This window comes from Primulina tabacum, chromosome 8, assembly GCF_025594145.1.
Source record: "Primulina tabacum isolate GXHZ01 chromosome 8, ASM2559414v2, whole genome shotgun sequence".
Taxonomy (NCBI): domain Eukaryota; kingdom Viridiplantae; phylum Streptophyta; class Magnoliopsida; order Lamiales; family Gesneriaceae; genus Primulina; species Primulina tabacum.
Window position 1 is genome coordinate 15652228 of NC_134557.1, and position 144179 is coordinate 15796406.

At 37.9% G+C, this 144179-nt stretch overlaps 3 protein-coding genes and 1 long non-coding RNA gene across 7 annotated transcripts; 2 read left to right on the forward strand and 2 right to left on the reverse strand.

Annotated features, from left to right (window-relative positions):
• Positions 1-38233: 38233 nt before the first annotated feature.
• LOC142553829 (protein HASTY 1) lies at positions 38234-67871 on the reverse strand. Of its 4 annotated transcripts, none has more exons than XM_075664330.1 (22): positions 67668-67871; positions 67119-67220; positions 63830-63973; positions 63665-63745; positions 63448-63517; positions 62538-62608; positions 62303-62466; positions 62152-62223; positions 61821-62052; positions 60336-60398; positions 59965-60246; positions 58198-58311; positions 57932-58058; positions 57681-57850; positions 57498-57599; positions 56789-56892; positions 56407-56701; positions 56045-56292; positions 39703-40206; positions 39320-39614; positions 38992-39175; positions 38234-38508 (listed from the first exon to the last, which is right to left on the reverse strand). In XM_075664330.1, exons 1-22 carry the CDS (start codon positions 67773-67775, stop codon positions 38429-38431), a joined length of 3612 nt encoding a protein of 1203 aa, XP_075520445.1. In that variant the 5' UTR covers positions 67776-67871; the 3' UTR covers positions 38234-38428. The 4 variants fall into 4 exon arrangements, with proteins under 4 accessions (XP_075520445.1, XP_075520446.1, XP_075520447.1 ...); XM_075664331.1 differs by having other exon boundaries at positions 67119-67223; positions 67668-67817; XM_075664332.1 differs by lacking the exons at positions 67119-67220; positions 67668-67871 and having other exon boundaries at positions 63448-63513; positions 63830-63979.
• LOC142553830 (uncharacterized) lies at positions 53378-54712 on the forward strand. Its single transcript, XM_075664335.1, has 3 exons — positions 53378-53874; positions 53970-54088; positions 54160-54712. The coding sequence occupies exons 1-3, from the start codon at positions 53847-53849 to the stop codon at positions 54562-54564; spliced, it is 552 nt and encodes a 183-aa protein (XP_075520450.1). The 5' UTR covers positions 53378-53846; the 3' UTR covers positions 54565-54712.
• A 2910-nt stretch (positions 67872-70781) lies between the features above and the next one.
• LOC142553831 (uncharacterized) lies at positions 70782-76490 on the forward strand. The gene is made up of 8 exons (XM_075664336.1): positions 70782-71159; positions 71582-71851; positions 72834-72960; positions 74018-74079; positions 74177-74407; positions 75311-75432; positions 75774-75912; positions 76022-76490. Exons 1-8 carry the CDS (start codon positions 70803-70805, stop codon positions 76154-76156), a joined length of 1443 nt encoding a protein of 480 aa, XP_075520451.1. The 5' UTR covers positions 70782-70802; the 3' UTR covers positions 76157-76490.
• Positions 76491-131419: 54929 nt separating this feature from the next.
• LOC142554829 (uncharacterized) lies at positions 131420-132926 on the reverse strand. Its single transcript, XR_012822216.1, has 3 exons — positions 132788-132926; positions 132351-132405; positions 131420-131735 (listed from the first exon to the last, which is right to left on the reverse strand). It is a non-coding gene; the product is annotated as an uncharacterized LOC142554829 (long non-coding RNA).
• Positions 132927-144179: the final 11253 nt, after the last annotated feature.

Sequence of the window (144179 nt, forward strand, 5' to 3'; positions counted from 1 at the left end):
GTATATAGTTGAAGTTTTGCAGTTGAAGATGGAGGAACAGAAGTTGACGGTTGTGCATCCATTGAAGAAGAAGCAGTTACTTGCCTTGAAGATTCATCAACTGGTTCCTGGGATGGCTCTTGCACTTGAACTGATTGTTTAGCTTGCTCTTCTGATGAAAGATTTTGGGAATCTGCTATAATAGTTGGAATAGTTAGCTCTAGATCAAGTTCCCAATATTTAATCTCCATCCACATTAATATAAGATCCGAATCCAGTTGATCATGTACTGCTTTGTCGTTAAAGGCAGTTGGACTAGTGGGATCATAATTTTTGCGTAGTTGATCAATCATTTGGCTTAACTTCCTTGCACGTACTAGATCAAATAAGTACTTCTTCCTCTGAAACACTTGAACAACTGAGGTCGGTTTGACCATTTTCATAACTATAGTTTCCAGGGCAATAAATTTCTTCAAAACTGATTTCTTCTGTAGTTGCCTGGCAAACACTTCAGTTCTAAACCTGACCCATTCATCATAAGCTTTTAGCTTAGTCTCAGAAAATTCATTGACCTCTTTCCAAATTAGGTCAATGTGGGTTTGAATTGTGTTTGTAGATCTGGGCTCTTCTGTCATCTTGTTATTTCCCTTTGAGTCAGTCAGAACATGAGGGATACTCAGTCCTGATGCAGTTGCATCAATCCTTTCTCTAATCACTACCCCTTTGGGTCCGGCAAATGGCAAAGTAGTTGGGCCAGAGATAGTGATTAGTGAAGCTTTAACTCCAGCAAGTTTCTTCTTATCACCAGATTCGGTGATAGTCTTCTTGTGTTGTGCAGCAGGAGGAGGTAACTGATCTTCAGTTGAAGATGCAAATGGTATTGCTCTCAAAGGAGTAGCCTTGATCGGTTGTTAAACTCCAGATTGTATCAGCCTGTCAGTTGGGATGATGCTCAGAACAACTGCTGGTTTTGTCTTGAGAGTTCTGGGCTACTTGGTGATTTTGGCAGAGGGAGTTTTCTCAGAGTAAGTTTCATTGACAATCAGTTTGCGTTTGATTGTATTTTTCTGAATTGTTTTCTTGGCTTTCTTGACTGACTTGGGAGCCTCCTACGTCCCAATATCCTTTTTCACCTCGATGAGCTGTTCAGGAGAGATGTCCTTCTTGAGCTTCGGCAGCTGAACACTCTTGACATTGAAAATCTTGAACTTGGATGACCTCTCAGAGGAATCACCCACCAAACCCTTGCTTTTCAGCAAATAGCTGAGCGGCATTGCAAATCCCTTTGATTGTTTCGATGATTGAAACATGTTTTTGAGAAGGTTGAAGATGATCCTTTTCCATTGCAGTCTTTTTCAAGCCATGATAGCAGTCATGACTTGATATTTTTCCAATGTGAGAGCATCAAAAGATCCTGCTTTGGCGAGTAGCCCTTTGGCCACGATGTCAGCCAGTAACTGGATTTATGGCTTCATTTCATTCTTAGGATCAGAAACCTTGATTTTTCGTCAATCAGCAGATAGGAGAGTCTGCATCTCCTCAACATCAGATGTTTTCACCTCAGAGATATTGGCCAGTCCATCAGTAGGCAGTTGAAAGATGTTGCTGAAAGAGTCTTCATTGATTATCAGCAACTGATTGTTGACATTGGTAGTGATGTTGTCTTCAGTAGAGATAAATCCATTTGCATATTGATCCTGAATCTCTTTTGGATAAATTTCTTGGGAAGATAGTCCCAGAAATTTTTTCAATCCAGCAGCCTACAGTTTGAGAAATACATTCTTGATATCCTCGTCTTGGGTAGTCAGAACTGAATCAAAATCAATTGTCATTGCGTTCAACATGTATGCTGGAACTTTATTTGCCATTGCTGAAAGATTGGTTATCTGCGAGAGAGAAAGTTCTGTGTATTTGATTTGCTCTGTCAACTGAAATACGCATAAAGAAAAAAAACTGAAATGAGGCTGGGACAAATACTTATGTATGTGACTGTTCAAATCTTTGGACACTTGTCAGTTCAAGATAAATTGAATAAAATCGTGTGTACGTGTGATGAAAACGTGTGTAGAATTTAAATGGACTACGAGGGGCCACGTTTTAAAAATACTATTCATTGATAGACGTCCATTAATTGCATAATTATCAGTCACATCACTTATTATGGAATATTTATTGATTAATTAGTTAACTTATTGGAGAAGATCAGTTAGGTCAGCAACTGAGTGAATAGTTTTAAGCTGAATCATTTCAGTTGAAGACTGACTGACTATTGACTTTTCATTTAACCTTTTATATACGATATTCGCCCTCAATAAATGAATATAAATAAAAGAAAGGGTAAGATAAACTCAATCTGAATAAGTCAAGGGCTTGCAATTGACTAGTGTCTCTTCGTCTTCTTTTATTTCTTTAATATCAGTCTGTCTTTAAATAAGAGCAAAGTCATTAGATAATAACAGTTGAACACCGATGGATAGTTCAAGCAATTCCAACGTCCCTCTTTCTGCATTAACACTTCGCCGTTTGGAGAGTTTGAAGGAAGCTATCGAAGAACTCGTTTGGTTAAAGGTCATGTCCACTTGGACCAAGATACATGAGCTCCAGGCCATTCAACGTGATGGATTAGTTGCTACTGATAAGCACAGGGCAACTGCAAGAAAATTTAAGAGGCGTCTTGAAGTCATCCATACTTCAGATCTTGCCACTGATGAAGGTCTTATTCAGCTGATGCTTATGAAGGAGTGGAAGGTGCTGGAAAAGATTTCTTCTCCAGAAAGCTTCAGAAGAGTTAACTGTCATGAATTATCTAATTGGATGTCCCTTTGGCAAGATGCCACTGAAAGGGAACTGAATCGTGTAATCTGGATGAGATTTTATCAATAAAATTGTAGTTTCGATTCATTGTTGTTTCCTTATTTGCATATGAACTGGTATCAGTTGACAAATAGTTAACTAACTGATAATGGCTAACTGAACAATTACTAACTGATATTTGACTAACTGAATAAAAAATTAACAACTGACATAACAATATTATCATTGATATAAATAAGACAGATCAATTAAACCAAGAATATTGCGAAAATGAGAAAACTTAGTCTCTGGTAATGGTTTGGTGAAGATGTCAGCTGCTTGTTGTTCAGTTGATATGTATTCCAGACTTATTGCTTTCTTCAGAGCATGATCTCTTATGAGTGATGCCTGAAATCGATATGCTTGGTACTAGAGTGAAGAACTGGATTGTATGTAATTGCAATCGTGCTTGTATTATCACAAAATACTGGTGATTCTTTTGCAATGACTCCATAGTCTTCAGTTGTTGCTGAATCCAGATCGGTTGTGCACAGCAGCTTTCAGCAGCAAGATATTCTGCTTCAGTTGTGGAAGTTTCTATGGATGTTTGCTTCTTGCTGAACCATGAAGTCAGTCTGTCTCCTAGAAGCTGACATTATCCACTGGTGCTTTTACGATCTAGCTTACATCCTGCATAATCTGCATCTGAATATCAAACTAAATTGAAAGAAGAATCCTTAGCATACCATAAGCCCACATTTTGTGTGCCTTTAAGATATTTTAAAATGCATTCGGCAGCTGAAAAATGCAATTGCTTAGGATCTGCCTGAAATCTAGCACACATACAAACAACAAATACAATACCAGAACGACTAGCAGTTAGGTACAATAATGAACCTATTAAACCTCTGTAAAGTTTCGTCTCAACTAATATTCCCCCTTGATCATTTTTTAGTTTGATTGATGAACTCATGGGAGTATTTGCAGCTGAACATGTTTCCATGCCAAATTTCTTAAGCAATTCCTTTGTATATTTGGTCTGACTGATAAAAGTACCAGTTTTCAGTTGCTTCATTTGCAGACCGAGGAAAAATGTCAGTTCACCATCATACTCATCTCGAATTTTTTCTGCATTAACTTGACAAATTTCTCACATAATTTGGGGTTAGTTGACCCAAAAATAATATCAACATATATTTGCAAGTAACATGTGATCATTCTTTGAAAATTTGAACAGAGTCTTATCAACTGATCCAACAGTAAAATCATGATCAGTTAGGAATTTTGAAAGAGTTTCATACCAAGCTCTTGGAGCTTGTTTAAGACCATATAAGGCTTTGTTCAAATGATAAACATGATCAGTAAGAGAGTAATTAATAAAACCTGGTGGTTGTTCAACATATACTTCTTTCTGCAACTGACCATTCAGAAATGCACTCTTCACGTCCATCTGGTAGACTTTAAAGTTCTTGAATGAGGCATAAGCAAGGAACATTCTGATTGCTTCCAATCTTGCAACTGGTGCATAAGTTTCATCGTAATCTATTCCTTCTTCTTGCCTATATCCTTGTGCTACAAGCCTCACTTTGTTGTGCACAACTGAACCATCTTCGTTCAGTTTGTTTCTATATACCCACTTTGTATCTACGATGGTTTTAGAAACTGGTCTTGGAACTAAGTTCCAGACATTGTTATGGGTAAACTGATTTAGCTCTTCTTGCGTGGAATTTATCCAGTTAAGATCAGTAAGAGCTTCATCAGTTTTCTTAGGTTCTAGTTGGAAAACGAAAGCTGAATGAATAAATAAATTAAACATTTGATTTCAAGTTCTTACCGGATCAGATGGATTACCTATTACAAATTCTAGTGGATGTGATTTCTTCCATCCGTACTCAGCATTTGTTGCATCCATCTCAGCAACTGCTTCGGTTGTCAACTGAATATTTTCTTCAGTTTCAGTTGCTGCTGTATCAGTTGGTAACTGAGTATTAGCATTCTGCTCCACCATCTGATTATCAGTAACAACTTCTTGTTTAACTAATTGATCCAGTACTTCTGGTTCTGGTATTTGAAGGATATTTCGATTAATGTGATTCTCTTTTTCATTATCATCCTCCAATAGGTAAACTCCACTAGATGTAATTTTGATTCCCAATTTCCGTGGAAATCTATCACCCAAGCTCGCAGCAAGTCCTCCAATACCTGAATTACCCGCTCAGACTGGCCATCTGTCTGAGGGTGGAATGTCGTACTAAATAGAAACTTCATTCCCATGGCTGCATGTAAACTCTTCAAAAAGGACGATGTGAATCTCGGGTCCCTGTCGGACACAATAGAAACTGGGATCCCGTGCAATCGAACTATATCCCTGATATAGAGTTCTGCATACTGAGTCATGGAGAAAGTTGTCTTCACCAGTAAAAATCTGCTGACTTAGTTAGTCGATCCACTATAACCCAAATGGCATTGGATCCTCTGACTGACCTCGGTGAACCCACAACAAAATACATGGTAATATTCTCTCATTTCCACTCGAGAATAGGGAGCGGCTTAAGCATTCCTGCTGGCCTCTGATGCTCTGCTTTTACTTGCTGACAAGTGAGACATTCAGATACAAATTGGCGGATGTCTCGCTTCATACCTGACAACCAATACCGCATCTGCAAATCCTTGTACATCTTGGTATCCCCTGGATGAATGGAATACGGAGATGCATGTGCCTCTATCAGAATATCCTCTCTGATCGAATCAACACTAGGCACCCACATTCTTCCTCTGTATTTCACAATACAATCGGATACTGTGTAGAGTACACTGCCCTTGGCCTCATCTTTCAGTCTCCATTTCTGCAACTGCTCATCCGAAATTTGACCACTACGGATTCGGTCTAACAAAGAAGACTGGACTGTCATATCAGACAGCTTAGGGGCTCTGCTCTTGGGATAAATTTCTGGACCGAAACTCTGAATCTCTAACTGAAGAGTTCTCTGTACTAACACCTGTGCTACGAATGTACCTTTCTGCTCATAGCATCTGCCACAACATTAGCTTTCCCTGGATGATAGCAAATTTCACAATCGTAGTCTTTTACCAACTCTAACTACCGTCTTTGTCTCATGTTCAGTTCTTTCTGTGAAAAAAAATACTTGAGTCTCTTGTGATCAGTGAATATATGTCATTTCTCGTCGTACAAATAATGTCTCCATATATTCAACACAAAGACAATGGCAGCTAACTCAAGATCATGAGTCGAGTAGTTCTTCTCATGCACCTTCAATTGTTTGGAGGCATAAGCTATAACTCGACCATGGTGCACCAACATTGCGTCTAAACCGAGCTTAGAAGCATCGGTGTATATCACAAAATTGCCTTGCCCTGCTGGCATGGATAACACTGGCGCTGTGATAAGAGCTTGCTTCAAAGTATCAAAGCTCTTCTAGCACTCTCCACTCCAAACGAACTTAGCATTCTTCTTAGTCAATGAAGTGAGTGGCACTGCAATCGAGAAAAATCTCTGAATAAATTTCTTGTAGTAGCCTGCTAAGACTAGGAAACTGCGGATCTCTGACGCATTCTTCGGCTAAATCCATTATTTAACTGCTGCCATCTTAGCTGGATCCACCTCGATACCACTGCTAGAAATTATATGACCCAAAAATGCTACTTTCTCGAACCAGAATTCACACTTACTGAATTTTGCGTACAACTTGCGACTCTGCAAGATTGTACCCAAATGTTGACTGTGCTCCTCATGGCTCTTCGAGTAGATAAGAATGTCGTCAATGAATATTACGACGAACTGATCTAGGTAGGGCTGAAATACTCGATTCATCAAGTCCATAAATATTGCTGGAGAATTTTTCAGTCCAAACGGCATTACTAAGAACTCGTAGTGTCCATATCTGGTTCTGAAGGCTCTCTTATGAACATCTGCATCTTTCACCTTCAGTTGATGATACTCAGATCACAGATCTATGTTAGAGAACATTGTAACTCCCTGAAACTGATCGAATAAGTCCTCGATCCTTGGAAATGGGTATTTGTTCTTGATCGTTACCTTATTCAGTTCTCAGTAATCGATACACAACCTCGTGCTCCCGTCTTTCTTCTTTACGAAGAGCACTGGTGCACCCCATGGAGAGAAATTAGGGCGGATGAATTCCTTGTCTAAGAGCTCCTGAATTTTCTGTTTGAGCTCTAACATCTCAGCTGGAGCTAAACTGGTACGGTGCCTTAGAGATTGGCACAGTGCCTGGCACAAGGTCGAGAGCAAACTCCACCTCTCTCTCTCGTAGAAGGCCTGTGACGTTGTCAAGAAAAAAGTCAGGAAAATCTCTGACAACTGCTATGTCAGATATTGACGGAGTGGGTGCGTCAGGTGCTGAAATAACACTGGCCAAGAAAGCCTGACACCCCTTAAGAAAAAAACTCGTTGCTTGCATGTAAGAGATCATGCGAGGAAAACTCCTCCATCTACCCGGATCAAAGAGAAATTGCTCCATGCCCAACGGTCTTACTAACATTGACCTTTTCTGAAATTCAATCAGAACTCTGTTCTTCGTCAGCCAGTCCATTCCCAAGATAATATCAAATTCTGGCATTGGTAATACAATCAAATCGGCATAAACTAGGTGGCCATGTAGTTCGAGATCGATGTTTCTGACCACGCTAGTAGCTAATAGCTCTTTCCCTGATGGGACTGTCACTGAGGAGTTCATGTCGAGTCCAATGGAATTGACATCTAAATGATTAGCGAATGTCTCTGAGATGAAATAATTAGTGGCCCCGGAATCTAACAAGGCCTTTGTGGCTACTCTCTTTATAAAGATATTTCCTAAGAGACGATAGCACAACACACAAAACTTATATCCCAAGATACTAATCTTAACCTCAAGCATAGTTGAAAATCTCTACACAACGTCACCAAAAATACTAACTAGCACACTAATAATCCCAAATCAAATTCGAAACATGCACCAAAAAATTAATACTGAACTGTATTATAGAATTTACCAGTCAGAAGAGTCGTGTCTGGGTTTGCCTCCTCAGCTTGCATGGAAAACACTCTTCCCTAGATTGGCTGCCTCCACTGCGAGCAGTCCCTCAACATATGATCAATGGCTCCACACTTGAAGCATTTTCCAGAACCCCATAAACACTGGCCCACATGCTGCGGTTGCATTTCGGACACACTGGGTACTCAGGCTTCTAAGGAGCTTTCTGTTGTGGAATTAGGCCTTTGCCTTTTGGCGGTCCCTGAAATGGCCTCTTCCCTTGCGGTCCTTGGAAAGGCCTCTTAAATTGAGGCTGCTGCTGCTGGGGTGCTTGATAAGGCCTCTTGCCCTGCCTGTCCAACTCAATGTCTCTCTGGTCATGTTCCGCCGCAAAAGCTCTCGACACGGCCATAGTGTAGGTAGTAGGACTAGCAACTTTCACATCACGGCGCAAGATCGGCCGTAACCCATCAATGAAATACCTCAGCTTCTCCCGGGCATCATTAAAAATTAGGGGCACAAGGTGATACCCCCTCTCAAACTTCCTGACAAACTCTGCAACACTGCTGTCTCCTTGTCGCAGTGTCATGAACTCCTTAGTCAGGCGGGAGCATACTTCCTCAGTGAAGTACTTGGAGTAGAAGACCTCCTTGAAACCATCCCAAGTCAGTGTTTGCAAGTTCATTGACACTAATGCGTTTTCCCACCGCAGTCTGGCGTCCCTTGTCAGTAGGAATGTGGAACACCTGACCTTGTCTGCATCCTGCAGCTCCATAAAAGTAAATATTACTTCGATGGACTTAATCCATCCATCAGCAATCATCGAGTCACTGGTCCCCGAGAACTCTTTTGGGTTCATTCTACTGAAACTCTCATAAACTACCTCTGGCCTGGGCCTCGCCCCTGTATTCAATGCAGCATTGTTCCCCGCAAGCTGTGCGAAGAACTGAGTCATCCCTGCAAGCATCTGAGCCTGCATATCTGGCGGTGGGCGAGGAGGAGTGGCCCTTTCCTCATCCCGAGCCTCTCTATCCTCATCCTTGGCTCCACGGGCAATCATACGTCTAGGAGGCATACTGATCCAATATTTACCCAAAACGTAAACCCAATATGCATGAACATATAACAATATCATAAGATGTACGTAATTTGAACTTAAACATGCACATGTTAAAATCATGACTTGATGCTTACTACATGAAAGAATTTAAAACTTTAAAACTTACAGACTTGATGTGTGACTTCGTGAGATTCTCGCAACTGGCAGTAGGCATAACCCTTTACAAGAACACGGCTCTGATACCAACTGTAACGTATCGTATTTTGAACTACATAAATTTGCGGAAAAATAAAAATTTTCTTAAATAAGAAAATCATCTTTCAAAATGCATCACAAATAAAATGTTTGACAAAATTTTTGGAATGTAAACGAGCTTGCAAAAGTACTTGTTTTTAACAACATAAAATTTGTTTTCCAAAACATCAGAATAAATGAGTTTAAAATGCATAAAGAAATTCTTGAAACATAGGCGGTCCTCGGGTTTAGCCTCTGCGTAGTCCGAGCCGGCTCATTGGTCCCCACCTCTCGTCTCCTCAACCTCGTCCTTACCTGCACCGATCAAGTCTAGTGAGTCTAAAGACTCAACATGTATAAACTGAGAATAACAAGTAATACATAATAAAACCACATGCATTTTAAAGTAGGACATACATACTTGAACATTAACGTACTTACATAAACGTAGACGTGCCATCATATCGTAAAACTTTACATTAACATACTTGCATCATACATACTTGAACATACATAACATCATTTTGCGTACAGATATGTTTCAAAGTAAGTGACCCATATATAAATGCGCCTGATCAGATTAAACCACAAGTACTGGGCTGGCAGGGATGTCCATTACCACATACATAAGATCCTCGATCATATTTTACCGGGTGGATTGGTCCCTGGTCATACTTTACCGCTTTCCAATCCTGATCAAACCCGTACTTATCGGGTTGGAGAGGTCCTCGGCCACGTTCACTGACTTCCAAACCCGTTCATATTTGGTCACAAGTCATTTAACATACCTCAAAAATAAAACATTTTCTTTTGCACGTCGAACATACTTAAAAACGTCAAGGGCTTCGTTGGAATGCTCTCGACATGCTGCCCTAACCAAAGCAGCAAGGATTCAGAAGATCCTAATGAAGCCTGCAACCAAAACTTGAGAAAAAAAGAAGAACATGCACAAATTTTCGCAGCTTGAGAGATGTCACGGTAAAAATCATATCTCCCTCATTTCTTATTAGAAAAATACGAATTTACTGTCAAATCAAAGATAACATGATGTAATACAAATCATAATTCGAAAACATTTCAAGAAAAACACCCTATAAGTCGCAGAATTTGAAATACCTGAGGGTGACGGATTTTATGACACAGAAATTTCACAGCTTGTGCAGTCCCACAAAAATGATCATAACTCTCTCGTTTCTTATAAAAAAATTACGAATTTACTGTCAAATCGAATATATCAAAAAGTCCTATGTTTTATATGTTAAAATTTTTTCCAGAAAATCGACCAAAATTTCCATTATTCGAAAATACAGAAGACTCGGTTTTTGAGATCCAAAATTTTGATCCAAAATCGTTTCTAACATTTTTGCTCAAACTTTTGCATAACATATACATGTTTTTCATACCATATACAGCAAAATAATTACTATGACAAGATCGATGCAAAAACGAAAGAATATACATGCTTTTGATCTTTAAAACTCACGATACGGCGAATAACGAAGCGACGCGGTGCGGGAAACGATCCTGGCGACTTGAGGAACGATTTTTCTACAAAAATCAATGTGTAGTTGCTGAAATTTTGAAGGAGAAAGGTGGAGATGGGGCTGCTGAAGAAAGATGCCTAAGAACACTCCAAATTCTTTCCAAAAAAAAATGAAAGGGTGCAAGAGATGTGTGTGTGTGTGTGCAAAGGCCAAGTGTGTGTGTGCATGTGCATGTATGTGTGAGTGTAACGTGTATGTGTGTGTGAGTTTGTGGGTTAGTGGGTTAGTGGGGATTAAGGGCTTTAATTAATAATTAACTTGCTATTAAGACTACTAACCCACTATTAACTTTACTAAAAATCCCATAATTTAGAATAAAATACTCAAGTCATAAACTTTGAAACTTTAAAATCTTAAAAATCACCTAATAATTACATTAGGCTTTAAAATACTTAAAACTTCATAAATCATTTAAAATGACACTTTCTTGACTTGAAATAAAATACCACATTTTACAAATCGCCCAAATCGTCGTCGATCTCCTTTCCTCGATCCCGCATCGAATATTCGCCTGAAACATTAAACTCGAAAAATATTTTAACGCGCATCACATAAACTTTTAATAATTCAAAATAATGTAATTTCATAAATCATGCGTTGCTAAAATTCATTTTAAAATTAATTAAATAAGTAACAATTTAAATAAATGCATGGATTTTACGTGTACTGATTTTGGTCTCTACAGGAGAGGCGCCGGAGGAGCGGGAAAATGTCTTCTTGAAAGCACCAGCTATGGCCGAGAGTTTGCTATTGTTTTCCCACGTGAATGAGGCTGGTGGAGAGGGGAAGGATGGCTGATGAGGGTAGGGTTAGGTTTAGGGTAGGCTTAAGTAATAATTAAATAGAAAACACAACACAATTGGGACCTTAATTATAATTTAAAAAGTTTAAAAAGAGTTTTGATCCCACTAAGCTTAAAAATAGGCCAATTTCTTGAAAAATACACTTAAAACACATCTTATTAATTAATAAATTTTTAAACATGTAACAAAAATAATTTTCCTGATAATCCCCGGTCTCTGTTCCTCGATCGAGCGCGAAATGCATCTAAAAACTCTAATGCGTGAACTTATAAAATAATCGTGAAATAAATCATATTCATGCAATAATTATGCATTAAATGCATAAAAATAAATAAACGCATAATTTAAATAAAACCTTAAATTGCATGCATTCAGGTTACGTAGATTAAATTTCCTTGACCTTACATGTAAGGCCAAGGCTCAGTTGACGGGTGAGAGTATCGCTGATATCCCCGCCGCCCGGTACCGTGATAATACGTAGATGAATCCATCGACCTTCAGCTAATACGAAAGTCACAATTGAGGATCTAAATTCAATTAAAAGGGAAACATATATGTATATGATGAAAGGAAATATGATATGATATGTTGAAAGGAAAATGTTAAAGTTTATGTTCATGAAAAGGTATTTTATTAAAATTATTTTCATTGTTGCTTGTGAATGTATATGTATTACTCACTATCATAATTAAGGTTTGTTGAGTCAGTAAGCTCACTAGGTGTGATCGATGCAGTTGAGCATGAGATTGATGTTAATGGAGGTCTTGATGATTGATCTTTCTGGACTGAAGGTGCACAATCTTTCTGGACTGAAGGTGCACAAAACCCAAGGACCGTTGCTAGTTTTTAACAAATAAAACTATGTTTATGAATTATGAGATTACTTAAAGATTTTTATGAATTATGATGCTTTTAAGAGGTTTTGTGAGGATGTTAGAGTTACATTTATTTTTTAAATAATGTTAGTTTAGTTTGGTTGATGTTTTATGACTTTATGCTTAAATTGCTTTCTTTTGGATTTTCAAATAATTGTTGGTTGATTTATTTTTAAACGGTGCAAAATATTCATATTTTAAATGTTTAGTGTTTGGACCGAATAAATTAGAAAGAAAAAAAACTTCTAATACTTTTTAAGAAAAACGAGTAGTGGACGTTTCACTCGTACTCGTGTACACTATATTAGTATTTGACATCGTGCACTTGCGATTATATCGAGCTTGAATTTTATTGACTTTTTATCGAGGATTTCACAGCGCAAGTTTTGTTCGATCACTTGTATAGCTAACCCTGTCAACAAGACCGGTCGCATTATTTGGCAGTGTTTTAAAGAAAATTTTAAAATGTTTATTCACCTGCCCTCTAAACACATCCCCAATCCTAATGAGTGGTATCAAAGCGAGGTTTTCTTGATATCTAATATACATAAACCCAAATGACATTGTTGAACAAGATTCCAAGCAAACATATGAGCACATCAATCAAGTTAGATAAAGATGAAGGGAGAATTACTGTCGAGGTAACAATGTATCGTGGTCACATAGGATCAGTGTTATATCTAGCCGCTAGTCGATTGGATATTATTTTGCAGTTTGTATTTATGCTAGATTCGAAGTTGCTCCCAAACAATCCCATTACACTGCAACTAAGTGTATCCTTAAATATCTTAAAGGCACAATCAATGTGGTTTTAGTATCCCAAAGATTCAAGTTTTAACCTTATTGGATATTCTGATGCAGATTACGTAGGTTGCAAGATTGACTGGAAAATCACCAACGGATCATGTCAATTCCTTGGAGACAAACTGATTTTCTGGTTAAAAAAGAAACAGAAATCCATAGACACTTAAGCCGCTGAAGCAGAATATAACGCAGCTAGAAGTTGTTGCGCACAATCCTATGGATTTCAACAATAGCTCAGAGACTATGAGATCCGGTAGAATGAAGCTCTCATCTTCTGTGACAACACAAGTGATATTGTCATAACATACAATCCCTTGATGCATTTCAGAACAAATCATATTGATATTAGACATCACTTCATAAGGGATCATGACATGAAGAAGGAGATTCGACTGGAATACATCTCAATCATCAACAATCGGCAGATATTCTTACCAAACTGCTACCGGATGGTAAATTTTCTTATTTCAGAAATATTCTTGGTTTGGTAGATTTATCTTAGTGCATATGTTTAGGGAGAATACTCCTTGAAATTTAATTGAATTATAATTAACTATAAATATGTCAATATTGATAAAACAATTATTCACCCGGTACATAAGTTTTCAATCAAAATGGTTGAATGACTTTTGGAAGTTTTGACTTTATCCGACCGCTGATACGTAATATCTTCATTATTATATTTAAATATTAATTTGAGGAAAAAATGGTTTATATTTATCTTCATTATTATATGCATTGATCATCTGCACCATTGGTGGGTCGAACTACATAATCTCCAAACACTTCTTTGAAGATGTCCTAGAAATGCCTACAACTGGTTTGGTGAAAGTTTCAGATCTTCCACGAGTGAACGCCGATATTTGGAGTGATGGGTACTCTCTTTCTATTCTGGTAGAGAAGCATGATCTGAAGGTGAAATTCTTTTTTTTGGCCACCATCATATCCAAAGCCCTACTGTCCAAAGCTAGGGCTGATGACAACATCACCCAAGAGAAGTTGCAATACATGGTGGCGATTGCATCAAAGATCGGTTGTCAACTGTTCTGGCATATTTTTTGGGACTCTCTGCGAAATGACCAAGTCAAAGGGTGTCAATCTAAAGGATTCATTCTACAGATCTGCTATCTACTTGGACTGTTGAAGGTTACGTTTGGCATTACTGAACCACTGTATCACAAGAAATGGTTCAATGTTTTGACCGTGGCAGAATTTTTGAAGAGGAATACTACTAGCGCTGCTGATTCAGTGAAGATCAAAGTGGTGAAAGGTGTTAAGCAAGAGTCAGAGAAGGAGAACAAGGCACTGGTGAAGAGAAAGATGGTATATTCCTAGACCGATGAAGAGGAAAATAAGGAGAACGTCCCTATAAAAAAATTCTTCACCAAGCCCAAAACTCTGACTGTTGCATCCAAATTGTCGGATGCTGCTAACCAAAAGAGGGATCGGTCCCACAAGTCTAGCCCACTCGACTGGTGGCTAGCATTCACATATTTTAAGCAGTTGTTCCTTCAACTACATCTGTTTTTCGCCCAATGGACCCCAAGGATAAGAGAAAGGGGAAGATGCAACCTCCATCCAAAAATCCTATAGATGTTCAGATAGATATCACTTTGACACTGTCTCAAGTGTTGAAGGTTGTGGCCAAGAAAATAAAGATCTTCGATAGATGGTTTGAACATTGCACCTCTGTCCTGTTCAAGACCATCCTGGAGGATGATCTATTGGAGAAGTTTGCCACTCTTAAAGACCAGATGCTAGACTGGGCAGAGATTGATGAAATTGAAGCAGCTCTCGGCCGGTGGTACTTCATTGATTTCCAATTGAGGGGGAGCCTCTTGTGGCTAATAATTATTTAGAGGCAGACAAATTTTTATGCCCACACAGCTTTCGATGATGCCGCAGTCATCTCACAACTCGAGTTTGATGTTGTGTTCATCGCCTCCAAGATTCCGAACAAGCGGAGGGAGTTTGAGATGCACAAGCAACCGCTTGCCAAGACAATTGAAGTCTACACCGGTGAAGCCCTTTCCATGCTCAATGAAACGGGAGTAGAGGAAGAAGAAGAAGAGGATGATAAAGAAGAGAAAGCCAAAGGGGATGAAATGGTTGTCCCAGACATCACTCGCTTCAATCGGTCGCATATCGTCGGTGGCCCCGCCATTGTCTCTAAAGATGATCAAACAACAATTGAAGAAGAAGAACCCTCTTCAACCACTACAAACAATGCAACAGTTGATCCTGCTACAACCATTGGAGAAACCCAACCAGAGGTACCTTTCTCTTCCTCCACTTTTACAAACCATGAAATAGGTTCTTCCATGGTTTCTGCGATGGATGCACCACAGCCTGAGATCCCTCTGACCTCGGTGGGTGATATGGTGAAGTCTATTATTGACTTTGACCTCTATGGTGATCGGTCCACTAGCATGAACACTGATCAAGACAGCGGTCCCAAAAGTGCATCTCCTAATACTATATTTGAAGAAGAACTTCCTAAGTCCCCACCCTCTCAAAAGATAGCTGAACAAGCAAAATCTCCGGCTCATTCTCTTCTACCAGTCGAGTCCGACATACCAAAATATTCATCTCCTTTCTTTCCAATTTCAAAGGCACGTCTGGAGCTGATAATATGTAGAATGTTGAAATGGGTACTGGTAATGAAGACGATCGATCGGAACTTAGTTACAGTTAGACTGACCCTTAGCGGAAAACTGATCATATTGCGGCTGATGCACACTTTGCATATGTCAATTCTATCTTGAAAAGGTCCAATTCCTCATGGTCGACTTTGATGTTCGTCTGATGGGCTCCAATTTCGGTAATCTCAAATCTTCACCAAGATGTAATGCGAATGTGTCTGAACTTAAATCGGACATAAAAAATTGTATGAATGAATTCAAGAGTTCAAAGAAGCACACCATGATGTCATAGTCACCTTGTCTGGATAGTTAACCCAAATTGGACAAAAACTTGGGGCTCATATTGACGGTCTTCAGGCTACCCTTGACACCCAACTACAATAAATGCTGGATCATTTTCAGAAAGGTGATGTCAGAAAGAGGGATAAAGAAGAGCAAAGTCAAGAAGAGGCCAGACGGAGACAACATGAAGCTGGGAGAAGAGCATCTGAAGAGGAGAAGAGAAAGATAGATCAACATAAGAGAGGTGGTGTAAGTTCCTAGTTTAGGAGGTAGTATAGGTGTTTAGGAGGTAGTATAGGTGTTAATAATTTTTATGCACGTAGGTATATTAGGATTTAGTGCTTTCCTCTTACATTGTACAATGAAATTCATTATCTAAATGAAATTCATTTTTCTTGTAGCTTACTATTCAGGAGCTTAGTTTTTTCATCACCAAAAAAGAGGAAATTGTTAAATCCCTTAGTTTTGGTGATAACAAATGTTGAAACTCTCAAGTTCGCAATCTTGATTTTGATGTTAACAAAACTTGTTAATTTGTGTTACTAATAATCTACCTTAGTGTGCAGAAGCTAGGATCAGTCACGAGCTGTTTACATCGCAAACTGAAGACTCAACACATCGCACAAACTGAATTAGTCTAACTGTTACGTCAATTGAGCAGTCCAGCGGATTGTCTAGTTGATAGGTGGTTCAGCAGGAGAACCTCAGAAGCCTGGCCAGCCGAAAGAGTGTTCAATTAATGAAGAAACCCAGATGATCAGTTCAACTGAACGAGAGTGAAATCAATTCAACTGACGAGTCAACAGATTTCACCAGCCCCCAACTGAAGATCGGTTTAGCTGACCAGTTCGGAGCATCAGTCAGAATCTTTTAGTTGTAGATAAGACAAACTCTTTCAGTGGATTCCAGCTGTACGTGAAGGTACAAAGTCATTGTCCATTCAAAGGACAATAATGGACGTTGCATCAAAGCATTAAAGAGAAAACGTTTCAGAATGTCAGTCGGAAAGTCGAGACACATAGTCCAAAAAACGAATTCAAGATGCAACAGATACAATAAATGAGTCTCACTGTACGTTCAGTTTTTCCGCCTCTATAAAGAGAAGATCAGTGAACACTCAACAATAACAAGAACATAAAAAGAAGAACGATATACAGAGAAAAAGCTTCAACGCAAATAAGAGAGAAAATAAAGGGCAAGCACATTACACATCAGCTTTTAGAAGCAATCAGCCACTTTAACGTGTTATCTGGTTAGTTTAGAGGCTTATTTCCCTCAGTGTGTGAGAAAATCCTTGTTCAGTTCTCACACACAAACACTCTCAACCACTCAAATACAGTCTTGCACAAAGACGTTAAACTTGTGTATGTAGTCTTTGACACATAGACGTTAAAGAAGTGTTGGCTGGAAGGTGCTGCCTTCAGTCTAGACTAGGAGTTCAGTTAGGGCAGTAGTGTAAGTCTTAGCTGAGTGGGTTTGTACAAAGTGTTGTATAAATCAAAGTCTTCTAGTGGATTATACCCGAGGCGATAGAAGGGGTGATGTAGGAGCAGTTGAAGTCTCCGAACATCCATAAACATATCTTGTGTATTTAACTGATTAACTAATGTTTTCAAACTGTTTGGATCAGTTAGAGTATCCGTCAGTTCAGTTGTCACCATAACTGAATCGATTAATGCAAAAACTAATCTACCCTTTTTCGGTTATTCAGTTTACATGAGATAAATTTTTTTCTAATATACAGTCTTCTTCATGAAGGATTACTTCGATTTTGTTCCGCTTGCTTTTAAACCAAACTCGATTTAATTCATCAGTGTTAACATTCTTAAAACACGAGCTATTGCAGCTCATTAGAGAATATAGTGTTCGAAATGCCTTCCAAGGCACTAACACACTCGATCCTTCAATTGGTATCAGAGCAGGTTGTTCTAAGAAGAACATTTTAAGAAAACTGTGTTTTTAAAATTTACTACTTTAAAATAGTGTTAAAGCTATTTAAAAGTATTTCATACTATTTTCAAAACTATTTGATAATATTTATATGTCACTCTTTAAAAAAGTGTTGAGAGGATTGGTTCCGCAACTAACATTGTAGCCACTTCTCTAGATTCATAGCTTTGGGGTTTTAATCATCCTGCAGGGGACTGAGGATCATCTGCAAATATGCACAGCTAAACTGCTCGTTGAACAATTTTTCAGTTGCAAGCCTACCAGGTCAGCTGTTCTTCAGAAGAAACTCATCCATGCTGGGACGTTGGTTGATTAAATCACCAGCTGTATTCCAGTTGAGCATAGTCAGAGTCTGCTCGATCAGTTAGTCTACAAAGGAGTCAAGTTCAAGCAGTTTAACTCGTTTCTCTATGAAATTGAACTCACAACCGATGCAGCATTTCAAGCAGTCAAGCAACCAGTTGATGGTATATCCAATTCTGTCGTAGAAACCAACTGATATCTAATGTTGTTTAAAATATTCTACTGTTGTAGTAATTTTTCTTGTTCAGGTGATGTATGTACTCAGATGTAAATACAAAGAAATTTATTTAAATAAAAATCATGTTTGTTCAGCTTTGTTTCGTTGTGACAGAATGGATATTTCCAGATTTCTTGTCTACATTGCTTGATTGATTATAACCTCTAAATGAATGATTAAATAAATATCTTTCAAATACGGGTCTTTATTTAGGCTCTGAGGGGGAGTTTTTTTTTTTTTACTTTTATCCTCAAATTGAAAAATTGTTTTTCAATCAGTTTTTAAAAATTCAGTTGTTGAGAAGAATTCTTTTTTCATCAATTGAAAAGTGTTTTCTTAATTCTGTTTATTGTTCAAAGAGGTTTTCAATTCAGTTTTGGAGGGGGAGTTTTTCTCTTATCCTCTATCTCTAAATGATTTTTATAACTTCTTTAATTCAGTTCTTGAGGGGGATCTTTTAACGATGTTTGAATGTACTAACCCTTAAACTGAATATATTGTGCTTAACTGCTCCAGTTTTGTGATCAACAAAAAGGGGGAGATTGTTGGAACTTTTCAAGTTCGCAATCTTGAATTTGATGTTAACAAATTGTTAATTTGTGTTGCTAATAATCTACCTTAGTGTGCAGAATCTAGGATCAGTCACGAGTTGTTTACATCGCAAACTGAAGACTCAACTCATCACACAAACTGAATCAGTCTAACTATTACATCAATTGAGCAGTCCAGCTGATTGTCCAATTGATAGGTGGTTCAGCAGGAGAACCTCAAAAGCCTGGCCAGCCGAAGGAGTGTTCAACTGATGAAGAAACCCAGATGATCAGTTCAACTGAACGAGAGTGAAATCAGTTCAACTGACGAGTCAACTGATTTCACCAGCCCAATTGAAGATCAGTTCAGCTGACTAGTTCGGAGCATCAGTCATAATCTTTCATTCGTAGATGAAGACAAACTCTTTCAGTGGATTCCAGCTTTACGTGAAGGTACAAAGCCATTGTCCACTCAAAGAACAATAATGGATGTTGCATCATAGCATTAAAGACAAAACGTTTCAGAAGGGCAGTCGGAAAGTCGAGACACAAAGTCCAAGAAACGAATTCAAGATGCAACGGATACAATAAATGAGTCTCACTGTACGTTCAGTTTTCCTGCCTATATAAAGAGAAGATCAGTGAACACTCAACAATAACAAGAACATGAAAAGAAGAACGATATACGGAGAACGAACTTCAACACAAATAATAGAGAAAAGAAAGGGCATGCACATTGCACATCAGCTTTCAGAAGCAATCAGCCCAGAGGGACACTTCAACGTGTTATCTGCTTAGTTTAAAAGCTTATTTCCCTCAGTGTGTGAGAACTACCTTGTTCAGTTACCACACACAAACACTCTCAACCACTCAAATACAGTCCTACACAAATACGTTAAACTTGTGTATGTAGTCTTTGACACATAGACATTAAAGAAGTGTTGGCTGGAAGGTGCTGCCTTCAGTCGTAACTAGGAGTTCAGTTTAGGCAGTCGTGTAAGTCTTAGCTGAGTGGGTTTGTACAAAGTGTTTTATAAATCAAAGTCTTCTAGTGGATCCTATCCGAGGCGGTAGAAGGGGTGACGTAGGAGCAGTTGAAGTCTTCGAACATCCATAAACATATCTTGTGTATTTAACTGATTAACTAATGTTTTCAAACTGTTTGGATCAGTTAAAGTATCCGTCAGTTCAGTTGTCACCATAACTGAACTGATGAATGTAAAAAATAATCTACCATTTTTCGGTTATTCAGTTTACATGAGATAAAATGTTTTATAATATAACAGTCTTCTTCACGAAGGATTACTTCGAGTTTCTTCCGCTTGGTTTTAAATCAAACTCGATTTAATTCACCGGTGTTAACATTCTTAGAACATGAGCTATTGCAGCTCATTGGAGAATATATTGTTCGAAATGCCTTCCAAGGCACTAGCACACTCGATCCTTCAATTAATATCAGAGCAGGTTGTTCGAAGAAGAACATTTGAGGAAAACTGTGTTTTTAAATTTTACTACTTTAAAATAGTGTTAAAAGCTATTTAAAAGTATTTCAAACTATTTTCAAAATTATTTGAAAATATTTATATGTCGCTCTTTAGAAAAAAGTTGAGAGGATTGGTTCCGCAACTAACGTTGTAGCGACTTCTCTAGATTCTTAGTTTTGGGGTTTTAATCAGCCTGCAGGGGACTGAGGATCATCCGCAAAGATGCACAGCTAAACTGCTCGTTGAACAAGTTTTCAGTTGCAAGCCTACCAGGTCAGCTGTTCTTCAGAAGACACTCTTACATGCTGGGACGTTGGTTGATTAAATCTGTAGAACCCGTAACTTAGACTACGTATAAGCCATGCATAATTCTAGTATTTAAATTAAAATTATTTTATTGCATGAGTATTTAAATTTAATTATTTTCCGTAGCAGTTTAAATTTTTAGCATTTCAGTCAATTCAGTGAGGCCGGACTGGAGTTGGAGTTTTGAGATAAAACTTAAGATTCAGAAAACATTTCCAAAATTTATTTTAGCTAGCAATTAAGTTAATTTAAGTTAAAAGGAGGTTTAAGGAATTATTTAAGCAACTTGAGGTGAGTAGGAAATAAGTTCATTTAAGTTCCATAATTAAGGGGTTAATGCACTAAATTATTTAAAGGATATTTAAGGCTTTAAAGGTTTAAAAATTTACTGAATAAACAACATTTTCCCCTTCATTTTATTGCTAATTTTTGGCCTTTAGATGATTAAGCAACATTTCTATGCCAACTCACCCATTGACACATTCCTTGTCACTCCTTAACATGATAATCTTATCAACCTTAATTAATTAATTAATAACCAACATTCTAGCCTTGTATACATTTAGGAATCGGCCATCTTCACCCAACAAACACCCCAACAAATCATATTTGATATCAAACCAAAATTCAAATTTCAAATAGGAGACTTGGTCTTGCATGTTTCCCCTTATATTGCAACCTTTCCCTCACTCCCCTAACCACCATTTCTCCCCCCTCTCCACCGAAATCTGAGAGCCATTTCAGAGTAGGAAATCGTGAGTTTCATAGCTAGAAACAAGAGGGAAAAATCGAGTAGAAGCAAGGTAACAAAAGCGCTCCATATCCTCCGCGTCGAGTCGTCTTATTCATTCGTTTTTCTTTCAAAACGAACCAGGCATGCATATGTTCTTCCTTGACTCTTCAATCAAGTCCTATTATCATTATTTTTACATTACATGATCATCATTTCCATTGAAAAACCGAATCATACCAAGGAAATTTCAGAAAATAAAAGATACAGATTTCGGCCTTCATGATACTCTTCACGGGTTCACTTGTTTTGATGGTTTCACGAATTGGTTCGATTCCAGACTCCCCACGGCTGCTCCTAGGCATGTACTAGGACATGTTAGGGACATATTTGTCCATTGGTTCGAGTCCCATGCTAGCCAAAATCAAGGAATGACAGCAACACCCCATTTTGGCCACTTGAGTTTTCGAAAGTTTCTGTTTTGCTGTCAACAAGGGAATGGATCTGATCATGGCTGCCATGAAGGCTATATCCATGGTTAGAACATCTCCCTAGCATGTATAAGACGTGACTAAGTCGCCCTTTTGGAGGCTTGGTCCATGGTGAATCGGTTTTTAATTAAAAACGCAAGAACAGCCCCCATCACCCCTTCGGCTTCTCATTTTGACAGCATGTGTTGTTTCGATTTTGTGGAATGGTGTGAATCTTGGTTGGCCTATGGCCCTTGGCCACGGTTCATACCATACCCCTAGATGTCTAGATTGTGCCATGGTCAATCAAATGGCCACTAGAAAGACACGAGACAGCAAACGAAGCACAACACCACACACGCATGCAAGGGTGTTCTCAGTTGGAACTTTCGGGTTACTTCTGGAATGGTGCGAATGGTGGCTGGTCTAGGGCCCTTAGCCATGGTTCAAATCATTCCTTGGGATGTTGGTAAGAGCCTCTGGTCAGTGGTTCAAGCCCCAATGGCCGGTAGTCTCGAAAACGACATAAGGAAACGCAAGCATGCTGCTGTATTTTGTGGACAGCAAGTGATGTGTTGGTTCAGTGGCTCGTTCAAGTTCTCGTTTCGCTTTTAGCCTATGTCCTTGGACTGGACAGTGCCTCATCAAGTTACTAAGGTCATGTTTTTGGCCGTTTGTGATTCGGATCATTTTTGAGGTCGTACGAGAATTTATGGTGCGATGTGCCAAATTGACTCTCGAAAGAGCGTTTCATGTTTTGGCCTCCATTCACCTAGATTTCGGCCCTCACTATTTTAGGAGCATTATTTCATCATTTTAGGTGTATTTTAATCATGACTACTTGATGGTTCGATGTTGGTTCGGGTTGGCACGGAGTCATGATTAAATACGAAGTCGTTAGGCGCAATTGTCTCAGTTTTCGGATTTAATTGCATAGTTGGTCAAGTAAAAGCTATTGCATATTTTTCATGGCATATTTAGGTTGCAGCGAGCCTGGGAGCGATCCAATCCAATCAGTAAAATTATTACAGGATATTTAATTATGTTAATTAATTATATTACGTGCAAAAATATTCATTTTGAGATTTATGTGATATTGCTTGTGGTCACTTTACTATCAGTACTTCACCCGGTCGCCAGTTACCGGTTTCGGTAGCCAGTTACCGGTCAGTTCAGTTGTACCACCCAGTATACTGTGGCATTAGTCTGATCAGACAAACATTATTAAACCCGGTCGCCAGTTACCGGTCCGGTCGCCAGTTACCGGTCAGCTCAGTTCAGTTCAGTTCAGTTCAGGGACCACTTGCGTAGACCATAATCTCACCAGAAAATTATTACAAGTTATTTCATGACAGGGTTCCAAGGAGCAACCATTTTCATTTATGATTTCCCAGTTCAGTGATGCACGTATTATAATTAATCATGACACGACATTTTTACGATATGCCTCATGACATGATATTTTCACTTGCATGCAATTTTACTATTTATTTACGATATATGCATGTTGAGTCTTTAGACTTACTAGACTTGATTGTTGTAGGTGCTGATGATGTCGGGATCGAGGGCGGGGACCAGTGAGCCAGCTCGAGTCGGCAGTAGTAGGACCCGAGAACCTCAGTTCAGCATTTATTATTATTTGATTTCTCAAACATTTTAATTATAGTTGGATAAACTTTTACTGTTATTTCGAAAATGTTAATTTCTTCCGCTGCCATTTTAAACATCAAACTTTATTTACCAGTTCATTTATGAATGAGCCAATTTTAATTATTTTAAAGATAAAATTTTAAATTTTTCGCAAATTTTCAAACACGGATTTCTTAGGCCTCTACAGCTGGTATCAGAGCAATGGTTCTGTATAGGGTTGCACTACTACTGATCTCGAGAAGCTCACGAAGTCACGTCTTCGGTCTGTAAGTTTACATTTACGCATTTTATTTAAAGCATGAATTATTTTCAACAGCATGATTTCATGAGATATGTTACGCCCAGATTTTTATTGCTCAGTATTTAAATTTAAATAAATGATGGAATTATGCATGTTAGTTACGTATGGGATATGTATGGAACAGTATGGCCGCTAGACGCATCCTTGAGCGTTCGAGAGTTGACGAGCCTCGCAAGGAGGGCCGGGAGGAGCAGAGGTAGGAGAGGTACGGACCTCCACCCCCTCCACCTGACATGAATGCCCAGATGCTAGCTGGGATGACGCAGTTCTTCGCACAGTTTGTGGGGAACAATGCCGTGGCGACCAGGCCGACAGAGCCCGAGGCAGTATATGAGAGATTTATGAAGATGCGTCCGAAGGAGTTTTTAGGGACGTCGGACCCCATGATTGCCGAGGGCTGGATCAAGTCCCTCGAGGTTATCTTCGAGTTTATGGAGCTTGGGGATTCAGATCGAGTTCGTTGTGCCTCTTATCTGTTCGGAGGAGATGCCCGCTTATGGTGGGAAGGAGCTTCAGTAGCCCTTAACTTGGCTACACTGTCTTGGGTGCGCTTCACGGAGGTGTTTTACTCCAAGTACTTTACGGATGAGGTGCGTTCGCGTTTGACCAGGGAGTTCATGACCCTGAGGCAAGGGGAGCTGACTGTTGCGGAGTTCATCCGTAAATTTGAGAGGGGCTGTCACTTTGTGCCCTTGATTGCGAACGATGCCAGTGCCAAGCTGAGGCACTTTTTGGATGGTCTGCGGCCGATCTTACGCCGCGATGTTAGGGTTGCTGGCCCTACTACCTTTGAGGTTGCTGTTTCTAGGGCTCTAGCTGCAGAGCAAGATCTGATTGATATAGAGAGGGATCGCTTGGGAAAGCGACCAGTTCAGGTACCACACCGTCCTCCTCCTCCTCAGCAGCATCAACATCAACATAAGAGGCCGCATCACGGCCCGCCCAGAAACAGAGGAGGACCTCAGCAGCAGCAGCAGGGACGTGTCCTCCCGAGGACCTTTGAGCACTCAGTCTGTCCCAAGTGCTCACGCCGTCATCCTGGAGTATACATGTATGGCTCAGGGAAATGTTATAAGTGTGGCAGCACAGACCACGTGCTGCAGCAGTGCCCCCGGAAGAATCTGCCTACCCAAGGCAGAGTTTTTGCTCTCCATGCTGCAGAGACGAATCTCGATACCATTCTCATGACAGGTACCTTACAGCTTTAAGTTTACATTTGCATTCCAATGTTTTGGGAATCGGGATTAATATTTTGAACTTATAATGGCGATAGGATTGCATGCTCTACTTAGTATTATTTTCGGGATTTAGTTAGGAGAACTGTGACCTTTGCATGTCTATAAGCTTAGCTCTTGTGATTATTTGGGTTCAGCTTAGTGTTCCGAACTTTTAGGGAGAATTTTCATAGCTGGCTCAGCTACCAAAGCCCTGATAGATTCAGGGGCTACCCACTCATTTATTTCAGAGGTCTTTGCGAATTTTCTCAAAGTTAAGACCATCGGGTTAGATGTAGCCTATTCAGTATCATTGCCTTCTGGAGAGGAGATAACAGCCACCAATGTGATCCGAGACATAGACCTTGAGCTGCATGGAAATCTTGTTTATGCGGATCTTATCTTATTGCCGATGCCAGAGTTTGACATCATTCTGGGGATGGACTGGCTATTGCGGAACAGAGTTTTGATCGAATTTCAGCGGAGATCTATTCTAGTTTGACCGCCTGGAATGACGCAGTTCTTATTTGAGCCGGACAGGTACTTTCCTTTACCGCGTATTATTCCTTATGTTCAGGCTAGGAAGCTCATGCATAGAGGGTGTCGGACATTTTTAGCAACTTTTATATCTGTCCCCGAGGCACCCAGTCAGTCAGCTTCAGATGTTCCGACTGTTAGAGACTTCTTAGACGTTTTTCCTGAGGACGTCTCTGGTCTGCCACCTGAGAGAGAGGTGGAGTTTTCTATCGAGCTTATGCCAAGTACGGCTCCGATCTCAAAAGCACCGTACCGACTTGCACCGACAGAGATGGCAGAGCTTAAGAAGCAGATTCAGGAACTTCTTAACAAGGAATTCATTCGCCCTAGTTTCTCACCTTGGGGCGCGCCAGTCTTGTTTGTTAAGAAGAAAGATGGCACGATGAGGCTTTGTATTGACTATCAGGGAGTTGAACAGGGTTACAGTGAAGAATAAATACCCACTTCCGAGGATTGAGGATCTGTTTGACCAGTTGCAGGGAGCTTCGATTTTCTCTAAGATTGATCTGCGTTCAGGTTATCACCAGTTGAGGGTGAGAGACGCCGATGTTTCAAAGACAGCTTTCAGGACTCGTTATGGTCACTACGAGTTCCTTGTGATGCCGTTCGGTTTGACGAATGCGCCAGCGATCTTCATGGATCTCATGAATTGCGTATTTCGGCCGTAACTCGACCAGTTTGTGATAGTGTTCATAGACGACATTCTCGTCTACTCCAAGAATCGGGAGGATCACAGCAGGCATCTGACCACAGTGTTGCAGACATTGCAGAAGCACAAATTATTCGCAAAGTTCAGTAAATGCGAATTCTGGTTAGAGAAGGTGGCGTTCTTAGGCCACATTGTTTCCAGCAGTGGCATTGAGGTAGACCCAGCGAAAGTTGCAGCAGTCAGAGATTGGGTTGTGCCGCAGAATGCATCAGAGATCCGCAGTTTTCTTGGCTTAGCAGGATTGTCGGAAGTTCATTAAGGGATTCTCCTCGATTGCAGTTCCACTCACAGCATTGACAAAGAAGAATGTGAAATTTGTTTGGAGCGAGGAGTGTCAGAAGAGCTTCGATACTTTGAAGCAAGCTCTTATCTCAGCACCAGTTTAGGCCATGCCGTCAGGGCCCGATAAGTTTGTTCTGTATACCGATGCTTTGAAGCTCGGTTTGGACGCAGTATTGATGCAGCATGGGAAGGTGATAGCGTATGCTTCTCGACAGTTGAAAACCCATGAGAAGAACTACCCTACCCATGATCTAGAGTTGGCCGCAGTAGTTTTTGCCTTGAAGATTTGGAGGCACTATCTGTATGGAGAGAAATGCAAAATCTTTACCGACCACAAGAGCCTCAAGTATTTCTTTACGCAGAAGGAGCTGAATATGCGTCAGAGGCGTTGGTTGGAGCTTGTGAAGGACTAAGATTGTGACATTAGCTACCACCCGGGTAAAGCTAATGTAGTTGCGGATGCATTGAGCAGGAAAGTTGCAGCGATGGCCCATTTGACAGTTTCGAAACCTCTTCAGTTTGAGATGCAGAGGTTTGATCTTGAGACTTATCCTCGAGGTAGAGTTCCCCGTCTATCTACCTTGACCATTCAGTCTTCCCTTCTGGACTGTATTCGCAGTGGTCAGTCAGCAGATGAGCAGTTGGCCAAGTGGAAGCAGAGAGATGGGGCCAAGGGCAGTGTCTTGTATTCAGTCAGCGATGGTATTGCAGTGATTCTATCCGAGCAGATATCTTATCAGAAGCCCATATGTCGCCATACTCTATTCATTCAGGGAGTACGAAGATGTACAAAGACCTGCAGCTATTGTATTGATGGCCTGGTATGAAGAAGGACATCAGACGGTTTGTATCCGAGTGTCTGACTTGTCAGTTAGTGAAGTCAGAGCATCAGAGACCAGCAGGTTTGCTCAAGCCTCTTCCTATTCCCGAGTGGAAGTGGGAGAATGTTACCATGAACTTCGTGACCGGTTTACCGAAATCACTCAGAGGATCGAATGCTATTTGGGTGATTGTAGATCGTCTTACCAAATCAGCGCACTTCTTGCCTATTAAGACGAATTTCACCATGGTTCGGTATGCAGAGTTGTACATCCGGGAGATAGTCCGACTCCATGGTATTCCAGTTTCTATCGTATCTGACAGAGATCCCAGATTTACTTCCTCGTTTTGGAAGAGTTTGCATTCGACTATGGGGACGAAGTTGCTGTTTAGCACAGCTTTCCATCCGCAGACAGATGGGCAGTCAGAGCGAGTCATTCAGATTTTGGAGGATCTTCTCCGTGCTTGCATCATTGATTTCTAAGGGAGTTGGGAGTCGAACTTGCCATTGGTTGAGTTCACCTATAACAACAGATTTCAGTCGTCTATAGGAATGGCTCCGTATGAAGCTTTGTATGGTCGAAAGTGCAGATCTCCTGTTCATTGGGATGAAGTAGGAGAGAGAGCAGATTTGGGTTCAGAGATTATTCAGCAGACTGCCGATGTAGTAGTCAAGATCCGTGATAGGATGAGGACTGCTTAGAGTCGACAGAAGAGTTATGCAGATCAGAGGAGGAGAGATTTAGAGTTTGCTGTCGGCAACCATGTCTTTGTGAAGGTGGCACCTATGAAGGGTGTCATGAGATTTGGGAAGAAAGGGAAGCTCAGTCCTTAGATTCATTGGACCATTTGAGATCCTCGACAGAGTTGGGACGCTATCTTATCGTGTTGCTCTTCCGCCGAATCTGGCCGGAGTACACAATGTGTTCCACGTCTCTATGCTGAGGAAGTATATGGCAAATCCTTCGCATGTGCTGAATTTTGAGACGTTGCAGCTCACTCCGAACTTATCTTATGAGGAGAGACCAGTGCAGATCTTAGACAGACAGGAGAAGAAGCTTCGGAACAAGATGGTTAAGCGAGTTAAAGTCCAAGGGCTTAACCATTCAGAGGAGGAAGCTACGTGGGAGTCTGAGCCAGAGATGAGGAGTCGGTACCCCGAGTTATTCTGTGAGTTTTAATTTCGAGGACGAAATTTCTTTTAAGGGAGGAAGGATTGTAGAACCCGTAACTTAGACTACGTATAAGTCATGCATAATTCTAGTATTTAAATTAAAATGATTTTATTGCATGAGTATTTAAATTTAATTATTTTCCGTAGCAGTTTAAATTTTTAGCATTTCAGTTAATTCAGTGAGGCCGGACTGGAGTTGGAGTTTTGAGATAAAATTTAAGATTCAGAAAATATTTCCAGAATTATTTTAGCTAGCAAGTAAGTTAATTTAAGTTAAAAGGAGGTTTAAGGAATTATTTAAGCAACTTGAGGTGAGTAGGAAATAAGTTCCTTTAAGTTCCATAATTAAGGGGTTAATGCACTAAATTATTTAAAGGATAGATAAGGCTTTAAAGGTTTAAAAATTTACTAAATAAACAACATTTTCCCCTTCATTTTATTGCTAATTTTTGGCCTTTAGATGATTAAGCAAAATTTCTATGCCAACTCACCCTTTGACCCATTCCTTGTCACTCCTTAACATGATAATCTTATCAACCTTAATTAATTAATTAATAACAAACATCCTAGCCTTGTATACATGTAGGAATCGGCCATCTTCACCCAACAAACACCCCAACAAATCATATTTGATATCAAACCAAAATTCAAATTTCAAATAGGAGACTTGGTCTTGCATGTTTCCCCTTATATTGCAACCTTTCCCTCACTCCCCTAACCACCATTTCTCCCCCCTCTCCACCGAAATCTGAGAGCCATTTCAGAGTAGGAAATCGTGAGTTTCATAGCTAGAAACAAGAGGGAAAAATCGAGTAGAAGCTAGGTAGCAAAAGCGCTCCATATCCTCCGCGCCGAGTCGTCTTATTCATTCGTTTTTCTTTCAAAACGAACCAGGCATGCATATGTTCTTCCTTGACTCTTCAATCAAGTCCTATTATCATTATTTTTACATTACATGATCATCATTTCCATGCAAAAACCGAATCATACCAAGGAAATTTCAGAAAATAAAAGATACAGATTTCGGCCTTCATGATGCTCTTCACGGGTTCACTTGTTTTGATGGTTTCAGGTATCGGTTCGATTCCAGGCTCCCCAAGGCTGCTCCTAGGCATGTACTAGGACATGTTAGGGACATATTTGTCCATTGGTTCGAGTTCCATGCTAGCCGAAATCAAGGAATGACAGCAACACCCCATTTTGGCCACTTGAGTTTTCGAAAGTTTCTGTTTTGCTGTCAACAAGGGAATGGATCTGATCTTGGCTGCCATGAGGGCTATAGCCATGGTTAGAACATCTCCCTAGCATGTCTAAGACGTGACTAAGTCGCCATTTTGGAGGCTTGGTCCATGGTGAATCGGTTTTTAATTAAAAAAGCAAGAACAGCCCCATCACCCCTTCGGCTTCTCATTTTGACAGCATGTGGTTTTTCGATTTTGTGGAATGGTGTGAATCTCGGTTGGCCTATGGCCCTTAGCCATGGTTCATACCATACCCCTAGATGTCTAGATCGTGCCATGGTCAATCAAATGGCCACTGGAACGACACAAGATAGCAAACGAAGCACAACACCACACACGCATGCAAGGGTGTTCTCGGTTGGAACTTTAGGGTTACTTCTGGAATGGTGCGAATGGTGGCTGGTCTAGGGCCCTTAGCCATGGTTCAAATCATTCCTTGGGATGTTGGTAAGAGCCTCTGGTCGGTGGTTCAAGCCCCAATGGCCGGTAGTCTTGAAAACGACATAAGGAAACGCAAGCATGCTGCTGTATTTTGTGGACAACAAGTGATGCGTTGGTTCAGTGCCTCGTTCAAGTTCTCGTTTGGCTTTTAGCCTATGTCCTTGGACTGGACAGTGCCTCATCAAGTTACTAAGGTCATGTTTTTGGCCGTTCGTGATTCGGATCATTTTTGAGGTCGTACGAGAATTTACGGTGCGATGTGCCAAATTGACTCTCGAAAGAGCGTTTCATGTTTTGGCCTCCATTCACCTAGATTTCGGCCCTCACTATTTTAGGAGCATTATTTCATCATTTTAGGCGTATTTTAATCATGACTACTTGATGGTTCGATGTTGGTTCGGGTTGGCACGGAGTCATGATTAAATACGAAGTCGTTAGGCGCAATTGTCTCAGTTTTCGGATTTAATTGCATAGTTGGTCAAGTAAAAGCTATTGCATATTTTTTATGGCATATTTAGGTTGCAGCGATCCTGGGAGCGATTCAATCCAATCAGTAAAATTATTACAGGATATTTAATTATGTTAATTAATTATATTACGTGCAAAAATATTCATTTTGAGATTTATGCGATATTGCTTGTGGTCACTTTACTATCAGTACTTCACCCGGTCGTCAGTTACCGGTCAGTTCAGTTGTACCACCCAGTATACTGTGGCAATAGTCTGATCAGACAAACATTATTAAACTCGGTCGCCAGTTACCGGTCCGGTCGCCAGTTACCGGTCAGCTCAGTTCAGTTCAGTTCAGGGACCACTTGCGTAGACCATAATCTCACCAGAAAATTATTACAAGTTATTTCATGACAGGGTTCCAATGAGCAACCATTTTCATTTATGATTTCCCAGTTCAGTGATGCACGTATTATAATTAATCATGACACGACATTTTTACGATATGCCTCATGACATGATATTTTCACTTGCGTGCAATTTTACTATTTATTTACTTGTTATTTACGATATATGCATGTTGAGTCTTTAGACTCACTAGACTTGATTGTTGTAGGTGCTGATGATGTCGGGATCGAGGGCGGGGACCAGTGAGCCAGCTCGAGTCGGCAGTAGTAGGACCCGAGGACCTCAGTTCAGCATTTATTATTATTTGATTTCTCAAACATTTTAATTATAGTTGGATAAACTTTTACTGTTATTTCGAAAATGTTAATTTCTTCCGCTGCCATTTTGAACATCAAACTTTATTTACCAGTTCATTTATGAATGAGGCAATTTTAATTATTTTAAAGAGAAAATTTTAAATTTTTCGCAAATATTCAAACACGGATTTCTTAGGCCTCTACAAAATCTCCCGCTGTATTCTAGTTGAGCCTAGTCAGAGTCTGCTCGACCAGTTAGTCTGCAAAGGAGTCAAGTTCAAGGAGTTTAACTCGTTTCTCTAGCAAATTGAACTCACAACCGATGCAGCATTTCAAGCAGTCAATCAACCAGTTCATGGTATATCCAATTATGTCGCATAAACCAACTGATATCTGATGTTGTTTAAAATATGCTACTGTTGTAGTAATTTTTCTTGTTTAGCTGATGTATGTTCTCAGATGTAAATACAAGAAAATTTATTTAAATAAACATCATGTTTGTTCAGCTGTGTTTCGTTGTGACAGAATGGATATTTCCAGATTTCTTGTCTACATTGCTTGATTGATTATAACCTCTAAATGAATGATTAAATAAATATCTTTCAAATACGGGTCTTTTTTTTGGCTCTGAGGGGAATTTTTTTTTTTTACTTTTATCCTCAAATTGAAAAATTGTTTTTCAATCAGTTTTTAAAAATTCAGTTGTTGAGAAGAATTCTTCTTTTTTCATCAATTGAAAAGTGTTTTCTTAATTCCGTTTATTGCTCAAAGAGGTTTTCAATTCAGTTTTGGAGGAGGAGTTTTTCCCTTAACCTCTATCTCTAAATGATTTTTAAAACTTCTTTAATTGAGTTCTTGAGGGGGAGCTTTTAACGATGTTTGAATGTACTAACCCTTAAACTGAATATATTGTGCTTAACTGCTCCAGTTTTGTGATCATAAAAAAGGGGGAGATTGTTGGAACTTTTCCAGTTCGCAATCTTGATTTGATGTTAACAAAACTCTTAATTTGTGTTCCCAATAATCTAACTTAGTGTGCAGAATCTAGGATCAGTCACGAGTTGTTTATATCGCAAACTGAAGACTCAACTGATCGCACAAACTGAATCAGTCTAACTGTTACGTCAATTCAGCAGTTCAGCTCATTGTCCAGTTGATAGGTGGTTCAGCAGGAGAACCTCAAAAGCCTGGCCAGCCGAAGGAGTGTTCAACTGATGAAGAAACCCAGATGATCAGTTCAACTGAACGAGAGTGAAATCAGTTCAACTGACGAGTCAACTGATTTCACTAGCCCAACTGAAGATTGGTTCAGCTGACCAGTTCGGAGCATCAGTCAGAATCTTTCAGTTGTAGATGAAGACAAACTCTTTATGAGGATTCAAGCTATACACAAAGGTACAGAGCCATTGTCCAGTCAAAGGACAATAATAAACGTTGCATCAGAGCATTAAAGAAAAAATGTTTCAGAAGGGTAGTCGGAAAGTCGAGACACAAAGTCCAAGAAACGAATTCAAGATGCAACGGATACAATAAATGAGTCTCACTGTACGTTCAGTTTTCCCGCCTATATAAAGAGAAGATCAGTGAACACTCAACAATAACAAGAACATAAAAATAAGAACGATACATAGAGAAAAAGCTTCAACGCAATTAAGAGAGAAAAGAAAAGGCGCGCACATTGCACATTAGCTTTCAGAAGCAATCAGCCCAGAGGGACATTTTAACGTGTTATCTGGTTAGTTTATAAGCTTATTTCCTTCAGTGTGTGAGAACATCCTTGTTCAGTTCTCACACACACTCTCAACCCCTCAAATACAGTCTTGCACATAGACGTTAAACTTGTGTATATAGTCTTTGACACATAGACATTAAAGAAGTGTTGGCTGGAAGGTGCTGCCTTCAGTCGTAACTAGGAGTTCAGTTTAGGCAGTAGTGTAAGTCCTAGCTGAGTGGGTTTGTACAAAGTGTTTTATAAATCAAAGTCTTCTAGTGGATCCTATCCGAGGCGGTAGAAGGGGTGACGTAGGAGCAGTTGAAGTCTTCGAACATCCATAAACATATCTTGTGTATTTAACTGATTAACTAATGTTTTCAAACTGTTTGGATCAGTTAAAGTATCTGTCAGTTCAGTTGTCACCATAACTGAACTGATGAATGCAAAAACTAATCTACCATTTTTCGGTTATTCAGTTTACATGAGATAAAATGTTTTCTTATATACAGTCTTCTTCACGAAGGATTACTTCGAGTTTCTTCCGCTTGGTTTTAACATTCTTAGAACACGAGCTATTGTAGCTCATTGGAGAATATAGTGTTCAAAATGCCTTCCAAGGCACTAGCACACTCGATCCTTCAACGAACAATTATTCATTGTACTAGATCAAGCTGCATTATGAATGTACTAGAGGTACTTGGCCGCCTTATTAAAGATTCAGAAAAATTCATTGAACTTGCTTCAAGATTCAACTCTATCCAAACCACTTTATCATCGGCAACATATTTGATATACCCAACCGCTCAAGCATTCAAGTCTTTGGCATACTCATCCGTTCAACTTATAGAATTACATTTATAAACGGTTGAGTAAGATATCTTCATATACAAGTCACACATCTTATAAGGATCTCATTTACTTTATCAAAAAATTTCATAGACTGATCATGTACGACAAACACGATATCAGAAGATCAAATTGTTCCCCTGAAAAAACATAGCGGATAGCTAGTTATTTTTTGATGTCAGTGACCTTTTCTTCTCACATTTGATAAATGTCAAATTGCTCATTAATTAAACGTACGATAAATCAGGAAAGAATGTCGACAACAGTATTATTGCATTAATGCTCATTTATTGAGCTACAGTCGAACGTTGAATGGGAAAATACAAAAAGTACTATAAATAGATATTGCCAAGAACAATTAAAGTGCTTCAACAACGAGATCTTACATGCAAACAACAAAAATTTAAGCTTTCATTTTCTAGGAGATTTTTGAGCACATTTAACTCTCATCAACTACTACTCAACAGTCCTCACTTCAAACAACATTTATCGGATCATCAATGATCATCAATGGCTCTTATCTAAACTACTCAGCCATGTATGCCTAGAACATTTGAAGAGTTAAACGAAAGTTTGAATATGATGATTCATTATGTTGTTACATCAATGTTGTTTTGATTGTTTGACTGTATATCTCAATCGGTGATAAGAATTGAACTAAGAGTTTCGACTTATGTAGTGGATAAGTCATAAGGTTAAAACGAGTTGTCACAAAGTGCTGTAAAACCAAAATTTTCTAATAAAATCATTCTTAAATAGAAGGAATGACGTTGGAGCTTGAGGCTCCGAACATCCATAAATCATTGTGTTATTTTCTCTATTGTTGTTTCTTATTTTGTTGATTTATCATATTTGAGTATTCAATCCTCATAAGAATCATTGGACTGTTTTTCACACTATTTGTAGTCTGATCGTTTCTTAAAGTGTTGAAAAAATCAGGTCTTGTGTAACTAACCCTATCAAGACCGGTTGTATTATTTGGCAGTGTTTAGAGAAAATTTTAAAGTGCTTATTCACCCATCTAAACACATCTCTGATCCTAACAAATATCATATTATCAATTTAAGAATTTAATATATTATTATAAATGGTTAAAGTTATAAATCATTAGTCTTAAAAGCATTTAATTTAAGCTATTATTTCATCTATTATTTTACGAAAAATTTATTTTATTAGTTATATGTGAAGTATTTATTATGAGATTTTATATATATTTGACTTATTATTTTAAAAAAATTATTTACAGAGTCATGTACAATAATTTATATTCCTTTCACAAATTCATTATAATATCAAAATAATTATCTTAGTATAGAATCTAACAGAAGTGGTTAAATATTTTAGAAAAATCAATATTAAATATTATTTAAATCAAATACTTTTATTGGTGGTTCAATTTGGTATTTTATCACTCAAAGTAGTGAGAATTTTAGTTTTATCATTAGTTATCATTATGTTTGTTCCATCCATAAAATTATGGCTTTAACATATACTAATGTAAATAATGGTTTAAACATTAGTTGGTATCTACGAGCATCACATACACTTTTATGTTAGTAATCATAGATAAACAAAGCAAACACATGAGTTTCCAAGCCAAAAATTACTCCGAAACGACATGGAGAATCACTATCAAAGAGGTTAGGAAATCATCTTCAAAGAAAACGTAAATAAATTCTATTGTGCTAGCCAAACTGTGCTGCCATAATTGCAAGGTTTAAGCTATTTTGCTTTTCTTACTGATTTCATTTTGTTGTTTGAATTAATTCTTGACTGGCAAACTACTGCCGTAGGTGGATTAGAGTAAACCGAAACAAGTCTAGTTGTAACCAATAATACATTTATATAATGCAGCTGCAATAAATATGTTCAACCAATTTTACAGACGCGTCCAGTTTAAGCCTCCAAGCAAAAAACAAAAAGGCCACCCCTTGCTTCCTGCTGCTAACTTTGTCTCTTTGCATTAGATACACTTTTTTACCCGTAAAAAACTTCAGTACGCCCAACAAATACTTCGAGTTTCTTCCGCTTGGTTTTAACATTCTTAGAACACGAGCTATTGTAGCTCATTGGAGAATATAGTGTTCAAAATGCCTTCCAAGGCACTAGCACACTCGATCCTTCAACGAACAATTATTCATTGTACTAGATCAAGCTGCATTATGAATGTACTAGAGGTACTTGGCCGCCTTATTAAAGATTCAGAAAAATTCATTGAACTTGCTTCAAGATTCAACTCTATCCAAACCACTTTATCATCGGCAACATATTTGATATACCCAACCGCTCAAGCATTCAAGTCTTTGGCATACTCATCCGTTCAACTTATAGAATTACATTTATAAACGGTTGAGTAAGATATCTTCATATACAAGTCACACATCTTATAAGGATCTCATTTACTTTATCAAAAAATTTCATAGACTGATCATGTACGACAAACACGATATCAGAAGATCAAATTGTTCCCCTGAAAAAACATAGCGGATAGCTAGTTATTTTTTGATGTCAGTGACCTTTTCTTCTCACATTTGATAAATGTCAAATTGCTCATTAATTAAATGTACGATAAATCAGGAAAGAATGTCGACAACAGTATTATTGCATTAATGCTCATTTATTGAGCTACAGTCGAACGTTGAATGGGAAAATACAAAAAGTACTATAAATAGATATTGCCAAGAACAATTAAAGTGCTTCAACAACGAGATCTTACATGCAAACAACAAAAATTTAAGCTTTCATTTTCTAGGAGATTTTTGAGCACATTTAACTCTCATCAACTACTACTCAACAGTCCTCACTTCAAACAACATTTATCGGATCATCAATGATCATCAATGGCTCTTATCTAAACTACTCAGCCATTTATGCCTAGAACATTTGAAGAGTTAAACGAAAGTTTGAATATGATGATTCATTATGTTGTTACATCAATGTTGTTTTGATTGTTTGACTGTATATCTCAATCGGTGATAAGAATTGAACTAAGAGTTTCGACTTATGTAGTGGATAAGTCATAAGGTTAAAACGAGTTGTCACAAAGTGCTGTAAAACCAAAATTTTCTAATAAAATCATTCTTAAATAGAAGGAATGACGTTGGAGCTTGAGGCTCCGAACATCCATAAATCATTGTGTTATTTTCTCTATTGTTGTTTCTTATTTTGTTGATTTATCATATTTGAGTATTCAATCCTCATAAGAATCATTGGACTGTTTTTCACACTATTTGTAGTCTGATCGTTTCTTAAAGTGTTGAAAAAATCAGGTCTTGTGTAACTAACCCTATCAAGACCGGTTGTATTATTTGGCAGTGTTTAGAGAAAATTTTAAAGTGCTTATTCACCCATCTAAACACATCTCTGATCCTAACAAATATCATATTATCAATTTAAGAATTTAATATATTATTATAAATGGTTAAAGTTATAAATCATTAGTCTTAAAAGCATTTAATTTAAGCTATTATTTCATCTATTATTTTACGAAAAATTTATTTTATTAGTTATATGTGAAGTATTTATTATGAAATTTTATATATATTTGACTTATTATTTTAAAAAAATTATTTACAGAGTCATGTACAATAATTTATATTCCTTTCACAAATTCATTATAATATCAAAATAATTATCTTAGTATAGAATCTAACAGAAGTGGTTAAATATTTTAGAAAAATCAATATTAAATATTATTTAAATCAAATACTTTTATTGGTGGTTCAATTTGGTATTTTATCACTCAAAGTAGTGAGAATTTTAGTTTTATCATTAGTTATCATTATGTTTGTTCCATCCATAAAATTATGGCTTTAACATATACTAATGTAAATAATGGTTTAAACATTAGTTGGTATCTACGAGCATCACATACACTTTTATGTTAGTAATCATAGATAAACAAAGCAAACACATGAGTTTCCAAGCCAAAAATTACTCCGAAACGACATGGAGAATCACTATCAAAGAGGTTAGGAAATCATCTTCAAAGAAAACGTAAATAAATTCTATTGTGCTAGCCAAACTGTGCTGCCATAATTGCAAGGTTTAAGCTATTTTGCTTTTCTTACTGATTTCATTTTGTTGTTTGAATTAATTCTTGACTGGCAAACTACTGCCGTAGGTGGATTAGAGTAAACCGAAACAAGTCTAGTTGTAACCAATAATACATTTATATAATGCAGCTGCAATAAATATGTTCAACCAATTTTACAGACGCGTCCAGTTTAAGCCTCCAAGCAAAAAACAAAAAGGCCACCCCTTGCTTCCTGCTGCTAACTTTGTCTCTTTGCATTAGATACACTTTTTTACCCGTAAAAAACTTCAGTACGCCCAACAAATTCTCTTCACAAGATTGCAGCCAATCCAATAGGATCCCCATCTTCACGACTCTGTTCAGGGGCAGTACCGACATTCCGAGACCTCACTGAAAAGTTAATGTTTATGTATATTAATTATCAGGATTGGAAAAAAGAAAAAAGAAAACGAGCAATTGTCGGAATTACAACTGTGCAAGAATAGCTACAGCGAGAATAACACCTCAATTCCAGCTTTTGAAATTATACAGACTCGTTGTTTAGAGCAGCATGAAGTGCAACATATGCAGTTCAAACAAACGTGAAACAAAATGGTAGATGAACAAAAACAGGTCCGATACAGTTTCATCAGTTCGAAATTAAAAGATGTTCAACACTCAAACTATGTAGTCAAGACTTAAAGTTACTTTTTATTTTAATAAAATATACAAGATGTATCAGTTTTTCTTACACCAAAGTATTGCCACCCCTCCCCTATTCTGGCTGGAGAATCTAGTTTTTATTTTTTATAATTATGAGTTCCTTTTCCTCTTTCTCTGAACATTGGATAGGCGTATCGAAAAGGATTGCAACTTTGCATAAATATAACTTACTTGAGACATTCGTAATTACATTTACACTCTTTTGAGCAGCAAGAGCCTTCAAGTTGTTTCCTGTTGCCATTATTAAGAGACTTTTCAAATGTTGTTTTTGCTCTTTGGGACTGCCTGTCTTTGTTAAAGCTTCTTCGAAAGTTAACAGATCTTGGAGGGTGATGTAGGGAAGTGAGAGCAAAATCTGCAAAAAAAATTAACTAGTTTAATTCGATGGGGTTAGAAGATAATATCTTTGCCATCAACAACTTTATTACACACACATATAATGCTACATTTATTAGAAGATAATATCTTTGCCATCAACAACTTTAGGGGTGTTGCTAACCTGCCTGGGTGTTGGGTCTCTCTTAGACAAGTAAATAAAGATTTCTCGACAGTATCCAACTAAATCAGAACTTATAAAAGCATTTGACTCGAGAGATAAGCCTTGGATCATAGCAGCAAACAAATCTTTGCATACAAATTCTCTGAGCTCCACATTATTTGTCGAAATTGCAAGGAGAACAACTACTCCACAGAAAGAAGAAACTTTTGACACAGCTTCACTATCTGTCCAGCCAAATGCTCCCAAGCATATTTTCAAAGCTGGAATTGCAACACTTTTGTTGTTCAGTACAAATCTGCAAACACATAACACTTGAAATAAGGCCCTTAAATATTAACTAGTAACCATAAAGAAAAAATTGATTGTTTGAACAATGATCCTACCCAGCCATAGAACTGCAAGCAAATGCATTCAAGTCATGCATTGAAGAATCATCCATGTGACTAATCTGAGCAGCCTGTTCCAATGAAGGAAGTGTGGTATTAAGTCCAGGAGCAGCAAGAACCGAGAAAAGAGAACAAATCTCACGAGTCAGATCCCTGAGCAGCTTCTCTTCCATGACTTCCACTTTTAAGTCTGACCCAGCAAGTATTCCATGAAGATCTGGAACTTTAGCTATCCCCTCTAGTAAAAGGCTAGACCATGAACAGCTAAGAGCCTGCCAAGCATGGAGAAGTAATGGATGCAGGATATTTTCCAGCCACATCTCCCACAAATCTTGGGGGCAGCATTTAACCAGCGGAACCAAAACCAAGTGTACCAGCTGCTTTATATGCCTGAACTCCATGTACTGAATGTTCTCCATCAATGATAAAATAACAGAATGTGACTCTATGCATCTAAAAAACGAATCGCCAAGAGTTGTCGATAAACCTAATATGCTGTACCTGGAGCATGAAAAATTTCATACAGAAAATAAACTTAAAACGACACGAGTAAAGTGGTCGGCATAGTTTGCATATCATGGCACACAAGAAATTAAAGTGTCATAGGATGAACATACTTTGTTGCTTAAAAGCCTTGGGCTTTATTTGAGAAACGAAGGTCATGTTAGGGCAATGAGATCTTTGAAAAGATAATGTTCTTTCTGTGTTTCCCAAAAAAAGTTGCAGCAAGTTGGCATAAAGGCCAAAAAACGATTTTTCCTCGCTACAAAAATGTAATAATAACATTAAAGTGTCGTGAACATAAAAGAGAAACAGGTGGAGTAAGATGGTATTTAACTAGGCAAAACTGATTTTTCAAAACCTACAGTTTCCTTGCTCTTAGATGCTCTCTAATAACGGAACTGTGATAAAATTGGGCAATAAAATCCTGTGTGTTTCTCAAGAATATGCATGGGTATTTATACATTTTATAGGGCAGATCAGTAATCTAAATTGCGGTCGAGGCGGCCGCCTAGGCTGTAGAACCCGTAAATCAGTCTACGTATAAGCCATGCATAATTCTAGTATTTTAAATTAAATTGACTTCATTGCATGATTATTTTAATGCTTTTCTTTGAAGTTAATTATTTTATTATTTCATGCAGTAGTTTGATTTTCAGTTATTTCAGTGAGGCCGGACTGGAGTTGGAGTTTTGAGATAGAATTTAAGATTTAGAAATTATTTCCAGAATTTATTTTAGCTAGCAAGTAAGTTAATTTAAGTTAATAAGGAAGTTCAAGGAATTATTTAAATTACTTGAGGTGAGTAGGAAATAAATTCATTTAAGTTCCATAATTAAGGGGTTAGTTCACTAAATTAATTAGGGATAGGTAAGGCACTTAAGGTATTAAAATTTATCAACTAAACAATATTTCCTTCCATTTATTAGATGAATTTTCGGCCCCCTTAGATAACTAAGCATTACCTTGCCAACTCAACACCTTTGACCCTTTCTTTGTATTTAATTAGGAGGATAATTCTTTTATTTTTGGGAGCACCATTTAATTAATGATCAATCTTATCCTCACCTAGTCTAGATGGTATTATGATCGGCCACCTCACCCCAACAAGCACCAACAAATCATTTGATATCAAACAAGAATTCAAAATTTCAAAATGAGGGAGACTTGGTCTTGATTTGTCCCTTATATTTTGCACCCATCTCCCTCACTCCCCTAACCATTTCCCCATCTCCCTAATCTCGAAATTCAGAGCCATTTCAGAGTAGAAAACCGTGGGTTGCGTAGCTAGACACAATAGGAAAAAATTCAGTAACAAGCTAGGTAGCAAAGCGCTCCACTCCTCCGCGCCGGATCGTCTCTTCTTTTCGTTTTTCTTTCAAACGAAACCAGGCATGCATATATTCTTCCTTGACTCTTCAATCAAGTCATACTATCATTATTTTTTTATGTTTTATGATCATCATTTCATGTATGAACCGAAATACATCAAAGAATTTTCAGAAAACATCACATGCAGATTTCGGTTTTCTTGTGCAGTTCACGGCTTCCTCTTGTTTTGTGGTTTCAGGTGGATGGTTCGATTCCAGGCTCCCAAGGCGGCTCCTAGACATGTAATAGGATGCATTAGGACCATGTTGGTCCATTCATTCAGTCCCCATGCTTGCTGGAAAACCGAAATCACAGCAAGCTCCCCATAGGTGCAGATTTGTGTTCGAAAATTCAGGTTGCTGTCATAATGGAGATGGATCTGATCATGGCTGCCACAAGGCCCATAGCCATGGTTGGATCACTTCCCTAGCATGTCTAAGACGTGACTAAGTCGCCCTTTTGGTGGCTCGGTCCATGGTGCATCGGTTTTTAAATCAAATGCAAGAACAGCCCCTCCCCTCTCGGATCCTTCGGTTTTTGACAGCATGTGTGTGTTCGAGTTTTGTGGAATGGTATGGATCTTGGTTGGCCTATGGCCCTTAGCCACGGTTCATACCATGCCCCTAGATGTCTAGATCGTGCCATGGTCAATCAATGGCCACTGGAACGAGTCGAGACAGCAAGCGAAGCACAACACCACACACGCACGCATGAGGGCCCTCGGTAAGAGCTTTTGGTTGGTTGCTGGAATGGTGAGGATTGTGGCTGGCCTAGGGCCCTTAGCCATGGTTCAAATCATTCCTTGGGATGTTGGTAAGAGTCTCTAGTCGGTGGTTCACGCCCCAATGGCCGGTAGTCTCGAAAACAACACAAGACACGCGATGGTACAGCTGCTGGAAATTTACAGCAAGTTGCTGTGTCGGTTCGGAGGCTCGTTCGAGTTCTCGGTCGGCTTTTAGCCTATGGCCTTGGACTGGACAGTGCCCCATCGAGTTAGGAAGGTCGCGTTTTTGACCGTTCGTGATTCGGATCATTTTTGAGGTCGTACGAGAATTTACGGTGCGATGTGCCAAATTGACTCTCGAAAGAGCGTTTCTTGTTTTGGCCTCCATTTCACCTAGATTTCGACCCTCATCATTTTAGGAGTATTAGTTCATAATTTTAAGCGTATTTTAATCATGACTATACGTCGGTTCAGTGTTGGTTCGGGTTGGTTCGGAGTCATGATTAAATACGAAGTCGTTAGACGTAATTGTCGCATTTTCAAACTTAATTGCATAGTTTGGTCAAGTATAAGCTATTGCATATTTTTCATGGCATATTTAGGTTGCAGCGAGCCTGAGAACGATCCAATCCAGTTGGTAAAATATACAGGATATTTTCATTATGCCATTTAATTATATTACGTGCATGAAAATAGAAAATACTTATTTTTGAGATTTATGCGATATTGCTTGTGGTCAATTCACTATTATGGGAGCATTATTTTATACGGTCGCCAGTGACCGATCAGTTCAGTTTGGTACCACCCGGTCGCCAGTGACCGGTCAGCTCAGTTCAGTTTGATACTCCCCGGTAGCCAGTTACCGATCAGTTCAGTTCAGTGCAGGGGCCACAGGCGTAGACCATAATCTCAACAGAAAATTTTTATCAGTTATTTCAGTACAGGGCTCCAAGGAGCAAACATTCTATTTACTATGACTTTCAGTTCACTTATGCACGTATTATAATTGCTCAGTACAAGTTATTTTAAGTATGCCTCTTGACATGATATTTTATCCATGCAAATTACATTTTCTCGTTACCTACGATATTTGCATGCTGAGTCTTTAGGCTCACTAGACTTGATTGTTGTAGGTACTGATGAGGCCAGGGCCGAGGGCGGGGACCAGTGAGCCAGCTTGGGTCGGCAGTAGTGGCACCCGAGGACCTCAGTTTCAGCACATGTCATTTTATGCTCAAACATTTTTACCAATTGGACATTCTTTGAATTGTTATTTTTGGCAAACTTTATTTTCTTCGGCTGCTATATTTTTTAAACATTGAACTTGATTCATCAGTTGATTTTATGGAATGAGGCACTCCATTTATTTAAAAAAAAAATTAATTTTCCGCAAATTTTCAAAGTAAGAATTTTCGGGCCTTTCACAGTTGGTATCAGAGCCTATGTTCTTGTAAAGAGTTACACTACTACTGACCACGAGAAGCTCACGAAGCCACATCTTCGGTCTGTAAGTTTTACATTTCAGCATTTTATTTAAAGCATGAATTATTTTGACAGCATGCTTCCATAAAATAATTTCGACCAGATTTTCAGCATTTCAGTGTTCATTTAAAATAAATTATGGAATTATGCATGTTAGTTACGTATGGGTTATGTTGGAACAGTATGCCCCCTAGACGTCAAGTAGGACGCCCGAGAGGTAGTGGCGAGCACCGTCGCGAGGACGATGACGATCAGGGACAAGAGAGGCAGACACCTCCTCCTCCTCCTCCACCTCCACCACCGCCCCCACCTGACATGAGTGCCCAGATGCTAGCTGGGATGACACAGTTCTTCGCACAGTTTGCGGGGAACAATGCGGTGGTGACTAGGCCGACAGGGCCAGAGGCTGTTTACGAGCGATTCATGACGATGCGTCCAAAGGAGTTTTCTGGGACGTCTGACCCCATGATTGCCGAGGGATGGATCAAATCCCTCGAGGTTATCTTCGAGTTCATGGAGCTGGGAGATGCAGACAGAGTCTGTTGTGCCACCTATCTGTTCAGTGGAGATGCCCGCTTATGGTGGGAAGGAGCGTCAGTAGCCCTGACCTTGGCTACACTTTCATGGACACGCTTCACGGAGGTTTTCTACTCCAAATATTTTGCTGAGGAAGTTCGCACCAGGTTGACCACCGAGTTCATGAGCCTGAGACAGGGAGACATGACGGTTACGGAGTTCATCTGTAAGTTCGAGAGGGGCTGTCATTTTGTACCCCTGATAGCGAATGATGCCAGAGCCAAGTTGATGCATTTCCTAGTGGGTCTACGGCCGATCTTGCGCCGGGATGTTAGGGTGTCTGACCCTGCTACTTATGAGATTGTTGTCTCCAAGGCCCTAGCCGCAGAGCAGGATCTGCGGGATATCGACAGGGATCGCCAGGGCAAGCGCCCAGTCCAGGTACCACACCGCCCTCCTCCTCATCAGCATCAGCAGCAGAACAAGAAGCCTTTTCATGGACCGCCTAGAAACAGAGGCCAGCAGCAGCAGCAGCGGGGACGCCCAGCCCCGAGGACTTATGAGCACCCAGTCTGCCCCAGGTGCTCACGCCGCCATCCTGGAGCATGTATGTCTGGCTCAGGAAAGTGTTTTAAGTGTGGCAGTCCAGACCACATGTTGCTGCAGTGCCCTCAGAGGAATCTGCCTACCCAAGGCAGAGTTTTTGCTCTCCATGCCGCGGAAACCAACCCGGAGACTATGTTGTTGACAGGTACCTTTAAACTTTAAGTTATTATTTGAATTTCCGTGTTTTGGGAATAGGGATTAAGATTGAACTTAGAACTGTGATAGGATTGCATGCTCTACTCAGTAGTATTTTGGGGATTTAAGTTAGAAGAACTCTGGCCTTTGCATGTCTATAAGTTTGGTTCTTGTAGCTATTGGATTCAACTTAGAGTTCCAATCTTTCAGGGAGAATTTTTATATCTGGTTCCGCCACCAAGGCCTTGATAGATTCAGGGGCCACTCACTCGTTTATTTCGGAGGTATTTGCAAACTTTCTCAAGATCAAGACCATTGGGCTAGACACAGCCTTTTCAGTAGTGTTGCCGTCAGGCGAGAAGATGGCAGCCACCAATGTTATCCGAGATATAGACCTTGAGCTGCACGGTAATCTTGTTTATGCGGATCTGATCGTGCTACCGATGCCAAAATTTGACATCATCCTGGGGATGGACTGGCTATTGAGGAACAGAGTGTTGATAGACTTCCAGCGGAGATCTGTTCTTGTCCGACCGCCTGGAATGGAGCAGTTCTTATTTGAGCCGGACAGGTACTTTCCTTTACCGCGCATTATTCCTTATGTTCAGGCTAGGAAGCTCATGCATAGAGGGTGTCGGGCATTTCTAGCGACCTTTTTATGTGTCCCCAAGGAACCCAGCCAGTCAGCCTCAGATGTTCCGATCGTCAGAGATTTCTAAGACGTTTTTCCCAAAGACGTCTCTGGTATGCCACCCGAGAGAGAGGTGGAGTTTTCCATTGAGCTTATGCCAGGTACGGCTCCGATATCCAAAGCGCCGTACCAACTAGCACCGACAGAGATGGCAGAGGTTAAGAAGCAGATACAGGAACTTCTGGACAAGAAGTTCATTCGCCCTAGCTTCTCACCTTGGGGCGCGCCAGTCTTGTTTGTTAAGAAGAAGGATGGCTCTATGAGACTTTGTATTGACTATCGGGAGTTGAACAGGGTTACAGTGAAGAATAAATACCCACTTCCGAGGATTGAGGATCTGTTTGACCAGTTGCAGGGAGCTTCGATTTTCTCCAAGATTGATCTGCGCTCTGGTTATCACCAGTTGAGGGTGAAAGATGCTGATGTTTCCAAGACTGCTTTTAGGACTCGTTATGGCCACTACGAGTTCCTTGTGATGCCGTTCGGACTGACGAATGCGCCAGCGATCTTCATGGATCTCACGAATCGCGTATTTCAGCCGTATCTTGACCAGTTTGTGATAGTGTTCATAGATGACATTCTCGTCTACTCCAAGAGTCGGGAGGAGCACAGCAGACATCTGACCACAGTGTTGCAGACATTGCAGAAGCACAAATTATTCGCAAAGTTCAATAATGCGAATTCTGGTTAGAGAAGGTGGCGTTCTTAGACCACATCGTTTCTAGCAGTGGTATTGACGTAGACCCAGCAAAAGTTGCAGCAGTCAGAGATTGGGTTGTGCCTCAGAATGCATCCGAGATCCGCAGTTTTCTTGGGCTAGCAGGATATTACAGAAAGTTCATTCAGGGATTCTCCTCCATTGCCGTTCCACTCACAGCACTGGCCAAGAAAAATGTGAAATTTGTTTGGAGCGAGGAGTGTCAGAAGAGCTTCGATACTTTGAAGCAAGCTCTTATCTCAGCACCAGTTTTGGCCATGCCATCAGGGCCCGGCGAGTTTGTCCTTTATACAGATGCTTCGAAGCTTGGTTTAGGTGCAGTTCTGATGCAGCATGGGAGAGTGATAGCGTATGCTTCTCGACAGCTGAAAATCCACGAGAAGAACTACCCTACCCATGATCTAGAATTGGCGGCCGTAGTTTTTGCCTTGAAGATTTGGAGGCACTATCTGTATGGAGAGAAATGCCAGATCTTTACCGACCACAAGAGCCTCAAGTATTTCTTTACGCAGAAGGAGCTGAACATGCGTCAGAGGCGTTGGTTGGAGCTTGTGAAAGACTACGATTGTGACATTAGCTACCACCCGGGTAAAGCTAATGTAGTTGCGGATGCATTGAGCAGAAAAGTCGCAGTGATGGCTCATTTGACGATTCAGAAACCTCTTCAGTTTGAGATACAGAGGTTTGATCTCGAGACTTATCCTCGAGGTAGAGTTCCTCGTCTATCTACCTTGACCATTCAGTCTTCCCTTATGGACCGTATTAGCAGTGGTCAGTCAGCAGATGAGCAATTGGCACAGTGGAAGAAGAGAGATGAAGCCAAGGGCAGTGTCTTGTATACAGTCAGCGACGGTATTGTGAGATACCGAGACAGGATATGGGTTCCTAGCAGTGATTCTATCCGAGCAGACATCTTGTCAGAGGCCCATATGTCCCCGTACTCCATTCACCCTGGGAGTACGAAGATGTACAAAGATCTGCAGCTATTGTATTGGTGGCCTGGTATGAAGAAGGACATCAGACGATTTGTGTCCGAGTGTCTGACTTGCCAGTTAGTGAAGGCGGAGCATCAGAGACTAGCAGGTTTGCTCAAGCCTCTTCCCATTCCCGAGTGGAAATGGGAGAATGTTACCATGGACTTTGTGACCGGATTCCCGAGGTCCGCCAGAGGATCGAATGCTATCTGGGTGATTGTAGATCGTCTTACCAAGTCAGCGCACTTCTTGCCTATTAAGACGACTTTCACCATGGTTCAGTATGCAGAGCTGTATATCCGGGAGATAGTCCGACTTCATGGTGTCCCAGTTTCTATCGTATCTGACAGAGATCCCAGATTTACTTCCTCGTTTTGGAAGAGTTTGCATTCGACTATGGGTACGAAGTTGCTGTTTAGCACAGCTTTCCATCCGCAGACAGATGGGCAGTCAGAGCGAGTTATTCAGATCTTAGAGGATCTTCTCCGTGCTTGCGTCATTGATTTCTCCGGGAGTTGGGAGTCGAACTTACCATTGATTGAGTTCACCTATAACAACAGCTTCCAGTCTTCTATTGGTATGGCTCCGTATGAAGCACTGTATGGCCGCAAGTGCAGATCTCCTGTTCATTGGGATGAAGTAGGAGAGAGAGCAGAGTTGGGTTCAGATATTGTTCAGCAGGCAGCAGATGTAGTAGTCAAGATCCGTGATAGGATGAGGACTGCTCAGAGCCGACAGAAGAGTTATGCCGATCAGCGGAGGAGAGATTTAGAGTTTGCAGTGGGCGATCATGTCTTTGTGAAAGTGGCACCTATGAAGGGTGTCATGAGATTTGGGAAGAAAGGGAAGCTCAGTCCGAGATTCATTGGACCGTTTCAGATCCTCGACAGAGTTGGGACGCTAGCTTATCGTGTGGCTCTTCCGCCGAATCTGGCCGGAGTACACAATGTGTTCCACGTCTCCATGCTGAGGAAGTATATGGCAAATCCTTCGCATGTGCTGAATTTCGAGCCGTTGCAGCTTAATCCGAACTTGTCTTATGAGGAGAGGCCAGTGCAGATCCTAGACAGGCAGGAGAAGAAGCTTCGGAACAAGCTGGTTAAGCGAGTCAAAGTCAAATGGCTCAACCATTCTGAGGAGGAAGCTACGTGGGAGTCTGAGCCAAAGATGAGAGATCGATACCCCGAGTTATTCGGTGAAGTTCTAATTTCGAGGAAGAAATTTCTTTTAGGGGGGAAGGATTGTAGAACCCGTAAATCAGTCTACGTATAAGCCATGCATAATTCTAGTATTTTAAATTAAATTGACTTCATTGCATGATTATTTTAATGCTTTTCTTTGAAGTTAATTATTTTATTATTTCATGCAGTAGTTTGATTTTCAGTTATTTCAGTGAGGCCGGACTGGAGTTGGAGTTTTGAGATAAAATTTAAGATTTAGAAATCATTTCCAGAATTTATTTTAGCTAGCAAGTAAGTTAATTTAAGTTAATAAGGAAGTTCAAGGAATTATTTAAATTACTTGAGGTGAGTAGGAAATAAATTCATTTAAGTTCCATAATTAAGGGGTTAGTTCACTAAATTATTTAGGGATAGGTAAGGCTCTTAAGGTATTAAAATTTATCAACTAAACAATATTTCCTTCCATTTATTAGATGAATTTTCGGCCCCCTTAGATGACTAAGCATTACCTTGCCAACTCAACACCTTTGACCCTTTCTTTGTATTTAATTAGGAGGATAATTCTTTTATTTTTGGGAGCACCATTTAATTAATGATCAATCTTATCCTCACCTAGTCTAGATGGTATTATGATCGGCCACCTCACCCCAACAAGCACCAACAAATCATTTGATATCAAACAAGAATTCAAAATTTCAAAATGAGAGAGACTTGGTCTTGATTTGTCCCTTATATTTTGCACCCATCTCCCTCACTCCCCTAACCATTTCCCCATCTCCCTAATCTCGAAATTCAGAGCCATTTCAGAGTAGAAAACCGTGGGTTGCATAGCTAGACACAATAGGAAAAAATTCAGTAACAAGCTAGGTAGCAAAGCGCTCCACTCCTCCGCGCCGGATCGTCTCTTCTTTTCGTTTTTCTTTCAAACGAAACCAGGCATGCATATATTCTTCCTTGACTCTTCAATCAAGTCATACTATCATTATTTTTTTATGTTTTATGATCATCATTTCATGTATGAACCGAAATACATCAAAGAATTTTCAGAAAACATCACATGCAGATTTCGGTTTTCTTGTGCAGTTCACGGCTTCCTCTTGTTTTGTGGTTTCAGGTGGATGGTTCGATTCCAGGCTCCCAAGGCGGCTCCTAGACATGTAATAGGATGCATTAGGACCATGTTGGTCCATTCATTCAGTCCCCATGCTTGCTGGAAAACCGAAATCACAGCAAGCTCCCCATAGGTGCAGATTTGTGTTCGAAAATTCAGGTTGCTGTCATAATGGAGATGGATCTGATCATGGCTGCCACAAGGCCCATAGCCATGGTTGGATCACTTCCCTAGCATGTCTAAGACGTGACTAAGTCGCCCTTTTGGTGGCTCGGTCCATGGTGCATCGGTTTTTAAATCAAATGCAAGAACAGCCCCTCCCCTCTCGGATCCTTCGGTTTTTGACAGCATGTGTGTGTTCGAGTTTTGTGGAATGGTATGGATCTTGGTTGGCCTATGGCCCTTAGCCACGGTTCATACCATGCCCCTAGATGTCTAGATCGTGCCATGGTCAATCAATGGCCACTGGAACGAGTCGAGACAGCAAGCGAAGCACAACACCACACACGCACGCATGAGGGCCCTCGGTAAGAGCTTTTGGTTGGTTGCTGGAATGGTGAGGATTGTGGCTGGCCTAGGGCCCTTAGCCATGGTTCAAATCATTCCTTGGGATGTTGGTAAGAGTCTCTAGTCGGTGGTTCACGCCCCAATGGCCGGTAGTCTCGAAAACAACACAAGACACGCGATGGTACAGCTGCTGGAAATTTACAGCAAGTTGCTGTGTCGGTTCGGAGGCTCGTTCGAGTTCTCGGTCGGCTTTTAGCCTATGGCCTTGGACTGGACAGTGCCCCATCGAGTTAGGAAGGTCGCGTTTTTGACCGTTCGTGATTCGGATCATTTTTGAGGTCGTACGAGAATTTACGGTGCGATGTGCCAAATTGACTCTCGAAAGAGCGTTTCTTGTTTTGGCCTCCATTTCACCTAGATTTCGACCCTCATCATTTTAGGAGTATTAGTTCATAATTTTAAGCGTATTTTAATCATGACTATACGTCGGTTCAGTGTTGGTTCGGGTTGGTTCGGAGTCATGATTAAATACGAAGTCGTTAGACGTAATTGTCGCATTTTCAAACTTAATTGCATAGTTTGGTCAAGTATAAGCTATTGCATATTTTTCATGGCATATTTAGGTTGCAGCGAGCCTGAGAACGATCCAATCCAGTTGGTAAAATATACAGGATATTTTCATTATGCCATTTAATTATATTACGTGCATGAAAATAGAAAATACTTATTTTTGAGATTTATGCGATATTGCTTGTGGTCAATTCACTATTATGGGAGCATTATTTTATACGGTCGCCAGTGACCGATCAGTTCAGTTTGGTACCACCCGGTCGCCAGTGACCGGTCAGCTCAGTTCAGTTTGATACTCCCCGGTAGCCAGTTACCGATCAGTTCAGTTCAGTGCAGGGGCCACAGGCGTAGACCATAATCTCAACAGAAAATTTTTATCAGTTATTTCAGTACAGGGCTCCAAGGAGCAAACATTCTATTTACTATGACTTTCAGTTCACTTATGCACGTATTATAATTGCTCAGTACAAGTTATTTTAAGTATGCCTCATGACATGATATTTTATCCATGCAAATTACATTTTCTCGTTACCTACGATATTTGCATGCTGAGTCTTTAGGCTCACTAGACTTGATTGTTGTAGGTACTGATGAGGCCAGGGCCGAGGGCGGGGACCAGTGAGCCAGCTTGGGTCGGCAGTAGTGGCACCCGAGGACCTCAGTTTCAGCACATGTCATTTTATGCTCAAACATTTTTACCAGTTGTTGGACATTCTTTGAATTGTTATTTTTGGCAAACTTTATTTTCTTCGGCTGCTATATTTTTTAAACATTGAACTTGATTCATCAGTTGATTTTATGAATGAGGCACTCCATTTATTTAAAAAAAAAATTAATTTTCCGCAAATTTTCAAAGTAAGAATTTTCGGGCCTTTCACATAGGCGGTAGGCGGCCCTCGACCGCACCGCCTATGCATGAGGCGGGTGTTTTAGGCGTCCCAAGCTATACGGCGTTGGGGAGGCGGGTCGAGGCGGCGAGGTAGGCAGTCAAGATTTTTAAGTTGTAGTCAACAATTTTAAAAACCTAGTCAACAATTTTAAAAACCTAGTCAAAGTCAACTAATTTTAAATATTAAAACCCTAACACACCTCACTTTCTTTATTTTATTTTTGGTTTTCACTCTCAACTCTTAACTCTCGACCACCACACACAATCCGCCTGCCACCGCCCGCCGACCTCCGCCGCCGCCTACTGCCGCCAGAAGTCAGAATATTTAGGTTAGGCATTGCATATTTATTATTTAACATATTTTTTTTATAATATTTCAGATTTTGTGATTTCAAAAATCAATTTTTTTTCCTATTATTAATTTATTATTTTATTATTGATTTATTGTTGAAGATTAATGGCGGAAAAAGATAAACCGGAGTTGGAATTTAAGCCAAAGTCTAATGATATTGTATTGGGAATATGGGGTGTTGTATAATAGAGAGAAAAGAGATTGGATCACATGCAAGTTGTGTAAGAGGCTTATTAAAAGAGGAGTTTATAGGATGAAGCATCATATTGCGGGTATTATAGGACAAGTTGAAGTATGTCCTAAAGCATCCGATGAGGACAAAAAAAGAGTGAGAGACTGTCTTGAAAATAGCAAGAATAAAAAGCGTCAAAGGGTGGAAGAATTAAAAGACGAAAGGGCGGAGGTAAACATATGTGTTGATGAAGAGGATGGTGATTGTCTAAGTGATGGGAGATAACTCAAAAAAAACCAAAGAATCTCGAGCCTATTGATAAGTGGACATTTGCAATCGATCCAACGAAGGCAAGACAACAAAACATAAATGATGCCTTGAAGTTAAAGTTTACAAATGATGTGCATGAGTATGTTGCTAGATGGATATACGAAACGGGGATTCCTTTTCATTCAATTGACAATCAAAGCTTTAGACAACTTGTAGAGGCGATTGGCCAATTCGGTCCGGGCTACAAACCTCCAAGTCAATATCTTTTAAGAGAGCCACTTTTGAAGCAAGAAGTTGAGAGGACCAAATTTTCTCTAAAAAAACATGAAGAATGGATGAAAAATGGATGTTCAATAATGACTGACGCATGGACCGATCGCAAGAGGAGAAGCATTATGAATATATGTGTTAATTGCAAGCTAGGCACTTCATTCCTTGGTTCTATTGAAGAATCCATGGAGGCACACACCGAGGTTTATATTTTTGAGTTTGTTGAAAAATATATCATTGAGATTGGCCCGCAACATATTGTTCAAGTAGTGACGGACAATGCCACAAACAATATGGCGGCGGCAGATTTATTGAAGGTTACACAACCTCAAATTTTTTGGACCTCTTGTACGACTCATACAATCAACCTCATGCTTGAAACAATTGGAAAACTACTCAAGTTTAGCGGAATACTTGAGAAAGCAAAGGCCTTGACTATATTCATCTATGCACATCATAGAACTTTGGCTATTATGAGAAAATATACCAAGAAGAGTGATATTGTGAGGCCCGGGTGACTAGATTTGCTACTTCATTTTTTACTTCGGAAAGTCTCAAAGACAAGAAAGATCAATTGAGATTCATGTTTACATCCGATGAATGGAGTAAAACAAAGTTGAGTAGTGTGAAGGGGAAAGTGGCGAAGCCACGGTAACAAGTATATCTTTTTGGAATGGTGTTTCTTTGGCTTTGAATGTCTTCACCCCTTTAGTGAAAGTTTTACGTCTTGTTGACGGTGATAAGAAGCCCTCCATGGCATTCTTACTGGGTGCTCTTAAACAACCCAAAGAAGACGTTAAAAAGTGTTTCAAAAAAGAGGAAAATGCCATCCCTATTTTGAAGATTATTGATGAGAAATCTAAGGGTAGACTTGATAGTCCTTTGCATTATGCCGCTTATTTATTGAATCCGTTTTTTTACTTCAAAGATTCAAGCATATCAAATGACACCAATGTCATGAATGAGTTTTTGAATTGTGTTGAGATAATTTTTTCCACTGACGAGGACATGCAATCTACCATTGCTAATGATGAATTGCTGAAGTATAAGAGTAAATCTGGAAACTTCGGAAGAAAAATGGCGGTCGCGTCATGTTAGAAGATGGATGTGTACCATGACTTTGACCCGGGTAAATCTTTTTTCCTTTATTTTTATTCATGTCGGTACATGTATTTTTTTTACCCGTCTTTGGTTTAATTATTTTTTCCTCTTTGCTTTTTTAAGATGGATGGTGGTCCAATTATGGTGGTGACACTCCAAACTTACAAAAAATGGAATTGAGATTTCTCTCTTTCACAAGTAGTTCATCGGGATGTGAAAGAAATTGGAGTCAATTTGAATGGGTAAATATTGAGAACTAATTTATAAATTATGTTATCTATCATTTTTTTTAACAATGGTTTTAAATTTTTAGATACATACTAAAAAGAGGAATAGGCTTGAGACATCAAGATTGAATGATCTTGTATATGTCAAATTCAATGCTAATCTTATGAAGAAGAAGAGTAAAAGAGAAATGAGTGGAGATTTGTTTCTATCCTCTCAAGCTAGTGAAGCTCAAGGTTGGCTTGTCGATGATGGTGATGAAGATGAGGTCGAGCCGGGTTCAGGACTTACTTGGAGAATGGTAGCGGAGGCCTCGGGAGCGGATGAAGTGCTACATCCAAGGAGGAGTGCAAGGAACATCCCCATTAGAGAACTGGACGAAGATTTAGATACGTCGGAGGAGGAGAATGAAGAAAATGTTGATTTTGAGTCCGATGATGAGAGGATCATGGATGTAGTAGATAGTGCATACGTAGATGATTTGGAATATTAGTTATGTTTAGTCTACTACTTGTTCTAATGATGGATAATTGATTGAAACTTTGAAATTTAAACTTAGTTTTTTGGTAAAAATAATTATATTACATTGTTAGCATAATAGCTTTAATATGATGATGAATCTTTATTAATTGCATATTATCTTATAAATTATCTAGATGATATTATATTTTGTGCTTAAACATTATTTAATTGCACATTTTATATAAAAATGATTATATTGCATGATTATATATGATTACCTATAAAAAAATTACTTAAAAAAATTCAACCTCCTGGGCACCGCCTCCCGCCATTTACGACCTTGGGGCAGATCCAATCCAGAAAAACAGAAACACTAGATGAGTAGGATTCTCAACTAAACAATCTGATATGATCAGAAAATATTCAAAGATATACCAGAATAATATATATTCTTTCACTCCCCCTCAAATTGATGATATACATCTTTCGTTTCGAACTTGAAATAATCTCTTGAAATGCTGTCCCATGGAGCATAGTTGTCAAAAGCGATTGTAGCGCTCGCTATAGCGCGTAGCGATGCGAAGCGAAGACCCGTAGCTACAGGGACGAAGCGCACGACACTTCCACATAGCGAGCGCTATCGTCGTTAACCACGCTATTTCGTTATGACGATAGCAAGGCAATGGCGCGCTTCCAGAAAGAAAAACCCATTGCACTTTTTTTAAAATACTACCCAATCTTTAGGCCCGTTTTGCTAAATCTTTTGGCCCATTTTGCACAATAACTAGCCCTAGAATTATTTTCTGCTGCATATCGCCTTTTCTCCACTTTTTAAGCTTACGTAACCTTCAACTCTCAACCGCTCTCTCGCCGGACATCTTTTTGCACCGCCGGACTTTGGTAATATTCTACTCTATTTCCTTCTGTCTTCTCTTCTTTTTTTCTTCTGATTTTTGACTTTTTGGCATCGAACTTCCCCTCTGTTTTAAACTTCTTCTTTGTTATTTAAAAATGAACGGTTTCGTGTTGGATCAACAATCCGCGGCATGAAACTGGTTTCGTGTTGGATCAATCCAGTTTCGGATCTAATTTGAGCCGTTGCCAAAGTATATTTTATCTTATTATTAAAAAAATAAGAGATATGGCAATGTCCCGGAACCGGTCCAATTCCTGGTACAAATACACGGAACCACCTCGAGCCTATATTTTATATAGATTCGGGGTGGTTCCAGATCCAGTCGGACCGGTTCCGGTTTTGAATTAACTGTAGAGATTCCAAACCGATTCCGGTTGAACCCACCCCGTTAAGCATCCTTATATTCAACAGCATGTAGTCATCGCCTATAATTAACCCAGTACTTAGTCAACCGTGTTTAATGTATTTCAAATGACCTGGTGTTCAATCAGAGAATTAGACATCTGAATGAAAGAAGTTCAATCTTGACAGGGGCAGTTTTCAACGTTTTAAAACTTTGGTATGCCATGCTCACATGAAAAGTAAAATCACGTACCCGCTATCTCTTATCCCTCTCAACCAATTTCGTATGTCAGCTTCATTTGATTCTGAACAAGCTTCCTTCCCGATATCAAACTGAGATCCATCAGTAAAAGTTATTCCAGCCTTGTGTGGCAATTTGTGCTTTCCTTCTCCAAGAAGACTGATTCTTTCGACGTCACTCATTATCATTGCGGCCTTAATTTCACTGGGGAGAGCTTGAGATACAGAGGGAGACCAAAGAGAATGTATTGATCGAAGTAGCTGGAGATTAAAAAAAAAAAGCAATAATCAGTGAATTATCAGTACCAAAAGGATTCAATCATAATTTTAAATTCTGATAAAAAAAAGCAGAAGGATCAGATATATCTTCCTTACTTTAAGAAGTGGAGGTAACAACCATAAAAGATGGGAGGCCATTGGGTGCGCAGTAGGAGAATTTGTTTTTGAACTATTGTCTGAACTCGAGCTGCCTTTTCTAAACCCACTCCTTTTAAGTGCCTTCTCAAAGAACGTTACCATATGAAATATTGACCACATATACTGTGTTTCAGCACAAAGTTGAACTAAGCCGGTTGGGTTAGACAAGTATGCATCTTGCCATTCTGCCTGAATCCACTGTTTGCTTAATGGCTCAAGCAACCAGAGCAAAACTTCGTGTTGCTGTTGATCTCTGAACAGTTTAAAGACATAAATTAACTGGATTGTATAAGCTTTATCAAGGAATAGATAAAGAAAAAAAATTCACTGAAGTGATTACCCAGCAGAAGCAGCCATAACAAGAAATGCTTCGCCTAGAAGATTTTGCTCAGCACGAAGCAGAACACCTTCATTTCGCAAATATGTCATAGTGCTTGCAATTCCCTGTAAAAGAACTCTATATAAATGAACGTTTTAATTTATCACTGCAAGTTTTAGCGATGAAAATTCTCATGATTGCCATACTTTCTGTCGAGTATCCACACCAATATTAAAATCCCTAACAGCCCTAATTAGGAAGAAAACTCAGAATCACAATTGAACATAAATTCACAACTCACTTGAGGATGAGAGTTTAAAGGACCAGGGTGAAACTAGGATTTGCTGCTTGTAGGCGAAATTAAGCATCAAAATATGAGTTAGCATTAACTTTTTCATGTCTCATTCTTTCTTAGATAGTTTTTAAATAACAAAAGTCAAGCAACATATCTTCAATGGTATTTAACACTGACAGCTGAGCACACGTGATATATTCACGTTAAGTACTGTAATAAGCATTCAGCCCCTACATGCTTTCCTTCCCCTTTCTACTCCAAAATTCAAATATTTATAAGACATGAAAGAAAGAGTTCTAATGTTGTGAAGTGTGATATGAGATGATTAACTTTTTGCCACAAAATAAACCATTGTAATTTTGTCTCTTAAGATATTTTACCACTTACAAGCATAGTAATTTTGCTCCTGACTAAGTGAATTCACAAAATAAGTACCTTCATGTGAGGCAAAAGGCTTTCATTAGCAGCTTTAGCAATTCGAATGAAAGATGTACATATTTGCAATCTTGCACGACGAGCTGAGCTTGTAGATGGATCCTACAGATATTGGTTGGGGCTCAGCACGAGTGAATGAACCATAGGATGTATACAATATTTGAAACAAGGTAAAAGGATTACCTTAACCATGAAAGGCAGGGAGTTTAAAAGCTCGAACAATTTATTGATTACACTGCCAACAGCATCTGGATAATACCTCAAGAAAGGACCAAATGCGTCTAAATAGTGACCAAGAACTTCCACCAATTCCGGTTCAGACCATTTCAATGAGATAAGTTGTTGAAGCAGGCCTTCAGTTGACAGTAAGAATATCAGAAGAAATTAGAAAACCAATATTAGTCTTCAAATATACCAGCTCATAATTACCAAACCTTCAAATACTTGGTGCAATGAAAGCTGAGCCTCAGTTTTGATCTTTCCATACTCATTTGATCCATCAAAAATTGTACCCACAACATTTTCTAAAGCCAAATGCATGCTTTCGATTACAGCCAAATGCTGTATACACGGCCATGAAATTTTGACAATTGTGAAATGAAAATCATTAGAATGTGATCACAGAACGTGATTATCAACAAATTAGAGAAAGTGAAGATCAAACAGAGGGAAAGAGTACGGAAGTGTCCATAAGACTTACTTTAGTAGGTGCAGGCACAAGCAAAAGACTCCTTATAATCTCAGTTATTCTATTAGAAGCTTTAGTGGCGGTAACTAGTGGCTTTTCAGATGCAATCAAACGGATCAACTCCAACTGTATGGACAAAGAAAGGCCATTATTTGAATTATACAAGACATCTTCCAACAAATCAAACTTGAGATAAACTTTTCCTTACAAAAGTTCTCTCATAGAAGAATAAAGAAATCAAGCTCAAAATACAAGAGCTCGAGTCTCTCAAGCGTGGCCTATGAACTGGCTTGCAAGCTCAGATCTTCTTTGTAAGACTTGTTCATGAGCATGATTTCAAGCTTAGAGATACATCTATATGTAAAATTCATATTGATATTTACATAATAATATTATTAATATATACAACAGTACAAAAAAAATTTCCTTTCATATTATTAAAATATAAAAGAATATTTTGAATTTATTTTGAGATGGAGAGCGAGCTTGTGAGCTCATGAATACCTTTTGAGCTCGAACTCAAAAAATGTTAAGATCTATTGAGCTTGAATCGGTTTGGCTCGTTGGGCTCACAAGCAGACTCTCCTCCTCTTACAACTCCAATCTCACATGTCATAATATTCCATATCAAATTGCATTCTTATAGATATTAATTTGATGTGATATTTATGCAATAATCTTCCATGTAGCAGCCAAGTTCTCCTTGTTTACTAAATGTAATAATTCACTAGGTAAGAGCAATTATTACAATATACTGTCCCCCCATCAAAGAATAACTGTTAAAATTTTATGCCGGAACTTTGAGTAAAATAGGACAGTCTGATGCCTTCAATGCTAAAAAGTCATAAGCAGTGAACACCAGTGCAGATCAACAGGATATATTATCTCCACTTGCCTAGAAAGAAAATTTTAGACAGCTAACAATGATATATTGTCCTTAGATTTTTAGTTCAACCTCTCATCAGATCAGCTTTTCCAATACAAGAAAAATCTAAAAAACTACTACTACAAAGAAACTAATGATCCGACCCACCATACAATATAAATATACATTAACTAGTAATAGAAAAAGCAAGAAGATATCACAATGCCAGTTCCTGCTGAAAAGGAAACCAACCAAGCAATCTTGACATAAAAATTTTGAGCGAACTAGAGCATTGACACTTGAATCCATTAACGTAAACCCTTGTAGTCCCTCAAAAAATGACAGTGGCTATCTAGGTAAAGTAAAGGAAGCAACATCCCGCACAAAAGTTCTCAGATTTAAATGCCTTTCCAAATGCAACTATTAAGATAAGGATACCCACTAAATCGGTCTTTCACCTTCTCTAAGCAAACAGCCTTTGATGTTCTCTAAATATTAAGACTGGTGAAAACGAGAGAGATTAGGAAAACATGTACGATAGAAAAGGACTTCAGAAAGTTGATCCATAAGCTTATTAGGAATTTTGAAATGCCTATATATTCCGAGAATGAACCGGGTGAAAGAGTTTCCTTTGGGTGCAACAAATTTTCATTTATGGAAGCTAGAAAATTTGTTTCAACTGTTTAAGTGAAGTTTGACGCAAAAGTTACTAGACACACGTAGTATGCTTATGCTACTCCATCTACAAATCACACCGTTTCCAAACATCAAGTTCCATCAATAAGATGGTGAACGGATGGATTGCCAAATTTAAAAATGCTGGATCGAAACTTCAATAAAAGGTTAGTACAGCTATAAAAGGAGTTACTAAGTGAAAAAAAATTGACAACAAAGAGTCACCATGTTAAACATACAAGTCTTGAACGATATTGACTGAAATCCACTTTGCTGTCAAAATCATCACTCCACAACTCCAAGGATCTATCAGTCAGAGCCAACCCAGGATGAACTTTTTCTTTTCTCAGCATTCTTTGAAAAGATATGTCTAATATAGCACTACATACTTCATCATTTACTAAAGCTAACATCTTTCTCTTTTCACCATCAGCATTGGTCGGGCAAGCATTCAAACTATCAGCGGAAAGATCTTGAACGCCAGCAGTCTTGGATTTGAACATCAAGTCACGAAGCAAGGCCTATCATAGCAAGAAGAAAAGACAATTATTCAGAAACTTAGAGTCCATGAAACTTCAAAAGTCACCACTATGTGTTTTGCAGATAATACCAGCCAAAAGCGGAGAGATTCATAGTGAAGCACCAGTTTAAAATGTCGGAAAAAGCCCAGCATCTGCAAAGTTAAGAAACATACTAAAGGAATCAAATCTAAAGGACAATTTTTTATAAGTACACAATTCTTTAATTGTAATTTTCATCTTGATATGCTAATAACAGAGGCACAGGTTATATTGGTTCAGGAGTAAATTTTAACTTCAGTTCTAAATGCATGACGATCAGGCTTTGACTCAAAATAAATTGTTTCCCACAACTACACACATCCATAGTCTTTAAACCTGAACAATGCCTTCATACTAAAGCACAAGATAATATACAGTAGATATTAGCTAAGATAGCTAACAAAATCTCCATCACCCAGTATGTTCTGTATTAATTCTTCAAGCTTACAAAAAATTATCTGAGCTTGTGCCATATGAAATATAAATAATTAAGAGAAGTGCAAATGATATATGGGTTCTTGATATAAAATAGAAAACAATATTGTTTATACAAGCTTACATACTTAAAATTATAACAAAAATATCAATCTAAAATCCCAAGTCTAACAAAATTAAGATAATATATTTTCAAAGCTTGAAAAAGTATGAAGTTAAATTGGGGAACATGATGATTGTTTGGTTATATTTTTAGATATAAAAAAATTATGCCATGTGACCTCAGAAATTGTTGAGATAGTTAATTTTTTAATATATTGTGTTATTTGAATTTTTAAAAAAATTATAAATTGGTTTAGAATATAATACAACAATATTTTCGGGGGCGATGAAAACTTAAATTTAAATTAATGATTGTATTGATGAATATGAAAGTGAAGTAAAATTTCTCTTCTTGAGGAATTATGTCGGCATGTTTGCGTTTTTGGAAATGGAAACATTTCCCGGAAAAAATAAGAAAACATTGTCCATATTTCCAACCCTCGCACTCAAGTTGAAGCATAAAATATTTTACAAAACTTAGAATCAATATTTTAAAATTTCAATAATCATAAAGAAGTCGATCACTCAACAATGAATGCCAACATCCACTGACCGATCACCAGCGGCAGCCGGCAAGTCACATAGTAACTACACAAATTCTCACTATTAACTACCCAAAAATATTGCATATTGATAATCGAACAATTTTCGCCTAAATTAGCTTAAAATGACTGTCCAGCTCCATGATGATCATAAAGAAGCCACTGATTTCATACTGACTATCGTGATAAACAAATAATATTTCCACAATAAATTAGTAATGCATGTTACTTGTCTATAATCGTAGATGCAGTGAACAACAGGCGATGGAAAGATAAGGATGAGTGAAAAACTAAAAAAACTGACACATACGACAGCGTAAATAAACTGATTTCTCCAAATTAAACCAACCAAACCACCTGAAATATATTTTTAATTCAATCATCATCACAAACTTGTGAGCTTGTGACAACTAACGCATAATTATGAATTTAAAAAAGGAAAAATAGAAAAAAGACCTGTTGGAGGTAAAATGAGAGAATAGTTGCATCACCGGAAATACAATGCAAGTTTGTTGAACCCAATGAAACCAAACTTTCACATGTATACTCCGCAAACTCAAGTTCACTGTCATTGCAGCTAGAATTAGAGCTAGATTCATCCAAATATTGCTTGGAAACATTCATTAAGATCTCAAAAACATTCCTCATTGCGGAATCAAATTCAGAAGTGGCATCTATAGGTCTTTTCCTACACAAAAGAATACACAAGGATGGCCACGTGAATTGAGTTTTTCCAGTGCATAAATCTTCTAGCAAATACCACAAAATAAAGAATCTTGTTGTCTACCTTGGCGAGACAAGCTTAAAAAATTCGCAGGCATGAAGGCGAAAATCAGGAGAAGTGAGTAGGAATCCACAACTGTTAGTTACAAAGAGGAGTTAGAAAATGAACGCTACCAATATTTCGCTAGAGTTTGCAGAACTAGAAGCAACAATACCCATGTATGATTCCGAATTTTGCTAGATCAGATAATGGAGCCCACTCCGCATATGCGTTAATAGCATTGAGTGTAGCTGTTACTGTTGCAGCATGATATTTTGCAATATCCATGTTTTCTCTACCAGCTTCCATGAGTGCTGCCCCGAAGTTCCTTTCTAGCAGCTTAAAAAGAAAAGGACATGAACAAATGACGGTGATATAGATCAAAATGATGTCGATATGATCAAACTCACAGTGTACAGCAAAGGTAAAATCTCTGGCAAAGACTCAGTTAGCCCACGTAGTAAAAGCCTGCGTCTATCACCTATGACAAACATCTTGACCTTGATTACGAAGGAAAGCAAAACTTATAATGCAAGGTCATTAATATCATTAATAAATATTTCAATTCCAAAAGGAAAACAAATGCTAAAAGTACTCAAATGTGCTCTCAAAATGGATGGACACCAACAAACATATAGTTGTCAAGGGCGCAAGGCGCACCAAGGCGCACAAGGGCCATGAAGCCTGAGGCGTGAGGCGAGGCGTGCGCCTTACCGAAGCAAGGTGCACATTTTAAATTTTTTAAAAAATATATTTATCTTAGAATAAATATATTAAATATGAAATAATTAAATCACAATGTCACACTAAACAAAAAATAATTAATGAGTTCATAGTGATTAGGGACATGATTAAAATTCTTCAATCATTCAAATCAAGTTATCTTCTTCTTTCGAATCGTCAGAGTCCGCAGAACTTTCAGACTTGCATTTTTCTTGGTCTTCATCATTTTCTTGATAATCAATTTTTTCTTCTTCTTCATCCAAAAGATGTGAAATCGGTTTTTTTGGTTGTCTTGGACGTAGAAGTCCTCACCTCGTTCTTCTGTGCAAAACTCTCTTCTTCTGATTCCAGTATTGGGGGTTTGGTTGCTAGAGTTTGGGTTTGTGTTTGAGCTTTTAGTTTTAAACAAGTAATTAAAAAAAATTCACTCAGACGCGCTTACTTCCAAGGCTAGTCCAGGCAAGCGTCTGGGCTCGCCTTAATGAATTGTTGCGCCTGGGACCCCAAGATCAAGGTCCTCGCCTGGTGGCATCTCTCGCCTTAGGCGCTCGCCTTTGACAACTATGAACAAATACTATATGTATGACTATCACAGACCTTCTAAATCTTCATTATGGACAGTAATATCTTCTGGAAGCCACCTTAGCATCATTGATACCAGCTCTGCCTGACAAGAATACAAAGTTCAGCTTCAATATTACCCAAATGGTATCTGGAAAAAAGTCTTGCCCTTGTTTGTTTATCAGAACACGGACATGAGCTAAGAATCTAAGCGATTGAAACCACGGAAACAAGTAAGAAAGATGTGTTCTACTTGTATAGGACCCTTGTTGGAGAGAGTTATTATTGTTGGAAGAAGTTCCGACCATATACTTAGACCTTCTCTTCTTACTACCTTCAAAAAAATCAACAAAAGTACTATCAACAATAGGCCAGGAGTGATGTAAATAAAATGTCGAAACTGAAAATAGCAAAAAACCTCAGCAACGAGTGCAGCTGTCTGACTTTTAAAAACCCATTCTTCAAAAGGGTTTGAAATTTCAGAAATCGAGTCAACAGCCAAATTTGCAAAGTTCCTTCGGTCCACTGTGTTTAGTTCATCCCAACGGAATCGCACTACATGCTGGAGAAGCCATCAAAAAGTGAGATTTGAGGTCCAAGGAGCCAAATAGTCCTGGTACAACTGAGAGACAAAGGATCTCCTAGGATGGTAATTTATGCAGAAAAGAAAACACATTGCAGAGAATTCTAAAAACAAGGAAGAAAAACTATGAAATGATTACCACTCTGATGAATTATTTTCCTAGAAAATAAAAGATAAATGTGCAATCACTTGTTTCACAAACATTTTCAACCCATACTTACTGGAGAAAACACAGGGAAATACGGACTGATATAACTTTGATACCTATAGCGTATTGATTGTTATTTCTGAACCAACTCTGCACTTACAGATATTGGCTTTCCAGGTCTTAGTGCTTCTTTGGATGATATGACTAGCATACCATCTTCATTTTACAAAGGAGAAAATTTCATTAACACAAAGAGAACATCAAAAGCATTGCTATTTTATATATAAAAACTTATAAGCGTGATTGTAGAAAAACAGAACTAATCTTGGATCTATATTTTATATGTTTCCCTGTTTAACTATATTCCTAAAATCTTCACGCTTTAGGAGAATACAATACCATGAACACTTATTAGTTTTTAAAAAAACACATTTTAAGAGGTTATTATGCAGAAAATATGTTTATATAAGAACAAAAATTGTAATGAACTAATGGATCATCAATCTGAATTTTATTTTCTATACTTATTTTTTTTTTATAGGAAACAAAATTTTATTAATAATATAGTAAAATGGATTACATCAGTGGACTAGAAGTTCACTGTCATAATTTCGCACACAATATTATGACTAACTTAGTGATACACATATTCCCAATGTCTTATCAAATCGAAAATTGAAACACTCTTGAAATCTTTATGAGTTCCAATCCACATGGCAATGTTAATCTTGATCTTTTCCCAGCACTTGTCTGTATTTGCCCCTTTTCCTTCGAAGATTCTTCGATTTCTCTCCAACCAAACCGTCCAACATATGCAATGAACCACGACTTGCCAAAAAATTCTTCCTCTAGTACCTGTGGTTTGTCCCAAAATCCATATTGAATAACTCTTTTGTTGACCTAGGTATCACCCAAACCAACCGCAGCTCTTGCAACGCTCTACCCCACAATGATAACGAGAATGGACAATGGATGAGCATATGGTCATGTGTCTCTATTTCATTTCTGCATAGAACACACCAATTGGGGCACAAAGCAATTCCGGGGCATCTTTTTTGGATCATCTCCGAGGTAGGTAGCTTACCCAGAGTGGCTGTACAAGAAAAAAGCTGATCTTGTTTGGAACCGGGACTTTCCAAATAGTATTGAAAAGTTGGAATTGTGGAAAAAGATGATTTGGGAAGAAAGACTCGTAGAATGAGCTAACTGAAAAAAAACCCGACGAATCCCCGCTCCACTGAATAAAATCGTCTACCCCCTCAACTAATCTAACCGATTCTAAGACTTCTAATAACTCTGACAACTCATCAATCTCCTCGTCTCTTACCCCCTTCTAAAATGAAAATCCCAAGAATGGTTGCATGTGACATTATCAAATTGTACAAAATATGATATAGGCAAATTGTGAAATGATGATAGCTGAAACAAAGCTGGGAAACAATCTTTGAACGAAGAGGCCCCCAACCAATTATCCTCCCAAAATCTAACCTTATTCTCTCCTCTCACCTTAACAGAAATTTTTTGTTTAAAAGTTGGGTATATTCGGGAAATAAACTTCCAAGGGCATCTAAACGTGACATTTCTTGCCAACCCCGCATCCCACCCATTTTCTTGTAACCCATATTTGCTAACAATTATCTTTTTCCATAATGTCCCATCTTCTTGGAAAAATCTCCACTACCACTTCCCAAGCAAGGCCGTATTTCTGAAGTTAATTTTCGCAATTCCCAATCCCCCTCTATCCTTCGGTTTACAAACTTGATCCCATGCGGCCAAATGTATGTGGCCATCTCCATCCGCTCCGTCCCATAAAAAATTCCTTGAGATCTTATCCATCGAATCGCTACACTTTTGGGGACCTTAAATAAAGACATGTAATATATCGGGATGGAATTCAAAACCAATAGTATCAATGTTAATCTTCCCCCTCTAGACAAGAATGCTTTCTTCCATGTAGCCAATTTTCTCGACATTTTAGCAACCACTGGCTGCCAGAATGATGCTTGCAATGGATTGTCAAGGAAAAAAGAAGCAAGGATTCTATGTGATCTCTAATCTCTCCATGCGATGTCTAGAGTTGAAAGCTAAAGCAGATAATTGTCAAGGAAAAAACATGTATGCTTGTAATTGTTTAGCTGTCAAATGTGGATTGAATTGCTATTTGCTACATTGGAATCTAAACCTGGACCATACGTTTGCGGCAATTGTCTGCGTTTCATGAAAATATGGTTCCAAATTGAGGTTTTGAACTTTTCTCTTACTCCATTACAGTTGATCAGGTAAATTTTAATCCCAGAATTGCTTGGTTGTTGTTCTTATCTAATTTTCTAATGGAAATATATGAGGTGGTTAAATTAAAATTAGCCCAGCTGAAATTCATTTGTGCATAGCCATAGACCAACAACAATTCTGAGTCTTAATGTTGTTGATATGCCATCAGATTTTTTTCTAATAATTACACTAGGTACATCATTTGACATTCTTAGTATCCCGGCTAGTGTTCTAACCTTTTTCTTTGTTTTTTAGGCCAGAAAACCATTTTCACTCCAATTAAAAAGTTCAATTGATCGATACATTTTAAATTATATCCAATAATGCCACTTTCAATTCAGGATTTGGATGATAACCTTAACCGTATCGAGCAGAACTCCATGGATATAATAAGTTCTTAATCAAAAAAAGCTTAACTTCTCATTAACTCAACTATTGCGTACTGAGATTTTCTGGCCTCAAATAATTCAAAATTTGGTCAATTCATCCTCAAATAATACATGAATACTTCTATTTCACATAAACTTTATAACTTAAACAAAATATCTATCAAGAGGGGAATATTCGCAGTAAATTATAAATGATTAATGATGCTTATATAAGCTCACTCTATTCAAGGTTTCTCGCATATTACAAGCAAAACTAGAAGAAATTTCATGTCAATCACTTATTCTGAAACAGAGACAATAGGATGGTTCCATGTACCTGGAGCATTTTAAAAGCATGCAAACGGATTTCAGAAGACCAATCCCGCTTGACCAAAAGAAATGATGTACTTGCCAGTACACGTGCATCCCCAGCTTTTATCTACTAGCAGTAATAGAACAAAATGACAGTTAATCTTCTCGTTCATTGATGGTAACAAAGGAAATATCAAAGCTAGATGTTCAGGATTTGTTATTTTGCCCTTGTTCTCTTGAGCAAACCGCAAATCAAAACTACCAAAATGCACACGCTTTTCATTCCTCGCCAAAAATTCGTTTTCAGATATAATCCCATGGAAACCCATTTGAAAGCATGTTTCACATCGTGCTTGTCCAGTAAGAGTGATAAATTTACTTCTTAAAAAATCAGAGTATATATTTATGAAGCAAAGAAACAACTTGCTCATTCAGTATCATCATGAAAGAAAGGAGTTGTGTATTTCAGCAAAAACAAAAAAAAAACTTTATGAAAATCGAAACAAAAAAAACTGCATCTTCTCTCCGATAGTGAGCACGAATTTTCCCGATTACTTGGAATCAATGTGCTTACTGTTTCTAAATAAGAGTGGGCGGCAGCACGAGTATCGGGAGAGGAGGTCCAGTCGAGGGCGGTGGCTATAGCTTGCGCCACGTTGCTAGCTATGACATTCTCCTCCATTTTCGAGCACCCCGAGGTTTAGGGTGAGTTTTGGCCAACTCTCGAAAGTTAAATCGAAAATGATCGAGTTGGGGAAGAGGGCGAGTATGGTTTTATTCTGTTTTCTTTTTATTATTATTCAATTTGCTTTCGGACAAATTAATTTATGAGTAAATAAATATATATATCAACTGAAATAATGTAAAAACCAAAAAGTTGATATTGTGCGTTAGCTGGATAAAGAAATTTTATTTATTAACTAATAAATTATTAATTTAATTTGTAGTTATCAACAATCCGTACTTTTCAGACGATCAATTTAGGGCTAGTTTGGTAAGTAGTATTAAGGTAGGATAATTTATTAATATTTTGTTTGCTTTGATTATTAAACTTGACATTGACTACTTATCTGACAATTTTACTGTTTGTGTTGGAGAAGAAATCTCACATGGAAGAAGGATAAAAACTATCAGACTACACCAAAGAAGACTAATGAACAAAATATCCCTGATTTCAAGTATCAAAATTGCAACTGTTAGTTTTCCCCAAAGCCAAGTCCATGAAATCAGCTTCCTGCCCTTGCGGAGCTGCATCATCAAACAGCCATTTCTCCAGCATAACAAGGGGAATTTGCGTTTCTTTTGCTCATGTGTTTGAGTTGTGAAATTCGCAGCATCAAACTTAGCATCTTCCTCCGCTGAAACAGACAGAGATATCTTTGAAACTCAACATTCTTGTGCAGATTGTTCCTTCACTCGGGCTCCAACTTGATCCAATGGAAAGGTTGTGGGCTAAAGAAGCACCATAATCGCTCTTATTTATACTGGCTTTCCATGTATTCGGATACTTTTTAGTCCAGTTTTCGAGCAAACGAGCTATGTTTTCCGCGCTGGATGCGTATGTGGTGGAAGGAACTGCCTCAGTTTGTGAAGCAACCGGATAAATTTCTGAATCAGGGGGTGTTTTCGGGTCTGATTTATCGATGCACAGAGCTTCACACAAGGTTTCTGTTGGCTATTCGCTTCAGATCTTTCACGGATCTCACATCGGCTTTCAATCTTCGGGGACGAAGAAAAAGGAAAGGGTTTACAATTGGCGTGTGATTTTTCGGAAAACAGGCTGTAGTTTTGGGAGAAAGAAACGATAATGGGAAATAAATTAAATATTAAGATGAAGGGTATTTCGGTCATTAATATTTTGATCATGATTTTATCCATCTCACTAATTTCACACCATACATTATATATCTTATCATATCAATCAAATTATTAATCATTCAATTATCATATCCTAAAGACCAAGCGAACCCTTAATATTTCTCGTGAATCTTCGCTCATCGATAATCTATTTCGACATCAAGCTCTACATCCACGCACACCTGTTCTTTCCTTGGCCTTCTCTATGGTAGTCCTTAGGCTGAAAAAAGGTAAGACCCTTTTTTTAAGCTTCCATAACACCAAAATTCCAGAACTCCAGAGCACCACGAGCTAAGTCAATGGTACGTGAGATTAAGATTCCATACCTTTATTCCCCCGCCAAAGTCCTTATGTTCCTACTATGTTTTGAGGTTTCTTGTATTTCACTCACATTCAAATGGTAAAATAAAAAGAGAATGATGATGATAGAAGATAAATAAAATGATTTTTCTCTTTTAAATGATCATATAGTTTTATTATTTTCTTTATCTTGTGGTTTTATAGTCCTTCTACTACATGATTTGATCATTCATTTATCTCTAAAACCTCTTATTACGTCAGAAATATACAATAATTGTAGTTTTCTAGTATATAGATATTGAGAGGGAAAGAGAAAATCTCATTTTTATATAAAGACGAGTTAGGCTATACATTTTTAATACTCTTAGGAAACGTTATGTGAACTTTAAATCATTCAAGTAATTCTTCTTTAAACTACGAGAAGACGTCTTATTTGAGACCTAATGAAGAATTATTAATAAGCCTGATTTTCAAATGTAATTCACGGGAAAAATAATTTTGAAACATCAAGTGTGGATGATGGTAGACGATAAGAATACATATGAGCAACAATGCAATATGCAAAATTTTAACGACAAAAGATGTATAATTTAGAGGATATAATAATAGATACAAAGTTGCTTAAAGCACGAAGGACTTATTATTTATCTGACATCAAAGTCCAAAATTTAGAATAAAGTATCAAGTTCGAGATCGAATCATAAAAATTTAATTCACAAACTAAAAAAAAATGTTTTATATCTTGCTGCCAATATAATTCGGATGAAAATTATCATTTAATTTTTTATACACACCAAAAGACAGTTTAGTTCTTTATACGAATAGGAAAATATATTTTTATGTACGAGAATTCCATACAAAATTTTTTTAGTGTTAAAATAAGAATTTAATTACATTACTTATGAATCTTAAAATTTATATTTAAAATTATATTTTTTTCCCATTTCAATCAATGTTTTAGTCAAAATGACTAATGTATTTAATAAGGCTGGAAACAAAAAATCAAATAAATATTTTATTTGTTGGGTATAAATTTATTTAAAAGGGTTATTTAGTTTACAAAAATTCCCATAAGATGGTTTTATGTGTCAATTTTGTGAGACAAATATTCTATTTATGTCACTAATGAAAAGATATTAATTTTTTATGCCAAAAAAATATTAATTTTTATTTAACATATGAACAAAGTTAACCATTTTCACGAATTAAGATCCTTCAGATTTAAGGATGATAATGGGGCATGGCGAGTTCCGTCCCCGAATTTCATCCTCACTTTCATATCCATCTATCTTTGTCCTCGAACTCGAAATTAAGAGGATCAAAAACTCATCCTAGCCTATTTCTAGTTTTTTTGGCGAGACCATGAACAAATGGGGAAAATTGTCACTTCTAGCAGACTGTACAAGAGTTTATAAAAATTTCATGCAAAATTTTAAAATATATTTCAATATTTTAGATTTTATATTATATTATTAATTATTCTTATCCTTTTTTTTTGAAGCTAATTATTCTTATCCTGAAGTGGTGATCTCATTCCAGTCTCATTAATGTAATGTCTCTCGTTGCTCGGACTCTCGCCCTCGTCCCTATACACTCCCTGCCTCATTTCAATTCAACCAAACCCAAACACATCAGCCCACATTTTTGCATCCAATGCAAGATCGATAGATACAGTCATAGGGAAGCCGAACAACCCATGAACAATCCCTCTGCGGCTCAGAGGAAAAAGGGGTTACATGGAGCCTCCAGGAGGTCTGTTATCAAGAAAAGCTTCATCCAGGAGCAGGTTGAGTTTGTGACTCCGGTTTCAAGCGATCCAGTTGTTGGGATTATCGGAGGTGGAATGTCCGGTCTTGTTTGTGCTCTTTACTTGGAAAAGAGAGGAGTAAAGTCCACTGTGTTTGACACGGTATGTCATTGTAAGCATTCATTTTAATATTTAGGGACTGTTTGAGAAAAAAACGTGTGTGGGTAAGTAGAAGAGAGGAGCTAAATAGCGTAGGAATGGTAAAACAGATAAAGAAATCGTGGATAGGGTTTGGTTGGAGTCCGGAAGTTGAGGATTGGAGAAATATGGTTACTCCAAATTTGAAAATTTCTCCATCAAAGAGGTAAGGGGTGTTCAAATTGATGTTGAATAGGGAGAGAAGCTATAGAATTAACATTAAACAGTGCCATTTTGTTCGAAATCTCAGTGTTCTTTATTTCTTTTTTGTCCCGTTTTGCCAATTATTAACTTAGTCAAAGTGTCACCTCTTTTATGTTTAGCTTTTTAACCAGTAAGAAGTAGTCAGTAATTATGGAGCTTCTCATCCAGTTTAACTACATTAGGGAATGCATGGGTTTGGAGGAAGAATGGGAACTAGAATCATTGACCCTCATCCTTTAATATTTGATCATGCCGCTCAATTCTTCACTGTTACTGACCCCAAGTTTGCCGAGATGGTTGATGGGTGGTCAAAAGAAGGCCTTGTTTGTGAATGGCAAGGTACAGTTGGTGAGCTTGAATCTGGTGGACGTTTTGTTCAGCTTCCTGCCATGCCTCCTAGATATATCAGTATCAATGGAATGCGTCCTCTTGCAGACCACATACTGTCACAGGTGCACATTTCTTGTAGTTACTTTGATGCTTCGCGACAGCATACCTGTTATTTTTGCTCGTGGATTGATTGGTGAAGAACTTCACAAAACTGGTTATTGTCATACCCATTTAAGTTGTTGAAAGACTCTCATGCATAGTGGCACCATGAAATCACTTTATTCTCGTAATGAGAAAATGAAAAAGTTTTAAATGGGTGTACAGTGGGGCAAAATTAAGTGTGAATCAATTTTTTGAAAACAGATTGATTCAGGATGCAATGTTAGTTTAAAGGGTATGAGCTTAATTGTCTAAGTTCAGTGCCAATCTACATGTGGTAGTTTACAACTTTATCATTTGTGGTCTGCTTTTCCATTTCACATTTCAACCGGAGTTGGTTCATTTAATTTTCCTACTGATTAATATCTCCGATTTTATGCAGCAAGGCTTTTATTTTCCTTTCAATGTTATTCAGTATTTCTAAATAAGCCATCATTCTAAACTCTTATTTGAAAATAATTCTTGAAGTCAAAATCATTGAACATTTATTCCCAAGGCATTCCACACTTTGTAGGGAACGTGTTATTATCTCAAATTTAAATTTCAGAGATGCTTCACTTTGTAAACCATTGAGTTTTTTGTATTTTAGTTTCTTTTTCATGTTAAAGAACATATATTGTATTAGAAATGCTTACGGAGATTTTTTAAGCATTAGCCTAAAAAGTATTTGTTTGTATTTTTCTAAAAGATTCACTTTAGAGTAACCTAAATCTTGTCATAGCTTTATTTTCTGCCTTTTATCTTTTTTCATTTCCATTTTTGCAGAAACAAGTCAAATAATGTTGGTATGAGATTAAAAAATTGGAAGCTACTTGATTTGTTGGAATTAGCATCGGAAATAGGTTGAAGTTGTGTTTTGCACTTTGAGCTTCCTTCTAAGTTGTTGAAACCCCCATATATATTAATTTAAAATTTACTATATGAATAAAACTTGGCATGGTGCAGACTTCTATGGTGAATGTGATGCGTCCTTGCTGGATAAGTAAAATGGAGCCATACAATGGGATGTGGCACTTGAGCGAGAAGGGGAAGCCTTGTGGAAACTTTGATGCAATTGTTATTGCACACAATGGCAAGTAACTCAGTACTCTTGCGTGATATATTGCATGTGTTAGCCGGAAGACTTTGAGTTAACTGCTTTACAGAAGCCATTCCATCAACGTACAGGATTGCACATAATTAAGCTGTGTGAAGCATGTGAGCTGTTGGCACATTTCTCAATTAAAGAGGCACTTGTCAAACTAATTATGTGTTACTCCTTCAAATTTTGTTTAACCTTAAATAGTTGCTGTGTTAAAGGTCTATAATCAAATCTTTGGTTTATCTATGATTCTGCATGCAACACTTTTTTCAAAATTAATTTTCAAGCCCGATTTAAGCCCCAAGGAATTGAGTATTTCCACTAATGCCATCACATGCCTCTCTGATTGTACCAAAAACAATGTATGGTCCGCAAATTGGATGTGCGAAATTTCTAAATTTCCCATTCCCACTACAAGTCCTCTTACTTCGTTCAGAGTTTAGTTAGGGATTGGAAGTATGTATGGTCATGATGATAGTATCGTAGCGTTTTTAAAATTTGCGGATTACTCATCCGCTACCTTTGTAACACGTCTATTATTATAATAAAAAAGTATTGTTTCCTATCAAAAAAATATGAATGTTTGCTGCAGCATTTTTGTTTCGTTCATGTGCATTGGTTCTTACCTAGGCCAAATAGGTTGAACTAGATGTTCGTTGCCTATTATCTCATATGTGACTGCACCTACTATCAACTAAGTATACCCGGAATGATATTTACTCTCCTCGAAAATGACATTTTTACAGTCAAGCGACAGTTTCCTTTATTACCATTACCTTATCTTGCTGGATGGTTGCAGTTTGATGATACCTAAGGCATCCACAATTAATTTAAAATAACTGCTAAAATAGAGTAAAACCTTTTGAATCAAGTTACTTCACCTTTTACTTAAACGAGAAAAACAATGGACATCCTTGAAATTTTATAATTGCCTAAATGAATTTGTTTTCCCCGAGTTTCCTTTGAACAGCAGACATTGATGAATTTGATATAAAATATCTGATTAACTGGTTGTGTGTCTTCATCCACTTGCCATGTGACACTCCAGGAAAATGTGCAAATCGACTGCTTGCCGCATCAGGCTTACCGCTAATTGCAAGACAAATGAAGGTATTTTGAGCCACTTTACTCAACCCCCTCCTGACATTAATTTGTCCCTAGTGATCAGGATTCCTCTGATTTAACATTTATCAATTCATATATACAGAGACTTACTTTGAGTTCAATATGGGCCCTTCTTGCTGCATTTGAAGATCCCCTCCCTGTCTCTTCCCTTGAGCAAGAAATTACTTTCGAAGGAGCCTTTGTTACGGGTGTTGATTCTGTCTCATGGATTGCAAATAATACGAAGAAACTTTTAGGTCCAGAAAGCAGTGGCCCTTACTGTTGGACCATTTTGAGCACAGCAGCATTTGGAAAGCAAAACAAAGTTCCACAGGTCCGCTAATTCTTTCTTTCTTCGCCTCTTGATTGTTTTTTTACATGGTCAAATACTGACCAAACTGTTGATGTTTATTTTCATGACCCAACTTAGATTTCATTTGGGGGGGTGGGGAAGGGGGAGGGGGAGGGGGAGGGGGAGGGGGAGGGGGGATGTAAGATTTAGGTATAAATTAGAAAACTAATCTCAAAATACAGCATTGGACATAGTTTCCTTGTGAATTAACTAGCTGTGCTTGGAGTAAATAATCATGTCAAACTTAGTTCAGACCCATGTGAATGTGTCTTTTTTTAAAAAAAATATTTTTTTTTATGGTAATGAATCTGCATTAAAAAAGGACACATATGGCTACAAATTTCAGGAAGGATAATTTAACCTTCCAGACAATCAACGTGGAACCTAATTACTGTAGATCAAAATTTCAATTTATTTGAAGCTATAAAAACATGATCACAAAGGAACGTTTTTGTTGTTCTTTCAAACCTTTTCTTACTGTGTTGGAACCCAGGGGATTAAGGCAATGTAGTCTGTTCACAATAATGTTTGTATCAGAAGATTCTGGCAGCCGACACAACTTTAAAGGTGTTGTGTATTCCAGTTATTGAACCTTAGATTCCATGGAGGCTATTGCGTGCCATCCGTTAAGGCTACTCATACTCTTGGAGAACCTTAACAGTACTGGAAAATCAGCTTCAATAAGCACCAACATAAATCTATTAGTTCATGAGTGAATGAGCTGAAAGAAATACAAATGGAAAATGTAAAGCCTGTGAAGTTTCCAAGTTGTTACTCGCGACTTTCTTAATTGGTTTTCTCTTTCGTCCAAAAAAAGAAAAAAAGCTTTCTGATGATTCCTCTTTTGTTGCTGGAAAGTGAATATAGTCTATATTTGTTCGTCAGGAAAGTATTCCTTCTGCTAAAGCAGAAAAGGTGAAGGAACTCATGCTTGAAGGCCTTGAGAATGCATTAGGACTGCAGAAAAGCTCTCTTAAAAGGCCTTTCTATAGTCGATTACAGTTATGGTATGTAAGCATGCATGCATGTAAAGAATGAAATTGTTCATTTCATGCATGTTCCTGTTTATTTATCACGATATGACAGACCTAAATTTTGAGCTCTCCACCGGTGGCAATGACCAATTTGAGTATTTTTTTTACTTATAGTTTTCTGCATATCAATAAAGGAGTACATTTTTTTTACCATATATTTAAACATGTATGCATATGGAAATGGATCTGCTGTTTTCAATATTGCATCACAAATATGCCAAAGAAACATAATTGGAACACCCTACTTTACCCAGGCCAGGAGCTTTTGTTTTGTTTTTGCAATATTTTGAAGCAAGATGTTTCAATATTCACAGGGGTGCTGCTCTTCCCACTAATTCTCCTGGAATCTCCTGCATCTTTGATCCACATGGAAGAGCTGGCATATGCGGTGATTGGCTACTGGGATCGAGCATAGAAGCTGCAGCCTTAAGTGGCATGGCTCTTGCTAATCATGCAAGTCTTTTTAGTTTTCTGGTTCATCTTTTATTTTTTCTGCACTACGCTTTTTCAGCCTGTGCTAAATTAATCATATGATCATCCTAGCTTTGGGACTTTCATGCAGATTGCGGATTACTTCCAAAGTGGTGGAACATGCCCTGATGATTTTGCTGCTGGGTTGCACAGCAATTTTCAGCCCATTATTGGACATGACATAGGGCAGTTTCCTGGGTTGGAATCTCCATTGTTGGCTACTTAGAACATGAATCAATCTCATCCCCCAAGTAATTATGTGCTTCTTTTGGCAAGTTTTCACCACTTCTGGCAAGTTTTCACCACTTCTAGCAAGTTAGTGGCAGTGGCTTCACTGGGCGAACGTTGAAATCCCATGGAGAAAGAGGATTGAGCAAGCCCACGTCCTGCCCCTCGCATGGGTTTGAACTTGACATTAGCTCATTGAGGTAAATGATTCGACATACAGTACCATGTGAAAAAACATATCTAGCCGCTTCTCAACTATCGGATTTGTAATGAGAGTAATGGAACGTCAATTATTCGTTTTTCTTTAAAATGTACTATTTTTTTTTCTTAAAGCTTTCGGCCATATATCCGTATACATTTAAAATACTTTTGCACCATTTAAATTAAACTCACAAACAAATTAATTGAGAATCTCAAAATCACAATTCAAAACATAAAGTCGTAAACGTCAACCAAACTTAAAACTAGCATGTTTCAAAATAAAGTATAAGCATTTTAAATCTTCTCATAAGCATAAAAATCATAAAATCTTTAAAATAATCTTAAATCATAAACATAATTTTGTGGAAAACCATCGATGTCATTGGGTTATGTACATCTTTAGTCCAGCTAGTTCAATCATCAAGTTCTCCATCAAAATCATGTCCACTTGTATCGATCACACATAGTGAATATATTTACTCAGCAAACCTTAATCATGATAACAAGTAATACAATTACATTCACAAGCAACAGTGAAAATATTTTTAATCAAAATAACATTTCATAGACAAGCTTAAGCTTAAACATTTTTCCTTTAATCACATTTTTTTTCTTTTTATCATATATTGAATTCAAATCCTCAATCGTGACTTTCGTATTAGCTATAGATTGATGGATTCATCTACGTATTATCACGTGACTGGGCGGCGGGGACATCAGCCACACTCTCACCCGTCAACTAAGCATTGGCATTACATATTATCGTATTAGTCACAATCAATTCACATACTTCAACCTTTCGTATTTACATCAATTATAAAAATTCATGCACATATATATCATTTTTCTTTACATGTCTTTTAACATTAACGTTTCATCATAAAATTTCATAAACATTTAAAATAAAGATTGTAACATTTATTACAGTATTCAGGGCACTATCAGGACGTCTAACATTTTTCATGTGTAAAATGATTATTTTGCCCCTGAAACCCTAACTTTCCCAATTATCCTTAGATCTTAAAACGACAACCCAAATTCACCCAAACTTAACATAACACCTTAACATATACTCATAAATATTTCTTAGACGTAAATTTAAGCTCTTCAACTAATTTTCTCATTCGTATTTAAAACTTAGGCGTACATATCAATTTTAACTCGAATTAACTCGAAACATAACCAACTCTTACTAAACTTGAACCATAACTTATTAACACCTAACCTGTAACGCTCCGAAAATTTAAAGGTCCACGCAAACCACATGCATGCAATTATTAAATTATCTTGTATTTTAATTAAATATTTTAATTGGATAAATTAATTATGTTTTCCATATTTGCATGTTTAAAATATATTTTTCTACATGATTGCATTAAAATATATTTTTAAAGGTTATTCGAGTTGCGATCGAGGAACGGAGACCGATGGCTGAAAAATAGAAAATGTTTTTATTAAATAATTATTTTTAATTATTTATAATATGGGTGATGCTTTTTATTATTTTTGACAATACGGGGTTTTGGGGTGATTTTATACGTCGGGACGTAAATTTTATCGGTGTTGGATTTTTAACAAAAATACGAACGTTTTGACAACTCGGCTAATAAATTCACAAACTTATTTAAACGAAATAATTTTTACTATTTTTATTTATTAAAGACTAATGGACCTAAATTTGGGTGCTTAATAGGCCTAAGCCCTATTAGTAGAATAATTAACTATAAAATACATAAAACCATCCCCAAACCCCACTCAACCTCACGCCACTTTTCTGAAAAATCCCTCCCCTAATTTCACACGGCACACACTCAATAATTTGAAGAGAAAGGTTCGAAAATTTCAGAGGAGTTTCAAGCCAAGGTTGTCGTCGCCGTTCTTCGCAATCGTCAACGTAAAATCGTGCGTTTAAAACGCAAAGGCACGTCATACATCTTATTTTCTCATCTATCACATCGTAGTATCGTTTTAAATATCGTGTGCATGAAAAACATGAAATTCTTTTGATTATTTTCGGAATATTGCACATACATGTATGAAATCCATGAATTTCGATCCAAAAACTTGTTCTATACATGTTAAGGGGCTGCCATGATGTTAAGTTATGTTCAAGCAAAGTTTTTACATGAACTAGAGTCCCACAAACACACCAAACTCTCGGCAACCACAAAGGAACAAGCTGGAATCGAGTTGTACTGTCATGGGGTTTAGGGGATCGGGTTTCTTGTTGAAGGGGGTTGGCTTGGTCTTGGCTTGGGTCAGAGCTCGGCCAGTGTCTGTCATGGGTCAAGGAAAGAGTCCTAGCCACGCTAGGACTCGAGTCAGGAGGGCTGGGGAGGAGTCCTAGCAAGCTAGGACTCCCACCCGAGAAGCACAAGGAATAGCGCTGGTTGTTGCTGTGTTGCAGGGAAGAGAGAGGCTCACCCAGGGGGTCTGGGCTGGGCTAGGTTAGGTCCTTAGGGTTCTAGGAGGGTGCTTGAGGGGATGGTTCTAGGGGTGGCTCGATGGTTAGAAGCCTACCATCAGAAAACGTGAGGATGGCAGCAAGGGGGAGGGGGCGCGCAGGTGCTGTCCATGTACAGCGCCTTGCTGCTGGGTTCAGGGACTCGGGCTGGGAGTGGCTCGGTTATGGGACTGGTCTAGGGGTAGTAAGGGTCATGGGTGCTCGGTGGTTAAGGGCTGGTAGAATCCTAAGGCAGCTAGGACACTTAACACAAGCTAGAACACCCTTCACGCACACACATATGCAAATGGGCCTGCTGTTCAGCAAGTTTTTGAGCGGACCAGGGCCGGATGTTTGGGTTGGGCTTGCACAGTAGGGTCCCTAGATGGGTTGGCTAGGTTTTGGCTCAAGGTGGCTCGGGCGTAGCTCGAGTAAATTGGGAGATGGCTCGGGTGGTTCGATAAGGTGTCTAAAACAAAAATTAAAGAAGTAAAATTGAATCCATGGGTCCACGGGGGTGGCTAATGACTTGGAAGGGTAGAATAAATCTTAAAAATGTTATGTTAAAAATTTGGGATCAAAATAATAAGTTTTGGATTTATTCGGGATTTAATCGCCGCACAAAACGCTAATTAACGAGTTAATTGAAACGCCTAATTTTATGCTTAATAAAATTACAAAAATTTAGATATAAGCTTAAATAATTATTAAAAGTCTAAATTTTTAATTTGGAAATTTTATATTAAGGTTTGGTTTAATTCGGAATTAAAACGCATTAATACGTCACATTTAAAAGATTAATTTAAAAGTCCTCGATTTAAGCTAAATAAAAATATGAGAAAATTCATGTAGACTTAAATAATTATTCGGACATGTTAGAGTCAATGGAATTAAGAAAACGTCAAAAACGTGAAATTTTACGTCCAGAGGTAAAACGATCTTTTTACACCTAAAAATTAGTAAACGTCATGGCAGTGCTCTAAATGCTGTTTTTATGATATTATGATTACTTTTAAATGTGTATGAAATGTTCATGACTAGATTATGATTTTTAAATGTCTATGAGATTTTTATGATTTAAGGAAGACATTTAAAAGACATGTTGCATGCTTCGTTTCAAACAAAATTATATGTTATGCATGATTTTTATAAAGTAATGAGAATATAAACATTGAAGGAAGTGAAGTAATTGTGACTAATTCGATAATGGTGGAGATATCGTGAGGGTGACGGTCCCAGTGGGAGCCCGACGATCATATTTCCATTATTACGAATATGAGGTAACGGTATGAGGTAACGGTAAAAATGGGAATGTCGTGAGAGAAAAAGGCTCCAGAGGGAGTCCATTTATTGAAAAAGGCCCCAGAGGGAGCCCCGACGATCGTATTCTATTCGAAAGAGGATAGGCCAGGGCCCAGTTGACCGGTGAGAGTGTTGCTGGTGTTCCCTGCCGCCCAGTACTGCTGTTTCTTGTAGATGGATCCATCGACTTTTGAGGTTTAAGAAAAGTCACAATTAACGATCCGAATTCAACAAAGAAAAAGGAAAAGAAAAATGTTTATGATCATGAAAAAGGTTTTATGTTATGCCATGTTGAGGAAAAAGAAAGGAAAATGTTAAGGTTTATGTGATGCATGTCATAAAAATATTTATACTTAAAGTTGATGCATCATTATGAAAATGTTTATATTTAAGGTTCATGCATTATAAAAAGGTTTACGAAAATGTTCATGTTTGAAGTTTATGCATCTTCATGAAAACATTATTTTAAGTACAAGTATTTTTCACTGTTATATGTTGACTGTATTACGTATTACTTGTTACCAGGATTATGGTGTGTTGAGTCTTTAGACTCACTAGGTGTGATGGATGCAGGTGAGGTTGAGGGTGGGCTTGACGGATGATTTGACTGGACTGAAGGCGCACACAACCCGAGGACCAGCGCTTCTATTTTTTCCGCATTTACGATTTATGAATCATGATTTATGTTAAAGATTTTAAGACTATTTATTTATGGTTTTGAGAGATTTTGAGAGGTTTAGTATGGGCTAAACTTTTCAAACTTATTGCTTTTTAGGCTTGGTAAAACAGTTGACGATTTCATTTTATGACTATTGCACTTGATTTTTAAAATGCTAGTTGGATGATGTTTTATTTTAAAAGGGTAAAATATTTTATAAAAATATTTTCATGTGGTAAATGTACATGGCCGTGTTTTTAAAATTTTTTTTTCTAGTACTTTTAAAGCAATAAAAAGGGCAGACGTTTCAGTTGGTATCAGAGCAAAGGTCCTATAAAGGGTTGTGCCTCCATTAGCGCCGGGAAGATCAGTCGTCAAGCCTCAAACTTGTAAGTTTAAATGCTTTCTATGATTTTATGATGTTACCTGCATGATTACATGAATAATATGTTTACGTCACATATTTAATAGCTTTATGATAATATATGATTTATATGCTTTATAATTTTTATACGTAATACGATATGAAATAAGAAATTATTTGATTTCAACGCATGTTGGCTTTGTGGTGGAATTAGATTATGTTGATTTTTGGGTTTTAGTATCGACGTCCTATTTTTGGGCTATAAGTTAATCGTGAATGTTATGAACGCTTTTGGGACACACAGATTTTTTAAGAAAATATTTTTGGTTCATGGTTACTAGTTGAAATAATTTTTGGGAATTACTCATAAGAAATAATGATTCGGGGATTTGCAATGACTTGAGAATAATAAAATGTATAAATTGAGATTTTAAGTTTTGATGAAAGGTAAGATTGATTATGAGAATTGATTTTTGGGTAAATAAGTTTAAAATTATCAAAAATTATGTTATGGGAAACTCGTAGCAGGAAATTAAGAATGCCAAGAACTTATGGGTTGATCGTATGATTTTCGAAATTAAGAACTAATTAGGATGATTTTTGAGAAAATTAAGAATTTATTTTGCAAATATTAAGGAATTTGAGAACTAGTTTAGCAATAAGTGATAATTGAATGAGTTAAATGATAAGAATTTTTGATGATTTAGACTTTTAAGAATATTTGGAACTTTGGGATACCTTGGTTATAATGTTATAAGGAATGTTAATCAAATATTTTTAAGGATGGATCGATATTAAGCTTGAAAATCTAAGCGTTAGCGGATACGTTTGAGATTTTAAGATTGAAATTTGATAAGTTGAAGAACATTTTGGGTATAAAATAAGGAAAGTAATATACGATAAGGGTGGTCATCTATTTTGAATATTGAGAATTGTAAGAAAAATTGAAATTCGAGGTTATAATAATATATCATTAAGTCATTATGGGTCTTTTTAAGTTAGAATTCGACCATAAGGATTTAGAAGGAAAATTTAATTGGGATCAAGGAGACGTAAGGACATTCTAGAATTTAAGTTTTATCAGAGTAGCGCATCGAAAGCGTGGATTTTTGGGATACTAGAACTAAGACTAAACTTTGGGTTATTAAGGATAAGCGAATTTTGAGGAAGAAATTCAATTTAAGGGGGGAAGATTGTAACGTCCCGAAAATTTAAAGGTCCAGGCAAACCAGATGCATGCAATTATTAAATTATCTTGTATTTTAATTAAATGTTTTAATTGCATAAATTAATTATGTTGTGCATATTTGCATGTTTAAAATATATTCTTGTACATGATTGCATTAAAATATATATTTAAAGGTTATTCGAGTTGCGATCGAGGAACGGAGACCGAGGGCTGAAAAATAGAAAATGTTTTTATTAAATAATTATTTTTAATTATTTAAAATATGGGTGATGCTTTTATTATTTTTGAAAATAAGGGGTTTTCGGGTGATTTTATACGCCGGGACGTAAATTTTATCGGTATTGGATTTTTAACAAAAATATGAATGTTTTGGCAACCTGGCTAATAAATTCACAAACTTATTTAAACGAAATAATTTTTACTATTTTAATTTATTAAAGACTAATGGGCGTAATTTGGGTGCTTAATAGGCCTAACCCCTATTAGTAGAATAATTAATTATAAAATACATAAAACCATCCCCAAACCCCACTCAACCTCTTTTCTGAAAAATCCCTCCCCTAATTTCACATGGCACACACTCAATAATTGGAAGAGAAAGGTTCGAAAATTTCAGGGGAGTTTCAAGCCAAGGTTGTCGTCGCCGTTCTTCGCAATCATCAACGTAAAATCGTGCGTTTAAAATGCAAAGGCACGCCATACATCTCTTTTTCTCATCTATCACATAATAGTATCGTTTTAAATATCGTGTGCATGAAAAACATGAAATTCTTTTGATTATTTTCGGAATATTGCACATACATGTATGAAATCCATGAATTTTGATCCAAAAACTTGTTCTATACATGTTAAGGGGCTGCCACGATGTTAAGTTATGTTCAAGCAAAGTTTTTACATGAACTAGAGTCCCACAAACACACCAAACTCTCGGCAACCACAAAGGAACAAGCTGGAATCGAGTTGTACTGTCATGGGGTTTAGGGGATCGGGTTTCTTGTTGAAGGGGGTTGGCTTGGTCTTGGCTTGGGTCAGGGCTCGGCCAGTGTCTGTCATGGGTCAAGGAAAGAGTCCTAGCCATGCTAGGGCTCGAGTCAGGAGAGCTGGGGAGGAGTCCTAGCAAGCTAGGACTCCCACCCGAGAAGCACAAGGAATAGCGCTGGTTGTTGCTGTGGTGCAGGGAAGAGAGAGGCTCGGCCAGAGGGTCTGGTCTGGGCTAGGTTAGGTCCTTAGGGTCCTAGGAGGGTGCTTGAGGGGCTGGTTCAAGGGGTGGCTCGATGGTTAGAAGCCTACCATCAGAAAACGTGAGGATGGCAGCAAGGGGGAGGGGACGCGCATGTGCTGTCCATGTATAGCGCCTTGCTGCTGGGTTCAGGGACTCGGGATGGGAGTGGCTCGGTTATGGTACTGGTCTAGGGGCAATTAGGGTCATGGGTGCTCGGTGGTTAAGGGCTGGTAGAGTCCTAAGGTAGTTAGGACACTTAACACAAGCTAGAACACCCTTCACGCACACACACATGCAAATGGGCCTGCTGTTCAGCAAGTTTTTGAGCGGGCCAAGGCCGGGTTTTTGGGTTGGGCTTCCACAGTAGAGTCCCTAGATGGGTTGGCTAGGTTTTGGCTCAAGGTGGCTTGGGTGTAGCTCAACTAAATTGGGAGATGGCTCGGGTGGTTCGATAAGGTGTCTAAAACAAAAATTAAAGAAGTAAAATTGAATCCATGGGTCCACGAGGGTGGCTCATGACTTGGAAGGGTAGAATAAATCTTAAAAATGTTATGTTAAAAATTTGGGATCAAAATAATAAGTTTTGGATTTATTCGGGATTGAATCGCCGTATGAAACGCTAATTAACGAGTTAATTGAAACACCTAGTTTTATGCTTAATAAAATTACGAGAATTTATATTTAACTTAAATAATTATTAAATGTTTACGTTTTTAATTTGGGAATTTTATATTAAGGTTTGGTTTAATTCGGAATTAAAACGCATTAATACGTCACATTTAAAAGATTAATTTAAAAGTCCTCGATTTAAGCTAAATAAAAATATGAGAAAATTCATGTAGGCTTAAATAATTATTCGGGACATGTTAGAGTAAATGGAATTAAGAAATAGTAAAAAACGTGAAATTTTACGTCTAGAGGTAAAACGATCTTTTTACACATAAAAATTAGTAAACGTCATCACAGTGCTCTAAATGCTATTTTTATGATATTATGATTATTTTAAATGTTTATGAAATGTTCATGATTAGATTATGTTTTTTAAATGTCTATGAGATTTTTATGATTTAAGGAAGACATTTAAAAGCAATTTGCATGCTTGGTTTCAAAACAAAATTATATGTTATGCATGATTTTTATAAAGTAATGAGAATGTAAACGTTGAAAGAAGTGAAGTAATTGTGACTAATTCGATAATGTTTGAGATATCGTGAGGGTGACGGTCCCAGTGGGGGCCCAACGATCGTATTTTCATTATTACGAATATGAGGTAAAAGTAAGAATGAGAATGTCGTGAGGGTAAAAGGCCCCAGAGGGAGCCCATTTATGGGAAAAGGCCCCATAGGGAGTCCCGACGATCGTATTCTATTCGAAAGAGGATAGGCCAGGGCCCAGTTGACCGGTGAGAGTGTTGCTGGTGTCCCCCGCCGCCCAGTACTAGCGGTTTCATGTAAATGGATCCATCGACTTTTGAGGTTTAAGAAAAGTCACAATTAACGATCTGAATTCAACAAAGGAAAAGGAAAAGGAAAATGTTTATCATCATGAAAAAGGTTTTATGTTATGCCATGTTGAGGAAAAGTAAATGAAAAGGTTAAGGTTTATGTGATGCATGTCATGAAAATGTTTATACTTAAAGTTGATGCGTCATTATGAAATTGTTTCTATTTAAGGTTCATGCATCATAAAAAGGTTTACGAAAATATTCATGTTTGAAGTTTATGCATCTTCTTGAAAATGATATTTTAAGTACAAGTATTTTTCACTGTTATATGTTGACTGTATTACGTATTACTTGTTACCAGGATTATGGTGTGTTGACTCTTTAGACTCACTAGGTGTGAATAGGGTGGACTTGACGGATGAATTGACTGGACTTAAGACGCACACAACCCGAGGACCAGCGCTTCTACTTTTTCCGCATTTACGATATATGAATCACGATTTATGTTAAAGATTTTAAGACTATTTATTTATTCTTTTGAGAGATTTTGAGAGGTTTAGTATTAGCTATACTTTTCAAACTTGTTGCTTTTTAGGCTTGGTAAAACAGTTGACGATTTCATTTTATGACTATTGCACTTGATTTTTAAAATGCTAGATGGATGATGTTTTATTTTAAAAGGGTAAAATATTTTATATAAAATTATTTTAATGTGGTAAATGTACATGGCCGTGTTTTTTTTTTTAAATTTTTTTCTAGTACTTTTAAAGCAATAAAAAAGACAGACGTTTCATAACCATATTCTACACAGCCCAAATCAAGTCAATTACAACATTGAACAAGCCTAGAACCTTGCTGGAATTTTCTGCACCTAATATCCTTAACCCTAGCTTGCTCGACCCTTAAGCCCTTTCGTTCCTAGCCCTTAGCCGACCCAACCAGACCCTGGCTAACCCTCCTAGGACCTTGACCGAGCCCCTTAGACCCTTCTTAGACCAGCTCTACAGTCAAGCAAGCACAGCCCTAAACTCGCGCCCCTTCATGCCTCAAGCGACTCCAAACACACGTGCAGTCTATGTCATCTCGTTCCAGCCCTTGCACAGCCCCTCTAGGACCATGACTAGACTCCCTTAGGATCCTTTAACACATCCCAGATAGCAGCTAGCAATCTCCCTCTCCTAGGATGAAAAACACAAACCCTAGCACATAGAAACCCAATTTTCGTTCATCCCTATCTAGTCCAGCCTTTAAACATGCACCTAAGAACCCTTAAACATGTGGAAAAACATTCCTTCTAGTAACCTTACCATGGTAGTCCCTTTGTGCATCATAAGCAAGGGTTTAAAAGTTTAAAACTCTTTTATCATGTTTATGTCATAAAAACGAAAATAAAACAAGCGTATCATGTTTTTCATGCAATCATGCATCAAAATGCATAATATGGTGTGAAATATGAGTGAAGAAAGATTAAGGCGTGCCTTTGCGTATATTACACAAGAAAATCAGCTTGCGATGTGAGGGACGTTAGCGAAGAGACGGGGGAAGAAGCTTGCTTGCGTGAATTCCTCTTGAAACGTGTCGTGTGTATGTTTATGTGCTGATGGGAGAGTTCTAGCTTTCTAGGGTGAGAGGAGTGTGTTTTGTGTAGAATAAAAGAGCTTGGAAGCTTGATTATTTGATATAAAATACATTGTCCAAGTTTGGGCCTATTAACCTAGTATAATAGATCTATTGATAATATTTAAAATATTTTGTTTAGGGTGCTTTTCGAAAATAATTATAGAGCCCCCAACAAGTCCTTGTTTTCGTCAAAGATTTATTGTCGGTTTAAAATACAACTCGGCGCGTAAAAACATTTCAAAATATCTTATTTTTGAAAATACTCCTTAAAATATTATTTAATAAAAATATTTTCTCTTAAATAGTCTCCGGTTTTCGTTTTTCGATCGTGTCTCGAATAACCTTTAAAACACAGTTTTTTTATGCATTTTAGTAGAAACTACATTTTAAACATGTAAACATGTCTACCTCATTTAATTAATGTAATTATAATAAAATAATTAAAATACATAAGAAATTTGATAACTTGCATGTATGTGGTTCACATGTACCTTCAAATTTTCGGGACGTTACAATCTACCACTCTTAAATTGAATTTCGTTCCCGAAATTCACTTATCCTCGATAATCAAAAAGTTTAGACTCTTAATTCTTGTATCTCAATAATCCACGCTTCCGCTGCACCATTCTGATAAATAAGTTTTAGGCCGTCCTTATGTCTCTTCAATCCTAAATAAATTTGATTTCAAGATCCTCGTTTGCGAATCGCGACTTAAAACGACCTATGGTGACTTAGTTCTATTTACTATAATATCGAATTTCGACTTTTCTCACCGTTCCTAGTATTAAAAATGGAGGTCCAAACTTATCATAACTTACTTTCCTTTTACTATACCCATGATATTCATCAACATATTATATTTCAACATTAAAATCCTAAAAGCATCATTTCCTAAATTTATTGAACCCAAGGTATGCTATGGCTTTTAAATCCAAATATTAGCATTTATGCAATTCAACTTAAGAGATATTAACACCAAAATTTACTAATCGACTTCTAGCCTTGTAATACACTTAATAGTTAAAACTTATCTCAACCCCATAATAATGTTAGTATATGATACTTGAATTAAATCTTTATCTCACGACACCAAACTAACGTAACTTAACTATTTACAAGTACATTACAAATATAAAATTGCTGCACATCTTAAATTTCGCCCAAATTTTTCATATAAACACCTATCTCATAAACTTTTATTTCTAACTTACACAACTCAAATAGTCTTAGATATCATAATTCCAACACACATATCCACTTAATTCCAAGTTTCTTAATGACTTTAAAAAATTCTTCAAGACATGGTGTAATACCCGAAAAATTCAGTACACGTAAACTACATGCATGAAAATGATTTAAATTGCATATTCATTTTATTTGATTGATTTTAAATGCTTAAATGATATATTTTACATGCTTAAAGGTTTAAAGTGTATGATTTCATGAATTTGAAAGATTATATCCTAATATTCGATAATAGGAGACCGTGTACAACCAAGATAAAATATTTTCAATAAGTATTTTCAAGGCTTATTAATATGATTACATTTTTCTAAAAACGGAAGAGTTCAAATTTTTTTTACGAGACGAGCTTGATTTTATCCGGGAAGTCGGTTTAAGGCAAACGAGAGACTTTTAAAAGATCAAAATTATTATTTTTGAAAAATTTTTTTGAAAATTTTATTTTTCAATTAAATAGTTGTTATTGAGCCTAATTTTATTTACCAATTGATCCTAAACCCCAAGACCCAAAACCTAAGACCATTAACATGCAAATTAAAATCTATAAAAAGAAATCATAGGTCATTTTAGGCATGCTTAACGAACCGGTTCGGGCCGGAACCGACCCGAAACCGGTCCGTTAATCCCGGAACCGGATCCGGTATGTAAGAACCGGACCCGAGACCATGTACAAACCGTTGGTTTTTGGGTTGAACCGGTTCAGCATTTTCTGAACCGGTTCAACCAATTCCGGGTCCGATTCCGAACCGGTTCCGGAACCGACCCGGAACCGGACCCATAACCCGGAAACCGAATTTTTTTTAGAAAATAAATACAAAAAGGCCTTTGGGCCAACAGTTGCAAATGCAACCGTTGGCCAAAGGCTGCGATTGCAGCAACAAACGACTGCATTTGCAGCAGTCGTTAGCACATTTCAGTAGCCGTTCAACGGCTACTGAAATGTGCAATTTTTTTTTTCAATAAATTGGGGGCCAAATTGCAAATATAATTTTTTAACCCCCAAAATCACCTATAAATACAAGTCATTTTTTACATTTCACATATCAATTTTCTCTCAACTTTTCATTTCTCTACAATCAATATCTTTCTTTGCTATCATTTCTCCAAATATATTCAATAATTGTGTTATAATTTTATCTATAATCAGTATTATTTTTATTGTTATTTATTTATTATTTCTCAACTTACTCATATAAATAATTCGAATTTCAATGGCATCATCTTCAAACCGTCGTGGTGATGGTTGCGAATACGCTCCTGACTTTGGTGAACATTTTGGCTACATCCCCGACTTTGATGAAGTCGAACCTGGCCACGAGGATGAAGAAGCCATGGAACTCCCCAACAAAGATTTAGGGACGCCATCGTCTACTCGAGCAAGCAACACAATGTCAACGAGCACGACGACAGCCTATACAAAGCGAAGCAAAGTTTGGGATCACTTTGATATTGAACAACAAGGTACAAATAACTCTTTTGCTGTTTGTAAAATTTGCAAAACGAGGTATTCTTACAAAACGGATAGTGGTTCCGGTGGTACCGGCACTTTGAAAAAACATTTAGTTAAGGTACATAAACTTGACCCTGATACGCTACAACCATTCGGTAGGGAACCAACACAACAACAAATTAATCCTTCAAGTGGTAAAGCTTTCACAATTACAAAAGAAATTTCTTGGAAAGCCATCGTAAAGTTTGTTATCAAATGTTGTCAAACTTTTATAATAGCTGAACAAGAAGGTTTTGTTGAATTTACTAGTACTATTCAACCTGATTTTCACAATATTTCTATGCACACACTAAAGAAATATTGTTTTGATATTTATAAAGAATATAAAGAAACACTAAAATCGCATCTTTCAAATATTTCTTATAGAGTTAGTTTGACAACTGATATTTGGACTAATTTAAAATATGAATCATATCTTGTTGTTACGTGTCATTGGATTGACGAAACTTGGACTATGCAAAAAAGAATTTTAGCTCTAGATCATTTAGAATCGTCTCACAACAAATGCACTATAGCTAGATATGTTTTAAATGTTGTTAAGATTTATGGCATACAAAATAAAATAATGTCGATAACGTTAGATAATGCGAGTGCCAATACTCTTGCAATTAAATATCTTAAAGATTCACTAAAACCAATTTTAGAAGTTAATTTGCTTCATGTTAGATGTGCGTGGCATATTATCAACTTATGTGTTAAATGTGCCTGTGATGAGCAAATGTCCACTGTAATAGAAAAATTCAAATTATGTGGGAAATTATTACGTGAAAGAAGATATGGACGGGACTGGAAAATACTAGTCGAATCAACTGGAATTAAATTTAAAAATTTTCCTCTTCCTATTGAAACTAGATGGAATTCTTTATATCACTTGCTTCACACTTTATTATGTTTTCAAGATTTAGTTACTCCATATTATAATAATATTGCGGTACAATCTTTAATGTTAATTGACGATGATTGGAATATTTTGAGTAAATGTGTTTCTTTGTTAGAAATTTTTAAAGAAGCAACCGAAAAATTATCTGACATTAACTAACCTACTTCAACCATGTTTCTACCTTTGCTTTTCAATATGTTTTATAAATTTATTGAATATCGCGATGATTCTATTATGCGTGATTTTGTTTCAAATATGGAAAAAAAAATTTTAAAATATTGGGAAACTATCCCAATTGTGCATGGTTTAGCAACATTACTTGATCCTACTCAAAATCAAGGAGGATTAGATGTGTTTTTTGAATATTATGCTAAATTTCTTTGGAAGAATGTTGACGATCAAAAGAAGGCAATCATGCATTCTCTCCAAGAATTGTTTGATTTGTATGCTAGTGAACAATGTGATGAACCGATTGCGCAGCTGGAAGAGATGGCGACATATAAAAACAAAAGTGGAGCACTGAACTTCTTTCAAAGTTTGAAACGACAAAAGTTCAAAGGAAAATTGGTGACAAAAACCAATTACAATGAGATCCAAATTTATCTAAGCCAATATATTGAGACTACGGATAATTTCGATGTTCTTGATTGGTGGAAAGTAAATTCTAAACTTTATCCAGTGTTAGCTGCAATTGTAAGAGATGTCCTACCCATTCAAAGTTCAAGTGTTGCTTTTGAATCATCATTTTCAGTATGTGAAAGGATAATTGGTGAACAAAGAACTAATTTAAAGCCAGAAACACTTTCCATGCTAACATACCTACAAGATTGGTTTGCAGCAGAAAAAAAGAATAGGACCTCTGGCACGATCGACGAATTTCAAAGCTCAAGCTCCGACGAAGATCCAGAATATTCAAAATATATTTTAATAAATCGTGATGAATTTTAGATGTTCAATTGTAAAAATAAATGTTTAAGTTATTTTGTTATAGTTTTTAATGTAATGCACAATTATTTGCATCAAAATACTAAATAAAAAATTGTCCATTAATATTTTTAATTTTTTAATTATATAGTAAAATATAATAAATTTGAGCTCGGAACCGGTTCGACCCGAACCGGAACCGGTTTATTAGAGTCCGAACCGGTCTTAGGTTTGGATTGGTTCCAAGTATTTCAATTTGGAACCGAAACCGATTCTTTATCGGTTCAGACCGGTTCCAAACTCATCGGACCCAGAACCGGTAGGAACCGGTCCGGTGGAACTGATAAGCATGCCTAGGTCATTTGTACATCATTTCAGCCGAAATCACATACACAAGTCACAACACAAACAATTTTTGAAAATTTGAAGAGGACGAAACAAGGATTCTTCGTCGCCCATTCGTCCGTCTTTGCGCCCAATGCCAGCGATCGTATATTTGAGCGTTTTAAATGCAAATACACATTTCTAAATTATTTTGACGCATCATTCAAATCATATTATGCATGTTTTATGTATTTTTTCATAAAAAATATTTGAGTTCAAATTTCATAACGTTTTGAAAATTATTTTCAAAGTTTTGATGATTTTACGCTTGTTTAAAATAAATTATGATTCCTAAGGACACGTTGCGATTAGAGTATGATTAAGGGACGAGAACAAAGGCATTTAGATAAGAAATGAGGCTGGAACCGTGCATGGACAAGGGAGGATGGACCTAGGGTTTGCCAGGGTTTTCTTGGGGCATAGTGATCGGCTAGGGGGCGGCTGGGGATAGCCAGGTTCCGTCAGGGCTCTGTTATGGTGGTGTCTGGGGTCTAAGAGAATCCTAGCATGGCTGGACTCTTGGATGCACAAGGGAATAGGAGTCGCGACCTTGGGAGGGTTTAGGGCTCGTGTGCGCATGGGTTGTGTAGGCGAGGGAGGAGAGGGCTCGGAGGCTAGGCTGGGTCCAAAATGGTTTAGGGTGGTCCTAGGAAGTGGATCGATGGGCTGGTGCAGACTCAGGCGCGCTGGTTAGGAGCGAGGGCTGAGGCACATGTATGAAGAAAGATGAGGGGGACCGCGCGGCTTGGCTTGGGCTGGGGGCTGGTGCGCTGGTCAAAGCTGGTTCGGTTGGGGTCCAAGAGGGTCTGAGAATGGTTTGGTCCATGGTTGCTCGAGGGTGGCTCGGGTTTAGGGTGAGCCGTGGCTTGAATTAAGGAGTAGGGTTCGAACATAGCCCAGGAAAAGTAAAATGGCTCGAACCATGGTTCACGGGTTGTGGTTTGTGTCTCACGAGGGTCTTTCAGGTATAAAAAGCTTATGTTTAAAGTTTGGGAAAGAAATATTAAGTTTTGATTTAATTCGAGATTAAAACGCTTCATGGTATAGTAATTAAGGAAATAAATAGAAAGACTCGGGTTTACATCTAAGAAAAATATATGAAATTTTTTTTAAGCTTCAACGATGATTTGGGATAGGCTCAATCCAATAGAAGTAAGAAAATGCCAAAATCGAGAATTTTAGAGTCCAAGGATAAAATGATCATTTTACGTCCCAGGTAGTACGAAAGGACTAGCCGTGTCCTGAAGAATCATAATGTATGCTAAATGATATTTTAAAACGTTTATGATGAAAATATGATATTTTATTAGTTATGATAAAGCTATGAAATTTTTACTGTTAATGTAACATCTACCGTCTTAAAAGTGCGGAATATTATTATTATTATTATTATTATTATTATTATTATTATATATTTACCTCACATTTTGAAATAAGCATTTGAATAAATTGTATACATGCAGTTCTACTTAAAAATAACCATAAGTAATTACCAAAAAAATATAACGGAGCAAAACGAGTACAAATCCTAACATCAAATAGTAAAATAAAATAGTGTATTATCATATTCTCTGTAAGGTCCAAAAATTAAGACGACGTAATCTAACTGCATGCAAATCTAGGAATTTTGAAAAATGACTAATTAATTGACTTTATTTGCTTAATCGATTATGTGACATGCATGATTATATGTTAAATAAGATTTAATTGTCAGGACGCATAAAATTGTATTTTAAGGGATATTCAAGTTGCGATCGAGGAACGGAGCCCGAGGGCTGGAAAAACGTAAAATGTTTTTATTAAATAATTATTTTTAATTGTTTAAAATATGGTTGATGGTTTTCATATTTTTGAAAATAAGGGGTTTTGAGGTGATTTTATACGCCGGGATGTAAATTTTATCGGTGTTGGTTTTTCAACAAATATGCGAGCTTTTTGACAACCCGGCTAATAAATTCACAACCTTATTTTACCAAAACTGCTTTAATATTTTAATTAAATTCTAATTAAGACTAATGGGCCTAATAGGTAGGCTTATTAGACCTAAGCCTTATTAGAGATTTAATTAGTATATAATATATGTAAACCACCCCAAACCCTACACTCTACAACACAAAACACACGCCTCACTTTTCTGAAAAATTCACCCCCTTATACACGATACACATACATATTATTTGAGAGGAAAAAAATCAAGAACTTCAAGGATTTATCAAGGATAGGCCCTCCTCTTCGTCGTTCTTCTTCGTCAACGTATATTCGTGCGTTTAAAAAAGCAAAGGAACGCCATACATATCTTTTTCTCATCTATCACATTGTATTAGTGTTTTAAATTACGTTTGCATGAAAAGCTTGAAGTTCATGTGAAGTTTTCGTATTATTGCATAACCATGTGGAAAATTCATGATTTAAGGTTTCAGAAACATGTTTTTATGTGCTTCAAAGAGCTGTTATGATTAGGACACGATCGAGCCAAGTTTTTACATGATTTAGAGTCTTAGAAACACACCCTAAACACCACAAAATCGAAGGAGACAAGCAACAAAAGCTGGAACCGAGTGGTACTGTCATGGGGTTTGGGTGATCGGGTTTTCCTTTGGTTGGGGGGTTGGCTTGGTCTTGGCTTGGGTCAGGGCTCGGCCTGGGCTAGGGCGACTCACCAGGGTCCTAGGTGGGTGCACGACATGCTGGTTCATTGGTTGGGTTGAAGGGTAGATCCCTAGGCTCACAAACTTAGAGTCCTATTGTACTAGGAGTCACGGCCAAGACTTGCAGCTGGAGTGGGGGCTTCGGCTTCGAGCCAGCACCTGGTTCAAGGGGTCACGTGGATCCTGGAGGGTCCATAGAAGGGTTAGGAAGGGGTTGGCTCAAGGTGGCTTGGGCGTGGCTCGACAAAATCGAGACATGGTTCGGGTGGTACTTTTATAGGTCATATTAGGGTTTTAAAAGCTAAAATAAATTGAAACATGGATCACGAGGGTCGAGTCATGGTTCACGAAGGCCAAATAATTATTAAAAGTCTAAGTTTTAGATTTAGAAATTTTAATCTAAAGTTTGGGATTTTTCGGGATTAAAACGCCTTCAAAACGATTAATTAAAGATAAATTAAAAGGTCTAGTATTTAAGCTAAATAAAATTCTGGAAATTTTAATTTAGGCTTAAATAATTAATTGGGACATGTTAGAGTCAGTGAAATCAAGGAAAAGTAAACAACGTACAATGTCACGTCCAGGAGTAAAACAATATTTTTACACCAAAAAGAAATTAGTAAAGGTCATGACAGTGCTCTAAATGATGTTTTTATGATATTATGATTATTTTTAAATGTTTATGAAATTTTACGTGATTAAATTATGATTGGTAAATGTCTATTGGATTTTTATGATTTAATGTGGACATTTAAAAGATATGTTGCATGCTTGGTTCAAAAACAAAAATGATATGCTATGCATGATTTTATAATGTGATCAGAATGTAAAACGTTGAAGGAAGTGAAGTAATTGTGACTATTGAGGTTATGAGGATTTGAGGTAAGAATGGGAATGTCGTGAGAGAAAAGGCCCCAGAGGGAGTTCGACGATCGTATTTGCATTCGAATGAGGATAGGCCAGGGCCCAGTTGACCAGGTGAGAGTGTTGCTGGTGTCCCCCGCCGCCCAGTACTATGGTTTCATGTAGATGAATTCATCATACTTTTTGAGGTTTGAGGAAAGTCACAATTACGATATGAATTCAATAAAGGAAAAGAAAAATGTTTATGATCATGATAAAATGTTTTATGTTATGTGAGGAGAAGGAAAAGGTTATGGGTTATGCTATGCATGTCATGAAAATGTTATTTTTACGTATAAGTATGTTTTACTGTTGTTTGTGATTTTTATACATATTACTTGTTATAAAGATTATAGTGTGTTGAGTCTTTAGACTCACTAGGTGTGATGGATGCAGGTGAGTTTGAGGGAGGTCTTGATGGTTGATTTGGCTGGACTGAAGGTGCACACAACCCGAGGACCATCGCTTCTACTTTTCCGCATTTATGATTTACGTTAAGGATTTTACAACTAATTATTTATGCTTTTGAGGGATTTTTGAGAGGTTTAGTATGAGATATACTTTTCAAATTTATTGCTTTTTAGGTTTGATAAACGTTTGAAGATTTCATTTTATGACTATTTCACTTGATTTTAAATACTAGTTGGTTGATATTTTATTTTAAAATGGGCAAAATATTTTAATAAAATGTTTTTATGTAGTATGGGTGATCGGCTGAAGTAATCTAAGTTTCAAAAAAAAAATTCTTGTATTTTTTAAGCAATAAAAAGGGCAGACGTTTCATCCTCTCAATAACATAAAATCGTAAATGTGCGGAAAATCATGAGGTCCTCGGGTCTTGTCGCCCACCAGGTCTGCCGACTCAGGGTTCAGCACCTCCAGTCCCCTCGACATCAAACTACTCACCTGCATCACACAGGCCTAGTGAGTCTAAAGACTCAATACACCTGTACCATAAATATCAAATACCTTTACATAGAACACAGCAGTGAAACATTATCATACTTAACATATCTTTTATGAACTTTAAAAGCATAACATAAACGTGTCGTGTAAAATCATGACGTGTCAAAACAGCTCATCATTAATCATTATTCATCATTTATCCTTTAGTGAATTTAGTTCATTAGAGGTGACTATCGTACATCATCATTTACGATAGATCCATCATACATAGAACCACGGTACCCGGAAGTTGTCGGAATCAGTGACAGGATTACTCATCCACTGTGCCTAAACCTCATCATCATCATTTACATATAAGTCTTATGCATTTATATATACTTCGATAGCTACAACTAATTCTCATCATTCAAAACATTATCATTTTCATCATTTATAAAATGATGCACATATGCAATTTTGTTTAAATTCAAGCATGCAAAAGTCTTAAAAATCGCGATCATGATGCATAAACATTTAAAATATGGTAAATTTGTGCTCAGGGCACTGCCAGGACCAAAATCTCACCCCTAGACCTCTAAATTTTTTACTCCTAGACCTCTAAATTTTTCCCGAAACTTACCAAACTCCTTAAAATGTCTCAAAACATATTTAGATGCATTCCTAAATGTAAATTCAAGCCCATTATACAACTTAACCGATTCGTTTTAAAACTTGGACTGGGGTCCCGGTTTTAACCCGAATCGAACCGAAACTTAACCAAATTTTTCCCAACTTTTGACCACATCTAATAAATATCTAAAAGGCTCTAAAAACCTCAAGACCATCTCCTTAAACTGTAAAGGCCCGTATTTCGTATTCATAAATTTTCGGAAATATTTAAAATTTTCTAAATAAATAATTATCTTGTCTCATTTAATTAAAATAAACATGTAAATAAATTTTTATCTTTAAAATAACAGCGGAAGCAAATATGGTTTTATACCAACAATTTAAAAATAGTCCAACGTAAAATCAATTTAAAATAATCCAACGTATTAAACTGAGTCTGAATAATAAAAAGTGCATAAACTAAATCATGAGATCATCGGGTTTACTACTGCTGTCCCAAGATCGCTCATTGGTCTCCGTCCGCGGTCCCGACCTCATCAATACCTACAACAATCAAGTCTAGTGAGTCTAAAGACTCAACATGTATATATATCGTGAATAACAAGTAAATATATCAGAAAATCGCATGCAACGTAAAAATAAAGTATCGTAAAGCGTACGGTAAAAATCATATCATGAATAAGTATAACTACGTTCATATCTAAAAATCATACGTAAAAGCTTTGCTCAATAGTGCTCTGTCATAACATATCATAATTTTCTGGTAGAGATAATGTTTCTAAGCATGTGGCTCATAACATAGCGTGAGCGCCTGATCAGACTAAACCACAGTATACTGGGCGGTAGAGATCAATCACAGCCCTTGGACTGGATGTCCGTACCCATACATAATCATAACCGGTCGTAAGTCACCGGGCGGAGAGGTCCTCGGTTGCGCCTACCGACTTCCAAACCCATAAGCATAATGTGGCCACAAGACATATGGCATATATCTCAAAAATAAACATTTTATATTTTTATGCACATAATATAATTATAACCTTATTTTTACCGGATGAGTTGGATAGTTCCCAGGCTTGCTGAGACTTAATTCTAATATGTGACACATGCAATAAATCTTAACCTGACAAAAACATAACAATAGAACCAAAAACGAGACGATTAGAACCAATAATTTGATTTTTAACCATGACTTCGTACCAACCCGAACCAACATTAAACCGATGTTTAACCATGATTAAAATACCCCAAACATACTGAAAAATATGCATAATAACTGTAAAACACGAAAATAGGCGAAAGGAATCCAAAAACATAAAACGCTCTTTCGAGAGTCATTTTGGCACCTTTCACCATAAATTCTCGTACGACATCTAAACTTGACCAAATCACAAACGATCAAAAACATGACTTTCCTAACTCATTGAGGTACTGTCCAGTCCAAGGCCATGGGCTAAAAGCCAATCAAGAACTCAGAAAAACCTCCTGAACCGAAATTAAAGTTGCTGTCAAAAACAGAAGTTACAGCAGCAACTATGGTGTTTGTTTTGCTCAATTTATGAAACTAATGACCCTTGTGGCTTGCACCACCAACCAGAGACCCTTACCAACATCCTAAGACATGGCTTGGACCGTGGCTAAGGGCTAAAAGCCAACCCCAAACCAAGCAACTCCCTAAGACAATTACAGTACTCAACCGAGAATGCACTTTCTGTGTAGTGTGATGTATTGACATGGTTTACTGTATTGGGTCGTTCCAATGGCCATTTGATTGACCATGGCTCGATCTAGACATGATAGAGTGTTGTGTGAACCATGGCTATGGGCTAGGAGCCAACCATCATCCATACAAACACTGAAAACCGAAGGGGTGCAATCACAGGAATGAAAAAAATACGAAATGCACTTGTGTTGCTTTTGATGGAATTCTGATGGATCTGTGAACCATTCCTTGGAAGGATGATTTGGTCACGTCCTAGACATGTTAAGATAGGGTTCTAACCATGGCTACAGCCCCTAGGGCAGCCAAGATTCGAACACCCACTCTAAACACCACATGACAGGATATTGAACCACATTCTGTAGCTTATGTAATTTAGTTGCTGTCATGCCCTTATTCGACTTGTATGGACTCAAACCAATGAACCAAAACCACCCTAACACAATCTAAATGATATCTAGATGCAGCTTTGTAAGCCTGGACTCGAGCAACCCCCTGTCAACAACATAAAACACTGAAGCGTGAAGCACACATCATAAACCGAAAAGCTGTACAGATTTTTGGAGAGTGTTGCTGTCAAAATTCGGTTTGTCCCTTGATTTATGAACATATACAGATTTAAAATAACTAGTATAACTTGATTGTAGAGCAAAGGAAATATATATACATGCCTGGAATTTGTTTTGAAGAAAAAAAAATCAAAACGACAATACGACGCGACGGGATCGGAGTTGGCTTCCTTCTTGTTCAGCTGCTGTTATTCTTGATTATTTTGCTGATGTTTTCTTCTGTAATTTTGAAGTTGGGGTTGTGGGGGATGTAGGCAAGGAAGGTGAATGATTTAATAGGTGTTAAAGGTGACATTATATGCCTTAAAATGAGAGTTACAAGTGAAGGAGAAGAAGGGACTTTGAATGGTTTTCTCCTACCCTTGCTGCCGTTGGTTTATCTTCAAATTCTTGCTGTACGTTCATGCTCATTTCCTAGACTAATGGGTTGAGGAACAATTATGTGAATTATAATATTTGATTTTTCTACTAATTAGTGATTTAAAAATAGGGAAATGAATACACCATGAAGTGCAATTAGGAATGGTTTGAATGGAGAGTTATCAAACAATTGAAATATTTTAAATGTTGATCATTATTACTAATTTGCATTGTATGTTTTTATTAAAACCTTGCTTTTTAATTGTTTAAGATTTTAAACATTCATTATATATATTTTAGTGAATTAACACATTAATTTAGAATAACTTAGTACATGGCATACTTAACAAAAAATTTAAGTATTAAAACGCTAGGTTCTTAATTTCTTGATTACTTTAGACTTAGATTAATTTTATCCCCATTTGTTTGCATATTTTTATTTAAGCTTTAATTGAATGTTAACCTAATGAACTTATTTAATAACTTAGCTCAAATAAATTTAATAAATCCTAAAACATTCTTTTTCTTTAAATTAAATTATTCCTTGACTTAAATTAAATTTATGAATATTCTTCTTATTATTAATCTTATCTCTAATCTCCAAACTCCGGTCCGGCCTCGCGTATTTATCATGAAAAGATAAAACTAAACATCTACTTTCAAAATAAATAAAACGCCTCATATATTCATAAAATTTATTTTTAATTTAAATAGTAGCAATTATGCATGGTTTATACGTAATCTGATTTTCGGGTTCTACAACTCTACCCCCCTTAAAAGAAATTTCGTCCCCGAAATTAAAACTTACCAAATAACTCGGGATAACGACTCCTCATCTCCGGCTCAGATTCTTACGTAGCTTCCTCCTCCGAATGATTGAGCCACTTGACTTTCACTAGCTTGACCATTTTGTTTCGAAGCTTTTTCTCTTGTCTGTCTAAAATTTGCACTGGTCTTTCCTCATAAGACAAGTTCGGAGTGAGCTGCAACGGTTCGAAGTTCAAGACATGCGATGGATTCGCCATATACTTCCTCAACATAGAGACATGAAACACGTTGTGTACTCCGGCCAGATTCGGCGGAAGGGCAACACGATAAGCTAATGTCCCAACTCTGTCAAGGATCTCAAATGGTCCAATGAATCTCGGGCTGAGCTTTCCTTTCTTCCCGAACTGCATGACACCTTTCATCCGTGCAATCTTCACGAAAACATGGTCACCAACAACAAACTCCAAATCTCTCCTCCTCTGATCCGCATAACTTTTCTGTCTACTCTGAGCGGTCCTCATCCTGTCACGGATCTTGACTACTACATCAGCAGCCTGCTGCACAATTTCCGGACCCAACTCTGATCTCTCCCCTACTTCATCCCAATGAATAGGAGATCTACACTTGCGACCGTACAGTGCTTCGTATGGAGCCATACCGATAGACGACTGAAAACTGTTGTTATAGGTAAACTCCACCAACGGTAGCTCTGATTCCCAACTCCCAGAGAAATCAAGAACACATGCACGAAGAAGATCCTCCAAAATCTGGATAACTCTCTCGGACTAACCATCTGTCTGTGGGTGAAAAGCTGTGCTAAACAACAACTTTGTACCCATAGCTGCATGCAGACTCTTCCAAAACGATGAAGTGAATCTAGGATCTCGGTCAGACACTATAGAAACGGGAATACCATGAAGTCTAACGATCTCCCGAATATATAACTCTGCATACTGGATCATGGAGAAAGTCGTCTTAATAGGCAAGAAATGAGCTGACTTCGTAAGACGATCAACAATCACCCATATAGCATTCGACCCTCTGACTGACTTTGGCAGGCCGACAACGAAGTCCATGGTGACATTCTCCCACTTCCACTCGGGAATAGGAAGAGGCTTGAGCAAACCTGCTGGTCTCTGATGTTCCGCTTTCACTAGCTGACACGTCAGACACTCGGATACAAATCGTCTGATATCCCTCTTCATCCCTGGCCACCAATATAATAACTGCAGGTCTTTGTACATCTTCGTACTCCCAGGATGAATAGAGTACGCCGACATATGGGCCTCAGATAAGATATCCTCTCGAATAGAATCGCTGCTCGGAACCCACATTCTGTCCCGATATCTGACAATACCGTCTCTAACTGTGTACAAGATACTGCCCTTGGCTTCATCTCTCTGTCTCCACTTAGCCAATTGCTCATCTGCTAACTGCCCATTGCGAATACGGTCTAAGAGAGAAGACTGGATCGTCAAAGTTGATAGATGAGGAACTCTACCTTGAGGATATGTCTCTAAATCAAATCTCTGTATCTCAAACTGAAGAGGTCTCGAAACCACCAAATGAGCCATCCCTGCGACTTTCCTGCTCAACGCGTCTGCAACTACATTAGCTTTGCCAGGATGATAGCTAATGTTACAGTCGTATTCCTTTACTAGCTCCAACCAACGCCTCTGCCGCATATTCAACTCTTTCTGTGTAAAGAAGTATTTCAGACTTTTGTGGTCGGTGAAAATCTGACACTTCTCTCCATACAAATAATGCCTCCAAATCTTCAATGCAAATACTACGGCTGCCAACTCTAGATCATGGGTAGGATAATTCTTCTCATGAGTCTTCAACTGAAGAGAAGCATATGCTATAACCTTCCCATGCTGCATCAATACTGCGCCTAACCTGAGTTTCGAAGCATCGGTGTACAGAACAAAATCCCCGGGTCCTGAAGGCATGGCCAATACCGGCGCCGAAATAAGAGCTTGCTTCAATGTATCGAAGCTCTTCTGACATTCCTCGCTCCACACATACTTAACCTTCTTCTTCGTCAATGATGTGAGTGGAACTGCGATGGAGGAGAATCCTTGAATAAACTTCCGATAGTATCCTGCTAGTCCAAGGAAACTACGGATCTCGGATGCATTTTGAGGCACAACCCAATCTCTGACTGCTGCAACTTTCGCCGGGTCTACCTCGATCCCACTGCTAGAAATGACGTGGCCTAAGAACGCCATTTTCTCTAACCAGAACTCGCATTTGCTGAACTTCGCGAATAGTTTGTGCTTTTGTAAGGTCTGCAGTACTGTGGTCAGATGTCTGCTGTGATCCTCTTGATTCTTTGAGTAGATGAGAATATCATCTATGAATACTATCACGAACTGGTCAAGATACGGCTGGAATACGCGATTCATGAGATCCATGAAGATCGCTGGCGCATTCGTCAAACCGAACGACATCACAAGAAACTCGAAGTGGCCATAACGAGTCATGAAAGCAGTCTTGAGAATGTCGGCGTCTTTCACTCTCAGTTGATGATAACCAAAACGCCGATCAATCTTGGAGAATACCGAAGCTCCCTCCAATTGATCAAATAAATCCTCTATCCTCGGGAGTGGGTATTTGTTCTTCACTGTAACGTTGTTCAAATCCCAGTAATCAATGCAGAGCCTCATAGAACCATCCTTTTTCTTCACAAACAATACCGGTGCGCCCCATGGAAAAAAGCTCAGGCGAATGAACTCCTTGTCAAGAAGTTCCTGAATCTGTTTCTTGAGTTCTGCCATCTCCGTCGGTGCTAATCTGTACGGCGCCTTTGAGATCGGTGCCGTACCGGGCATAAGCTCAATAGAAAATTCCACCTCTCGCACAGGTGGTAATCCAGAGACGTCATCAGGAAAAACGTCTAGAAAATCCCGAACAACAGGAACATCGGATGATGACTGTTTGGGCATCTCGGGAACGAATACAAGAGTAGCTAAAAATGCTCGGCACCCTCTACGAATGAGCTTCCTAGCCTGGACACAAGATATCATACGCGGTAAATTAAAATACCTGTCTGGCTCGAATAAGAATTGTTCCATCCTCGGCGGTCGGACGAGAACAGATCTCTGCTGGAAGTCAATCAAAACTCTGTTCCTCAATAGCCAGTCCATCCCTAGAATGATATCAAATTCTGGCATCGGCAGAACGATAAGATCCGCATACACAAGATTACCATGAAGTTCAAGGTCTATATCTCGGATCACATTAGTGGCTGTCATCTCCTCTCCAGAAGGCAATGTTACGGAATACACTATGTCTAGCCCAATTGATTTGATCTTGAGAGAATTTGCAAAGGTTTCTGAAATGAACGAATGAGTAGTCCCTGAATCTATCAAGACTTCGTAGCTGAACCGGCTATAAAGATTCTCCCTGAAAGATTGGAATATTATGCTAAACCCAATAGTTTTACAAGAACTATGCTTATAGACATGCAAAGGTCAAAGTTCTTCTAACCTACGTTCCCGTAAATAACACTGATTAGAGCATGCAATCCTATCATAAATTCTAAGTTTAAAATATTAACCCAAAACATTAAACTTCAAATGCAACTTAAGGATTTATGATACCTGTCATGAGCATCGTCTCCGGGTTAGTCTCCGCAGCATGGAGAGCAAAAACTCTGCCTTGGGTAGGCAGATTCTTCTGTGGGAATTATTCAATATGTGGTCAGTACTACCACATTTGTAACACTTTCCCGAACCATACATACATGGCCCAGCATGACGACGTGAGCACCTGGCACAGACTGGATACTCCACTGTCCTCGGGACTGCTCGTCCCTGCGGTTGCTGCTGCGGCCCTCTGTTCTTGGGTGGACCGTGGAAAGGTCTCTTATTCTGATGCTGTGACTGAGGAGGACGGTGTGGTGCCTGAAATGGTCGTTTTCCAAGGCGATCGCGCTCAATATCATTCTGGTCTTGCTCTGCCGCTAGAGCTCTGGAAACAGCAACATCATAGGTAGTAGGGCCAGCCACCCTAACATCACGGCGTATGATCGGCCGTAGACCATTCAGAAAATGCCTCAATTTAGCTCCAGCATCATTAGCAATTAGGGGTACAAAGTGACATCCCCACTCGAACTTACGGCTGAACTCCGTAACAGTCAAGTCTCCCTGCCTTAGGGTCATGAACTCCGTGGTCAACCTCGAACGCACCTCCTCAGTAAAATATTTAGAATAGAATACCTCTGTGAAGTGCTCCCAACTCAAAGTAGTCAAATCCAAAGCCACTGATGCTCCTTCCCACCATAGGCGAGCGTCTCCTCCGAACAGGTAGGTCGCACATCGAACCCTATCTCCATCTTCAAGCCCCATAAAGTCGAAAATAACCTCAAGGGACTTAATCCAACCCTCGGCTACCATAGGTTCGGATGTCCCTAAGAATTTCTCTGGTCGCATCTTCATGAACCGCTCATAGATAGCCTCCAGTCCCGGCTGTCTGGCTCCCACTGCATTGTTCCCCGCAAACTGTGCGAAGAACTGAGTCATCCCAGCTAGCATCTGGGCATTCATGTCTGGTGGAGGGGGTGGTGGTAGATCTCTCTCCTCGTTCTCCCTTTGTCTCTGATCCTCACCACCCTCGTGACGGCGCTCATCATCACCTCTCGGGCGTCCAACACGGTGTCTAGGAGGCATGCTGTTCCATAATTATAACCCATACGTAACCAACATGCATAATTCCACTATTTCTTTACATTTAAATAAATAATGCATAATCGTAATCTTGACGTAAAATATTTCATGCAATCATGACGTAAAAAAAAAATATTTCATGCTTTAAAATAAATGCGTAATCGTAAGACTTACAGACCGAAGACGTGACTTCATGAGCTTCTCGAGAGCAGTAGTAGTACAACCCTTTACAAGATCATAGGCTCTGATACCAACTGTAAATGCCCGTATTTCGTATTCATAAATTTTCGGAATTATTAAAAATTTTCTAAATAAATAATTATCTTGTCTCATTTAATTAAAATAAACATGTAAATAAATTTTTATCTGTAAAATAACAGCGAAAGCAAATATGGTTTTATACCAAAAATTTAAAAATAGTCCAACGTAAAATCAATTTAAAATAATCCAACGTATTAAACTGAGTCTGAATAATAAAAAGTGCATAAACTAAATCATGAGGTCCTCGGGTTTACTACTGCTGTCCCAAGATCGCTCACTGGTCTCTGTCCGCGGTCCCGACCTCATCAATACCTACAACAATCAAGTCTAGTGAGTCTAAAGACTCAACATGTATATATCGTGAATAACAAGTAAATATATCATAAAATCGCATGCAACGTAAAAATACAGTATCGTAAAGCGTACGGTAAAAATTATATCATGAATAATTATAACTACGTGCATATCTAAAAATCATACGTAAAAGCTTTGCTCAATAGAGCTCTGTCATAACATCTCATAATTTTCTGGTAGAGATAATGTTTCTAAGCATGTGGCCCATAACATAGCGTGAGCGCCTGATCAGACTAAACCACAGTATACTGGGCGGTAGAGATCAATCACAGCCCTTGGACTGGATGTCCGTACCCATACATAATCATAACCGGTCGTAAGTCACCGGGCGGAGAGGTCCTCGGTTGCGCCTACCGACTTCCAAACCCATAAGCATAAGGTGGCCACAAGACATATAGCATATATCTCAAAAATAAACATTTTATATTTTTATGCAAATAATATAATTATAACCTTATTTTTACCGGATGAGTTGGATAGTTCCCAGGCTTGCTGCGACTTAATTCTAATATGTGACACATGCAATAAATCTTAACTTGACAAAAACATAACAATAGAACCAAAAACGAGACGATTAGAACCAATAATTTGATTTTTAACCATGGCTTCGTACCAACCCAAACCAACATTAAACCGATGTTTAACCATGATTAAAATACCCCAAACATACTGAAAAATATGCATAATAACTGTAAAACACGAAAATAGGCGAAAGGAATCCAAAAACATAAAACGCTCTTTCGAGAGTCATTTTGGCACCTTTCACCATAAATTCTCGTACGACCTCTAAACTTGACCAAATCACGAACGGTCAAAAACATGACTTTCCTAACTCATTGAGGTACTGTCCAGTCCAAGGCCATGGGCTAAAAGCCAATCAAGAACTCAGGAAAACCTCCTGAACCGAAATGATTAGTTGCTGTCAAAAACAGAAGTTACAGCAGCAACTATGGTGTTTGTTTTGCTCAATTTATGAAACTAATGACCCTTGTGGCTTGCACCACCAACCAGAGACCCTTACCAACATCCTAAGACATGGCTTGGACCGTGGCTAAGGGCTAAAAGCCAACCCCAAACCAAGCAACCCCCTAAGACAATTACAGTACTCAACCGAGAATGCACTTTCTGTGTAGTGTGATGTATTGACATGGTTTACTGTATTGGGTCGTTCCAATGGCCATTTGATTGACCATGGCTCGATCTAGACATGATAGAGTGTTGTGTGAACCATGGATATGGGCTAGGAGCCAACCATCATCCATACAAACACTGAAAACCGAAGGGGTGCAATCACAGGAATGAAAAAAATACGAAATGCACTTGTGTTGCTTTTGATGGAATTCTGATGGATCTCTGAACCATTCCTTGGAAGGATGATTTGGTCACGTCCTAGAAATGTTAAGGTAGGGTTCTAACCATGGCTACAGCCCCTAGGGCAGCCAAGATTCGAACACCCACTCTAAACACCACTTGACAGGATATTGAACCACATTCTGTAGCTTATGTAATTTAGTTGCTGTCATGCCCTTATTCGACTTGTACGGACTCAAACCAATGAACCAAAACCACCCTAACACAATCTAAATGATGTCTAGATGTAGCTTTGTAAGCCTGGACTCGAGCAACCCCCTGTCAACAACATAAAACACAGAAGCGTGAAGCACACAACATAAAACGAAAAGCTGTACAGATTTTTGGAGAGTGTTGCTGTCAAAATTCGGTTTGTCCCTTGATTTATGAACATATACAGATTTAAAATAACTAGTATAACTTGATTGTAGAGCAAAGGAAATATATATACATGCCTGGAATTTGTTTTGAAGAAAAAAAATCAAAACGACAATACGACGCGACGGGATCGGAGTTGGCTTCCTTCTTGTTCAGCTGCTGTTATTCTCGATTATTTTGCTGATGTTTTCTTCTGTAATTTCGAAGGTGGGGTTGTGGGGGATGTAGGCAAGGAAGGTGAATGATTTAATAGGTGTTAAAGGTGACATTATATGCCTTAAAATGAGAGTTACAAGTGAGGAGTGGAAGGGACTTTGAATGGTTTTCTCCTACCCTTGCTGCCGTTGGTTTATCTTCAAATTCTTGCTGTACATTCATGCTCATTTCCTAGACTAATGGGTTGAGGAACAGTTATGTGAATTATAGTATTTGATTTTTCTACTAATTAGTGATTTAAAAATAGGGAAATGAATACACCATGAAGTGCAATTAGGAATGGTTTGAATGGAGAGTTATCAAACAATTGAAATATTTTAAATGTTGATCATTATTACTAATTTGCATTGTATGTTTTTATTAAAACCTTGCTTTTTAATTGTTTAAGATTTTAAACATTCATTATATATATTTTAGTGAATTAACACATTAATTTAGAATAACTTAGTACATGGCATACTTAACCAAAAATTTAAGTATTAAAACGCTAGGTTCTTAATTTCTTGATTACTTTAGACTTAGATTAATTTTATCCCCATTTGTTTACATAATTTTATTTAAGCTTTAATTGAATGTTAACCTAATGAACTTATTTAATAACTTAGCTCAAATAAATTTAATAAATTCTAAAACATTCTTTTTCTTTAAATTAAATTATTCCTTGACTTAAATTAAATTTAGGAATATTCTTCTTATTATTAATCTTATCTCTAATCTCCAAACTCCGGTGTGGCCTCGCGTATTTATCCTGAAAAGATAAAACTAAACATCTACTTTCAAAATAAATAAAACGCCTCATATATTCATAAAATTTATTTTTAATTTAAATAGTAACAATTATGCATGGTTTATACGTAATCTGATTTTCGGGTTCTACATAAACCTTCGAACAAGAGTCTGGACAGTAGCAGGAAAATTCAGCGAGCCATCACCCAAACCCTAGCCGCTATGATCACCCAAATATCGAGTCTACACCTAACTTGCTCGGTCCAACCCCGAACCAACCCCTTCTAGACAACTCTAGGACTCTCTTGGACTGAATCAACACACGGACTCAGCCCCATGCATGCTCAGAAATGCACGCACCCCCGAGGCCAGCCGAAGCACAACACGCAGCCATCTTCCTTCTCCGCACAAGATCAACTTCCAGGCCGGTCCCAGTAGTGGTCGAGCCCTCCAAGGTCGTGTCCCAGACCCACTAGAGTCTGGTCCATGGCTTGGTTCAGCCTATGCACCGCTGGTTCTGCCTTTCATCCGATCTACTCTCCCAAATCGAAACACTTTGCTGCTACACTTCTCGTCCTATAACTGAACGCAACCAACACTCATCCTAGCCTCAAGACAGCATCCTGCCGTTGTGAACACACCCTAAGCGTTGTAAACGCAGCAGCCCCTTGCATCAAATTAGTGAAAACGTGAGTATGTATCGAAACCGAGAGATGCATGACATAACCGAGAAAGGTGACTATGAATAAGCAAAAATCCGAGCAATTTAAATAAAACATGGCACAAATCACAGCATCACTGACGTGCATGATGCATGAAAGAAAGTACACGACGTGCCTTTGAGAAGTTAAGCAAGAAAATCGGAGGGTTGCACCACGGGGAAGCGCCGGGGAGTTATCTTGCAAAGAAAATTCTACTGCTGAGGCCTGGCAGTTGGAAATTCTGAAAATGGCTGCTTTGGGGAGGGTGAGTGTCGGCTGATGTGACGGAGATAGGGTTAGGGTCATCAATTAGAAAAAAAATGATTTAGAGTCCACTAAGATTAAAAACAAGCTCGGCAAGCCTAAACACACTTCCGAAAAATATATCGTTTTGGTAAGTTTTTGAAAATATTGTCCGAACCCTCAAAAAGTCATTCGTTTCGATAAAATCTACTTATCGATTAAAATATGCTCCGACGGGTAAAAATACCCAACAAAGCCCAATTCTTGAAAAATACACTTAAAAAAACTTATATATTAAATAAAAATTAAATATGTAAATAAAAAAATTTTCCTTATAATTCTCCTGTCTCCGATCTACGATCTAGCGCGAAATGCATCTAGAAACCCTAATGCATGAAATTTTAAAATTTCATGGAATAAAATCTATCATGCAATAATTATGCATAAAAATAATTAAACACATAATTAAATAAAATCCTAGATTGCATGAATTCAAGTTACGTGAATAAAATTCCTGGACCTTACAACACTCGCCCCCTTAAATAAAATTTCATCCTTGAAATTTAGAACGTACCGAATAACTCCGGGTAACGATTTCTCATCTCGGTCTCGGTCTCCGAAGTAGCCTCCTCCTCGGAATCATTCAGCCACTTGACCTTGACCATCTGGATCACCTTGTTCTGGAGCCTCTTCTCTTGCTTATCCAATATCTGAGTGGATTTCTCCTCGAAAGACAGGTGCAGGGTCAGCTGAAGTGGCTTATAGTTGAGCACATGCGAAAGATTCGACATGTACTTCCGCATCATGGAGACGTGGAATACATTATGAACTCCCACCAGATTCGGCGGTAATGCAACTTTGTACGCAAGTGTCCCGACTCTCTCTAGGATCTCGAATGGTCCGATGAATCTAGGTTGAGTTCGCCCTTCTTCCCGAACCTCAATACACCTTTCATCGGTGCGACCTTCACGAAAACATGATCCCCTATTGGGAACCCGAGATCTCGCCGCCTCTGGTCTGCATAACTCTTCTGACGGCTCTGTGCAGTCCTCAACATGTCCCGAATCCTGGCCACTAGATCTGTAACGTACCATACTCTTTAAACTATTTGAAATTTGCGGAAAAATAAAAATTTCTTAAAAAATAATAACCTTTCAAATAAAGATAAAATAAACTACTCGTCTAAAATATTTAGAATAAAAACAGTTACAAACAAAGTTTGGAAAAAGAGTATTCGTTTAAACATCGTAAAATAAACTCATTAAAATCATAGTATTTGAATCAACATGCATAAATTCTTAAAACATAGGCGGTTCTCGGGTTTAGCCTCCGCGCAGTTCGAGCCAGCTCACTGGTCCCCACCTCTCGTCTCCTCATACTCATCCTCACCTACAATGATCACGTCTAGTGAGTCTAAAGACTCAATATGTATAAGCTGGGAATAACAAGTAATATATAATAAAACCACATGCATTTTAAAGTAGGACGTACATACTTGAACATTAATGTACTTACATAAACGTAGATGTGTCATCATATCGTAAAACTTCACATAAACATACTTGCATCGTACATACTTGGACATACATAAACATAATCATTTTGCGTAGAGATATGTTTCAAAGCAAGTGACCCATACATAAATTCGTCTGATCATACTAAACCACAGTACTGGGCTGGCAGGGATGTCCACTACCACATACATAAGATCTCTGGTCATACTTTACCGGGTGGATTGGTTCCTGATCATACTTTACCATTTTTCAATCCTGATCAAACCCGATCATACTTTACCGGGGTGGAGAGGTCCTCGGCCACGTTAACCGACTTTCAAACCTGTTCATAATTGGTCACAATACATTTAGCATACCTCAAAAATAGAAAATATTTTTCTTTTGCACGTCGAACATACTTAAAAACGTCGAGGGCTTCGTTGAAACGCTCTGGACATGCTACTCTAACCAAAGCAGCAAGATTCAGGAGTTCGCAACGAAGCCTGCAACCAAAACTTAAGAAAACGTGAAGAACATTCACAAATTTTCACAACTTGAGCGGTTTTACGATAAAAATCATATCTCTCTCATTTCTTATCAGAAAATTACGAATTTACTGTCAAATCAAAGATATCACAGAGTGCTACAAATCATATGTTGACAACATTTCCAGAAAACCAACCTATAAGTCTCAAAATTTGAAATAACAGAGGGTGACAGATTTTGTGACACAAAAATATTCACAGCTTGAGCGATGTCACGATAAAAATCATATCTCTCTCATTAGTTATCATAAAAATACGAATTTATTGTCAAATCAAAGATAGCACGACGTACTACAATTCATTTGTTGAATTAATTTCCAGAAAATAGGCCAAAAGTCGATTTTCTGGAAATTAATTCAACAAATGAATTGTAGAACGTCGTGTTATCTTTGATTTGACAACTGTTCTGCGTTCTAAAAACAATCTTTCCTTGAGCAGTCATACGAAAAAGTTCATATCTCACTCGTGTCTTGTCCAAAAATTACGAATTTACTGTCAAATCAAAGGTATCAAAAAGTGATATGTTTTATGTGTTATAGTTTTTCCAGAAAATCGACCGAAAATTCACAGTATTTGAAAAGACAACAGACTCGGTTTTTGAGATCCAAAATCGTTTCAAACATTTTTGCTCAAACGTTTGCATAACCTACACATGTTTTTCATACAATATACATTAAAATAATTACTATGACAAGATCGATGTGAAAACGAAAGAATATACACGCCTTTGTGTTTAAACGCTCGAAGATAACGAATTCCAACGCGGTGGATCACGGGAGATTACCGGGAGACGATTGCTTGCCCGAAAAGGATCGTGAATCTTCAGAAATTTAGAAATGAAAAGCTGGCTGCTAAAAGAACTTAGAGCCCTAGGTTTTTCCATGAGAAATGAAATGGAATGCAAGGAAATGTGTGTGTATGTGTATAAGCCAAGTGTGTGTGTATATGTGTATGTGTGTGTGAGAGTAACGTGTGTGTGTTAGTGGGTTAGTGGGGGGCATTAAAGGGTTTAATTAGGATATTAAAATACTAATAATCAATTTGTATACTAAATAAAATACTAATTCCACACTAAAATAACAGCATCCCTAAATCTGAATTATAATACACATGTGTTAAATTTTAAAAGTTTAAAATCTTAAATTCACTTAATAAATTAAATTATGCTTTAAAAATGCTAAAAACTTAATAAATCATTTTAAAATGTCACTTTCTTGACTTGAAATAAAATACCACATTTTAAAATTGCCTAAATCGTCGCCGGTCTCCTTTCCTCGATCCATCGAATATTCGTCTGAAACATGAAACTTGAGAAAATATTTTAACGTGCATCAAATAAATATGTAATAATTTAAAATAATGCAAATAATAAATAATGCATCGTTAAAAATCATTTTAAAATTAAATAGATAATTTAACAATTTAATAAAATACAAAAAAAGAAATTAATAACTTGCATGCATGTGGTTTACGTGGACCTTCAAATTTTCGGGACGTTACAAGATCTGCTGTATGTTTGACAATATTCGGACGCAACTCTGCTCGCTCCCCAACCTCGTACCAATAAATTGGCGACCTACACTTCCTCCCGTACAGTGCCTCGTATGGAGCCATACCAATCGATGCCTGATAAGTGTTGTTGTATGTGAACTCCAAAAGAGGTAACTTCGGCTCTCAGCTGCCCTGGAAGTCGATCATGCAAGCTCGAAGTAGGTCCTCCAGAATCTGAATCACCCTCTCTGACTGACCGTCTGTCTGATGATGAAAAGCAGTATTGAACAGTGGCTTCGTACCCAACGCCTGATGGAGACTCTTCCAGAATACAGACGTGAACCTCGGATCCCTGTCTGACACGATGTACACTAGAATCCCATACAGTCTGACTGTCTCTCTGATATACAGTTTTGCATATTGAGTCATGGTAAATGTCTTACTGATCGGTAAGAAATGAACTGAGTTAGTGAGCCGATCGACAATTAGCCATATGGCATTGAATCTTCCAATCGTCCTCGGAAGCCCTGTCACAAAATCCATGGTAATATTCTCCCATTTCCACTCGAGAATAGGGAGTGGTCTTAGCTTCCCTGCAGGTATCTGATGCTCTGCCTTGGCCTGCTGACAAGTCAAATACTCGGAGACAAACAATATCTCGCTTAATGCTCGACCATTGGTACATAGTCTGTAGGTCCTTATACATTTTTGTACTCCCTGGATGGATGGGGTACGTGGTGCTGTGGGCCTCGCTCAAGATACCAGCTCGAAGAGTATCACAGTCAGGAACCCATAGGCGGTCCCTATACCTGACTATGTCATCCACAACTGTATACAGTCTTTGGCTCTTAGTCTCGTCCCTCTATCTCCACTTCTGCAACTGCTCGTTAGAAGTCTACCCTTGCCCGAATTCTGTCCCTCAGAGTCGGCTGTACTGTCAGAGTAGCAAGATTCGGGGCCTCGCCCCTGGCATCAACTGCAAGCTCAAATATCTGAATCTTAGCCTGAAGCGGTCTCTGCAACCGCATTAGCCTTACCCGGATGGTAGCTAATATCATAATCATAGTCTTTCACCAGTTCAAGCCACCTCCTCTGTCGCATATTCAGTTCCTTATGTGTGAAGTAATTCAGGCTTTTATGGCATGTGAAAATCCTGCACCTCTCCCCATACAGATAGTGTCTCCAGATCTTCGGGATGAATACCATTGCTGCTAGCTCAAGGTCATGAGTCGGATAGTTCTTCTCATAGACCTTCAGGTGTCGGGATGCGTATGGTATCACTCTGTCCTACTGCATCAGAACTGCGCCCAAACCAAGCTTCGATGCATCGATATAGACCACAAACTCTCCTTGCCTTGATGGCCTAGCTAGTACTGGTGCAGTGGTCAACACTAGCTTCAGTCTGTCAAAGCTCTCCTGACACTCAGGTCCCCAGATAAACACTGACATTCTTCTTCGTCAGGGCAATTATAGGCACCGTAATAGAAGAGAAGCCCTGAATGAACTTCTTGTAGTAACCTGCCAATCCCAAGAAACTACGGATCTTTGTCGTTCTCTTAGGAACTGACCAATCTCTGACTGCCTCTACCTTGCTGGGGTCGACCTCTATGCCATCCTGAGATACTATGTGGCCCAAGAATGCCACCCGGTCAAGCCAGAACTCACACCTGCTGAACTTGGCATACAGTTGTCTGTCATGTAGAGTCTGCACTACTGTCCTCAGGTGCTGACTGTGCTCCTCCCTGCTCTTCAAATAGATCAAAATATCGTCAATGAAAACTATGACCAACTGATCCAACTATGGCTGAAACACGCGATTCATGAGATCCATGAAGATCGCTGGCGCGTTCGTCAGTCCGAAGGGCATCACCATAAACTCATAGTGCCCGTAACGCATTCGGAAGGCTGTCTTATGCATGTCAGTCTCTCCCACTTTCAGCTGATGGTACCCGGATTGAAGATCTATCTTTGAGAACACTGATGCTCCCTGCAGCTGATCAAAAAAGTCCTCGATCCTTGGCAATGGATACTTATTCTTGACTGTGACCCTGTTTAGCTCTCCGTAATCGATACAGAGTTGCATGTTGCCATCCTTCTTCTTGAGAAACAGAACTGGCGCACCCCAAGGAGAAAAAGTAGGGCGAATGAAACTCTTATCTAACAGATCCTGAATATGATCTTTGAGCTCCTTCATCTCTGCAGGCGCTAACCGGTAGGGTGCTTTAGATATCGGAACTGTGCCTGGCATAAGCTCAATCGAAAAGTCCACCTCTCTGTCTGGTGGGATGCCCGAAACATCGTCAGGGAAAACACCGAGGAACTCCCTGACCACATCAACGTCCTCCAGACTCTGACTGACTGGCTCTGTCACTAATACGATGCTGACTAAGAACGCCTGGAAACCTCTCCCCATAAGCTTCCTCGTACACAAGCAGAAAATGACTTGCGACATCTGCTGATGTCTAGCTGCCTCGAAAACAAACGGCTTCCCACTGGGCGGTCTGACAGATACAGACCTTTATCGAAAATATATGACTGCAACATGAGAAGATAGTCAGTCCATGCCTAAGATGATATCAAACTTTGGCAACGGTAGTACTATCAGATCTGCCTGTACTGCCTTCTGCTGCAAGCTAAGCCCCAATCCTCTCATTATCCGAGAAGTTAACATCTGATCCCCAAATGAGATCGATACTCTAAACCCTGAATCCATCGTTACTGGTATAATTCCTAGTCGCTTGACGAAGGCTTCAGATATAAACGAATGAGTAGCCCCTGATTCTAGCAATGCATGCACGGCTACACCTGCAATATATATCCTTCCTGCGACAAAACATACCATCAAATCTAATACTGTTGAACTTAAGGAATTTCTTATCGGCAATTAACCCAAAATCCTCAAAAAATTCACTGCATTAACCCAAACATCGTTTCCCAAAAATTTGAAATTAACCCTCAGAATAACCAAAATTTCGAATTAGCCCCTTAAAGTTCGAAAGTTGCGCTTTGGTCCTTAGATTATCAGTTATTACAGTTGGATCCCTAAAATTTCTCAAATCAAACAATTAAATTCTTGATCTCAACTAGGTAGAACATGCATCCTATATCTTTCTAAGTTATAAATCCCAAAAATAAATCCTCATACAATCATAAAATCCATTCAATCGTAAGGTAAATTAAAATCTTAAACAACAGGGTTACTAGTAATCAGTGTCGAGTTTGGCTCTGCATCGGCCTCCTCGGCATGTATCACATAGGCCCTGCCAGTATTGGGGCCCGTGTTCTTTGGGCAGTCTGCTGCTTTGTGGCCCTCATGTCCACAAACAAACATCTGAAAGTCCCCCATAGGCACCTGCCGACATGGAACTAGTTGCACTGCGGGCATGGCTGCCTGTCATCTGGCTTAGGCGCCACTGTCGCCTGAGGAGGTCTCTGCTGCTGGGGCCTCCTAAATTGACCCTGGGGCTTCTGCTACCCCTGCTGCCTCGACGGCCCTGAAAATTGCTTCTTCTGCAGCTGAGAGCTGGACTGATGCTGGTGCAGCTGAGAGCTGCATCTCAAAATCTATATTCCGCAGAGCCTACACCGCCTGAAAGCGCAGGTGGTGGCCTCATCGTAACCTTCTGGCATCATTAGCATGACATCCCGGCGGAGGGTGGGTCTCAGTCCATCTAAAAAGTGCCGCAGCTTCTAATCGGCATCCCTCGCTATCATGGGCACAAAATGACAGCCCCTATCAAACTTGCGGATGAACTTTGCCAAAGATGAGTCCCCCTGGCGGAGACTCATAAACTCTCTCGTCATGCGGCCCCTGACGTCGGCTGAAAAGTACTTCCCATAGAACAACTCCTTGAACCTGTCCCATGTAAGGGTAGCCAAGTCCACAGCATGAGCGGCTCCCTCCCACCACAGGGACGTATTGTCTCTCAACATATAGATGGCGCAACTGGCCCGGTCGACATCCCTCATCTGAATATACGCATAGTGCAGTCTAGAGATCGAATCCATCCCTCAGCTAAGAACGGATCAGTAGTACCCCGAACTCCTTCTGGTTGAGCCAACGGAACTGCTCAAAAGCATCCACTTGAGGCCTAGGAGCCTGCTATACCTGCTCCAGTAGCCTAGCCATACCCTCCAGAACTCGGATAGCTGGGTCCCCTGGCGGGGGTGGTGGAGGTCCCCTGTCACCTCCAGGAATCTCATCCTGTCTGTCAACGCTGGGGTCTCGTCTCGGATGCATGATCTGAATACAGCCAAATTTATAAACGTAAACCCATCATGCAATTAATCTAGTTTTTTTTTAAAAAAAGGGTAAATCCTTAAATCATAAAAACAGTTAAACATATACAATAGATCGTCATAAAGCGTAAATCATGTAAACATGCTGGTGATAACAGTAAATCATTTAAAACATTTAAATCATAAAAGCTTACAGACTTGAGGTTTGAAGACTGAGCTGCAGAAGCTGGCGGCGGCACAACCCTATACAGGACCCTTGCTCTGATACCAACTTCAACGTCTATCGTCTTAAAAGCGCGGAAATATTTTTTTTTATTTAGCTCACATTTTGAAATTAAGCATTTAAATAAATTGCATGCATGCAGTCCTACTTAAAAATATCATTTAAAAATAATCATAATTAATTACCAATAAAATATAACGGAGCACAAACGAGTAAAAATCCTAACATCAAACAGTAAAATAAAACAGCGTATGAAATGCTCTTATCCTCTCAATAACATAAAATCTTAAATGTGCGGAAAATCATGAGGTCCTCGGGTCGTGTCGCCCACCAGGTCTGCCGACTCAGAGTTTAGCACCTCAAGTCCCCTCGACATCAAACTCACCTGCATCACACACGCCTAGTGAGTCTAAAGACTCAATACACCTGTACCATAAATATCAAATACCTATACATAGCACACAACAATGAAAAATATCATACTCAACATATCTTTAATGAAATTTAAAAGCGTAACATAAACGTGTCGTGTAAAATCATGACGTGTAAAAATAGCTCATTCATCATTCATCCTTTATCCTTTAGTGAAATCAGTTCATTAGAGGTGACTATCGTACATCATCATTTACGATGGATCCATCATACATAGAACTGCGGTGTAACGCCCAGACTCGACGACTGTCCTCACTGTATCAAGACGGGTTTTTCCAGCGTGCTTATGTCCTCACTCACACGCACCCTGGAAACTTCCCAGAAGGTCACCCATCCCAAAATTGTCCCAAGTCAAGCACGCTTAACTTTGGAGTTCTTATGTGATGAGCTACCGAAAAAAAGATGCACCTTCGTGATATGAGTAGTACAAATCAAATCTTTTAAGCCCTCTTCAACTGTATAGTCCATTTACATTGAACAGTCTTGAAATCCCTCTCATTCCGGTGTGGAATCGGTTCATTCATGTTCCCTCCACCTAGAAGCCTGCCAGGAGCCGCTCATTGTCCGTGCAACCTCATGGCACCGGCGATCACCCCCCGCCCTCTTCGGCCCCGGGCCTCACATGCCCACCAGCTTCAGCTTGGTTCGTCCCCGAACCACACCGTACTAAGAGAGGTCGGCTCTGATACCAACTGTAACGCCCAGACTCGACGACTGTCCTCACTGTATCAAGACGGGTCTTTCCAGCGTGCTTATGTCCTCACTCACACGCACCCTGGGAAACTTCCCAGGAGGATCACCCATCCCAAAATTGCCCCAAGTCAAGCACGCTTAACTTTGGAGTTCTTATGTGATGAGCTACCGAAAAGAAGATGCACCTTCGTGATATGAGTAGTAAAAATCAAATCTTTTAAGCCCTTTTCAACTGTATAGTCGATTACATTGAACAGTCTCGGAATCCCTCTCATTCCGGTGTGGGATCTGTTCATTCATGTTCCCTCCACCTAGAAGCCTGCCAGGAGCCGCTCATTGTCCGTGCAACCTCATGGCACCGGCGATCATCCCCCGCCCTCTTTGGCCCCGGGCCTCACATGCGGTATCCGGCGGCTGTCAGACATCATTGACAGTATTACCCATCCACTATGCCTAGGCCTCATTATCATCATTTACATATACGTATTATGCATTTACATATACTTCGATAGTCATAACTAATTCCAATCATTCAAAACATCATCTTTTTCATCACTTAAAAAAATGATGCACATATGCAATTTTTTTTAATCCAAGCATGCAACGCATATTTTTATAAAATCTTAAAAATCGTGATCATGATGCATAAACATTTAAAATATGATAAATTTGTGCTCAGGGCGCTGCCAGAACGAAAATCTCATCCCGGGTGCAAAATGACCATTTTGCCGTTGGAAACCCAAAAATTACCGTTTTACCCCTGAACCTCTAAAATTTGCCCGAAGCTTACCAAACTCCTTAAAATGTACCAAAACATATTTATAAGCATTCTTTGAAGTAAACTCGAGCCCATTATACAAATTAACCGATTCGTTTTAAAATTTGGACCGAGGTCGCGGTTTTAACCTGAATCGAATCGAAACTTAACCAAAATTTTTCCAACTTTTTACCACATCTAATAAACATCTAAAAGTAAAAACCTCATGACCAGCCCCTTAAACCATCGAACAAGTCCCTGTACAGCAGCTGGAAAATCCAGCGAGCCATCACCCAAACCCTAGCTGCTATGATCACCCAAATATCGAACCTACACCTAACTTGCTCGGTCCAACCTCGAACCAGCCCCTCCTAGACAACTCTAGGACTCTCCTAGACTGAATCAACTCACGGACACAGCCCCATGCAGGCATAGAAACGAACGTATCCCCGAGGCCAGCCGAAGCACAACACGCAGCCATCCTCATTCTCCACACAAGATCGACTTCCAAGCCGGTCCCAGCAGTGGTCGAGCCCTCCAAGGTCGTGTCCCAGACCCACTAGAGTCTGGTCCATGGCTTGGTTCAGCCTATGCACCGCTGGTTTCGCCTTTCATCCGATCTACTCTCCCAAATCGAAACACTTTGCTGCTACACTTCTCGGCCTATAACTGAACGCAACCAAAACTCATCCTAGCCTCAAGACAGCATCTTGTCATTGTGAACATACCCTAAACATTGGAAACGCAGCAGCCCCTTGTATCAAATTAGTGAAAACGTGAGTATGTATCGAAACCGAGAGATGCATGGCATAACCGAGAAAGGTGACTATGAATAAGCAAAAATCCGAGCACTTTAAATAAAACATGGAACGAATAACAGCATAACTGACATGGATGATGCATGAAAGAAAGTACACGGTGTGGCTTTGAGAATTTAAGCAAGAAAATCAGAGGGTTGCACCACGGGGAAGCGCCGGGGAGTTATCTTGCAAAGAAAATGCTACTGTCGAGGCCTGGCTACTGGAAATTTTGAAAATGGCTATTATGGGGAGGGTGAGTTTCAGCTGATGTGAAGGAGATCGGGTTAAGGTTTGATTAGTGGGGTTGTTAAATAGAAACAATTTACTAATGGGCCTTAATCATGTTTTAAAAGAAAAAAATTGATTTAGAGTCCACTAAGCTTAAAAACAAGCCCAGCAAGCTCAAACACACTTCTGAAAAATATATCATTTTGGTAAGTTTTTCAAAATATTGTCTGAAACCTCAAAAAGTCCTTCATTTTGATAAAATTTGCTTACCGATTAAAATATGCTTCGACGGGTAAAAATACACAACAAAGCCCAATTCTTGAAAAATACATTTAAAATAATTATATTCGTAAATAAAAATTAAACATGTAATTAAAATAATTTTCCTGATAATTCTCCGGTCTTCGATCGACGATCGAGCGCGAAATGCATCTAGAAACCCTAATGCATGAATTTTTAAAATTTCATGGAATAAAATCTAGCATGCAATACTTATGCATAAAATGCATAAAAATAATTAAACACATAATTAAATAAAATCCTAGATTGCATGCATTCAGGTTACGTGAATTAAATTCCTGGACCTTGCAGTTAAAATGTTATTTTTCAAATTTGGAATGGACACGATATTTTATGAATAAAAGTAAAATGAAAAAATATTTTGAAGGATGAGAATTGACTGTGACAAATATGATATGATATATGATTTTTCGGAATATCGTAATGGAGAAGGCCCTGAGGGGGCCCATTTACGGGAGAAGGCCCAGAGATAGTCCAACGATCATATTTTCATTTTACGTCGGTGCCTAGTGTCCATCTCCATGTGCAATGGTGAGCTAAGACTGATTAGTCGACCAGAAGATAAAGGCTAGTTACTTTCAAGTATCAAAATGCCTCCCGAAATGATAAACAGTTGAAAGCTTTACGATTTGATGATTTATGATTTATTTATGCTTACAAGTTTATTTTAATAAAAACATGATTTTAATACATATGCTTGTATATGTATTATTTGTTACTCCTGTTTAGAACGTGCTGAGTCATTAGACTCACTAGGTTTGAATGCTGCAGGTAATGATGATATTGAGGGAGGTGCTGACGCTTGAGTAGATCGAGTCCGGCAGTACACTCCTGATTGACTTTATTTTCATCATTAGTTTGATAGTCAAAGTTTTAAGGATTTTGTTAATGATTTAATTAGAGATTTTTATGCTTTATTTTGAAGCTAGTATGATCATGTTAAAGGTTGGAGTTGAATTTTGTTAATAGACGATTTAGGGATTTTTATGCACTTGAGATTCTAAATGTTAAATTATTTTGGATTATAGAAATGTTGAGTATTTTAAATTGCAAGTTTCGACTTTTTTTAAAAAAAAATTTAGTTGGATTTTAAAGTTAAAAAGTATTAGACGTTTCAATTGATATCAGAGCGAAGCATCCCGAAAGGATTGTGTTACTGTCACTCCGAGAAGCTCGAGATGTCACGCCTCAAGTCTGTGAGTTTTTATTGCTTTAAATTTTATATGTTGAATTTTAAATGCTTTTATGTTACATGAATTAGGAGGTTAGTCGTATTTTAAAATTTTAAAATGCATGTTGGTTTCTTGGTTTGGACGATGTGTACAGTTATGCTTCCGAGACGTGAGGAGAATTTGGTTTCGCATAGCTTGAATTCTGCACTACATAGGATTAAGCTGAGGCGAGGTGAACTTGGGGATTTAGGACTATATGTTTTGAATTCTACGCGGTGAAGGAAGCAAATTTCGAAATTAATAGTTATGGGCTGAATTTTAAGGAATCATGAACTTATGGATTGAATTATAATAATTAAAATAATTTGAGGGACTTAATTGAAAGTTTTTGGAAATATTGAGGGTGATTTTGCTATAATTCAAAAATCTAGAGGGCTTAGTGTATGAATCCGAAAACTTGGAGGGCTAAAATGCGAAAATTTTGGGGCTAAATTGGAGAATTCAAGAATATTTGGGTCTTGATTGCAAATTTTAGGAGAATTATGAGGTCATTGTAGCAATTTTTGAAATCTATAAGAGCTGTTTTGCATTAAATTCGATAGTTTGAGGAGCTAGGAATGCGATAAGCTAGGCTTAATCGAATAATCCGAGAACTTTGGGATTTAGTTTGCAATTTACTGAAAAATAAAAGGGTCTATTTGAATGTAGTCAACAAGTAAATTACAAATTAAGGGTTATATAAGGAATTGCGATTGAGGAAATTAGACAGATAAGTAAGTATGAGGATGTCCTAAAAGGAACGAGAAATATGGGTATTATCGATTTTGATGAGAAAGTAAGATTCGTCGAATTAATAATTCTTGGGTATCATAGTGGGTTATAGAGGATTACGATTGTATTATAGGTGTTATAAGTTTATGACGTGAAGAACAAAAGATATAAATATTAAGAATAAAATTTAATCGACAATATTATTATTTTTTGTTTTATCGTAAGATACAAATACCTTTGGGTTCAACAATTGCTGGTATCGAAAAGTTTGGGAGTTTTGTATGGTAGATTGCATAATTTAAGTAAGATAATTGGTGGGACAAATGATGGAGGGAGAAAATAAGTAAACGGAATTCGTGTATATTGGGATGTTAGGCAAAACTATGGAAGTAATGGTATGAAGGAATAGAGGAATACTAACAAAGAATATTGGAGTTCGTATAATTTTTGTAAGATTCAGTTTATAAGGTTCGAGAAAAATATTATTTGGGGACTATACGAGGTAGTTGCGAAATGTGAGAAGTAAGTTAAAATAAAGAATTTCATTTTGGGTTGACACTGCAATTGCTGTGATTTCTAATGTCCAGAAACCTCCATTTTGAACTTTGATGATGGATTCATTTGGGAAAATATTTAAAGTTATTAAGAAACAACTCGTAGTGTCATAAAATAGTTGTTTCTTTTGAGATTATGAAATTGAGAATCTAATTTCTAATTAGTGATTAAGAGTATAATTGTTACTAGGATACATTTATTTTGGGAACAATTGGAAATATGTATTGGAAATATGTAGTAAGTTTTATTATGCAAATAATTTATGATTTATGGATGCTAGGTTCTATAGACTATGATATTTATGGTAATAGATGGAACTGAAACCTCATGAATAAATTTTCGAGTCCCAATATAGGAAATATTATTTTTGGGTCAAGGATTTACCCTGTGAATATTAAGTTTGGATTTTAGGAATGCTAAAACACTTAAATTGGGATATGTAGGACCTTGAATTATCTTGACCACAGTAAGTTAAGAAATGACATTTCTGAGATAAGAAAATTATTCTACTTTTTGGGATAACAATTAGATAACTACCTTACGTGAAATAAGTCATAGAATATAGATAAGCATCGAGGAAAGAGTAGCACAATAAATTTTGTAGTTACACGATACTAGGAGTAAAAATTATATTGGAAGGTGGACAAAAGATTTCTTCCATATGGCATTAAGATTTTGTAAGTATAAGTTCATAGGACATTATCTTGAATTCCAAGGTTACATATAAGTGTTCAATTGGATAGTGAGATTTAGAATCAAATCATGATGTGGAATGGGGACTCCATACTTGGAATGCTTGGGATTTAAGGAAAAAAAATATTGATTATGGTGGTAAGGACAATATGTCTGGTATATATAAGGATGATGTTTTAATAAGTACCAGTCATTAAGGTGTTTTATAATCATGGATACTATAAGATGACTATGGATCGAAACTGAGTTTGGCAATAAGAAATATATTTTGGGAAAATTAAATTATACAGTCAGGATGACTCAAAGTAAAACCAATCAATTAATTAATCATTGGGAAGATAAAATAGCTTAAGGTAGTTTGAATTTATAATTGATAGAGAACATAAAGTTAGTGAAATCTTTGAGTTCCTTGAGATCAAGAACTTTGGCATAAATATATAAATTGGAAGATGTCATATCAGAGTACGCAGCGAAATCATGATAGAATACAAAATTTAAGCCAAGTGGATTAAGTATGAAGTGAATGAGGGAGCCTAAGCTTTTCGATAATCAAGACTATGAAAATTTCGAGAACGAAATTTTATTTAAGGGAGGAGATTTGCAACGCTTGAAGAGTACACGTAAATCACATGCATGCAAATGATTTAAATTGCATATTAATTTTATTTGATTGATTTTAAATGCTTACATGATATATTTTACATGTTTAAAGGTTTAAAGTACACGATTTCATGAAATTGAAGGATTCTATTCTTATATTCGATAATATGATGTGGAAAGGAGGTCGGGGACGACCAAGATAAAATATTTTCAATAAGTATTTTCAAGGCTTATTAATATGATTAAATTTTTCTAAAAATGATATAGTTCAAATTATTTTACGAGACGAACTTGATTTTATCTGGGAAACTGGTTTTGGGCAGATGAAGGAGTTTTAAATGATCAAATTATTATTTTTGAAAATTAATTTTTTAAACTTTATTTATCAATTAAATATGTGTTATTGGACCTAATTTACCTAAGATTAATATGTCCAATTGCTCCTAAACCCCAAGGCCCAAACCTAAGTCCATTAACATGCAAATTAAAATCTATTAAACGAAATCCCAGGTATTTTGTACATCATATCAGCCGAAAATCTCACACATACAACACACACAATTTTCGAAAATTTGAGGAGGAAGAAACAAGGATTCTTCGTCGCATGTTCGTCCGCCTTTGCGCCCCATGCCAACGATCGTATATTCGAGCGTTTTAAATGCAAAGGCACGTTTCTAAATTCCTTTGACGCATCATTCAAATCATATTATGCATGTTTCATGTATTTTTGCATGAAAAATATTTGAGTTCAAATTTCTTAACGTTTTGACTATTATTTTCAAAGTTTTGATGATTTTACGCTTGTTTGAAATATGTTATGATTCCTTAGGATACGTTGCCATTAGAGTATGATTAAAGGACGAGAACAAAGACATTTAGGTAAGAAACGAGGGTTGGAACCATGCATGGACAAGGGAGGATGGACCTAGGGTTTGCTAGGGTTTTCTTGGGGCATAGTGATCGGCTAGGGGGCGGTTGGACCAGCGGCCTAGCCATGTTCGGTCAAGGCTCTGTTATGGTGGTGTTTGGGGTACAAGGAGATTCCTAGCATGGCTGGACTCTTGGATGCACAAGGGAATAGGAGTCGCGGCCTTGGGATGGGTTTAGGGCTCGTGTGCGCATGGGTTGTGTAGGCGAGGGAGGAGAGGGCTCGGAGGCTAGGCTTGGCCTAGAAGGGTTCAGGGTGGTCCTAAGAAGTGGACCGATGGGCTGGTGCAGAGTCGAGCGCTCTGGTTAGGAACGAGTGCTGAGGCACACGTATGAGGAAAGATGAGGGGGACCACGCAGCTTGGCTTGGGCTGGGGGCTGGTGCGCTTGTCAAAGCTGGTTCGGTTGGGGTCCAAGAGGGTCTGGGAACGGTTTGGTCGACGGTGGCTCGAGGGTGGTTCGGGTTTAGGGGGGAGCCGTGGCTTAAAGTAGGGTTCGAACATAGCCTAGGAAAAGTAAAGTGGCTTAAAGTAGGGTTCGAACATAGCCTAGGAGCCGTGGTTTAAGGTGTAGGGTTCAAACATAGCCTAGGGAAAGTAAAGTGGTTCGAACCATGGCTCATGGGTTGTGGTTCGTGGCTCATGAGGGTACTTTAGGTATAAAAAGCTTATGTTTAAATTTTGGGAAGAAAATATTAAGTTTTGATTTATTTCGGGATTAAAACGCTTCATGGTATAGTAATTAAGGAAATAAAGCGAAAGGCTCGGGTTTACGTCTAAGAAAAATATAGGAAATTAATTTTAAGCTTAGACAATGATTTGGGATATGCTCGAGTAAATAGAAGTAAGAAAATGCAAAAATCGAGAATTTTAGAGTCCAAGGGTAAAATGGTCCTTTTATGTCCCGGGTAGTACGAAAGGACCGACGATGTCCTGAAGAATCATAACGCATGCTAAATGATTTTTTATAACTTTTATGATGAAAATATGAGATTTTGTGATTTATGGTAAAGCTGTGAAATTTTTACTGTTAAAATGCTATTTTTCAAATGTTTAAAGGACACGATATTTTATGATTAGAAGGAAAAGGAAAAAATATTTTGAATGATGAGAATTGACTGTGACAGAGAGGATATAATATATGATTTTTTGGAATATAGTGAAGGAGAAGACCCCAGAGGGAGCCCGTTTGCGGGAGAAGGCCCTAGAGGGAGCCCAACGATCGTATTTCCATTTTACTTAGGTGCCTATTGCCCGTCCCCTGCACAATGGTGAGCTAAGACTTATTAGTCGACCAGAGGATAAATGCTAGTCACTTCGAGGATAAAACTTTACCCATAAATGATAAACGATTGAAAAATATTTACAATTTGACGATTTATGATTTATTTATGTTTACAAGTTTATGTTAAATACAAGTATGATTTTAATGCATGTGCTTGTATGTGTATTATTTGTTACTCATGTTTAGAACGCGCTGAGTAATGAAACTCATAAGGTTTGAATGCTGCAGGTGATGATGATACTGACGGAGGCGCTGATGCTTGAGTGGATCGAGTCCGGCAGTATACTCCCGATGGACTTTATTTTCTGCATTAGCTTGATAGTCAAAATTTTAAGGATTTCGTTAATGATTTAATTAGAGGTTTTTATGCTTTATTTTGAAGCTAATATGATCATGTTAAGTGTTTAAGTTAAATTTTGTTAATTGACGATTTATAGATTTTTATGCACTTGAGATTTTAAATGTTAAATTATTTTGAATTATGGAAATGTTGAGTATTTTAAATTACAAGTTTCGAATTTTTTTTAAAAAATTAGTAGGATTTTAAAGTTAAAAAGTAGTAGATGTTTTCACATGATGTCTATCTCATTTCTTACATGCGTCTTTCAAGTAACCAATTAACCTAATTATCAATCATGTCCAACTTTCTAAAATAATTTAACCCTAACAAAGGTATAATTTTAACTCTTAATATTATGATTAAAACTTATGATACATCAAACCTTAAGTTCTCAAAAATATGTTAACTTAATATCTAATCGTATAACTTAACTAATTGATCAACTTTACATTAAATTGTTATCATTCTAAATTCTTAATTTGCCAAAACATTATTGCACTAACGTTAATTTTTGAAGTCCAATATTGATTCATCCAGCAATACCCTTGATTACCATTCCTTATAACATCAAGATATTTCAAAATTTTAAATATCCCTTCAAGCTTAAATCATCAAAAATTCATATCATTTAAACAATTCAATTATCACTTATTGCTAAACTAGTCCCAAATTCCTAAAAATTGCAAAATTAGTTCTTAATTTCCTCAAAAATTATACAATTGGTCCTAAATTTTGAAAATTTTACAGTTAACTTATAAGTTCTTGGCATTCCTAATTCCATTCTATAGGTTTCTCGTAACATAACTTTAAATAATCTTAAATTTATTAAATCCAAAATCAATTCTCATAACCAATCTTACCTTTCCATCAAAACCTAAAATCTTAAATTATACATTTTTATACTTCTAAAGATCGACGTAGTCTTCGAATCATTATTCCTTATATGTAATTCTCGAAAATTAACTCAATTAGTAACCACAAATTATTAGTATTTTCTTAGAAAATCTACATGTCCCAAAAGCATTCATAATCTTCATGATTAACTTATGATCCAATAAGTGGAACATCAGTACTAAACCCCAAAAGTCAATATACTCAAATCATGCATTTTCAACCTTTCCTACGTCCATTAACCAAATTCTTAAACATGTCCAATTCCACTGTGAAGCCAGCATGCATGAAAATCATGTAATTTCTTATTTTATATCGTAACATGGATAAAATTATAAAGCACCTAATCTTTTAGCATAAAAAAAATGAAACCATGCAGGTTTAATCATAAAAATCATTTATCATGCAGACTTAAATATAAATGCCATTTAGCTTCAAAAAATGTTTAAACAAGTAGCTTAAACGTATAAACCATGTAAACACGCAAGTGATAACATTAAAAACATTTAAACTTATAGGCTTGAGGCTTGACGACTGAGCTTTCTGCAACTGACGATGGCACACCCCTTTGCAGGAACGTTACTCTGATGCCAACTGAAACTTCCATTACTCGTTTTTTTAAAATGTACTAGAAATTTTTTTCTTAAAACTTTCGGCCATATATACATATACCTTTAAAATACTTTTGCACCATTTAAATTAAACTCACCAACTAATTATTTGAGAATCTCAAAATCACAATTCAAAATATAATGTTGTAAATGTCAACTAAACCTAAAACTAACATTTTTCAAAATAAAGTATAAGCATTTTAAATCCTCTCATCAGAAATCTTTAAATTAATCGTAAATCATAAACGTAATTTTGCGGAAAACTAGCGACGGTCCTCAGCTTTTGTGAACATTTAGTCCAACTAGTTCAACCATCAAGTCCTTCATCAAAATCATGCTCACCTGCATCGATCACACCTAGTGAATCTATTGACTCAGCGAACCTTAATCATGATAGCAAGTAATACATATACATTCGCAAGCAACAGTGAAAATACATTTAATCAAAATAGCCTTTCATGAACAAGCATAAACTTAAACATTTTTTCTTTCATCATATACTTTTTCCTTTTTATCATATACGTATACATTTCCCTTTTTTTATTGAACTCATATCCTCAATTGTGACTTTCGTATTAGCTGTAGGTCGATGGATCAATCTACGTATTACCACGGTACCGGGCAGTGTGGACAGCAGCAACACTCTCACCCGTCAACTGAGCCTTGGCCTTACATATCATCGTATCATCGTATTAGTCACAATCAATTCAAATCCTTCAAACTTTCATATTTCCATTACTTGTAAAAATTCATGCACATATAAATGATTTTTCTTTTAAACCAAGCATTCAACATGTCTTTTATCATTAAATTTTCATCATAAATTCCATAAACATTTAAAATAAACATTTTAACATTTATAACAGCATTCAGGGCACTGTCAGGACGTCTAACATTTTTCAGGTGTAAAATGATCGTTTTGCCCTTGAAACCCTAACTTTCCCAATTATCCTTAGACCTTAAAACGACGACCCAAATCTATCCAACTTAATATAACACCTTAAAATACACCCATAAATATTTCTTAGATGTAAACTTAAGCTCCTCGATTAATTTCGCAATTCGTATTTAAAACTTAGACGTACATCCCGGTTTTAACTCGAATTAACTCGAAACTTAACCAAATCTTACCAAATTTGAACCATAACTTAATAACACCTAACCATACCCTATACAACCCAAATCAAGCCAATTACAACCATTGAACAAGCCTAGAACTTGCTGGAATTTTCTGTACTTAATATTCTTAACCCTAGCTTGCTCGACCCTTAAGCCCTTTCGTTCCTAGCCCTTAGCCGACCCAACCAGACCTGGATAACCCTGCTAAGACCCTGACCAAGTCCCTTAGACTCTTCCTAGACCAGCTCTATAGCCCATGCAAGCACAACTCCAAACCTGCGCCTCTTCATGCCTCAAGCGACCCCCAAACGCAAGTGCAGCCTATGTCCTCCCGTTCCAGCCATTGCACACCCCATCTAGGACCATGAATAGACCATTTAACGTGTCCCAAACTAGCAACTAGCAGTCTCCTTTGCCTAGGATGAAAAATACACACCCTAGCCCATAGAAACCCAATTTTCGTTCATCAAGGTATCCTATCTAGTCCAGCCTTTAAACATGCACCTAAGGACCCTTAAACATCTGGAAAAACATCCTTTCTAGTAACCCTTCCATGGCAGTCCCTTTGTGCTGTTAGAGTAGGTGCCCGTCGAGCCAAGTGTTGGCCGAGGGTTCACATTGAAACTCTATGTATAAACAATCTTTATTTTAATAATATTTGAAATTATTGTTTTGGCACATCTTTATCTGTATATCCATGTTTGTTGCATAGATAAAGTCCTTGAATATAAAAATTGTAGAAAGAATATGAGATGCTCATATGATGGGTATCATGAAACTCATATTTGGAATATTATATATTCTAAACAGTTCCTAATCGATTCAGCTGCCACTAAGAAGGATAAAGGCCGTTCGAGCTTGAAACTAGTATATGCGATGTGAGTACCATGTTTCATTGGTATGGGACATTGTGATGTCCGAGAATGCAGATAGGTGCTCTTTGTAGAGTGCACTGAACAAACCTCCATAAAGGACTTTCCAAGTGGTTCTCACTTATCGAGTAAAAACGTCATAGTTTATGGTTGTACACCATTCATTAGTCCTTATGACCCGGGACAACATCGAGACTCTATATGCTAGCATTGCACTTTGATTTGTTTACCGACTCTCATGGGGTCATCATGTGGCAAGGTTGGGTGTTTTGTCGAAACATATAGGAGTCGATGCATTGTAGTCGGAGATTCACCACTTACTTTCGGGTATGAATATCCTATGTGATCTCATGTGTATGTAATTTGAAATCTCTGATCAGAGTGTTCGTGGTAATTATGAAAGGGGTTTCATAGAATACACCATGGATGCAGCTACGACATGACACAGTATCGATTCTTTGACAGCTCTCGATATACCAATAGTTGTCGAATCGGTCGGGATATATGAGTTGAAGGGACCATACTGTACGCTAAACATAATGAAATGGTTCTTGCAGGCACTATCATTTGATACCTAAGGAATCATGCAAGTGATGCTGCTAGGCGTTTAACATGATTGGTTGGGTATTATCAGACTTGAGTTCTGAAGTTCTATTATCAAGGAGTTGATAATTAAGAATGTAGCAACTAGGGTATGCTCATATAAGGACATGTTTAGTCCCGAATCACATAGAGATGTGAACCTACTGCTAGTTGTATCAATGAACTTTTGAGGATCACACAAGTGCTAAATTTCAAGATCCTGTTGAGAAGTAAAATATGTAAGGTCCAAAAATTAAGGCGACGTAATTCAACTGCTTGCAAATCTAAGAAATACGAAAAATGGTTAATTAATTTATTTTAATTGCTTAATTGATTATGTGACATGCCTACATGACGTTTTAAGTATTTTTCTACTTACATGCATTAAAATGTATTTTTATGGGTTATTCGAATTGTGATCGAGGAACGGAGACCGAGGGCTGAGAAATAGAAAATGTTTTATGAAATAGATGTTTTTAATTATTTAAAATATGATCGATGCTTTTTCATAATTTTGAAAATAAGGGGTTTTTGAGGTGATTTTATACGCCGGGACGTAAAGTCTTTCGGTGTTGGTTTTTCAACAAAAATACAAATGTTTTGGCAATCCGACTAATAAATTCACAAAATTTCCAATACAAAATTATTTTTAAAACTTTAATTAAGAATTAGTGGGCCTAAGCCTTATGAGTGATTAATTAAAAGTATTTAAAGTACAAAAACCCCACCCTACACCCCATAAACACAAGCCCATAATCAGAATTTCTCTCCAAATTATCTCCATTATTCACGCCACACACACATCAAGTTTGATAAAAAAAAGTTGAAGCTTTCAAAGGGAACACAAGCCTAGGCCCTCCTCCTCATCTGTGGGGCCCTTAGCTCCTAATCGTTATTATAACACAATCTGATTAGGGTTAATTAATCACAGCGGAAAACGAGTTTAAATTTCCTTTACAATGAGCCCAAAACATTTTATTTTAATACTAAAAATAGTATCTCATCTCACGTCATAAACATGCCCACACGTAATCAAAACCAATCACATACAAACATCTCATATCCTCGGGACATGCCCCGGTATATAGATACATATACATATATACTGGGAACAAGACATAAACATAAAACATCAGCCCAAGCTGTGGCTCCCTCCAGAAGTACCCTCTCCGGTCTCCTGATATCCTGGAGTACCTGCCATTTTCCACACACAAAAACAACAACAGCCCCCTTGAGGGTGAGCAAAGCTCAGTATGGAACAACCAATCATATATACCACAAATATCTAAACAATGATATATGGTATGCAATGCATGTATGTCGTGGAGGTATCAGGTCAAATGCCCATCCACTGAGCACATGTCAGAATCAAACGAATCGCTATCAAATCAATGCTCGAGCTGGCACACCGGCCTCAATAAGGGATACTCGTATGATAGCGTCGACAAAGCGCCATCAAATCCCAAATCTCATATCCAATCATCGGGGCCACAAATGTCTATGCTTTACGGGTCATATAATACCAACATAGCAATTGTGTTCACAAACCCCAGAATCCAATCAAATCATATCAGGGTATCCAAGGATCATAGCTCAACGTGCATGTCATGTATCGATGTATGCATCAAACGATGTGTGTTAACAAAACATTTATTTTATACATCGATATCTCAATCTCAATGTCATGTATGCCACATCAATCAACAAATAAGGCATATAGACATATAATCTCATTTCAATCAATCCAATCAAGCCGACATATATCATATAATACGGATACCTGTCGTATGTTACCCGATCGCAACATACCCCAATTCTTCGTTTCCAATTGATGTAGCCTGAAGATATCGGTATAATACTTTATCTACATCAATAACATACTCATTCCAATCAATAACATAATCCAAATCATTAATATGAGTTTCAAATATCTTTTGAAACTTCAAAAATTCATATCAAATCATAATCATATCATAATTCAATTCCGACTTCAAAACTTAGTTTCTTGTCGGTTACTCTACCGCATATATAATTAGAATTAATAACCACTGACAAATAATTCTTCAATCTCAATGGTTAAATTTCCTAATTATAATAAATTGAGAATAATTCAAAATAATATCACTATAATCATCTCTACTTCGTTAAAATCATACAATATTCAATTCCAGTATGATTTAACAATTTATCGGATTTATTCAAAAATCGACGAGTTTCAAACATCACCAAAACTATGAAATTTATACCTCAAATCGAAGACCTCGTGTCAACGATCCTAGATCTGAAGTCGGTTCGTCGATTGGATAAACCGATAAGTCGCACGATCGAAAATAAAATCGAAAACCTCATTTCTTCTCCTCTCTCCCTCTCATGCCTTATGTCAAATTTGATTCTGCTGAAATGAATTCTCGTAGGTTGGTTTTGATATTTATCATCTTTTTTTATTTTTTTTTATTTTTTTAATATTATATTATATTATATTAATAATATAATATATACTTTTTATCATTTTAACATCGATATATCCATTCAGACAAGTCAAACGATCAAATTTTCCAAAACTCAAAACATGAAACTTCTATATCTTTGAGTTTTCTACGTTATATCAAAATCTCAAATCATTTGGACTTCATATGACCAAGATATGTCATATTTTATTCTTAAAAATTAATTCATTATTTTTCAACTTATTTACGAAAATGTCATCAAAATAAATTGAATATTTTTCAACTTATTTACAAAAATGGCATCAATGCTATTTTATTTCGGGGTCTCATATTTCTCCCAACTTAAAAGATTTCGTCCTCGAAATCTCAAACATCTCTATATACATAACATCGGCAAACATATAATATGTCACCAGTTATAGTACTTATCAAAGCTAAAATCAGTAAACGGATCGATATACATTGAATACAATGGAACAGATGACATAGAATCAAACAAATGCGGATACGAATCTCGCATTTTGCTTTCCAATTCCCACGTCGACTCTTCCACACCATGTCGTGTCCATTGTACTCGAACTAGAGGAATCGATTTATTTCGCAATATCTTTTCCTTTCAATCCATAATACGAACAGGTTGTTCGACATAGGAAAGAGAAGGATCAAGTTCAACCTCATTAGGTGCAAGTACATGTGATGGATCAGGTTCATATTTCCTCAACATAGAAACATGAAACACATCGTGAATAGCAGATAGAGCTGGTGTCAATGCCAATCGATACGCAAGATCACCAACTCGATCCAGAATCTCGTATGGACCAACATAACGAGGAGATAATTTACATCGCATACCAAATCGAACAGTGCCTCTAAAGGGAGATATTTTCAAAAACACTCTATCACCTTCTGGAATTCCAAGGGTCGTCTTCGTTTATTCGTATAACTCGTCTGACGATCCTGAGCAGCTTTCATCCGCTGCCGAATTAACTGAACCTTATCATTCATTTCCTGTATCATTTCAGGTCCAGTCAATTGTCTCTCACCAATCTCATCCCAGAATAACGGTGATCTACATCGTCTCCCATATAGAGCTTCAAACGGTGCCGTACCGATACTCGTCTGAAAGCTATTATTATATGAAAATTCAACCAATGGTAAGGCATCTTGCCATCCCATCTTGAAATCCATCACTATCGCACGCAACATATCCTCTAACTTTTGAATCGTACGCTCAGTCTGGCCATCAGTTTGAGGATGATAAGCAGTACTCATAGCCAAACGCGTACCCATCGCTTCCTGAAAACTACCCCAGAATTTAGAAGCAAACCTGGGATCACAATCAGATACAATTGAGACTGGCACACCATGCAGTCTCACAACATTCTCAATGTACAAACGAGTCATTCTCTTATAGGGATAAGTCCGCTCATACGGAATAAAATGTGCAGATTTCGAAAGCCGATCAATAATAACCCAAATAGCATCACAGCCCTTGGGAGAACGAGGTAAATGAGTCACAAAATCCATAGAAATGTGTTCCCAATTCCATTTCGGGATTTCGAGACTATGGAGTAATCCTCCAGATTTCATTCTCTCGGCTTTCACTTGCTGGCAGACAAGACATTTAGAAATAAACTCAGCAATGTCCTTCTTCATACGTTTCCACCAGAATTGAGGTCTCAATGTCAAATACATCTTTCGACCTCCAGGGTGAATACTGTATTTACTACAATGTGCTTCTCGAAGAAGGGCAGATTTCAAATCAGAATCATTAGGGACTACCAGCCGACCATTAAGTCGTAAAGAACCATCAGAAGAAATCTGGAATCCAGACTGATGTCCTGCAGATACAAGTTCTTTCTACTTTTGGATCTGAGCATCACTTCGTTGGGCCTTTCGTATTTTTTGATATCAAGTTCGGCTTAATTTGTAATGCTGAGACAATTACAGAATTCCAATTCGAGTGAAAAGTCCAACCAGAAGTACATATATCCTCATGTACTTTGGCGACACAAACAGAAGCTAATACAGAATCATGAACTTTACGGCTCAAGGCATCCGCAGTAACATTCACCGATCCAGGGTGATATTGAATCTCACAATCAAAATCCTTCAGGAGATCCATCTACCTGCGTTGCCTCATATTCAAATCAGATTGAGAAAAGAGATATTTCAGACTCTTATGGTCTGAATAAATAACAAACTTTTCTCCGTACAAGTAATGGCGCCAGATCTTCAAAGCAAACACAAGGGCAGCCAATTCGAGATCATGACCAGGATAACGTGTTTCATGAGATTTCAATTGACGAGACGCATAAGCAACCACTTTGCCATGTTGCATCATAACACATCCCAAACCTTTACCAGACGCATCTGTACACACCACAAATCCTCCGGTACCTGAGGGAATAGTAAGCACAGGTGTTGTGGTCAATCTCGTCTTCAATTCAAGAAAACTAGCTTCACATTCATCTGACCAAATGAATCGTTGATTCTTCTGCGTCAATTGAGTAATAGGTTTAGCTATTTTCGAAAATCCTTCAATAAAACGTCGATAATAGCCAGCTAAACCCATGAAGCTACGGATCTCAGGAACATTCGCAGGTCTCGGCCAAATCAATACGGCTTCAACCTTAGTAGGATCAACGGATATGCCATGTCTCGAAATGACGTGGCCTAAAAATATCACTTTGTCCATCCAGAACTCGCATTTGGACAATTTAGCATATAAGTGACTAGTACGAAGAATTTGAAGCACCAGTCTCAAATGTTCAGCATGCTTCTTTTTCGATTTCGAATACACAAGAATATCATCAATAAATACAATAACGAATCGGTCAAGATAATCTCGGAAGACACGATTCATTAGATCCATAAAAATAGCAGGAGCATTCGTGAGACCAAAAGGCATAACCAAAAATTCATAGTGGCCATACCTCGTACGAAAAGCAGTTTTGGGCACATCTTCATCTCGAACTCGTACTTGATGATACCCAGAACGAAGATCAATCTTCGAGTATACAGAAGTACCTTGAAGCTGATCAAACAAATCATCAATACGAGGAAGTGGGTACTTGTTTTTCACAGTAGTCCGATTCAATTGCCTATAATCGATACACATTCACATAGTACCATCTTTCTTTCGAACGAATAAAACTGGAGCTCCCCAAGGTGATACACTCGGTCGAATATATCCATTATCGAGAAGATCCTGTAATTGTTCTTTCAATTCTTTCAATTCCAATGGTGCCATGCGATAAGGAGCTTTCGAAATAGGCGCAGTTCCCGGTACAAGATCAATACTAAACTCAACTTCTCGATGAGGAGGAAAATCAGGAATCTCATCGAGAAATACATCCAGGAATTCTTTCGCAACAGGAATCTGAGATAAAGAAGAATCCTTCTTCGAAATATCAACAGCGTAGATAAGATAACCCTCATCTCCGCTAGTCAACAATCGGGAGATTTCCAAGGAAGATACCAATGGAATTTTGGCTTGGGAACCCTTGCCATAAAAATTCCACTTGGGTCCATCAATCGGTCGAAATCGAACTACTCCATGACCGTAATCCACAGTAGCTCGATTCGTCATCAAGATATCCATGCCAACAATACAATCAAAGTCGTGCATTGGGAGGACAATCAAATTCAGAAATTCCACATTATCCTCATATATCAATACACAATTATGCACAACTTTCTCAGACAAAATAATCTTCCCTGTTGGCGTGGCTATCGACAAAGTATCATACAACGGGGTACACTCAATATCGTGAGATGCAACAAATGCATGAGATATGAATGAATGAGATGCTCCTGTATCAAATAAAACACGTGCAGGATAATCGCAAAGCGTGCAAATACCTGCAATCACGCCTCCAGGAGCTTCTCTCGCCTGATCCTCAGTCATGGCATACACTCTCACTTGAGGAGGAACTTGGGCACTCTGACCACCCGGTCCTCGATATCGTGGGACACTCGACTGCTGAAAGGATGGAGCAGGAACAGTAGGTCTCATCATACTGGGGCCACCTCTAAATCCTGGCTGGGGTTGGGAAGAAGTCGTACCCCTGTTCGGACATACTCGAGAGAAATGACCTTCCTGCCCACACTGATAACAAGTACCAAACATACCTCGACACTGCTCGATAGTATGTTTACCCCCACAGTGGCTACAGTAGGGAGCAATCACAGGACTCCCTCTCTGGGATCCACTCGAACTCGAAGAATACGAAGAAACAGAACCAGTCTTCTTAAACTTCTAACCCCTTGGACGCAATATAGGCTGCTGAGTTGACACTGGTGGTGGAGGAGTATACTGTGGACCTCCTCGCCTGAGTCCAGCCTCGGCTGCCTTAGATCGTTCAACTGCCTCTGCGTAGCTGGTAGGCAATCCAGAAACAACAAAAGTATATATAGCAGGATGCAATCCATTCACAAACCTGTTATATTTTGCCTTTGCATTCCCAGCTACGTGAGGTGCATACTTCAACAACGTAGAAAACTTTGAAGCATACTTTGCAACAGTCATCGTTCCCGGCTGCAGATTATTAAATTCATTCTCCTGAGCAGTATAATAAGAAGGAGGAGAGTACTGCTCCAAAAACTGGGCCTTGAAGACATCCCAAGTGACTTCAATCCCGGCCTCTTTCAGTCCAATCTCAGCGGCTTCCCACCAAGATTTAGCTCGGTCCTTCAACTGATAAAGAGCAAGTTTCAGTCTTCAAGCCTTGGAATATTCAACGATATTAAACAAATGCTCGATATCCTTCAACCAGGCCTATGCTCTTTCTGCACTCTCAGTGCCAAAGAACCTCGGTGGTTTTAGATCCTGGAATCGAGCCATCACTACATCCATGAACAATCCTTCAAATTGCCCAACTATTCTCTCAGTATTGCTATTCGCAGTTTCATTTGTGGGATCCATCTACAAATCAATTGATGAATGTCACAAATCAATATCAATCTCATAATCTCATCATCTCATATCATCAATCTCATCAAATACTTACTCGAATCAAATCAAGTATGAGCAAGTAATACAAATAAATCAAACACATACACACAATTCATTTGTGCCTATTCAAGTGTACACAAGACTCAATCGAGCATTCCCAGCTATGCTCTGATATCATACTATGTGGGGCCCTTAGCTCCTAATCGTTATTATAACACAATCTGATTAGGGTTAATTAATCACAGCGGAAAACGAGTTTAAATTTCCTTTACAATGAGCCCAAAATATTTTATTTTAATACTAAAAATAGTATCTCATCTCACGTCATAAACATGCCCACACGTAATCAAAACCAATCACATACAAACATCTCATATCCTCGGGACATGCCCCGGTATATAGATACATATACATATATACTGGGAACAAGACATAAACATAAAACATCAGCCCAAGCTGTGGCTCCCTCCAGAAGTACCCTCTCCGGTCTCCTGATATCCTGGAGTACCTGCCATTTTCCACACACAAAAACAACAACAGCCCCCTTGAGGGTTTGCAAAGCTCAGTATGGAACAACCAATCATATATACCACAAATATCTAAACAATGATATATGGTATGCAATGCATGTATGTCGTGGAGGTATCAGGTCAAATGCCCATCCACTGAGCACATGTCAGAATCAAACGAATCGCTATCAAATCAATGCTCGAGCTGGCACACCGGCCTCAATAAGGGATACTCGTATGATAGCGTCGACAAAGCGTCATCAAATCCCAAATCTCATATCCAATCATCGGGGCCACAAATGTCTATGCTTTACGGGTCATATAATACCAACATAGCAATTGTGTTCACAAACCCCAGAATCCAATCAAATCATATCAGGGTATCCAAGGATCATAGCTCAACGTGCATGTCATGTATCGATGTATGCATCAAACGATGTGTGTTAACAAAACATTTATTTTATACATCGATATCTCAATCTCAATGTCATGTATGCCACATCAATCAACAAATAAGGCATATAGACATATAATCTCATTCCAATCAATCCAATCAAGCCGACATATATCATATAATACAGATACCTGTCGTATGTTACCCGGTCGCAACATACCCCAATTCTTCGTTTCCAATTGATGTAGCCTGAAGATATCGGTATAATACTTTATCTACATCAATAACATACTCATTCCAATCAATAACATAATCCAAATCATTAATATGAGTTTCAAATATCTTTTGAAACTTCAAAAATTCATATCAAATCATAATCATATCATAATTCAATTCCGACTTCAAAACTTAGTTTCTTGTCGGTTACTCTACCGCATATATAATTAGAATTAATAACCACTGACAAATAATTCTTCAATCTCAATTGTTAAATTCCCTAATTATAATAAATTGGGAATAATTCAAAATAACATCACTATAATCATCTCTACTTCGTTAAAATCATACAATATTCAACAATCTTCAATTCCAGTATGATTTAACAATTTATCGGATTTATTCCAAAAATCAAAGAGTTTCAAACATCACCAAAACTATGAAATTTATACCTCAAATCGAAGACCTCGTGTCAACGATCCTAGATCTGAAGTCGGTTCGTCGATTGGATAAACCGATAAGTTGCATGATCGAAAATAAAATCGAAAACCTCATTTCTTCTTCTCTCTCCCTCTCACGCCTTCTGTCAAATTTGATTCTGCTGAAATGAATTCTCGTAGGTTAGTTTTGATATTTATCATCTTTTTTTATTTTTTTTATTTTATTTTTTTTAATATTATATTATATATATAATATATACTTTTTATCATTTTAACATCGATATATCCATTCAGACAAGTCAAACGATCAAATTTTCCAAAACTCAAAACATGAAACTTCTATATCTTTGAGTTTTCTACGTTATATCAAAATCTCAAATCATTTGGACTTCATATGACCAAGATATGTCATATTTTATTCTTAAAAATTAATTCATTATTTTTCAACTTATTTACGAAAATGCCATCAAAATAAATTGAATATTTTTCAACTTATTTACAAACATGGCATCAATGCTATTTTATTTCGGGGTCTCACATCATCGTTATTCTTCATCAACATATAATCGTACGTTTAAAAGCAAAGGCACGCCATACATCTCTTTTTCTCGTCTATCACATCGTATTATGGTCTTAAATAATGTTTGTATGAAAATCATGAAGTACTCACACTTATTTTCGCAATATTGCACATACATGTATTAAACTTATGAATTTTTTATCCAAAATCATGTTTTATATTGTGAAAGGGGCTGTCATGATTAGGGTATGATCAAGCCTTGTTTCTACATGAGTTAAGGGTCCTAGAACACCACCCAAAATGTGGCACAACATGAAACAACAAGCTGGAACTGAAATCGAGAAGGGGACGATCTTAGGGGCTCGGTTTTGGGTCATGGGTGCTCGGCTTGGCTTTGGCTGGGGTCAGGGCTCGGGCAAGGTCCGGTAAGGGTCAAGGTTAGAGTCCTAGCCATGCTAGGACTCGATTCATGAGGGCTGGGAAGGAGTCCTAGCAAGCTAGGACTCCAACCCAAGTGCACTAGGGCTGCACGCATGTTGCAGCTGCGCAGGGGAGGAGAAGCTCGGCCAGGGTCTTAGAGGTGGGCTAGAGTGAGTCTTTAGGGTCCTAGGTAAGTGCACTTTGGTCTGGTTCATGGGTTGGGTCGATGGCTAGGGTCCTGAGTTCGAACAAGAGTCCTTTGTCTACAAGGGTTCTCGACCGAGAGCTTTGTTGCTAGCATGGCTTCGGTTTCGAGTTGTGGTTTGAGTCATAATGGTCCTAGTGGTCCAGAGGGTCCATGAGGGTCTAGGGGAGGTGTGGCCCGAAGATGGCTCGGGGTGGTTCGAGCTTGATGTGGTTCAAACGTGAGGGTGGCTCGGATATTGCTTAGGGCGTGGACTTAGGGTTTTGCTTCTAGAAAATAAATCAAAACACGGCTCATGATGGGTCGAGTCATGGTTCACAAGGGCTAAAATAATATAAAAAGTCTAAGTTTTAAATTTAGGAATTTTATATTTTAGTTTGAAATTATTCGGGATTAAAATGCTTTAAAAACGAATAATTAAAGATTAATTAAAAAGTCAAATATTTAAGCTAAATAAGATTATAGGAAAATTAATTTAAGCTTAAATAATTATTTGGGACATGTTAGAGTCAATCAAATTAAAAAAAAAGTAAAACTCGAAGAATTTTACGTATAGGGGTAAAACGATAATTTTACACCCGAAAATTAGTAAACATCATGGCAGTGCTCTAAATGATGTTTTATATGCTAAAATGATTAATTTAAAGGTTTATGGAATTTTAGGATTTATGTATGGAATTTTATGATTTATGGAATTTTTTGATTTCTCATGGAATGTATGATGAAACGATAAAGCTAAAAGATATGTTGCATGCTTGTTTTTAAAAGAAAAGGATATTAAATGCATGATTTTTATAAAGTGATGAAAATGAGAAACATTGGAGGAGGTGAAGTAATTGTGACTATTGAGGATATGAGGATAAGAATTGGAATATCGTGAGGGAAAAGAACTCAGCGGAAGCCTATTTATGGGAAAAAGCCTTAGAGGGAGTCCGACGATCGTGTTTCCATTCGATGAGGATAGGCCAAGACTCAGTTTATGAGGGAGTGTCGCTGATGTCCCCGCCGCCAAGTACTGTGGTTACATGTAGATGGATCCATCGACTTTTGAGGATGAGGAAAGTCACAATTAACGATCTGAATTCAATAAAAAGGAAAATGTATATGTTCATGATGAAAGGATTTATGTTATGAAATAATGAAAAGAAAAAGTTGAGGTTTATGTTATGCATGTCATGAAAATGTTATTTTTATGTAAAAGTATTTTCACTGTTGCATGTGATTTTATATGTATTACTTGTTATCAAGATTATGGTGTGTTGAGTCTTTAGACTCATTAAGTGTGATGGATGCAGGTGATTATGATGTTAATGTTACTGGGGGTCTTGATTATTGACCTGACTGGACTGACGGTGCACATAACCCGATGACCAGCGCTTCTACTTTTCCGCACTTATGATTTATTTTTGTGATTTATGTTAAAGATTTTTTTAGAATATTTATTTATGCTTTTGAGTGGTTTTGAGAGGATGATACTTTTCACATTTATTTCTTTTTAAGTTTGGTAAAATGCTAGTTGGATGTTTTATTTTCAAAATGGTGCATAATATTTTATATATACGTATATGTATCGGCCAAATAGTATAGGTTAAAAAAAATTCTAGTACTTTTTAAGCAAAACGATCAGCAGACGTTTTAGTTGGTATCAGAACAATGGTTCTGTAAAGGGTTGTGCCACCATCAGCACCGGAAAGATCAGTCGTCAAGCCTCAAATTATAAGTTTTACATACTTTATATGATTTAATATGATGTTACCTGCATGATTACATGAATAATATGTTTACGTCACATGTTTTCTAGTTTTTTTAGTATATATGCTTTGTATGCTTAAATTGCTTAAATGCACAAGGATATGTTGCATGATTAGAAAACTTAAATTTAAATGCATGTTGGTTACGTTAGTATTTGGAAAAGGTTCAGATAAAATGCCTCCTAGACGTGCCCCTGATATTGTGAATCAAGCTGAGCACAGTGTGAACCGACAAGAGAATGCATCCCTACCTCCTAATGGGGATGCTGCTCTCGTGCCTTAGAGGGGATGGCTCGTTTCTTTGAGCAGCAGTTACAGCAGCAACAATTACAGTAGCAGCAGTTACAGCAGGCACCTAGGCCACATCATGACGTGTATGATCAGTTCAGGAGGCTAGGGCCAAAAGAATTTTCTGGAACCACCGATCCCTTTGCTGTTGAGGCTTGGATTCGTGCACTCAAGATACACTTTCGTTATCTGAACATGGGGGATGCTGACCGTGTGAAGTGTGCCACTTACATGTTTAGGGATGATGCTTCTTTATGGTGGGAAGGAGCCGAGCATGATATTGACATTGCTACACTTACTTGGGCTCGTTTCAAGGAGATATTATATGGAAAATACTTTACTGCTGATATTAGAGGGCGACTCAAGAGGGAGTTTATGAGCCTCCGTCAAGAAGACTTGACTGTTGCAGAGTTTGTGAAGAAATTTGATAGGGGTTGTCACTTTGTACCCCTTATTGCGAGGGATCCTGCGGAGAAGCTTAGACACTTCATGGATGGTCTACGACCCACCTACGAAATAATGTTATGATGATGCATCCTTTGGACTATGCCACTATTATTACTTATGCATTCCAGTCTGAGCAATCTTTGAGGGATATTGAGTTTGAGATGCAGCGCAAGAGGCAACAACACCAAAATAACAATCAGCCAAACAAGAAACCATATACGGGTCCTCCTAGACCTCAAGGGCCTCAAAAGCCTCAAGGTCAAGGCAAGAAGCAAGGACAACAAAGGACACCAAATCCGGGAGCACCAAAGCCTGCTGAGAGGCAACCATGCAAGGAGTGCTATCGCTTACATCTTGGCAAATGTGAATGGGGGACATTCAAATGTTTCTATTGCAAGGAGAATGGGCACAAGGCTGCTGATTGCCCGAAGAGAAAAGCACCTACTTTTGGAAGAGCATATGTTATGAATACTGAAGAAGCTGAGGAGGAGGCATACAATATGCTTATCACGGGTAACTTAGTCGTTTAATATTTTTTATTGCTTTTAATTGCATGAAATGTTAAATTTGTTATTAGAATTGAATCGTATTAAGATTAACCTAGTGGAAATTAGGTTGCATGCTCTACCTTAGTTGGATTTAAGATATGATTTTAGAAACAATAGAAAATGATATTTTATTTTGAGCCTTATTTTATGCAAAGGATGTATTAATTCCAAATAAAAGTTTTAGGGCCAAAATTAAGAAAAATCATAATTAAGGGTTGTAAGGGGTTTCGAATTTTTTAGGGTTCTTAATTGAGATTTCCGAAAGTTAAGGGAATAAATTGCAAATGCCGAAAACTTAAGGCACTTAAATCCAATTTCCGAATTCTTAAGGGTCAAAATGTAATTTTCAAAATTTAAGGGTCTAAAATTTAAATCTTCAAAAATATAAGGGCCATATTGCAATTTCAAAAACTTTTGGGGATTATAATGCAAATTTCAAAAAATTGAAGGGCTAAAATGCAATTTTTCAAGAAATGCTTAAGTTCAACACGTAATC

Excerpts from the sequence above, each read along its gene's own strand:
- LOC142553831 (XM_075664336.1), top strand. The coding sequence starts at position 70,803 with ATGTCTCTCGTTGCTCGGACTCTCGCCCTCGTCCCTATACACTCCCTG. Across the intron at positions 71,160-71,581 it reads AGTCCACTGTGTTTGACACG|GGAATGCATGGGTTTGGAGG; the intron begins GTATGTCATTGT and ends TAACTACATTAG. Across the intron at positions 71,852-72,833 it reads CAGACCACATACTGTCACAG|ACTTCTATGGTGAATGTGAT; the intron begins GTGCACATTTCT and ends GGCATGGTGCAG.
- LOC142553830 (XM_075664335.1), top strand. The coding sequence starts at position 53,847 with ATGGATGTGTACCATGACTTTGACCCGG. Across the intron at positions 53,875-53,969 it reads GTACCATGACTTTGACCCGG|ATGGATGGTGGTCCAATTAT; the intron begins GTAAATCTTTTT and ends TGCTTTTTTAAG. Across the intron at positions 54,089-54,159 it reads ATTGGAGTCAATTTGAATGG|ATACATACTAAAAAGAGGAA; the intron begins GTAAATATTGAG and ends TTAAATTTTTAG.
- LOC142553829 (XM_075664330.1), bottom strand. The coding sequence starts at position 67,775 with ATGGAGGAGAATGTCATAGCTAGCAACGTGGCGCAAGCTATAGCCACC. Across the intron at positions 63,518-63,664 it reads CCAACAAGGGTCCTATACAA|GCAGAGCTGGTATCAATGAT; the intron begins GTAGAACACATC and ends TATTCTTGTCAG. Across the intron at positions 62,224-62,302 it reads AAATTCGGAATCATACATGG|TTGTGGATTCCTACTCACTT; the intron begins GTATTGTTGCTT and ends TGTAACTAACAG.